General features: G+C 41.5%; 6 protein-coding genes across 8 annotated transcripts; 4 read left to right on the top strand and 2 right to left on the bottom strand.

Moving 5' to 3' along the window:
* Nucleotides 1-7,822: 7,822 nt before the first annotated feature.
* LOC101676688 (olfactory receptor 8B12-like) lies at nucleotides 7,823-8,755 on the bottom strand. The gene has a single exon (XM_004750149.2). The coding sequence runs from the start codon at nucleotides 8,753-8,755 to the stop codon at nucleotides 7,823-7,825; it is 933 nt and encodes a 310-aa protein (XP_004750206.2).
* Nucleotides 8,756-26,152: 17,397 nt separating this feature from the next.
* LOC101676976 (olfactory receptor 8A1) lies at nucleotides 26,153-28,198 on the top strand. The gene is made up of 2 exons (XM_004750150.3): nucleotides 26,153-26,169; nucleotides 27,265-28,198. Exon 2 carries the CDS (start codon nucleotides 27,269-27,271, stop codon nucleotides 28,196-28,198), a length of 930 nt encoding a protein of 309 aa, XP_004750207.3. The 5' UTR covers nucleotides 26,153-26,169; nucleotides 27,265-27,268.
* A 30,220-nt stretch (nucleotides 28,199-58,418) lies between these two features.
* PANX3 (pannexin 3) lies at nucleotides 58,419-65,398 on the top strand. Its single transcript, XM_004750151.3, has 5 exons — nucleotides 58,419-58,761; nucleotides 59,944-60,086; nucleotides 62,544-62,758; nucleotides 64,305-64,975; nucleotides 65,097-65,398. The coding sequence occupies exons 1-4, from the start codon at nucleotides 58,581-58,583 to the stop codon at nucleotides 64,942-64,944; spliced, it is 1,179 nt and encodes a 392-aa protein (XP_004750208.1). The 5' UTR covers nucleotides 58,419-58,580; the 3' UTR covers nucleotides 64,945-64,975; nucleotides 65,097-65,398.
* Nucleotides 65,399-68,545: 3,147 nt separating this feature from the next.
* On the top strand, nucleotides 68,546-78,652 carry TBRG1 (transforming growth factor beta regulator 1). 2 transcript variants are annotated; one of them, XM_004750152.3, is made up of 9 exons: nucleotides 68,548-68,920; nucleotides 70,710-70,780; nucleotides 71,414-71,646; nucleotides 72,252-72,388; nucleotides 72,666-72,812; nucleotides 76,673-76,770; nucleotides 77,014-77,124; nucleotides 77,506-77,648; nucleotides 78,329-78,652. In XM_004750152.3, the coding sequence occupies exons 1-9, from the start codon at nucleotides 68,771-68,773 to the stop codon at nucleotides 78,472-78,474; spliced, it is 1,236 nt and encodes a 411-aa protein (XP_004750209.1). In that variant the 5' UTR covers nucleotides 68,548-68,770; the 3' UTR covers nucleotides 78,475-78,652. The 2 variants fall into 2 exon arrangements, with proteins under 2 accessions (XP_004750210.1, XP_004750209.1); XM_004750153.3 differs by lacking the exon at nucleotides 78,329-78,652 and having other exon boundaries at nucleotides 68,546-68,920; nucleotides 77,420-77,648.
* Nucleotides 78,653-81,417: 2,765 nt separating this feature from the next.
* SIAE (sialic acid acetylesterase) lies at nucleotides 81,418-120,069 on the bottom strand. The gene is made up of 10 exons (XM_004750155.3): nucleotides 119,816-120,069; nucleotides 115,716-115,877; nucleotides 107,521-107,696; nucleotides 98,231-98,369; nucleotides 94,472-94,649; nucleotides 92,973-93,082; nucleotides 92,294-92,427; nucleotides 85,433-85,587; nucleotides 84,027-84,216; nucleotides 81,418-82,594 (listed from the first exon to the last, which is right to left on the bottom strand). The coding sequence occupies exons 1-10, from the start codon at nucleotides 119,880-119,882 to the stop codon at nucleotides 82,343-82,345; spliced, it is 1,563 nt and encodes a 520-aa protein (XP_004750212.1). The 5' UTR covers nucleotides 119,883-120,069; the 3' UTR covers nucleotides 81,418-82,342.
* Nucleotides 120,062-133,025, top strand: SPA17 (sperm autoantigenic protein 17). Of its 2 annotated transcripts, XM_004750154.3 has the most exons (5): nucleotides 120,062-120,178; nucleotides 121,281-121,461; nucleotides 127,235-127,305; nucleotides 129,383-129,469; nucleotides 132,676-133,025. In XM_004750154.3, exons 2-5 carry the CDS (start codon nucleotides 121,308-121,310, stop codon nucleotides 132,811-132,813), a joined length of 450 nt encoding a protein of 149 aa, XP_004750211.1. In that variant the 5' UTR covers nucleotides 120,062-120,178; nucleotides 121,281-121,307; the 3' UTR covers nucleotides 132,814-133,025. The 2 variants fall into 2 exon arrangements, with proteins under 2 accessions (XP_004750211.1, XP_044936329.1); XM_045080394.1 differs by lacking the exon at nucleotides 129,383-129,469.
* Nucleotides 133,026-144,179: the final 11,154 nt, after the last annotated feature.

The following is a 144,179-nucleotide window of genomic DNA, read 5'->3' as shown; positions in this document are numbered from 1 at the left end:
CAGGTGAGGAGATGACTGACATTGAAAAGATAACTTGCAAGCAAATATTTGCAAAAGACAAATATGGTAAAGAACTGTTATCCAAACATAAACACTTAGAACTAAACAATGAAAAATTTAAAATTTAAAATTTATTTTAAAATGGGCTAAAGACCTTGCCTTACCACAGCAAAGAAGACATACAGATGGAAAAGAAGCATATGAAAAGATGCCCCAAATCATTGTCATCAGGGAAATGCAAATTAAAACAATGAGGTACTACTACACACCTATTAGAATAACCAAAATCAAGAATACTAACAGCACCATACAATGGTGTAGATGTAGAGCAGCAAGAACTCTTATTCATTGCTAGGGAGAATGGAAAATGTTACAGCCATTGTGGAAGAGAGTTTGGCAGTTTCTTACAAACTTAACATATGATTACCATACAATCTGCAACTGTGCTCCTTCGTACTTACCCAAAGGAATTGAAAAATCTATGCATGGTGGGGCTAATAATACATTATATGTTAATAAAAAAATTCTTTTTAAAAATCTATGCATGGGTGTTTATAGCAGCTGTATTCATAATTGCTAAAACTTAGAAGTAACCAAGATGCCCTTCAGTTTGTGAAGAGTAAATAAGCTGTAGTATATCCAGACAATGGAATATTATTTAGTACTAAAAAGAAATAATCTATCAAATCATGAAAAAACATGGAAGAAACTTAAATGCATATTAAGAAGTTAAAGAAGCCTAGTCTGAAAATCTGAAAAAAGTAAAACTACGGAGACATTGGAGATTTTAATGGTTGTCAGGGTCTCTGGGGAAGAAGGGATGGACTACTGGAACACAGAGATTGTTAGGGCAGAGAAGCTATGTGTGACACTATAATGATATACATATAAAACATAATGTCAATATACAGTCATCCAAACCCATAAAACGACAACACCAAGTGAACCCTAAGGTAAACTATGGACTATGTTCAATTATATCAAATGTACAACTATGAAGGGGATGTTGATAATGGGGGAGGCTGTGCATGTGGGAAAGCAAGAGATATATGGGACAATCTCTACATTTCTGTACAATTTGCTGTGAGCTTACAACTGCTCTAAAGGAAAATAATTTATTTTCGTAAGACAATGTTTCATATTCACAGCTACCAACAGAAGGGAACATGCCACATACTACAGGGACCACACAGGAAAGCACTAGGATTGGTCATGAGACAGAGGGAAAATTGGACAAGACACTTTCTGTTTTCTATAAGAAAGAATGGGCAAGGCAGAGTAAGCAGGACTGGCTAGTTTAAATAATTTCAGCTGATTCTGGGGCATAGGAGCTCTGGGATGGTTATAGTATATGGATAGTATTCTGGAGTTTTACAGCTTGATAAAGGCAGTTACAGGAGTATGGGTCTTGGATTAGCTGGTTTACATTTGAAGCCACACTTAGGGGTTAGGGGAGTTAATTACCACTAGACCTACCTCTAAGAAATGTTAATAGGAGTTCTTCAAGTTAATGAAAGGATATAAGTTAATAACATGAAAATATACTAGGTATCTGTAAAGGTCAGTATATAATCTGGTGGTATCTTAACCACTTAATTCTAGTATAAAGGATAAAATCATTAAAATAACTATACTTAACAATAATTTGTTAATGAATACACTATATTAAAAAGGTTAATTATGACATCAAAAACACAAAAGGAGAAGAATAAAAGGGTAGAGTTTTGTATGCAATTAATGTTACATTGCTATTAGTGTAATATAGACTGTTATATCTATAAGGTGTTTTATGTAAATCTCCTGGTAACCACAAAACAAAAACCTACAGTAGATCCACAAAAGATTAAGAAAAGCAGATCAAAGCATACCACTTTGGAAGATCACAAAGGAAGGTAGCAAGAAACTAAAAAAGATATAAGGGAATTACAAAACAGCCAGAAAACAGTTAATAACCTAGCATTAGTAAGTCCTTATCTATCAATAATTACTCTTAATTTAAATGAATTAAATTCTCCAATCAAAAGGCATAGAGTGGCTTGATGGATTAAAAAAATAAGACCTGGGGCTCCTGGGTGATTCAGTCAGTAAATATCTGCCTTCAATTCAGACCATGATCTCAGAGTCCTGGGATCAAACAGAGTCTTCTCTCTCTCCCTCTGCCCTCACTCTCTCTCTCGCTCTCAAATAAATAAATAAAATCATCAAAAACAAAACAAAACAAAAAACAAGACCCAATTATATGTTGCCTACAAGAGACTTCAGCTTAAAAGCAAACACTGACTCAAAGTGAATGGATGAAAAAGGATGTTCTGTGCAAATGGAAATCAAAAGAGAGCAAGGGTAGCTATAGTTATATTCAACAAAATAGACTGCAGGCTAAAAATGTTCACAAGAGATAATGAAGGTCATTATACAATGAGAAGGAGTCAATTCATCAAGAGACTATAAAAATCGGAAAGTATATGAACTAAACATATTAGTCAAATACTAAAGGATCTGAAGGGAGTAATATATTGCAGTACAAAAAGAGTACAGGAAAAGGAGAGAGGGAGAAAGAGAGAGAGGCAGACCAAGAAACAGACCCTTAACTATAGAAACAAACTGATGGTTACTGGAGGGACGTGCATGGGGGACTGGGTTAAATAGGTGAGGGTTAAGGAGTGCACTTATGATGAGCACGGGGTGTTGAATGGAAGTGTTGAATCACTATATTATACACCTGAAACTAATATTACATTGTTTGTTAACTAACTGGAATATAAATTAAAACTTTTTTTAAAGTAGGGGATTTTGATACCCCACTTTCAAAAATGGAGAGTTTATTCATGAAGAAACTCAATAAGGAGATATTAAACTTGAGCTATACTTTAGACCAAATGGACACAACAGACTTACACAGAACATACCATCTAACAGCAACAGAATACATGTTCTTCTCAAATGCATACACAACATTCTCCAGGATAAATCATATCATAGGTTATAAACACATCTTAGAAATTTTTAAAATACTGGGGCCCAGGTAGCTCAGTCATTTGGGCATCTGCCTTTGGCTCAGGTCATAATCCCAGAGTCCCAGGATTGGGTCCCCCATTAGGCTCCCTGCTCAGCAGGAGTCTGCTTCTCCCTCTCCCAGTCCCTCATCATGTTCTCTCTCTCACACACACACACACTTTCTCAAATAAATGGATAAAATCTTTAAAAAGAAAGAGATTTTAAAAACACTAAACTCATACCAAGTATCTTTTCCAACCACATGGTATGAAACTGTCGATAACAGGAGGAAAGCTGGAAAATTCACAAATACCTTTGACCTGATGGGTCAAAGAAGAAATCAAAAATATTCTGAGACAAATGAAACACCAACACAGCATACCAAATGTATGGACTTTAGCAAAAACAATTTTAAGAGGAAATTTATGGCAATAAACACTGACACAAAGAAAAACAGTCAAATAACCTAACTTCACACCCCAAGGAGTTAGAAAAAGAACATGTAAGTGCAAAGTTATCAGATGGAAAGAAATAACAAAGACCAGAGTAGAAATAAATAAAATGGAAACCAGAGAACAGTAGCTTTTCCCCTAAGGCCAGAAACAAGACAAGGATGTTCACTCTCACCACTTTTATTCAACATAATACTGGAAGACCTAGCCATAACAATCAGAGAAAAAAAAGAAATAAAGGCAATCAAAATTATTAAGAAAAATTAAAACTTTCCACTATTTGCAGATGACATGATACTCTATATAGAAAACCTGAAGAGTGCCCCCCCCAAAAAACCTGCTATAACTGGTAAGTAATTTCAGTAAAATTACAGGATACAAAAATCAATGAGAAATCTGTTGTATTTCTATACAATGATAATGAAGCAGCAGAAAGAGAAATAAAGGAATTGATCTCATTTACAATTACACCAAAAACCATAAGATACCTAGGAATAAACTTAACCAAAGAGGTAAAAGATCTGTATCCTAAAAACTATAGAACTCTTACAACAGAAATTCAAGACAACAAAAAGAAATGGAAAGACATTCCATGCTCATGGACTGGAAGAACAAATATTGTTAAAATGTCTGTATTACCCAAAGCAGTCTACACATTGAATGCAGTCTGTATCAAAATTCCAACAGCATTTTTCTCAGAACTAGAATAACCTTAAAATTTGTATAGAACCACAAAGACCCCAAATGCCCAAAGCAATCTTGGAAAAGAAAAGCAAAGCTGAAGGCGTCACAATTTCAGAGTTCAAGTTGCATTACAAATCTATAGTAATCAAAACAGTATGGTACTGGCACAAAAATAGACACATATATCAATGGAACAGAATGGAAAATCCAGAAATAATCCCACAGTTATATAGCCAATTAGCCTTTGACAAAGCAGTAGAGAATATCCAAAGGGAAAAACACAGTCTGTTCAACAGTATTAGGAAAACTGGACAGCAGCATGAAAAAGAATGGAACTGGACCACTTTCTTACACCATACACAAAAATAAATTCAAAATGTATTAAAGACTTAAATGTGAGACCTGAAACCATAAAAATCCTAGAAGGGAACCCAGGCACTAACTTCTTTTGCCTCAGCTATAGTAACTTATTTCTCAATATGTCTCTGGAGGCAAGGGAAACAAAAGCAAAAATAAACTACTGGGACTACATCAAAATAAAAAGCTTCTGCACTGAAAGAAATAACCAGCAAAACTAAAAGGCAACCTATACAATGAGAGATATATCCAAATTACATATCTGGTAAATGGTTAGTATCCAAAATATATAAAGCACTTATCATACTCAACACCCAAAAAACAAATAATCCAATTTAAAAATGGGCCAAACACGTATTGCATGGAACACTCAGTATGGTGCATAAACAATGAATCTTGGAACACTGAAAAAATAAAATAAATTTTAAAATAAAATAAAATGGGCAGAAGACATGAACAGGTATTTTCCAAAGAAGACATCCAGATGGCCAACAAACCCATGAGAGGATGCTCATCACTTATCACCAGGGAAATGCAAATCGAAACTACAATGAGACATCACCTCACACTTGCCAGATGGTTAAATAAAATATTAATGGTTAAATAAGATCAACAACACAAGGAAAAACAGGTGTTAGTGAGGATGCAAAGAAAGGAAAACCCTCTTACACTGTTGGTGGGAATGCAAACTGGTATAGCCACTTTAGAAAACAGTATGGAGGTCCCTCAAAAAGTTATAATAGAACTACCTTATGATCTAGCAATTGCATTACTGGGTATTTACCAAAATAATACAACACTAATTCAAAGGGCTACATGTACTCTGTGTGTTTATAACAGCATTGTTTACAATAACCAAGATATGGAAGCAGCCCAAGTGTCCATTGATTAATGAATGGATAAAGAAGATGTGGTATAAGGAAACAAAAGCGAAGATGAATTTTTGGGACTTCATCAAGATCCAAAGCTTCTGCACAGCAAAACCACAAACAGCCAACAAAACAAAGACTCCATCAACAGATGAATGAGAAGAAGATGTGGTATATATACACAATGAATAGTACAGACAAAAGGCTGATATACAGGATCTAGAAAGTATCATGCTTAGCGAAATAAGTCAAGCAGAGAAAGGAAACAATCAACAAAACAAAGACTCAACCCATGGAATGAGAGAAGATATTTGCAAATGATAGTACAGACAAAAGGCTGATATACAGGATCTATAAAGAACTTCTCAAACTCAACACACACAAAACAGATAATCATGTCAAAAAATGGGCAGAAGGGGCGCCTGGGTGGCTCAGTGGGTTAAAGCCTCTGCTTTCGGCTCAGGTCATGATCCCAAGGTCCTGGGATCAAGCCCCACATCAGGCTCTCTGCTCAGCAGGGAGCCTGCTTCCTCCTCTCTCTGCCTGCCTCTCTGCCTACTTGTGATCTCTGTGTGTCAAATAAATAAACAAAATCTTTTAAAAATAAAATAAATAAAATAAAATAAAATTTTTTTTAAAAATGGGCAGAAGACATGAACAGACACTTCTCCAATGAAGACATACAAATGACTATCAGACACATGAAAAAATATTCATCATCATTATCCATCAGGGAGATTCAAATTAAAACCACATTGAGATATCACCTTACACCAGTTAGAATAGCCAAAATTAGCAAGACAGGAAGCAACATGTGTTGGAGGGGATGAGGAGAAAGGGGAACCCTCTTATACTGTTGGTGGGAATGCAAGTTGGTGCAGCCACTTTGGAGAACACTGTGGAGATTCCTCAAGAAATTAAAAATAGAGCTTCCCTATGACCCTGCAATTGCGCTACTGGGTATTTACCCCAACGATACAGATGTAGTGAAAAGAAGGGCCATCTGTACCCCAATGTTTATAGCAGCAATGGCCACGGTCGCCAAACTGTGGAAAGAACCAACATGCCCTTCAATGGACGAATGGATAAGAAAGATGTGGTCCATATACACTATGGAGTATTATGCCTCCATCAGAAAGGATGAATACCCAACTTTTGTAGCAACATGGATGGGACTGGAAGAGATTATGCTGAGTATAATAAGTGAAGCAGAGAGAGTCAATTATCATATGGTTTCACTTATTTGTGAAGCATAACAAATAGCATGGAGGACAAGGGGAGATGGAAGGAGAAGGGAGTTGAGGGAAATTGGAAGGGGAGGTGAACCATGTGAGACTATGGACTCTGAAAAACAATCTGAGGGTTTGGAAGGGGGGGGTGGGAGGTTGGGGGAACCAGGTGGTAGGTATTAGAGAGGGCACGGATTGCATGGAGCACTGTGTGTGGTGCAAAAACAATGAATACTGTTATGCTGAAAAGAAATTTAAAAAAGAAGAAGAGAAGAAGATGTGGTATATATGTACAATGGAATACGATTCGGCCATAAAAAAGAGTGAAATCTTGCCATTTGCAACAACATGAATGGAGCTAGAAAATACTATGCTAAGCAAGATGTCACTCAGAGAAAGACAAATACTGAATTATATCATTCATATGTGGAATTTAAGATATAAGATGCACAAGCAAAGGGAAAAAAATTAGAGAGTGAGAGAAAGAGACAAAGCAAGAAGCAGACTCTTTACTGTAGAGAATAAACTGATGGTTACCAGAAGGAAGTGGGGGGTGGGGGGAATGGGTGAAATAGGTGATGGGAAATAAGGAGTGCACTTACTGTGATGAACACAGAGTGATAAATGAAACTGTTGAATCACTATATTGTACACCTGAAACTAATATAATACTATATGTTAACTAACTGGAATTAAAATAAAGACTTTAAAAAAGAAAAAATTTAATATTATAAAGCTGTTTTTAAAAAGTTATTTATGGAGAAGTTACATTAAATTACTATAAATATAACCAGATTGTTAAAAGAAATCTGCAAGGGCAGCAAAAAAGAAGAAAATTGTCAGAAAGGAAAACAATGTAGATTTGAATCTCAAGGGTCTGGATTCTAGTCCCCTTTGTGGAACAAGTTGGGTGTAAGGCCCTGGAGAATATACATAATATTTCTAAATTTCCAGTGCTTATTAAATGAAGAAGTTGGATAAAATGGTTTATAAGCCACATACAAGATTAAATGATTTGTGATTATTAAAAAATGCATAAGACAATCTTGGAATAGCTGAGGTGTGTCAAGGGACAATGAAAATAGGTATGCATTAAACATTCATCTGAACATAAAGACTTAAAATTTTCTTTCTGTACAGAAGAGAAAAAAAACTGGAACTTGGATCCCTCATTGAAAATACATACACACACACACACAAATAAAGCATTGCCTCTCCTTCTCCAAATACTACTTTCTCAAAAAAATATTTTTCTTTTCAAGGTTTTCCTCAAGGTAACTTTGACATCCTTGTTCCTCAAACTGTAGATCAGTGGGTTTAACATGGGCACCACAATGGTATAGAACAGAGAGGACACTTTCCCTTGGTTAAGGGGCAACGTGGAAGGTGGTTTGAGATATGCAAAAGCCCCAGAACCAAAGAAAAGAGATACCACAATTATGTGAGAGCTGCATGTACTAAAAGCTTTGGACCTGCCCTCAGTGGAGTGAATGCGGAGAATGCTGGAAAGAATCAGACCATAAGAGATGAAGATGGTGACAATGGGCATTCCAATGTCAATGGCCACACGTACAAAGACCACCAGCTCGTGCACGTAAGTGCTGTTGCAGGAGAGCTCAAGGAGAGGAAAGATGTCGCACATGAAATGATTGACAAGATTGTCATGACAGAAAGTCAGACTTGCTATGCTTCCCATATGGACCATGGCCCCTGAAAACCCCATCACATAGACACCCAACAAAAGAAATAAACAGACCTGAGGAGACATGGTGACAGTGTACACCAATGGTTTACAGATGGCGACATAGCGGTCATATGCCATTGCTGACAGGAGGAACGACTCAGAAATGACGAAGAAGCAGAAGTAAAACAGTTGAGTCATACACTCTGCATGCAAGATGATATTCTTCTTTGAGATGAAACTCTTCAGCATTCTGGGAGTGATGGTAGTGGAGTAACAGAAATCTACCAAGGAGAGGTTGAAGAGAAAAAAGTACATGGGTGTGTGTAGGTGAGAATTTAATCCAATCAGGGTTATCAGGCCCAGATTCCCCAGCAGAGTGACCGCGTAGATACCTAGAAACAGGGAGAAGAGAGGGATCTGGAGTCCCGGCTGGTCTGTTAAGCCTGCGAGGATAAACTCTGTCACAGAAGAGTTTTTAGCTGCCATTCCCCTCCTAGGGGTGGGTAGAAGAAGAGCAGTCTGGGGAAAAGAAAAGAGAACCAGTGAGAAAGAAACACCACCACTCTCAGTATCCATCCCCCATTCTGAAGAATGGAATCCACAGAGAGATTTGAACGTTAGTATGGTAGGAAGGCTTTTACTATTTGCTATGGATCTATCTTACGGCCCAAGTGACTTTAACTTACAGAGGGAACAGTTAGAGGCTAAACTTTTCCTCCAAAGAGAAAACAGTAATTTATTCATATCCCATGTATAGATGTCTTTTAGGTATTTAAGTTAGTCCATTTTCTGTCCTCTCTTCTGCCTGTGCTTCCATTGCTGACACCTGAGCCTCTTTCCTGAAGAGATTCCTATCAGAAGACACTGTTTCTTCTCAGAACCCCCAGCACTGGGTCACTGCTGTCAATCAAGAAGGTGTGGCCACATTTTCCTAATCTCTCCTAGAGCAAGGGGTTTAATGATCATTTTTAAAAGCTAACACTTATTCAAGGTGTTCCTATGAGAGGCTATGCACTAAGAGCTATGTGACAGTATTATTATCCCCACTTTGCTAATGAGACAAAGGAGTTAGGTAACTAGCATAAGTCCCCATAATACTGAGGTGCAGGCAGAATGTGAACTTTGGCAGTCTCTCACATCTGTACTCATAACCACTATGTTACCTGACTCACCAGGATTAGGAACATACTCACCTTCCTTTTGTTCAGAGCTATAAAGCTATTCTCTACTGTTTCTTGACCACAATTGTCATGGAACCCAAAAATGACCATAATAAAAAGAAAATGCTAGGTTGAGCTAAGAACTTTCTCCTCTCAATCTGGTGCAGAGGATCAGAAACTCTAAGTTATCTTGTAGGCCTTTCTGCACTGAAGAACATGATTTCCAATTGTTAATTTGCCCAAAAGCCCCTCTAGCTATAAGGAAAGAGACAGTGCCTTTTCTTGACCAATAGGAAAATAAGGAGTTTTATTAGGGTTACAGGTCTCTGTGGCCTGATAATTAAGACAGAGACTCCCTGAAAAGAATTTCATCAGAGATTACTTTCCCAAAGGAGTAAAAAATGTTTGTTTATACCCTTGATATTGCTTGATTTGGCTTGTAAAGACAATTACTTTAACTAACACTTATCCAGTACTATTAAAAGAAAAATCTTTGTAAAAAAAAATTTTCAACATTACCATTTCTTGAATACACAATAATGTATCTGACACAGAACCCTTCTACTGACTTCTGGCTGCCAAGATCCAAAACACTATATAAATATATCCTTATTAATTCTTCACAATAATGATACTCACTTTAAACATAAGTTGCTCACTGACCATTTGTTTCAGAGCCCACATGCCTAGATGTATCTGACTCCAGGCCCCTGGATTTGTAACTCCAGGCCCCAAATGATTTGTAACCACTAGATTAAACTGCCTCCTGATGAGAGTTACTGAAAATCCATGAAGTAACAAATAAATATGCAGTGACTCTACTGAAAAGAAGTGATTAGATTAAGAAAAGATTAAAACAAAGTGCTATCATAAATTAGGGTAGGACATTCAATAATCTAATCATATCCCAGTTTATTCTAGGAATAATTGCACTATATCTATCTCAAAAAGGTATAGACTTCTCTGATCCCCTAACCCTCTCTTTCCATGGAGTGTAAGTTGAATGGTAACAATATCTATCAGGTAAATGCTCCCAATCTCTGCCAAGAACAGTTTTTTTCTAAATCACTAACTGATCAAAACTCCTTTTTTTTTTTTAATTTCTTTTCAGCGTTACAGTATTCATTGTTTTTGCACCACATCCAGTGCTCCATGCAATCCGTGCCCTCTCTAATACCCATCACCTGGTTCCCCCAACCTCCCCCCCACCCCTTCCAAACCCTCAGATTGTTTTTCAGAGTCCATAGTCTCTCATGGTTCACCTTCCCTTCCAGTTTCCCCCAACTCCCTTCTCCTCTCCATCTCCCCTTGTCCTCCATGCTATTTGTTATGCTCCACAAATAAGTGAAACCATATGATAATTGACTCTCTCTGCTTGACTTATTTCACTCAGCATAATCTCTTCCAGATCAGAACTCCTTTTGACTGTCCGTACGTTCAACCCACTTTTCTTGGAGCACTGCTCTCTACTTTCTAGCCTCCAGTGCTCTCAGATTGAATCCTAATGGATCAGATTTCAATGTAGGGACATATCCAAATTTATTCTTCCTCTTCTGTTATTTTTGTCTTTTTCTGTCTTTTTCTCTTCACACCAGCTCTGCCTTGACAAAAATTGTCTATCCTATGACTTGATCTCTCAGAGTTATAGTTACTTTAATATCAAGCCCACACACTAACAGAATTTTAGACCTGAAAAGACTTGGGAAATTATCAAATCCAGTATTTCCCAAACCTAACTGAGCACCACAATTATTAGAGGGTTTACCAAAAGGAATTCTGGGCTACCACCCATACCTTCTGAATCAGAATCTGTATAGATATGAATACCATAGCTGTATTTTTTTAATCTTCTCAAGTCATTACAATATCAGCAACTTATAGATCCACAGAACTAATATTTACCCCTATCTTACATACAGAGACACTAAGAGAGCCCAAGAAGTAAAACCATTTGCCCAAGGTCACAGATCGAATTTAGGTCTCCAAGTTTCCAGTTTCTCCTGACAGCTGGAATCTGTGGAGCAAGGGATGGAGAGGGAAAAAACAAAGAAAAGAACCCTCAGGCATGTGCATTGAGGATTTCTTTGAGTTCATAGCTGAATTCTAAATTTTGTATGTGCATGACAAAACTCCAGATGTCTAGGACACAACAGCTGTTTGGAGTCTAGGAACTGAATGGAGGTCACAGAGGATGTACTGGGGAGCTGTTAGACTTCTGGCCTAGTGAGAGTGGAGAAGCTTTGACGAACAAACTAGACATGAAGATGAGACCCCTGAATTCCATACCCTAGGACTGAGGACTATGCCATCAGGCTAAGGGCAAAATGGAACTAGATCCATCATTACAAAGGCTAAATCCAGGTCTCAGCAGGATGGAGGTGATCTGCTAGTAAATTAACTGCATCCCAGAACAAAATGCAACCATCTGTAGAGAAGAATAACATAATCCACTGTCTCTACAATATATTGACAATTCCAGCATCATAAAATTAAAAATTACTAGAAATACAAAGATGCAAAAAAAAAAAAAATGATCCTTAATCAAGAGGTAAAAATATTCAGTAAAAGCAGATGCACGTGTGACCTTAATGTTGCAGTTAGTGTACATAGACTTAAAATAACTATTATTTATGGAAATTTAGACAAAAGCAATACTAAATTGACTAACAGATGGAAGATCCCAAAAGATTTATAAAAACAATAAAAGAGGAAAGTTTCAAAAAATTTTTTAAAACTGAGAATATTGGAAATAAAGAATTCATTAGGTTGGTTTAATAGCAGACTAGACACAACCAAAGAAAGGATACTGAAAATGAAACAGATCAACAGAAATAATCCATACTAAAATACATGTAGAGATTGGGATTGGGAGAGAGACAAACCATAAGTGACTCTTAATCTCATAAAACAAACTGAGGGTTGCTGGGGGGGAGAGGGGTTGGGAGAAGGGGGGTGGGGTTATGGACATTGGGGAGGGTATGTGCTATGCTGAGTGCTGTGAAGTGTGTAAACCTGGTGATTCACATACCTGTACCCCGGGGGTTAAAAATATATTACATCTTTATAAAAAATAAAAAATTTTAAAAAAAAGAAAAGATAATAATAAAGAGGAATACAGCAACCAGAATCCTTAGAACAATGCTAAATAGTCCAAAATATGTATAGAGGTTTTTTTTTTTAAAGATTTTTATTTATTTATTTGACAGACAGAGATCACAAGTAGGCAGAGAGGCAGGCAGAGAGAGAGGAGGAAGCAGGCTCCCTGCTGAGCAGAGAGCCCGATGCAGGGCTGGATGCGGGGCTCAATGCGGGGCTCAATGCGGGGCTCAATGCGGGGCTCAATGCGGGGCTCAATGCAGAACTGATCCCAGGACCCCGGGATCATGACCTGAGCGGAAGACAGAGGCTTTAACCCACTGAGCCACCCAGGCGCCCCTGTAATTAGAGTTTTAAAAGGTGAATTGAGTGAGAATTGTGGGAAAAAAGATTTTTGAAAATAAGAGATGAAATGATCATATTGTTTTTATCCTTCTCATATTGAAGTGATGTACCACCTTGCTTGATTTATGAATCTAGAACCACCCTTTGCATCCCTGAAATAAATCCCGTTTGATTGCAGTGAATCTTTTTTTTTTTTAATGTATTGTTGGGTTTGGTGTGCTAATATTTTGTTTGGAATTTTTGGATCCTTGTTCATCAGAGCTACTGGCCTATAGTTCTCCTTTTTTTTGCAGTATATTTGTTTTGGTATCAGGGTAATGCTGGCCTCTGATAGAATGAATATGGAAGCTTTCCTTACACTTCTACTTTTTGGAATAGTTTATTTTTTTTTATTTTAAAGATTTTATTTATTTATTTGACAGAGAGAGATCACAGTAGGAGAGAGGAAGGGAAGAGATCACAGAGAGAGAGGAAGGGAAGCAGGCCCCCTGCCGAGCAGAGAGCCCGATGCGGGACTCGATCCCAGGACCCTGAGATCATGACCCGAGCCGAAGGCAGCGGCCTAACCCACTGAGCCACCCAGGCGCCCCTTTGGAATAGTTTAAGAGGAACACATATAAAATACTCTTTAAATGTTTGGTAGAATTCACCCATAAAACCATCTGGCCCTGGACTTTTGTATATTATAAGGTTTTGTTGTTTTTCTTTCTGATTCAATTTTTATTTGCTAGTAATCAGTCTTCAAATTTTCTATTTCCTTCTGATTCCATTTTGGAAGGTTGTATATTTCTAGAAATTTATCCATTTCTTCTAGGTTGTCCAGTTTGTTGACATATTCTTTTTCATAATTACCTCTTATACTCTTTTGTATGTCTGTGGTGTCAGTTATTTCTTTTCCCTCATTTCTAATTTTGTTTGAGTCCTTTCTTTTTCTTGATGAATCTGATTAAAGGTTTATCAATTTTGTTGATCTTTTCAAAGAACCTGCTCCTGTATTCATTTATCTGTTCTATTGTTTTTTTTTAGTCTCTGTTTCATTTATTTCTACTCTAACTTTTTTTAATTCCTTCCTTCTCCTGTTTTGGGGCTTTGTTTGTTCTTCTTTTTCTAGCTCCTTTGGATGTAAGTTGGTTTGTTTATTTGAGATCTTTCTTGTTTCTTTAGTAGGCCTGAATTGCTATAAGTGGCTCTCTTAAAACCACTTTTGCTATATCCCAAAGATTTTGGAATGTTGTGTTTTCATTTTTGTTTTTCGTTATGTATTTTTTAATTTCCTCTGTGGTTTCTTGGTTGACCCACTCAGTGGTCAGTAGCATGATGTTTAGCCTTCATGTATTTTTGTTGTTCCAGATTTTTTGTGTAATCAATTTCTAGTTTTATACCATTATGGTCAGAAAATATGTATGATACGATTTCAGTCTTTAATTTATTGAGGATTGTTTTGTACCCTAACATGTGATGTATCCTGAAGAATGTTCCATGGGTATTTGAAAAGAATGTGTATTTTGCTGTTTGGGGGTGGAATGTTCTGTATAAATGTGTTAGGTCCATCTAGTCTCATATGTCATTCAAAGCCAATATTTCTTTGTTGATTTTCTATGGATGATCTATACATTGATGTAAATGCGGTGATAAAATCCCTTACTGTTACTGTATTACTTTGAAGCAATCATTTTACATATCTTGTCTAGCTTTTTAATTGCTTTTGGTAAGATGGCAAGCCCAATATAAGTTATTTGTCATGGCCAAAACCAGAAATCATAGCTATTTAACTTCAATTGGCTGGCCTTTTATGGAGTTCCAAAGCCTGGAAGAAAGAGAGAGGGAAAGACCAAGAGAAACAAAAGAATATGTTCATTGAAATATATGCCTGGACTCTGAAGTTCAAAGAACACCAAATCAGAGTAGGAATGTGAACATGGGTGTATCTGTTGAAATGGAGTTGGAGGAAGAATCTCTCTTTGATGAACCTTTAGACAGGCCAATGTCTTTGTCTTCTTCTCAGCTAGGACCTGACCTTAGATTTTCACATCCATCTTTGCTGAGTCCATTCCTAGCAAAAAATCCTGCTGCTTTGATTTAGAGAGTCCCCTACCCTTGATATCTGATCACCTTGGCTTTGAATCCTATTAGGTGAGTTTAGCAAGAATCGCCCTACCCTTGATGTCTCCTCTTAGTAATTTTCCATCCATTGATCTCTTCCCCTTACTCTTTGCTATAAATTCCCATTTGTCCTTATATTTGGAATTGAGCTCAATTTGATACTGAAGTCTCTTATTCCCTATTGCAATAGTTTCTGAATAAAATCTTTCTTTACCACCTTCAAAAAAAAAAAAGAATATATGCCTGGAATATACTAAGCACTCAGTAAATATACTAAGCACTAAGTAAATGCTAAGTACCATATTCCTAATGCTTCATATTCAAAAACACTTGTAGCAGTGTTGAAAAAGAAAAACAAAACTGGCAGCATCACGTTGCCTGATTTCAAGCTTTACTACAAAGCTGTGATCACCAAGACAACATGGTACTGGCATAAAAACAGACACATAGACCAGTGGAACAGAGTAGAGACCCCAGATATGGACACTCAACTATGGTAAAATAATCTCCAACAAAGCAGGAAAAAACATACAGTGGGGAAAAGACAGTCTCTTCAATAAATGGTGCTGGGATAATTGGACAGCTATATGTAGAAGAATGAAACTCGACCATTCTCTTACACTGTACACAAAGATAAACTTGAAATGGATAAAAGAACTCAATGTGGAATCCATCAGAATCATAGAGGAAAACATAGGCAGTAACCTCTTTGATATCAGCCACAGCAACTTCTTTCAAGATATGTCTCCAAAGGCAAATGAAACAAAAGCAAAAATGAACTTTGGGGACTTCATCAAGATCCAAAGCTTCTGCACAGCAAAGGAAACAGTCAACAAAACAAAGAGGCAACTCACGGAATGGGAGAAGATATTTGCAAATGACAGTACAGACAAAAGGCTGATATCCAGGATCTATAAAGAACTTCTCAAACTCAACACACACAAAACAGATAATCAGTCAAATAATGGGCAGAAGACATGAACAGACACTTCTCCAATGAAGACATACAAATGACTATCAGACACATGAAAAAATGTTCATCATCACTAGCCATCAGGGAGATTCAAATCAAAACCACATTGAGATACCACCTTCCACCAGTTAGAATGGCCAGAATTAACAAGACAGGAAACAACATGTGTTGGAGGGGATGTGGAAAAAGGGGAACCCTCTTACACTGATGCTGGGAATGCAAGTTGGTGCAGCCACTTTGGAGAACAGTGTGGAGATTCCTTAAGAAATTAAAAATAGAGCTTCCCTATGACCCTGCAATTACACTACTGGGTATTTACCCCAAAGATACAGATGTAGTGAAAAGAAGGGCCATCTGTACCCCAATGTTTATAGCAGCAATGGCCATGGTCGCCAAACTGTGGAAAGAACCAAGATGCCCTTCAACGGACGAATGGATAAGAAAGATGTGGTCCATATACACTATGGAGTATTATGCCTCCATCAGAAAGGACGAATACCCAACTTTTGTATCAATATGGACAGGACTGGAAGAGATTATGCTGAGTGAAATAAGTGAAGCATAGAGAGTCAATTATCATATGGTTTCACTTATTTGTGGAAGATAAGAAATAACATGGAGGACAAGGGGAGATGGAGAGGAGAAATTGGGGGGGGAGATGAACTATGAGAGACTATGGACTCTGAAAAACAATCTGAGGGTTTTGAAGGGGCAGGGAGTGGGAAGTTGGGCCAGACTGGTGGTGGGTATTGTGGAGGGCATGTATTGCATGGAGCACTGGGAGTGATGCATAAGCAATGTATTCTAGTACACTGAAAAGTAATTTAAAAAAATAAAAAATTTAAATAAAAAAATACTTGTATCATATTCAGAATATTAAAGAATGTATTTATTGAATGTTCTTATTGAATATGCTATCTTTGACATATACCAAGATTATATTTTTCTCATATAGTCAACAAATATATCCTACTTATGTAAATATACTTCAGATGATTAGTTTTCTTAATATAAACAATGAAAAAGCACGTAGAAAATCTTGGAGGATTTGAGGAAGATTGTGTCATGGTTTTGTAGACTTCCTGGATACCCCCATAAAAAAAACCAGCATAAAGGCACCTGGGTGGTTCAGCCATTAAGCAGCTGCCTTCGGCTCAGGTCATGATTCCAGGGTGCTGAGATTGAGCCCTGCATCGGACTCCCTGTCCCATGGGGAGCCTGATTCTGTCTCTCCCACTCCCCCTGCTTGTGCTTGCTCTCTCACTGTGCCTCTATGAAACAAATAAATGAAATATTAAAAAAGGAAAAAAACAGCATAACTAAATAGCAAAGCATAATCTCATTAACAAAGCCTATGACAAAAATAAGTGATATGTTATCCCCTTTACCTCCAAACACAAGCAGATGGGCAAAAATCACCAAGAGCTTAAAATCTGCTTAGTATCAGCATCTGTGCAGGAAGAAACAGAAGGAAGCAATGGGACATCTGGCAAACCTGAAACTCCAAAACAACTAATCGGTATTCCAAGTATCTCTCAAAAGGCCAATTTGAAAATAGCACCTAAAACTGGAAGGGATTTTGCATTCTTCAATAGTGTGTGAATTTAAATTACTCTGTACTAAGATCTGAAGGAGCTACAGTTTGTGCACTATGAACTCTCAACATAAAGCAACCAAAGCTCCCTACAAGAATAGAAATAAAACCCAAACTAAACAGAACAGGGTAGATACAGACAAAAGAATGAAAAGGCCCAGATAAAGGTAGAAAGGGAACAATGCCAAGAGATCTCAGGCGGTAAAGTCATATTTTTTTAACACCTCACAAAAACGACAGAATAGGGAATTCTATAGATATGAAATTAGAAAAAAAAAATAATTTGATATAAAAACAAACAGTAGAAAAGAATCAAGAAGAAATTCCATATAAAATGATAAGAAGAAAAATTTTCCTGCAGAAAATATGGAGCAAACCACAAAGGCATACTGTATTAGTCTGCTTAGGATGCCATAACAAAATACCGCAAAATGGGTCACTTAAGCAACAGAAGTATATTTTCTCACTGTTCTGGAAATTAGGGTGCCTACATAGGAGATTTCTGGTGAAGACTTTTCCGGGCTTACAGATGGCTGCCGCTTCAGTATTTCCTCACGTGGAGGAGACAGTGAGTTCTGGTGCCTCTTCCTTATCTTAGGAATGGCTCCAGCCCTATCAGATTAGGACCCCACCTTTATGGCCTCTTTTGTCACCTTCTTATATAGGTTCTGTCTCAGAATACAGTCACAGTGAGGGTTAGGGCTTCAACATATGAGTTTGGCAGGTGGGGGGAACACAACGCAACTTATTCCATTGCCCATGACTACAAATAAATTAATACTATTACATTATTTAAAAATGAATGAAAATATTACAATGTATGAAAGAACAGCAAAAGTCAGAATTAAGAAAACTTTTAAATTAGCAACAGAGCCCAAGAAATTATTAGAAATAAAAGGAAACAATAAGAAATATGACTGATTTAGAATTAGCAGAAGTGTGAATAAACACAACAGATAATACCTTGGGAGAAATAGAAGGTGAAAGGGGGGGTTAAAAAAAAGAGAGAGAGAGAGAAAAGAAACGAAGAGCATTTATGGGAAAGCAGCAAATACAGACACCAGCCAAAGAAGATCTAATCCACATGGAGTAGGAGCTCCAGAGGAGAAAACCAAAGCAAGGGACAGAACAGATAATAAAGACTATAATTCTTGGATCTTTTCCTAGTGTCAAAAAGTTTTTTTTGAAGTGACATATTGAAAAGAATCATCACACCTAAGAAAATTGCCCCCAAAATAAGTATTAAAACATATACCAGTGAAATTATTAGCCTTTTCAAATGAGATCCTTTGAGAACCATGTAACCTAAAATTTTCTGGTTCTTTCTGGAAAGACTTAGAAACAATTACCAACCCAGAAACAATGAGCTTCTCTAGTACCTAATTACTAGTCTTGAAATACCATTTCACCACTTAAAGAAAGCATGTTTCCTGGAGAACTGGTCGATTCCTAATCTGAAGAATGAAATGTATGAGATGAGCTAAGAACATCTTGTCATAACAGATAAAAATTAATATTAAAGACTAGGAGCATCCTGTCAAAGACTCAAGAGACAAAATGGAGAAAATTCCACAGGCCAAAGATAGAAACTTTGAGCAACAAAAGGATAATAATTGTAATGACACATAAAATGTGTTTAAACTGATGAGAGTATAATGATTCTTTTGTATTGTGTTATGCTAGTCACCATACATACATCATTTTAATGTAGTGTTCCATGATTCATTGTTTGCCTATAACACCCAGTGCTCCATTGAATATGTGCCCTCCCTAATACCCACCACCAGGCTCACCCATCCCCCCACCTCCCTCCCCTCTAAAACCCTCAGTTTGATTCCTGGACACCACAGTCTCTCATGGTTTGTCTCCCTCTCTGATTTCCTCCCCTTCATTTTTCCCTTCCTTCTCCTAATATCCTTCATGCTATTCCTTATGTTCCATAAATAAGTGAAACCAAATGATAACTGTCTTTCTCTGTTTGACTTATTTCACTTAACATAATTTCCTCCAGTTCCATCCATGCTGATGTAAATGTTGGGTATTCATCCTTTCTGATGGCTGAGTAATATTCCATTTATATACAGACCACATCTTCTTTATCCATTGGTCTGTTGAAGGGCATCTTGGCTCCTTCTACAGTTTGGCTATTGTGGACATTGCTGCTATGAACAGTGGGGTGCTTTCCAAAGAAAAGTAGCTGGTTACCTTTGGAGGATAATAAACCAAATCATTATTTTGAAAATCAGAAAATGAATGTCACATGAGTGTTTTTATCTGAGCTGTGATAATGAACCTGTGCATGAAATAAAGTTGCACTGAACTAAATGTACACACACACACAAATGAGCACAAGTAAAATGGGGGAAACCTGAATGAAGTGCATGGGGTATGTATGGCCGTATGCATGTGTGATATTGTGATATTGCAGTATAATTTTGCAAAATGTTATCATTGGGTAAAACTGTATGAAGAGTACACAGGATCTCTCCACAATGTTTCTTTCAACTGCATGTGATTCTGCAACTATCTCAAAATTAAAAGTCTAAAAATCTTTGTTACTGACATGCCTGGTGGGCTCAGTCGGTTAAGTGTCTGCCTTAGGCTCAGGTCGCGATCTTAGGGTACTGGGATAGAGCCCCACATTGGGCTCCCTCCTCAGAGAGGAGTCTGCTTCTCCTCTTCTTGTGTGCCCTCCCCTCCCCCTCAGACAAATAAATAAATAAAATCTTTTTAAAAATTAAATAAAAATAAAAATCTTCATTAGCGGGGTTGTCTGGGTGGCTCAGTGGGTTAAGCCTCTGCCTTCAGCTCAGGTCATGATCTCAGGGTCCTGGGATTGAGCCCCGCATCAGGCTCTCTGCTAGGCAGGGAGCCTGCTTCCTCCTCTCTCTCTCTCTCTCTCTCTACTTGTGATCTCTCTGTGTTAAATAAATAAAATCTTTTTTAAAAAATCTTCATTAGCAACATTTTCGTGAGTAAGATATCGCTGAATATAATCACTAAAAGTAAATTTTCTTATGAACATATTCCCTTTATGAATGAGAATATGCATGAAGAGTTCTTATAATTCTACCTCTTACATCCCTCAACCTCTTGCCATTCATTCCACAGTGGCCATCTATAGGTATGGCAGCAGGGTGACAAGTTTAGTGTTTCTTATAAATTTAGCATCCCTCTACCAAAGTTCTGGCTTGTTTTAGTAAAATATTTTCGTTTGTTTCAGAAACATTTAAAATAAACGTTTTCAGCCTAATTGATTATGCCTACTGAAGAGCAACATTGAGTAGTAGCCATAATGGTAGTAACAGGTGATGTGGGTGTAACGGGTAGTGGGCAGTAACGGGTGATGACTAGTAGCGTGGTGAGTGGGGGTGGGGGGTGAGGATCACGGGGTTGTTGGCTGTCAGAGATTTGAAGGCTGGCATTAGACTCTAGATTTCCCAAGATGAAGGTGACTCCAGATGAAAGGAAAATTAACACACCTGGGAGACAAACCATGCTTCACACCAAGACTCTAATTGCTCCTTCAGCGAGGACTCCAGGCTCCAGAGTCACGGCATCCCAGGAGGTTCTGCCTGTGTGTTACATAAACAGACCCCCAAGTCTCCCAGTCTCAGTAACCCCATTTTTCCTAACCGTGCTGGTGCCTCAGAATCCATTTTGGACTAGATATAAATCTGTATGGCTCTCTCCTTTCTCACTCTTTATTTCCTACTACAGGAATCAAGGCATCCCCTAAAATTTCCAGGAGACCGTGTTACTTTTTTCTCACCCCAGGTATTTAATTATGGATTTTAAGCAATTGTATAAGTAAAATATTTCTTCCATGAGCTCCTGTTTCTAATGCAGGCTTTATTTCTAACACTTGTCTACCTTCATCTCTCAGAGTCTTTTCTTTGTGTTCTGCATTCTCATCGGCAGCAATCCCAAGCCTCTGATGGTCAGGTAAAGCTAGAGGTAATCCTTGTAGTAACTGACACCAAATACATGGATCATGTTTGCTGATTTTATATCATTAGATGATTATAGGAGTAAAACATTAACTCAGTGCTGTCTAGGATTTTCGCCATCTGCACCACACTGAGCGCTGTTTACTCTGCAATTTTGTAAAGCACTTTGGTTTCTCGTAATAGTATATTCAAGCTGGATTTTCTATGTTTCTTATTGTTGTAAGAGGTAAAAATTGGGTACAAAGGGATATGTAAGATTTTTTTAATCTATTGTAATCCAGAAGAAATTTGTTTTCTCCTCTAATAAATGGGGGAAAAGTAGGTACTTCTGAGACTAGTTATTGTGAAGTTAAATGCCATACCACCAACAACTTAACATATGAGGTTTACAATGCAGTGCAGATTTTCTTGTCTTCACACCACATCCTAAGGATTTAAAGACTGTTACATCTAAGAAAAGGAAACACAGTTAGTTGCCAGAGTTATTATTATTATAGGAATCAAATGAGACAATGTATTATAAAATACTTTATAAAGTACAAAAAGCATGTTACAAAATGTTTTTTAAAAAATACATATATAAAAATACATATATACTTATACACATGTAAATATATATTATATATATATACATTCACATAGAAAAAATCTAGAAAGATAGTCACTGCGGGTATTAGTCTCCAAATAGTGGGGAAATGCTATTTTTACTTTTCCTTATTTGTATTTTTTTTATGATTCATTTATTTTAGCGGGAGGGACAGGAGAGAGAGAGAAATTGAGAACCCCAAGCAGGCTCCACGCTCAGTAGGGAGCCCAACATGGGGCTTGATACCATGACTCTGGGATCATGACCTGAGCCAAAGCCAGAGGCTTAACCGACTAAGCCACCCAAACACCCCTGCCTTTGTAATTTCTTAAATGCCCCCTGAATAGGCAATGAAATCCATCCTGCATCTCCAAAAATTCAATAAATCAAGTTTATAAATAGTAATAAAGTACTACCCAAACATAAGCTACAGCAAAACAATACAATTTAATGGAAGCAAAAGAGATCATAGTCAGAAGTCCTGGGTTGTAGCCTACTTCTGCCTCTACTAACTGTATGATTTGGGGCAACATTTAGAGCTCTAATTTCCTAGAGTAGAGGGTGAGAAAAAAAAATGCTGTGCTGAAGCTAAGATCTCAGGTGTAAAGCTTATCACTGTAGGTGGGCAGATATACAAGATTGCACACTGGGCTAAAAGAAATGAGCTCACAATCAGGAGAGAAGAGTTCTAAGTCACTGATCGTTAGTATGCTTCAAGCAAGACACTGAGGATCTGGTGTACCTGTTTTCTCGATAGGAAAATGGAAATAAAAATCCTACTCAGAACACATTTCTCCTCATACCCAAAATTTTAGGAGTTAGAGATTGACCTTTGAAGACATTATACAAAAGTTAATAATTATATGAGGAAGCAATAGAAAGAATGAGAACTCAAGGTTTTTAGCCTAAGCAATATATCTTAGAGATGGGATGTCTATAAGTATCAGATCCAACAAGGATGATCCATGCTTCTTAAGGACATGTTGACAGTTTGAGTTCTGTGTCATTAGGGAGCTCATGGGGCCTGGTTTCATACTGCAATCTGAAAATCATCATCATAACACCAATGGCCTTTGGGCACTTACTCTGTACTATATTATGTGCCCATGCCCACACTGCACACAGATCAATTAAATTGAACCTCTATGGGTAGATCCCAGGCATCCATACTTTCAAATGCTCTGGGTGATTATAATATACAGTCAGTGTTGAGAACCACTGTCTTAGAGCCTCTAGTCCCATGAAAAACTAAGAACAAATTCCAGACACCTAATGACAGCTCACTTTTATGCGAACTGAGTGCTTGAAAAAATATTTCTAAATATGCATTATCCTGTGTTATTTTTACAACCACCTTTGAAATTGATATTACTGATTTTTTTATTTAAACTCAATTAGCCAACATTCAATACATCATTAGTTTAAGATGTAGTGTTCATCACATCACATATCCTCCTGTAATGCCCGTCACCCAATTACCCCATCCCCACACCCAATTTGTTTCCTAGAGTTAAGAATCTCTCATGGTTTTTCTCCCACTCTGAAGACTACCTATTCAGTTTTCCCTCCCTTCACCTATGATCCTCTGCGCTATTTCTTATATTCCATATATGAGTGAAACCATATGATAGTTGTCTTCCTCTGATTGAATTATTTCACTCAGCATAATACCCTCCAGTTCTGTCCACACTGATGTAAATGGTAAGTATTCATCCTTTCTGATGGCTGAGTATTATTCCATCGTGTGTGTGTGTATCTATATATAGATATGTATATAGATATATCTACTACATCTTCTTTATCCATTCACCTGTTGATGGATATCTCAGCTCTTTACACAGTTTTGCTATTCTGGACATTGCTGCTATAAACGCTGGGGTTTAGGTGCCCCTTTGGATCACTACATTTGTATCTTTGGGGTAAATAACTAGTAGTGCAATTGCCAGGTTGTAGGGTAGCTCTATTTTTAACATCCATACTGTTTTGAGGAACGTCCATACTGTTTTTCCAAAATGGCTCTACCAGCTTGCATGCCCACGGACAGTGTAAGAGGGTTCCCCTTTCTCTGCATCCTCTCCAACATTCTTTATTTCCTGACTTGTTAATTTTAGCCATTCTGACTAGTGTGAGGTAATATCTCATTGTGGTTTTGATTTGTATTTCCCTCATGCCAAGTGATGTGAAGCATTTTTTTATGTGTCTGTTGGCCGTTTGGATGTCTTCTTCAAAAATATGTTTGTAATCTCTTCTGCCCATTTCTTGACTGGGTTATTTGTTTTTGGGTGTTGACTTTGATGAGTTTTTTATAGATCTTGGATATTAACCCTTTATCTGGTATGTCATTTGCAAATATCTTTTCCCATTCCATAGGTTGCCTTTTAGTTTTAATGACTGTTTCCTTTGCTGAGCAGAAGCTTTTTATACTGATGAAGCTCATTTCCATTTTTGTTTCCCTTGCCTTTGGAGATGTGTCTGGCAAGAAGTTGCTGCAGCCAAGGTCAAAGAGGTGTTCTCAAGGATTTTGATGGATTCCTGTGTCACATTGAGGTCTTTCATCCATTTTGAGTTTATCTTTGTGTCTGGTGTAAGAAAATGGTCCAGTTTCATTCTTTTACATGGGGCTGTCTAATTTTCCCAGCACCATTTGCTGAAGACACTGTCCTTTTTCCGTTGGATATTCTTTCCTGCCTTGTTGAAGATTAGTTGACTGTGGAGTTCTGTATTATCTCCTCTGAGTTCTCTGCTGTTTTCTACTGATCTGTGTCTGGTTTTGTGCCAGTACCATACTTTCTCGATGATTACAGCTTTGTAGTGTAGCTTGAAGTCTGGCATTGGGATGCCACCAGCTTTTGTTTTCTTTTCCAAAATTCCTGTGGCTATTTGGGGTCTTTTCCCATTCCATACAAATTTCAGGATTATTTGTTCCAGCTCTGTGAAGAATGTCAATGGTATTTTGATAGGGATTGCATTGAATGTGTAGATTGCTCTAGATAGCATAGACATTTTAACAATATTTATTCTTTCAATCCATGAGCATGGAATGTTTTTCCATTTTTCTTTGTGTCTTCCTCAGTTCTTTAGTAAATGTTCTGTAGTTTTTGCGGTATAAATCCTTTACCTCTTTGATTAGGTTTATTCCTAGGTATCTTATGGTTTGGGGTGCAATTGTAAATGGAATCAATTCCTTAGTTTCTCTTTCTTCTGTCTCATTGTTTTTGTATAGAAATGCAATTAGTTTCTATGCATTGATTTTATATCCTGCCACTTTGCTCAATTCCTGTATGAGTTCTAGCAATTTGGGGGCAGAGTCTTTTGGGTTTTCCACATAAAGTTTCATGTCATCTGTGAAGGGAGTTTGACTACTTCTTTGCCAGTTTGGATGCCTTTTATTTCCTTTCATTGTCTGATGGCTGAGGCTAGGACTTTTAGTACTATGTTGAACAATAGTGGTGACAGCGGGCATCCCTGTCATATATCCGACCTTAGGGGGAAAGCTCTCCATTTTTCCCCATTGCAAATGATATTCACTGTGGGCTTTTCATAGATGGCTTTTATGATATGATATATTCTCTCTATCCCTATACTGTGGATAGTTTTAATGAAGAGAGGATGCTGTATTTTGTCAAATGCTCTTTCTGGATCTATTGAAAGGATCATATGGTTCTTGTCTTTTCTTTTATTAATGTAATGTATCACATTAATTGATTTGTGGATGTTGAACCAACCTTGCAGCCCAGGGATAAATTCCACTCGGTCGTGGTGAATAACTCTTTTAATGTACTGTTGGATCCTATTGGCTAGTATCTTGGTGAGAATTTTGGCATCTGTGTTCATCAGGGTTATTGGTCTGTAATTATCCTTTTTGATGGGGTCGTTGTCTGGTTTTGGGATCAAGGTAATGTTGGTCACATAGAACAAGTTTGGAAGTTTTCCTTCCATTTCTATTTTTTGAAACAGCTTCAGAAGAATAGGTATTAGTTCTTCTTTAAGTGTTTGTTAAAATTCCCTTGGGAAGCCCTCAGGCCCTGGACTGATTTCGTAATCAACAAAAAATATCTTGGAATGCAAGGTCTCCATCAGAGACAAGGGAAAGGTTCATTGCCCTGCAGTTTGCAACCAGTGAGACATGGCTTTGGGCTACAAAACCACAGTAGCTCTGTCAGAGAAGGATCAGGCTTGGAGTTTAAAGAAGCAAAAACCCTAGGGAAAGCTCTGTGCCCTTTATGGACATTGGTCAGACTCAGGTCCCAAGCTCCAAGTTTCAGGAGCAGAGTGGCAAGCAGGATACACAGCTCGCTATTTCTGGTAACAGTTTCAGGATGTGGCAGCCGCTAAAGAGCATGACAGGATGTGTTGCGAGGGTTTTTTTTTAAATGTTGCTGAATTTTGTGCAAGCTTGTCATCTCAGGCTGTGCTGACTGGTTTTGTTCCCTGTGGTCATTTGGCCTGATTAAAATTTTAGTTTTTCTCCCTTGACATGAAGGCACCCAACTTGCCTGTCAGCCATTACTGTCCAATTACTGGGGCCTCTTGTCCTCATCTGCATCTTTCAGATACAGACGCCGACTTGTCACTCAGTGATACAATTGTAATTGCTGTACTATCCTGACACTGTGTGGATTTGAGATGGGTATTTGTGCATTCACACTCGAGACTATTTGGGAATTGCACAGATGACAAGGACATTTTATTTCTGAAGCAAAATACATCTCCAAGTACAGACTATGAAAGATGCTTGCTGCTTGTTACCTATAGGTTAGAGGTTCTCAAACCTAAGCATACAGCATCACCTGGAGAGAGTGTTAAACCCAGATTGCTTCCCCCTGCCCCATGGTTTCTCATTTGGTAGGTCCTGGGTGAGGCTTGAGGGTTTGTATCTCTAACATGAGGCTGATGCTGCTGATCCAGGGACAACAATTTCAGAACAATTGCTGTAGGATATTTGAGAAATATACAAGGGGTAAACGTCCCAGATCTTGCCCCTTTTTTCCCCTCATCCTCATGATCTTTGAAACACCCAGAGGCTGGTCTTTCTCCCAGCAAACTGCAAGGTGAGGAGAGGATTCATCCGGAAAGAGCCCAGGATCGTCCAGCCGAGCCCAAGTGCTCAAAACTAACTTCATCTAAAGTCAAAGATGCAGCCTTTCATGGGCTCTTCTCTCCCATCCCCACAGGGCCTCCAAAACAGGAAAATGGCTGCAGAAAATCACTCTACAGTGACCGAGTTCATTCTCAGGGGATTGACAAATCAGCTAGAGCTCCAGCTCCCCCTTTTCTTCCTCTTCCTTGGGATCTACTTGGTCACCATGATAGGGAACCTGGGCATGTTCACACTGATCTGTCTGAATCCTCAGCTTCACACCCCCATGTACTACTTCCTTAGCAATCTGTCATTTGTGGACCTCTGCTACTCCTCTGTCATTACCCCAAAAATGTTGGTGAACTTTGTGTCAGAGAAGAACACCATCTCCTATGCAGGGTGCATGTCACAGCTCTACTTCTTCCTTGTGTTTGTCATTGCCGAGTGTTACATGCTGACAGTGATGGCCTATGACCGCTACGTCGCCATCTGCAGCCCTTTGCTCTACAATGTCATCATGTGCCGTCAAGTCTGCTCCCGGCTGGTGGCTGTGGTCTATGCCATGGGGCTCATTGGCTCAACAATAGAGACTGGCCTCATGTTAAAACTGTCCTATTGTGAGCTCTTCATCAGTCACTACTTCTGTGACATCCTCCCTCTCATGAAGCTCTCCTGCTCTAGCACCTATGATATTGAGATGACAGTCTTCTTTTTAGCTGGATTCAACATCATAGTCACCAGTTTAACAGTCCTTGTTTCCTACGTCTTCATCCTCTCCAACATCCTCCGCATCAGCACCACAGAGGGCAGGTCCAAAGCCTTCAGCACCTGCAGCTCCCACCTTGTGGCTGTGGGGATGTTCTATGGATCTACTGCGTTCATGTACTTAAAACCCTCCACAGCCAGTTCCCTGGCTCAGGAGAACGTGGCCTCCGTGTTCTACACCACAGTGATCCCCATGCTGAATCCCCTAATCTACAGCTTGAGGAATAAGGAGGTAAAGGCCGCCATGCAGAAAACACTGAGGAGAAACGTGTTTTGAGGTTTAGTGTTACTGTTTCTCAATTTTAAAATTAAGTTGTTTTAATGCCAGAGGGAAGCTCCCTGAATGCTTACCCAACCATGACGGGAAATGGGTGCTTGACTACATGTTGGATGAATGCCTCCTCCCCTTCTTCCATCTTCCTTCCCTCCTTCTCTGGACTCTCCTTTCTGTTTGAAATCAGATGACTTCAAGGTCATGTTTTCTTTCACTTGAGATCCATTTTTTCTGTCCTGGACCCTTTGGTAAACATTTACTATCTTAACTAGAATTTAACATAAATTTTAAACTTTCAGCATTGAGTTTGAAAGTCACCCATTGTTTTATTACCTTCCCTACAGAAAATATTACTCAACCCAGTTCTTTTGTGTGTGTGTGTGTGTGTGTGCGCGCGTGCGTGCGCGCGTGCGCCAGGGAGTGTACAAAGAGAGGTGAATGTGAAAGTCACTGAGAAGTGAGACACAGCTACTTGCTCATCCAGACCTCCTCTCCTCTCTTCACTCCTCTCTACTTGTTCCTGCCCGAGCACCTCTGCATGATCCCTTTATGTAATTTCATAGCAACAATAAAAGTAGTTAAGAGCCAGTCACATGTTTTGAGATGCTTACCCTGAGCCATGCAACTCCCCTAAATGCTTCATAGGTGTTATTTCAATAATGCCTCACCACACATAGGTACTATTGTTATCCCCATCCCACAGATATGTAAACTTCGTTCCGTCACTTGCTGTGGTCACACAGCTGGTGAACAAACAACACTGGAATCTGAATCTAGTAACTTAGAGCTCACGGTTGGCTCTCACACATTATCCCTCACCTTCAGGCTGACACTCCGTTTGAACAGCCTCTTAAGTTTGACCTATGTATGCTTTTCCAGTTTCAGGTACCTCCAAAAAATAATTTCTCAGGTCCCCACCTTTGATCGCCTGCCCTAGCCTCTTTCCCTTTGTAGGAAACTTCTTCAAGATGACTAAGGGAAGATTACACCAGAGTGACCAACCTGACCCAGGTTGCCAGGCCTTTTCCCAGCATTAGCACTGAAAGCCCTACATTTCAGGAAATCTGTCCAGTCCCAGACAAAGCAGGTTGGGGGAGGGGGTCACCCTAGATGACACATTGCAGCAAAATCTCTTGTTCTGCTTAAATAACTGATAGATTTAGTGCCAGCCTCACTCAGTAAATCCAGTGGCCTTGGGACAAAGTTTCTTCCTGCTCCCCTTGTTTATAACGATATCAAGGGTAAAAGGGTTAAGCTCAGCGGCCTGACATAGGGCAAAGAATTTATGGACATCCTCTTGTCATTTATAGTTCTTTTTGGTATGCTATTATATCAAGCAGTGGTTTATTATGGGAAACAGAAATAACTACTCTTCTCAAGGAGAAAGAAATCTAATATAGGAAACTAGTTGCTTAAAGATTTTTGAATGACTGGAGAAGGGGTGAGAAGACCCCCAGAGTGACCCCACAATAGACATGATCTAGGGGTCCTACTGCCCCTGTCCTCACTTCCCCCATGAAAATTGCTTTTCACACTCATGAATAGCAGAACCTAGGATGAGCATCACCTGGAAACCTGTCAGAAATGCAAATTTCCAGGTCCTCTGTGGGCTCCAGGCCTATAGAATTAGCCAAAATCTGTGCTTTAGTCAACACTCAGATGATCCCAAGACACAGTGAAGTATGGGGAACCCCCTTCCACCACCTTTCCAGTGGCAATTCACATCCCAGGGCTCCAGCTACCAGGGCATCTGGGTATGTAATATTTAGTTTTTAACCTGACCAAAATGAGAGTAGAATGGATATTGAAAGAGCCATTCCCAGGTGGCTACCCATTCTTTCCTGATCTTTCCTCAGAAATAAGATCGCTACCACTATAGAAGTCCACTGGTTAGGGGGGGGTGGGGGGAAGCAAGTGGGAAAATACTTTTTAACTGAAGAAGAGACACCGTAAAGCCAAATAAATTGGTGAATATCATATCAGGAATTGGGATATTTGTTCAGCAAAGGACATAGGGGATGGAGATAATAGAAACAGAGTGGAAGATGATATCTAACTAACATATATTAGAAATGCAGGCAAACCAACGAGAAGAAAACCATCAAGAGAAAACATGGGCAAGGTATATACGACAATCATATTACATGACAAAACCTGAAGGGCCACCACGCATGTCAAGAGACGCTTCAACCAATTACTAAACAGAGCAGGGCAAATTAAAAGCTCTCTCTTTATACCCACCACTGGGTACATAAAAGGACAGGCTATGGCAGAGACTCGGCAGCAGTTAAAAGCAGAGGATCAGCTATGAGCGATGGAGACTAGAGCTCGAGGGCTGTGCGAGATCGACAACACATTACTTATGTACATAAAATTACATGTACACAAACAAACAAAAAAATTAGAAAGAAAAAATAATAACATAAAATATACATTAAATAGGTTAGAATGGATACCCAAAGAGATAAGATGCATGGAAGTAGGGAGTGGGGAAAAGAGAAATAGAAATAAAAGTTCTTTTTTTAGACTCAACCCCCAGATGCATACCAATCAACACGGCCCAAGAGCCTGGGGATCAGAGCTGGCCAGTGGACTGCTAAATATGGAGACAGGCAAGCCCACCCTCAATATCTGTGAGGCCTAGAGAAAGATTCTCTTAATATTTGGAAATGAATAATCAAGCTAACAAAATGTTAAATATTTTCTTCTTCCTACCTTGACAAATATACCTTCACAACCAGCTAAAATGCCAGGTTCAAATTTAGAAATCTCAGAATGTTAAGAGTTCTGCACCAGAATGTGATATTAAAGGAAGGCTCTGCCTGGTCTCCAGCCCCCTGCCCACGGGCCACAGTGTGCTCCCTCCACATCCCCCCGCCAGATTCAGCCCCCTCTGTGAGGGGTCTCATACAGACACATTTATGGATATCCTCGCGTCCAATCTCCATCCATGTCCCCTAGACACAGCCATCCCCTGGTAACCCCTTTGGTCTAGGGATGAACAACCATCTATGTGGTTTACTTTTAGGGGATGGACCTTGGGAAAAGCCCTATAAGCAGGTCAAGGGCATTCGAGGAGGGAATTCTGGCATCCCAACATTGAAAGCAAGTCCCCTTTAGATCTGTTCATCTTTTGGGGAAGGGGAGGCACAGCCAGAGAGACACTGAGGATGACACACCTCTCACCAGGTCTAAGAAGGCTGGAGTGGAGGGAGGTGACCTTTGCCTATGCGTCTGCCCATAGCTGCTTCTCTCCCTGACTGGTAAGTCCTATAGTTGAGATAAGTTTGTCCTTCATATTGCACTTCCCAAAGCATCTTTTTTTAGAGTGAATTCAAATTTGTATGCAAAAGACTGTTCTTTATCAGAAAGCATACTAAGTTTGAGATAACTTTAATTTCAGCTTTCTTGGGGTTTTTTCCTACTTATTATGGGTGTGGCATGGAGTTTTCTTAAAAAGAGAGGAAGGCCATGTGAGTGCATAAGCTTCTCACTCATTTTTCAGACCATTAGAGAGAGAAGAAGTGTGTTCACTGGAGCATCTTCTCTCATGTGTCCTCTGAGAAGGACACTCAGCCCGAACCTCAAAGGGTCTTTTTCTTTTTTTGTCTGTAGGTAACAATACGGCATTGTATACTCCAAGATTTGCTAAAATGGTAAGTCTTGTGTTGTGTTGGTGTCACAAAAAAATTTTTTAGATAGGAGACAGAAGGAAACTTTTGGAGGCAATGCATATGTTCATGGCATTGAGTGTGGTGATGGTTTTCGTGGATGTATACTTATCTATGAGCTCATCTAGTTGTATACATTCAATACATCAATCACCTCAATAAAGTGTTTTTCTTTTAAATGTCATCTCAATGCTCAACAGCAGTTAATACTTACTGTCTTGTGAGACCATCTTATATAGAGTTTACAAATAAGAAAAATAGGGGGTGCGTGGGTGGCTCACTTCTTGTGGCCTCCGACTCTTGATTTCAGCTCAGGTCATGCTCTCAGGGTCATGGGGTCACAGGATGGAGCCCGTTGCACTCTGCGCTGAGTGGGAAGTCTGCTTCTCTCCCTCTCTCTTTGCCCCTCCCCAACTCGCATGCACATGTGCTCACTCTGTCTCTTTCAAATAAATAAGTAAATCTTAAAAAAAAAAATAAGAAAAATAGAGCTAAGTGAGTTGTCCAAAGTGTGGAAAAAACAAAGACCACCGAAAGAGAACAAGCAAAGGCTATTTATTCAGAGCTTGCTGTAACAAGGAACGAGCCACTGTAGCTTGCCTTCAGTAGAGAGACTCATGAGGAGGTCAAGGAGGTGGAAAAAAGGGAAGGATTTCAGTGATGCTTTCATTAGAGGTGGTTGGCATGGGGAAGTTAGAGGCGGGGCTCCCTCTGTGATTGGCTGAGGGAGCGGATTTGGCTTTCTCTGGTCCAGCGTTGGAACAGAGGACAGACAGCAGCAAAACTGGCAGTCAGCAACTGAATCCTGACCATTCTTGGCTAATTTTTTTTTTTTTAATTTGACAGAGAAAGAGAGATCACAAGTAGGGAGACAGGCAAGCAGAAAGAGAGGGAGAAGCAGGCTCCCCGCTGAGCAAGGAGCTGGATGTGGGTCTAGATCCCAGGACCCTGAGATCATGACCTGAGCCAAAAGCAGAGGCTTAACCCACTGAGCCACCCAGGCGCCCCTTCTGGGCTAATTCTTGCACAGGCTGTGGTTAGGCTTTACAGGCTGGTTGCTCCACAGGTCGTGGGTAAGAATTCCATTTTTTTTAAAGATTTTAATTTATTTATTTATTTGACAGAGATCACAAGTAGGCAGAGAGGCAGGCAGAGAGAGGAGGAAGCAGACTCCCCACTGAGCAGAGAGCCTGATGTGGGGCTCTATCCCAGGACCCTGGGATCATAACCTGAGCTGAAGGCAGAGGCTTTAACTCACTGAACCACCCAGGCACCCCAGGAATTCCATTTTTACACAAGGTCTGGCCATTACGTGTTTGTGTATTCAGTTCCTCAAAAGTTACACAGTGAAAAACTAATACTACCATCCCTGGTCTTTCGACTGCAGCTTTCAAAGTTCATGCCTTTTGTACTTCTGTATCCTGCTATGCGATCCAGAGCTTTTCAGAAGGCTCTCGTGTAGTTGAAACAGCTTGGAAAAATTCCAGGGCAAAGGTATAGAAAAGATGGTCTTTAGCATCAAATGCACAGTTTTGGAATGGGAACCACAGCTAAACCTTCATTAGGTAAAAGAAGAAAATGCAGTCATAATAATCCCAAGCAGAGTCTTGGGGTTCCATTCTCATTCCAAACCTCAAAATGAGAACCTTCAACACATTTAAGCAAATTTCGCTCCAAGTCCCACACCAGTAATGGAGGGTCACTGGCCCATAGCTTCCCTTTCCCTATCACCATGCTGAAAATTCCTTTGTGAGGGTTTAGCACAAAGCAGTGGAGCTCTACCAGCTCCGGGCAGCTCAGGGTAAGCAGTCTGGCACCAGGCTCAGCTGAAGTTGGATCCTTTTCCAGCAAAGACTCTCTCAAGGCCAAGCCTCCCTCTAATGACCCGAGGCCAGAACAGTTAGAGAAGCATCTCCCGCTCCCAGCATAGATAACTGCTCAGAGCCAACTGCCTGAAGCTGTCCTGTCCCAGGATCCCTCCTGCTGTCTCTGCCCCCACCCCTCTCCACCCCTACCCCAGGGCCCAGCAGTATCTTGGGGCTTGTATACACAACTGCAGGGCACATGCTCTCTGAAGGCCTCCTGGCCAACGTACCGTCACATTTATATCCTTGGGCTTCCTCCTGCCACTCATATCACTGGCCCACGAGTTACCCCCTGGGGAACTGCCACTGCATCATACAGTAGGAGTCTCCACCACCTTATTTCCTGTCTTTGCCTGGAATTTATAGGAAGGCAGCTCCAGGTGTGAAGAATACATTGACCGAGTTTCATTACTTGGGGCTGGGCCGGAAGCAATGAAGCAAGTGCTTAGGTATCAGTAAATCAGGACACCAAAAAGATTTTTAAAAACATCTCCACAATCTCCTAGTTTAAAAAAGAAAAAAAAAGCCAGAAACTACTTTAATTTCAGAATAGAGGTAATTTTTGCTCCATTTCAAATATTAAAATTAAATTTTGAATTTCATGTGGCTGAGAGAGAGTGGGCACCATAATTGATTCATGGCCTGAAACCCCACTGTCATTGAAATGTGTCCTTGACTGATAGAGGAGTGGATGTCAAACTTGAGCCTGCATCAGAATGACCTAAGAGGCTTAGGAAGACAATGTGCAGGGCTGTACCCCAGAGTTTCTGATTTACTAACTCTGGAGCCGGGTTTGAGAACCTGTATTTCTTTAAAGTTCCCAGGTGATGCTAATGCTATAAGTTGGGGACTGCACTTCGAGAAGCACTGCTTTAATTAAAAGGTGTCCATGTAAGTCACCTTATCGGTATGTATAACCTTGTTCCCTGAGGAAGTGAAATTCAGAATGTAGTCGATATTGGGCTCCCCAGCACCAGAACCCCCTTGTCTGTCTGGAGACCTTCCCGGTTCGACTGGAATTCTTCCCAGTTGGTAGCTAGTAAGGCCAGACAGTACTCTCCAGATCTCTACAAGGTAGAGAGAGACCTCAGCCAATCAGATTCCCCCACTTAGATTTGCTTCCAGAGCAAGTGGTATGAAGAAGCAAGGAGAATTTTGAGTCCATAATGGAAAGACAAAGGTTGTGCTCTCTTGCAACCAATGGTGATACATGTGTAATGGAACCAGTGATGATGGCCAATGTCCGGTGTGACTTAAAGCAGCACATCCCTTACTTGTGGTCATAACTATGATTCTAGCCCCTGGGGCTTCCCGTGGTTCCTAATTATTTTCTAAACTTGGTTCCCTAGATTCTGTACAGTTTTGTCAATTACCCCGTATCTTTCCAATAAATTTCTCCCCTGCTGAAGTTAACCAGAGTCAGATTGCTTCTTGCAGCTAGGAACCATCACAGGCTGTATCCAGAGATAGCCTGTTGGAGCACCCAAGGGAAGGGAGGGGGACAGAGAGCATTCCTGGCTGGAGAACAGCTCTCACATCCTGTGACTGTCAGGAGCCCCTCCACCATCTTCCTCGTGGGGTGAGAACTGCCCTCCCCTCTTGCTTCCACACAATACTCAATGTGTACTTATACTTGTTTCTTCCCTTCCAGGCTCTTTTTACTGGTGTAATATGCCCCCTCCCAAAAAAAGTACAAAGAGGCCAAATTCCAGAGATGATTATTCCTTCAGAGAGCATCATCTTTGAGGAAGTGGGTACGGGAAGTCTATAGGCCATTTGTCTCACAAGAACTGTATTTTAAAAAGATAAACTAATGCTCTAATGTGAGCAAAACAACTCTAACCACATTTGTTTGCAATCTAGATATCTATGAATCTGCTCAAAATTTACTGGGAAACTTCTTTAAATAATTTAATACGTCCCCCAAATTATTTTCAAACTCAAATAAGGCTAATGACATCCTTATTGTTTACAGGCTAACATGTAGCATAGTTGGCATTTCTATTTTAAATGAACCCTGGTTATAGTAGTGCTCCTTTTATGTGACACACACATGCACCCACACACACATACATGCACACTTTGTTGTCTGCTGAGGACTAACTCATTGCCTATGTTATACAATTTATTTAATTGGTTTTGTTTTGAAAGATTATAGTGTATAATATGGGGTGTGTCTTTATGACAGATAATTGGCCAGGCCTTTATTTGTTTTATATTCAATCTTCACTTGGAAACCATGTCCTATTTCTTAACATCGTTGCTATGGAAATACACGATTAAGTTTTACAGTGTGCTAAGAACTCTTTTCTCAGAGTCCTAAGTGATAAGTATAAGGTGTCTGGCAGACAAGGGGAGAAGGATTTCCAGGTAGGGAAAGCAAAGCTAAAAAAAAGATGAGGATGTATAGAAAATACATTGTGGAGCATAAGGAATAACACAGAGGACATAGGGAGATGGAAAGGAGAAGGGAGTTGGGGGAAAAATTGGAGGGGGAGATGAACCATGAGAGATTATGGACTCTGAGAAACAATCTGAGGGTTTTGGAGGGGAGGGAGGTGGGAGGTTGGGTGAGCCTGGTGGTGGGTATTATGGAGGGCACAGATTGCATGGAGCACTGGGTGTGGTGCGTAAACAATGAATTCTGAAATACTGAAAAGAAATTTTAAAAATAAATAAGAATACAAGTATATTTAGGAAAAGGTGAGTGATGGGCTAAATCAGTGAGTGTACTGAAGAGTTAAGAGAGCTTTGGGTAAGAGTGGTGTGATTCTTTTTTTTTTTTTTTAAGATTTTATTTATTTATTTGACAGAAATCACAAGTAGACAGAGAGGCAGGCAGAGAGAGAGAGGGAAGCAGGCTCCCTGCTGAGCAGAGAGCCCGATGTGGGACTCGATCCCAGGACCCTGAGATCATGACCTGAGCCGAAGGCAGCGGCTTAACCCACTGAGCCACCCAGGCGCCCGAGTGGTGTGATTCTTGATCTTATGTGTCAGTTTGGCTGTATCATGTTGGGAAGAAGTATGGCTTTGTTATTGTCTTTATATGGAGATTAAGTACAGTTCAAGGAGATACGTTTAGATGCCAAGTTGACAATGGATGGACTGTGACAGGTGATTTTATATGTCAGCTTCTCTGTACTATAGTATCCAGTTGTTCGAACAAACATTAGTCTAGAAGTTGCCCTGGATGTATTTTGTAAATATGGTTAACATTCATGATCATCTGACTCTAAACCATAGTGTGGGTAGCTCTCCAGTTGCTTGAAAGCCTTAAAAGCAAAGAAATTTCCGGAAGGAGTTTTGCCTCAAGACATAGAATCCTGCCTTAGTCTCCACCTGCTGGTGTGCCCCATGACTTTGAGATTCAAAACTACAACATCAGCTCTTACTGAATTCCAGCAAGCCAGCCTGCTCTACAAATTGCAGACTTGTTTGCTTCCAAAGCCATGTGAGCCAGTTCCTTAAAACAAATCTGTAGAGTGGGGGCACCTGGGTGGCTCAGTGGGTTGAGCCTCTGCCTTCGGCTCAGGTCATGATCTCAGGGTCCTGGGGTCAAGCCCATCGGGCTCTCTGCTCAGTGGGGAGTCTGCTTCCTCCTCTCTCTCTGCCTGCCTCTCTGCCTACTTGTGATCTCTGTCTGTCAAATAAATAAATAAAATCTTTAAAAAAAAAAAAAAAAACCCTGTAGATAGATAAATCCTATTGATTCTGCTTATCTGGAGAACACTGACTGATATCGGCTGCTGATAATTAATCCTCCTCCCCTCCACACTCAGAGTCGTGAGCTAACTGAGAAAGAAGACAGGAGCCACACAACACAAGATAAGACCAACCCAAACACTGAGAAGTTGATAAGATGCACCCGCACCGCTAGCCTGTTGGAGCACCCAAGGGAAGGGAGGGGGACAGAGAGCATTCCAGGCTGGAGAACAGCTCTCACATCCTGTGACTGTCAGGAACACCTCCACCATCTTCCTCGTGGAGTGAGAACTGCCCTCCCCTCTTGCTTCCACACAATACTCAGTGTGTACTTACACTTGTTTTTTTTTTTCCCTTCCAGGCTCTTTTGTTGCTATAGTAAACCCTCCCCACAAAAAAAAAAAAGTACAAATAGGCCAAATTCCAGAGATGATTATTCTTTCAGAGAGTAATGTCTTTGCGGAAAAGGGTAGGGGAAGTCTGTAAGCCATTTGTCTCACAAAAGCGTTATTTTAAAAAGATAAACTAAAGAGGTTGGAGCTATAACCATAAAAGGACTCTGTAATTTCCTACCTACTTCCCCAGATTAACTTTACAAACCAACAGAACTGGCCATAGTAGTCTTCCCTGCAAAGGGAGGCCACTCTGAACACGAGGAAACTCCTGAGGACAGGCCTGTCCTAAAAAGGGAAGGTTCAGGGGTTGGGGCCATACTTCACCAGTCCTGTGTCCTAGCCCCCACACTCAGGACTCACTATTCTCTCTTGGGGATGAGTCAGGAGGGAATTCAAACAAAGAGAAAGGATTCCTCCCATTTTTCATCATCCTGGGGTACAGAAGGAATAGGTACCCAGTTACCAGTTAGGCCAGAGCCAGTGGCCCCCTTCACAGATGGGGCAATCATTTGTCCACAGCAGGTTCCCTTCCTATCACATCTCAAAGACTCCCTTATTAAGTTCCATTAAATATAGTTCAATACTGTGATACCTTCAATTTTTAAACTACCCCCAAGAAATAATTAAGAAATCTTAAGATACAACCTCTTTAAAAGACTATTTCCCTTTTAGCCTTTCTCTCCACTGGTCAGAGTTTGGATCTGTTGCTGGGAACCCATGTATAATTTGGGGTAAATATACAAAGTGCTTCTCAAGTCAAGAGCAATTCAGAGATCTCCCAATCCAATCTGGGAGTTCTTTTGGGAGACGAGCTGTTTGTGAGGGAGGGGAGCAGAGAGATGTACAACTATCATTCTTAATCTTTAGCTTTCCTGTGTCCTGTCCTTTTTTGTCCTGTGGGCTGCTGGGGCAGGCGAGGATACAAGATTTAGTGCACGGGATCCAGAGAGCAAAGCAAATCCCGTATTGGGTGAGGCAGGGAGAAGAGAGAGGCCCTAGCCAAGGGCCAATAAGGCACAGGAGCTAGAAAAGCAAAGGCAGGAAGGAATACTTGAAGGTAGGTAGGAATCACTTCCTGCTTCCTGGTGACCTTTACATACAGAGTAGGGTAGGGCCACCATCAGCAGCTGATCATTTCCTGCTTCCTGGTGATCTTTACATACAGAGTAGGGCCACCATCAGCGGCTGGTGGGAAATAAAATGTTTCCCAGAGAGAGGACTGGTAAGAGGCAAGGTTAAAATCTAGGTCAAGGAAATGAGGGCTTGCCCAGAAAATTCAGACAATGTCACTCAGAGTCCCACTAGAAAACAGCACACTCACATTGGACAGTTTACCCTACACTCAAATTCCAAAAGAATTTATGAAGAACATGGATGCTGGGGCGCCTGGGAGGCTCAGTCAGCTAAGTGTCCAACTCTTAATTTCGGCTCTGGTCATGATCTCAGGGTCATGGGATTGAGCCCCACATTGGGCTCATCACTCAGTGCCAAGTCTGCTTAAGATTCTCTCCCTCTTCCTCTGCCCTTCCCCTTGCTCATGCTCTCTCACATGCTCTCTCTCTAAAATAAATGAATAAATCTTTTTTAAAAGAGCATGAGTGCTAAAGAAATGGGGAAGGGTGAAAAGGAAAGAAGAGGAAGAGAGAGTGATCAGTTTTAAATGGACTCTGTAGGTATTGAAACTTTGGACCTGGCCCCTCCCCATCAGAGATGATGCCTACAGAGATAAAGTGAGTAAAAACCTGAAATAAAGATACTAAGACTGATGACTACAAAGTTAGTGCCCATGACTACAAAATCCACCAGGCATAACACCGGAGCTATTTCAGGAGAGCCAGAGGAAGGGGCTACAACCTGTAAGAGTTGTTGCTGTTGTCATCATAAAAGGTTGTCAGTCCGGGCCTTCCGGTCAAGCCACGGCTCTACCAAACATTGTAATGTGGGAACCAAGCATGTGCAGGAAGGAATCATTAGAGAACACAGCCTCCACAGTGACCATAAGCCCCTAGTCTCAAAACACAGTGGTCACTGATGACAAAGAAAGAAATAAAAGTCTTTTAATTTATGTAGTGATGATGATTAATGACTTCAATTATTTGCGGGGCATTGAAAAATGAATAAAAGACATCTTTGAAGGATAAACTAAAGATAAGAAAAATAAGAAGACAAAGGGGTATGGAGTGACACACCACTTCCCTAAGATCAAGAAAAGGTAAATGACCTGCAGCTCTGGTCTATGTGTGAACTCTGCAGGGATCTAGCAATCATGCCTGAGCCACCCTTTCTTGGACAGTAATCTCTCGGTTTAGAAAAGAAGAACCTTATTAGAGGTCGAGCCATTTCCTTACCTTCAGAATGAGACTTTATCTCCAAATCAAGAGAATGTCTAGTTTCCATGCAAAGGAAGGGGAGGGAGGGAGTTATGGCTATCCCTTTTTGTCCCTTTCCACACTTATGTGTGCTCTTCCCTTATCAATTCATCTGCAGGTCTGAAGTGTCCATAGGTCCTCAGCATATCTCCAGGCCAAGTGGAGTGGTGCCAGACTGTGCGCCAGAATCCAGTACTGACAGCATCTCAGAGAGATTGAGTAGTTGCCCAGGCTACTCAGAACTTGACCTTGAACCAGGTTTAAGACTGATACCTGGGGGAGCACCTGGGTGGCTCAGTGGGTTAAGCCTCTGCCTTCAGCTCAGGTTATGATCTCAGGGTCCTGAGATCTAGCCCCGCATCAGGCTCACTGCTTAGCAGGGAGCCTGCTTCCCCTTCTCCCTCTGCCTGCCTCTCTGCCTACTTGTGATCTTTCTCTCTCTGTGTGTGTCAAATAAATAAATTTTTAAAATCCTAAAAAAAAAAAGACTGATACCTGGAAAGACCTCCTCCCTTGATTCATTCTCCCCCACCCCAGATCCAAACAAGAGGAGGGGACAAATCCAAACCAAAATCCACATCCAAAACATTCCATTGTGGGACTCTAGGTTGGGAATGATACCAAAAGACATGAAATGCAGCCACTCTCCCAATAGTGACATCAGAGCCAAGTCCTATGTTCCCTTCCCCTGCTGCTTCTAGAAGGGAAAATGCTGATAGTGGAGGTGGGGGGCAATCCTGAACCTAGATCCTTCTTTTCCCTATTATTCCAGGAAAAGAAGAGCCTAGTTCCTTTCTCTTTTTGTTAGCCTGGCAGGAATTCTGAGCTAAAGACCATGATTTCCAATTAAGACTGTGCCTAGAAGCTCCTTTCCAAATCAAGGAGGAAAATATCCTTTGCCTGTATCACTGTGGCCATAAGATCATTTTTTTAAATTTTATTTATTTATTTGACAGAGAGAGAGAAAAAGAGCACAAGCAGGGGGAGCTGCAGGCAGAGGGAGAACCAGGTTCCGGGCGAGCAGGGAGCCCGATGTAGGACTTGATCCCGAGACCCTGGGATCATAGCCTGAGCTGAAGGCAGACGCTTAACCAACTGAGATACCCAGGCACACAGCCATAAGATGATATTTTAAAGAATTTTATTTTAGGGGCGCCTGGGTGGCTCAGTGGGTTAAGGCGCTGCCTTCGGCTCAGGTCATGATCTCAGGGTCCTGGGCTCGAGTCCCGCATCGGGCTCTCTGCTCAGCAGGGAGCCTGCTTCCTCCTCTCTCTCTCTCTGCCTGCCTCTCTGCCTACTTGTGATCTATCTCTGTCAAATAAATAAATAAATAAATAAATAAAAGAATTTTATTTTACATGTAGATAAATCAGAGGCCTAAGTAGTAATCAAGAAGTGGTTTCTTCAAATACTCACCTAGATATTATAGGAAACAGGGTACCATGGCCTTTGAGATCATACGTGAAGCACAGTTTAACCAATATGATACACAATTTCACTTCAACCCTTGCACTGCTTACTTCAGAACAATGGAGGCAGGTGCCTACTCTTTCCGCTCCCCAATTTGGTCCCAGGGCCCAGGGTGGATGCTACACAGGAATCCCCACACTGGCTGTCTTCAAAGATGACCAAAATTCCATAGCACAACTTACAGATCTGGATATTGGATGGGGTTGTAACATTTCCACATGACAGTAATGCTTGATTTTATTTTACTTTTTAAAATATGTATGTATATGTATACACACACACACTATTTTACTATGTATATGCATATATATTCCTCCATTAAATAAATTATATATGTATATGTGTATATATAAAATGTAAATAAGTAAATATTTATATACATAAATATGTACACATTTAAATACAAATTTATATACATTTTTATATTTCCATTAAAAAGAGGTTGAAGATGGTGTTTAAAAATCAGCAAAGGCCTAAACATCTTCAATATGGGTTCAGAGTGGATGATTCCTTTATCTACTGCCACCTGGTGGCAACATGCCTAAAATTCAAGGACGGAAATCAAAGATCCTGCTCAGGAGCTCCCTGTATTCCAGGAAAGACTGACAATTAGTTCATAAACGCACAGAAAACCCAGATTTTGATTTACCGGTATATCTGCACAGAGGTGCCTGGGTATTAGGAGAGAGAAATGGGAAAGGAATGCCATAACATTTAAAAATGAACACCAGCCCTTGAATGTAGACAGAAATGGAAAGTACAATATACATCAATATACAATATACATCTAAATTTTTTACAGTAAAAGAAAAAGAGAGGGAAAGAGTATTGGGAGAACATTTTTAGTGTAAGGAAGGTGATCTTCTGCTTGTACACTGAGAAAAAGTTAGTAGGGAAGAGAATATTAAAGGTACAAGGAAGAAAATGGAACATTTACGATTTGAAGTACCTGAGGGGATGTGATGAGGTGGGGCCAAGAGCACATGAAAAGGCATTTTACCAAATTCCATACTCATTCATTATGTCTAAACATTAAATAAATAGAAATTGGTAGTTCTTCAGATGAATTGAAAACATTCTTAATGTAAAAATATTCATTACTGTTATAGACTGGTTTGTGCCCCTCCCCCTCCAAATTCATGTGTTGAAGCCTTAATATGACTACATTGGGAAAGGGTCCTTTAAATAGGTAATTAAGTTACAATGATGCCATTAGGGTGGGCCCTAATCCAACACCTCATCCAACTGGTGTCCTTATAAAATGAGGAAATTTGGACACTGAGAGAGACACCAGGGATGTGTGCATACAGAGGGAAAACCATGGGAGGGCACAGGGAGAGGACATCCATCTGCAAGCCAAGTGGAGGCCTTGGGAGAAGGCCACCTGCTGATAACCTTGATCTTAATTTCTAGCCTCCAAAACTGTGATGAAATAAATTTCTGTTGTTTATGCCACCCAATCAATACTATTTTGTTATGGCAGCCCCAGCAAACTAATGCATTCCCACTAAAACCTACACCAAGAAGAGGATGCCCACTATACTTAGTATTGTATAGGAGGGAAGAGGAAAATGCCATTAGGCAAGAGAACAGAATTAGAGGCAAAAGAATGAGAAAGAAGTAAAGACATGTGTATGTGCAGATGACATTATTATATATCTGAAAACTTCAAAAGAAATAATGAAAGTATACTAAAAATAATACCAATAAAATTACAGGAATAAAGTAAAAAATCAACATACTTCATATACAAATAGTAGCCTGTTGAAACATGCAATCATAGACCTCATTATAATAGAAAAATTAAAATAAAATTCCTAGGTAAAAATTCAACAAGAACTTTATAAAACCTCTCTGACTAAAGATATAAACATACTTAGGACACAAATGAGATCTAACAAATAGGAAGACATTCCATGTTCTTGGATTGGAAGAGTCAACCAAAATATATCAATTCTAATTCTGTTTGCAAATGTAACATCTCAATAAATATAGTCTCAGTTTTTTTCTGGAGAATACAAACTGATTATAAAGTTTGTAAGAAAGAATAAATAAACAAAAATAGCACAGAAAATCCTGGGGGTGTGGGGATTGGTGGGGAATGCACAATGTATAAGAGCTGACCCTAAGATATGGAGACATTATAAAGCTTCTATAACAGCACATGAAGAGAATGGTATATGGCTGGAGAAGAATATAAAACTTGCATATGGACTTGAGAACAAGAAGAAATTTAATATTTGATGAAGGTAGCATCTCAAGCCAGTAGGAAAAAGATGAGTTTCCATTTTTTTAAATAGTGATGGTACAACTGGATAGCCATATGAACAATAATAAAATTAGATCCATTTCTCACACCATAAACAGTGGAAATTTCAAATGTGTATATTTATATCTCAGACAAAAAGCTAAAGTCTGTAATATAGAGAGCTTCTAAAAATTGAGGATAAAAAGACCTACAACCCAAGAGAAAATGGACAAAAGACATGAATAGAGATTTCAAAGAAAATAGAAATATTAATTCCTTTTAAACACATGAAAAAATGCTCAACTTTTCCCATGTGAGATGTCATGAAAAATATACAGAAAAGATAATTCAAGAAAAATTGGGGTTGAAACTTCCTCTTCCAACCATGAGGGAGTACTAGGGTTCAGATTTGCCCTATGCCTTAAATTAGAAAAATAGAATATATGAAACAACTGTTCTCAGATGTTGACAAAAAGCAGCAGAAGAATATAGGTCCAGGGGACAAAGGGGGCGTGGATAAATATGATCACCTTGATTTTATTCCTAGAGGCAATTTCCAAACAGGAGTGCAGGGAAAGCAAAGCAATCATAGTCTGGTAATTGTGCTGAACTGAGGAGACAGATGCTGGCAGGTGGGGAGCCCAAAGCAACTAGAGTATTGGAGCAAAGAGAGCCTGCTCAGGAGAGCTCCAGAAACCTGCATAAAGGTCTACTTGAGACTTTGGTTCAGTACCAAATCTGAATACAGTTAAATTCCATGAGGCCAGATTTGGGGGAAGGAGGAAGGGGGGAAAAGAATCTAGGACAAAACCAACTACCAGAGAATATTAAGCAGAATAATTCCCAGAGCTCATGCAGCCTGAAATCATTCGAATTCCTGCCAGACAGGGCATACCCTAGGCTATTCTAGATGCATCCAGAAAAGCTTCAAATTTTAAAAGAAAGCCTGCTGGAAGAAAGCCCAATACACTTAAAAGAAATACAATAAGATTCTGCACTCAAGAACATAAAATCTGTAATTTTACATGCCACTAAAAATTACCAGATATGGAAGAAGCAGAAAAATGTGATCCAAAACCAGGAGGAAAATAAGTCAATAGAAACAGCCCAGAAGTGACAGAGATGATGGAATTTGCAGATAAGGACTTTACAATTAACTATTTTAAATATATTCAATATTCTCAATAATTTAAAGAAAAAATGAACATGATGCTAAAAGAAATTGAAGGTATAAGAAAAAGCAAATGGAATATCTAGAAACTTAAAAATAAATATCTGAAGAGGGAAAAAAAAATCACTCAATTATATTAACATCAGATTTTACACTGCAGAAGAAAATGTCAAGGCCCTTGAAGACAGAGCAATAGAAACTCTCTAGGAAGAAAGACAGAAAAAAGACTGACATAAAAATTAATAGAACCTCAGTAACCTTTAGAACAATAGCAACCAGTCTAACCTCTTTCTAACTAACCAGGTGTAATTTGAGTCCTAGCAAGAGAAAGGGGGGAAAATATTTTTTTAAAGTAATGGTTGAAATGTTTCCAAATTAGATGAAAATTATATATCCATGTATCCAAGAGGCTCATTTAATCTTCAAGCAGAAATGACACAAATAAAACCACACAAAGTTGTACCATAATCAAATTGCTAAATAGCAATCATAAAGTGAACATTTTAAAAGCAGCCAAAGAAAATAAATAAATAAATGAAAATTAAAAATAAAAGCCATCAAAGGATAGAAACACATTATAGACCAAGGTACAAAGATAAGAATTACTGCAGATTTCTCATCAGAAACAATGCAAGCAAGAAGATAATGGAATAACATGGTTAGAGTGCAGAAAGAAAACAATTAGCATTCTAGAATTCTGTATTCAATGGAAGTATCTTTCAAAATTGAAGGTGAAATCAAGATTTTTTCCATACAAAAGTTTCAAGATTCTGTTGTCAGTTGACTGCACTGAAAGAAATGTTAGGGGAATTTCTCTAGGCAGAATGACAAAGATAATTTGGGGAGCCCTTGAAATTGTAAAATGTAACCTTGTATATATAATATAAATGTAAACCTGGAGAGCACTTAAAATTATAAATACATGGATAAATATAAAAGATATTTTTTGTAATTTTTTATATCCTTAAAAATAAAGCAAGGAAAGATGATAGAAAGGGAGGGAAATGGGCTGCAATTTTATGTAAGATGGTGAGGTTAGGCCTCATCATAAAGGTGATAATTGAACAAATACTTGAAAAAGACATGGCTAAATTGTGCTTGGTAATATCAGCTATTCTGATATCCTGTTGTGTAAACATAGCTCAATGAAACATCCTTCCCAGGCAATACATTTTTGTCATGCATTTTAGTAACCATACCTTAATCCAAAGCCCTGGCTTTAAGGGAGAAAGCTTTAGACACAGAGATTAAAGAAGAAAAGTAGTTTCTGAGCATTTTAAGAAATCACAAATGGGGATGCCCGGGTGGCTTACTCAGTTAAGTGTCTGCTTTCAACTCAAGTCATGATCCCAGGGTCCTCGGACTGAGCCCAGCATCGGGCTCCTCACTTAGGGAGAAGCCAGCTTCTCCCTCTGCCTGTCACTCCCCCTGCTTGTGCTTGCTCACTCTCTCTCTCTGACAAATAAATAAAATCTTTTTAAAAAGATGCTATGGGTGCCTTGGTAGTTCAGTGGGCTAAGCCTCTGCCTTTGGCTCAGATCATGATCTCAGGGTCCTGGAATCAAGCCCCGCATTGGGCTTTCTGCTCAGCAGGGAGCATGCTTCCCCCTTGCCCTCTGCCTGCCTCTCTGCCTACTTGTGATCTCTCTTTTTCTGTCAAATAAATAAATAAAATCTTTTTTTAAAAACTCAGAAATCACAAGTCATATAACAAAGGCACCTATATTCTTTTCCTACATACCTATGTAGGTCTATAGGATATATAGGGTATATACATGTATACTATATACATGTATATCCCTTTATAGGGTATACCTATATATCCAATTCTGTTCTTAAACACCCAGTCCTGGCTGCTCTGAATTCCATTCCTTGTGGAAGGGACTAATATAGTTGGTATGTGAAAATCTGTATTCTACATTCCTTATTAGGTACATTTTTATTTTAATGAGGACTTTTAGCCAATAAATCTTGATTTGAGGAAATTCAAGTCTCAGCAAGTTGGAGAGTTAGATGTATTTCTGGTCAGAGTTGAGGGCTGGAGTCCCTTTGGAGAAATTATGGAATTATAGCACAAATACCAAAACCAATCTTCTTCAAGGCCTGTTTATGTTGATGAGTATATATGCACACTTATCAGTGACTGCTTAGTTTTCTTTGTGGCCCCTATTAAACCAATCTCAGCAGTGCCAGTTGGTACCTTATTTATAGATTTTTGCTTAGAATTTTTCTGCGTCCTTCAGTGTCATTAATAAATCCCAAGCTATCTCCTCAATCTTACTGCACAAAATTTACAAATAGAGAAAAACAATTCATTATCACAAACTTCACATAAGCCCCATAAGGCATAGTCTCCTTGGAACTTGAACACAAATAAGACCTCAGGGGTTCATTAAAAGTTGAGTTTTCTCTAAGAACCTTTGAGGGCTCTTGCTTGGATGATAACAACCCCAGGAGGAGATCCTCTGACTTGATGTCACTTCAGAGACTGTTGCCATGGAGACATCATTTCAAAGGCATCTCAAAACTATTAGAGCCACCTGCTTTTTTATTTTCTGTTTTATTTTTGGTTTCTATTGAGGTAAAATTCACCACTTTAAGCATTTTAGGTTGTGTATACTATAGTTTTTAGTACATTTGCAATGCCTTGCTATTGTAAATAGTCACTCCCTACTCCCACCTACTCTCAGCCCCTGACAACCACTAATCTGCTTTCTGTCCCTATTGAGTTGCCTAATTCGGTCATTTCATATAAATGGAATTGTAAATATGTGGCCTTTCGTGTCTGTCTTCTTTTACTCAGTGTAATGTTTTCAAGATTCATTCACGTTATAGTGTATGTCACTATTTCAACCTTTTCATGGCTGAATAATATTCCATTGTATGGATATACTACATTTCTCTTATCCATGCATCTGTTGATGGACTTTTGTAAATAATGCTGCCTGAAGAGCAGTCAGAGGTGAGAACTTAGGATCTTCTCAGATCTATTCTGAGCACGTGCCCCTGCTGGGCATGAGTGTGCCCTTCTTGATTCTCAGGAATATACAGGAACTTTTCAAAGCCTCTATTTCCCAAAACATCTTATTCCCTAGTCTTTCTTCCCAAGTTTGCCCCAACTCTTATCCTTACAGTCACTAATGTATTTGCCTTTAAACACTTCTCACACATGTCCTCTTCCCCTGCAGCCACCCTAGCCCTGGGAAAAGTCCAGGTTACTTAAAGTAGAGATCTTTGAGCTGGCCTTTCAGAGAACCATCAGAGAGGTCAAAACAAATGGCCATATTCTTTGAGAATTGGGTCTGCTGTTCTCCCTCCAGCACTGGTACTTGTGCCAGGAATGCAGGCTGTTGTCTCCAAGGCCAACAACAAGCCCAGAGCAGGAGATGCATCGAGGATAAATTAAAATATCACAAAGCTGTCCTCCTGAGATTTAGCTTTTTTCCCTTAATTGTGTGTCTCTGTTGCTGCAAGCTTTTGGTTGGTATCCAGAGTTCCTAGAAAGTTAATTTCAGAAGTCTTTCGTCAGTTAATTTATTGCTTTTGTGTATGAAAGGATGTGGGGAGTTCCCTACTCTGACATTTCTGCTGACATCACTGTAGGATCATCAGATATATCCTAGTTCCGTGATAAATTATATGGCCCCGCTAATTATTCAGATCATACACTTTGGAATCAGTCTGATCTCAGTACAAATTCTGCCTCTGCCACTTCTTAGCTGAATGACAGTTGCAAAGTTGATTAACCTCTCTCTGACTTTCAAACCCCTTATCTTAAAATGGGATGATAAACACAACTCAAAGAGTTATATTCATGAATAAATGGTGCCATTTCTGGCACGATAATTTAAGGTATAAAGTTTATGATGCAATGTGGGTTTCTCTGTCTTTACTATTGAAATCTGAGCCAAGCCTAAAGGAACATGGTTATGACGGGTATTGTTAGTGGAGAGGAGTGGAGGGAATCATATGAAACCATGTATTTTAAAATGCAACACAAAAAGTAAGTTATAAACAGTGTATATAATATGGTCTCATTTCAAGGAAAAAAAGGTACATGTGTCCATACAAAAAATATCTGGAAGGCAGACATTAAGTAATTAAAAATGGTCATCATTAATAGAGGAAATATGGTGTTTTTAATTTCTCATTTTTTTCTTACCTACTTATATTTTCCCTTTTTTTCATGTGCATACATTGGTTTTGAAATTTTTAAAAAACGCTTTAAAATGCTTTTGAAATTAAAAAAAAAAGGTAATAAGATCCCTCTCCTGTTTATCTGCAGAAACCCAGTAAATCCATTTTACTTCAAAAAATAAAGTCCTACACAAAAGTCAATTATAGCAAAACAGCATGTTGCAGGATGGACTGGTGGCCAGAAGTCCTGGGTCCCAGGCCCAGTTCTGTCTCTTGCTAGCTACCTGGTAACTTGAGTAACTTTTTGAGCTTTAGTTTCCTGGAAGATGAAAAAATTATAATAATACAGCATTCCTCTTTTCCCCTGTGCAGTGCAAATAGCAAACTCTCAAGAATAAGGTGCCTGAGAGACACCGGTGTACATATTTAAGAGGATACAAACTTAGGACAGTAGCTCTCTAATGTTCATTTACACCAGAATCGCCTAGAAAAGTTGTTAAGACTCAGATCACAGGACTCATCTCCAGAATTCTGATAGATCTGGGTAGGGCCCACGGTTTCTATTACAAATTCCCAGGGGTTGCTGATCATGCTGATCTGGGCACCACATGTTAAGAACCACTGAACTAGAGGCAAGGGGAAAAAAAGTTCTTCGGTTTCAAGTTCCAAGTCATCTCTCAGTTCTGTGACCTTGGGCAAATCTCTTAATCTATCTGCTCTTGAGTTTCTTCAATGATAAAAAACATATTACAATTCCTGCTAATAAGTACCATCTGCCCCCAAGATTTTTATGAGGATTAAATGATTTAAATGTGTGAAAGGAATGCATAAACTCTACTGAATTATGCAAATGGCATTAATTATATAAGTAAGGCAACTAAAGTAACTAGAATTTTAAATTATTTTTATTTTAGGAAATACATCTTAGACACAGATGTCTGTCAGTTTAGATTCCTAACAATGAAGATGCATGCTTCTAGAAAACATGTCTAAGACTTGAGTACTTTGCCACTGTGGAGATAATAGCACTTTGGTTAAATACCATGATGTGAACAATTAAATAATAATAATAAACAACCCAAGAGTTAAAATTTATTGAACACTTGTTTACCAGGTCCCACAGTGATTTAAACCTCATGATTCTATGAAGTAGCTACTATAATGATTCCCAAGCTGTAGCTAAGGTAGTTTAGGCTTCTAGTGGTCATATAACTTGCTCGGGGTCACACAGTCAAGATGAGAAATAGAGTTTCTAAATAATATGCTTACAGTGATCTTTGTTGATTCACTTCATTTAGATATTATTTGTTGATTCAGGGCCTAGAATAGTGTCTAACTCATTATAGTTATTATAAGTTCTTTGCTAAGGGAATTACTGTCAATTAGATTTGATTGGGATTTAGTTTTCTTAAACTTGCTGAACCCCCAATGCTTCTTACTTATCCCCCCAACATACATACATCACAGTTTGAATTTCTCAATACTTATTGTCTACTGCACTATGAGTAAGTTTCTTAATTGGTTCTATTTTCTTTTTTCCAGAGTGAATGCTGTCCCCATGACTTTCTATGTCCTTCTTCTTAATATTTCTGCATACTTCACTCTCAGGAGTGGAGTACGACATGAGATGGGAATTTAAGAACAGACAGACTTCTTGGAACCCCAATATAAAGGATACATAGAGAAGGGACATCTGGTTCCCCACTCAAATTATCTTTCTTTTGATCTATAAAAATATTATATTTTATTTCTAGTTTCACTACTTCTAACCCTGACCTAACCTGAATTTTCCTGAGCTCCTCTCAGTACAGAAAGACCAATAGATCTCATCTTTTTTTCTTAGTTCCCTGATTTTATTCGAGACAAACTACATTGCGAGCCTAATCTACCCAAATTTTAAGCTATAAAATTATTCTGATCCTGAATTTTTCAAGCTAGAAAATTCTCAGTTGATATAATCTAATCTTTCTTTAATAGAACACTGTAGAGAGTCATAGATCCTTGACTTTCCAGCATCATGGGGCTTAACCCAACTGCCAACTTATTGGATTCAGTTTCATATACAAAGAAAATCTAGTTACTGGCATAAATACACAAAGTACTATATCCTACTTCTTTTTTGCTTTTTTACAATTTTCAAAATGTATACTCACAAACATATATAATTTTTCACAGATAAATAACTGTGATACATACATCTTTTTTGTGTGGATATATACAATTTTTTTTTATTATTTCTTTCCTTCGTCTTTGGCTCATCAACCATATACCACATGCAGGCATGTAAAACAGATTCTTCATGGTCTTCTAACTTCTACATCTGTGTGCATTAAAATTCAATGAGTCAATCTCCATCAATACCAATATGCATGATCACACGTGTCCCCACCTTAATACCCATCACCAATGTTGACTAATTGAACATAATAAAAAGAAATATACTGATACACATGGGCTGTCAGAGTGCAGACTATACCCCTTTTGCTGTCACCCCAACGACTGCCCTCTGACTTAGCTGGTAACTAGTGTCTCCTGCTGAATTGAATCATAGAGCTTCAGGTCCAGGGAAAATCTGAAGTCAATTTCCAGCTGCCTGATGGCAACTTATATTTCTATAGCAACTGAGCATTTGAAAAAAAAATTTCCATGTGCATTATCCCATTTTGGGTTTACAGAACACCTTGAGAGTTGATATTCTGACTTCTCACTTGGTAGATCAGGGCAGGACTTGTCATTCAGTACATGGCAGAACTAGAACCATGCCACGTGGCACTCCCTGGATTGGGATAATGTCAGCTTTACATTATCATGTTCTGGTGAATATTTTGGGATCGCCTGTATGAAAAAGGAGATTAAATTTCTGAAGCAAAATACACATCCAGACCCAAGAAATGCAGCACAAAAAGTTTTATCTCTGAATGTATGAAAAGTCTGTAGGCAGGAAAAACTCCCCAGGCCTTGGCCATTTCCTCTAACCATGCTGATCTCTGAAACACGGCCTGGACCTTCTGACTGCTAAGAAACACAGAGTGTAGTGAGATGAGTAAAACGCAGGCAACAGCTCAGTGGGGCAGATGCTCAAAACTGGCCTCCCACTTGGAAGAGAATTCCTGCAGAACATAGCCATATAGGGACAGAGCTCATTCTCTGGGACTCCCCATGGCAGCCAGGGCTCTGGCTCCTCCTCTTCTAGGGGGCACCACCGGGGCGGGGGAGGGGAGGGGGCGCATGCATGCTGAATGCTCTAATATTTCTTCCTTCTCAGCCTCACACTCCCATATACTACATCAGAAACTTACTGGTCGTGGTGTTTGTGATGGGGTTGACTGGCTCGACAGTAGACATTAAATTATTAAAACTATCCTTTTGTGAATTATTCATCAGTCATTACTTCTCCCATAGTCTAGCATGCAGGATACTGATAGGACAATTTTCTTTTTGGCTTAATTCAACATTGTAGTCCCTATTAACAGTCTTTGCGTCTTATGCCTTTCTCTCCTGCATCCTCCAATGCAGCAGGCATCACGGAGGCAGGTCCAAAGCCTTCAGCAAAAGCTCTGAGATTTTTCTATGGGTCTGATATGTTCGTGTTCAGATTGTTGCCTCTCCGATTGCTTGCTGTGAAGAAGCCACTGAAAGATCAATATCATGCAGCCTCCAGAAAACACCGTTACACTGTCCTCCAAGAATGGAAGTTTAAAAACCAAATGGTGCATTAATATTAATTAGGAAAAGAGTTCCAGCCTTGCGTACCCCTTAAAAGCTCCTCAGGTACTCTCAGGGGCTCCTGGACCACATTTTGAGAACCTCTGCTTTGCATTCAACAGACACAAACTTTAAATTTGGAGGATGTTGGAGTGCCCGGATGGCTCGGTGGGTTGAGTCTCTCTGCCTTCCGCTGGGGTCATGATCTTGGGGTCCTGGGATAGAGCCCCACATCGGGCTTTCTGCTCAGCGGGGGGCCTGCTTCCCCCTTCCCCTCTGTCTCTCTCTGCCTGCTTGTGATCCCTCTCTGTCAAATAAATAAATAAAATCTTAAAGAAAAAAAAAAGTTGGAGGATGTTAATTGTCAGTGAAGATAAGGGAATATAAGAAACTTTATGCACCACGGCCATTCTAGAGAGCAATAGGATACGACTTGAGACAAGGTAACTACATGCTGCCCTATGACCCAGAACTTCTAGGTCCTTGATATATATTCCAACAGAATTTTCCTGAAGGACCACGTGGGGAAATGTACATTTTCTGGGGCACACGTAAGAGCAAAATGTGTGTTCGTCAACAGGCAAAGGAGGAGGTAGAAACAACAGATTAGCTGTGAACAAGCAACATGAATTGACTTTAGAGGCACAGGGCTGTGTAAAAAAAAAAAAAAAAAGAAAAGAAGCAAACAAACAAACAATAAGATATAAAACACAAAATCACTTTTGAATATTAAAATTGTAGTACATAGGGGTGCCTGCTGTGGCTCAGTGGGTTAAGCATCTGCCTTCTGCTTGGGTCATGATCTCAGCATCCTGGGCCTGGGATCGAGCCCTGCATCAGGCTCCTTGCTCAGTGGGAAGCCTGCTTCTCCCTCTCTCACTCCCTCTGCTTGTGTTCCCTTTCTCGCTGTGTCTCTATCAAATAAATAAATAAAATCTTTTTAAAAAATTCTAGTACATAGACTTTTAGGTAAAGTGCAGTATGTCAGGGCAGGGAATAAAAGGCTGTATTTACTACAAAAATTGTGTTTTGTTATCAGAATATCAGGAAGCTTTGGAAGAAATAAGGACAAGATGAATTAAACTTCCAGAGAGGACACACCCATTTCGAGGTAAGAGGACAATCTCCAGGAATTTTCACTCTGGAGGAATTTTCTGCTTGTGGCTGCCAGCTCACCATTGGCCTTGGTCCAAGCAAAGGGGCTCTGTTGGGGCTAAAATGAACTATTGGATCCCTCCGCAGTTGTTAGGAAGGTGAAGGGACATTTGGAGATTTGAGGGACTTTAAACACGCACGCAGACTTCCCCACAGGACATTCCCCACATACTGATGGACTAGACCAACAGTGACATCTCCTACTGCTTTGTGGTATTTAGGAAACAAAGACACTACACAGGGAGGGAGCCTGCATTCAACTCACTGATACAAATATACTCAACCCAACTCTCCTTCAAAACAGGTGCCAGATTGTGAAACTAACTACAGGCAGTGGGAGGCTAAAGAATTAAAGAGGATAATGGAAACTCTCCAGTCTTTCAGAGATTAAGAGACAAAGACCCAACAGGCTCCCAATCAAAAACCTGGAAAGATCAGGTTCTAAGATTAGAAAAAACTAAGTTGTGGAATGAATCTTATTAAAACTCCAGCGCTGGCCTAATTCAGCTCAGTCCCTGATCAGATTCAGTGATCAGCATCTTGCCCTATGTACCTAAGGGAAAAAAGGGGAAGCATCTGTGACAAAAAATAGCATCATCTAGAGCCATCTCTGGTTCTTTCAGTGTTCAGCATGTAGTACAAAAATGACAAGGAGGTAAGACCCTTTGCAAAAAAGAGACAATAGAAGCAGACCTTCAGATCGTCCCCAATTCTGGAGTTGGCAACAAAGATTTTAAAATAATTCTGATTAATACGATGGATGAATCAGACAAAAGAGTGGAGATTTTCACCAGAAAATAAGGATCCTTAAAAAAGAATAAAATGGAATTTTCTGGAGTGATGATAACATTCTAATCTTTAGTTAGGTGTGCATTACACCTGTGTCTGCATTTGTCAAACTCAGTGTATGCATACTTAAGTTTTGTGCACCTTGTATGTAAATTTTACCTTGAAAGAAACAAACTGTAGACAAATTTTAAGTATAATTAGTGATATTCATGCTGAATTATTTAGGGAGAAGTATGCGAATATTTGTCATTTACTTTGACATGTACCCAGAAAAATAACATCGATTGATAGGTGGATAGAGGGATGGATTGATAGATGTGCAAAAAAATCAAGCAGAGTACATATACTAATGATGGAAATATTACAGATATTCACTGTATAAGCTTTCAACTTTGTTTTAAATTCAGTGTTTTCATGACAAGCTATTGCTACAGTATAATGAAAGGATATCGTAAATACTGGTATGCAAAATAAATTTGACAATTTAGATGAAAAATGGACAATTTCCTCAGAAATTTAACTAGCCACTTGTAGTGTTTTTAAAATATTCCACATATTTTTTGACACTCCCTTCAATATGTGGTGCCTAATTCCCCTCCCCTTGAACATGGGCTGGATTTCATGACTCCCTTCTACTGAACAGTAAAAAAAAAAAAAAATAGAAACAGCCATTGCAGTGTCAGAGGTGAGGTCCTGAAAGGCACTACAGCTTCCTGTTTGATCTACCTGTTGGAGCATCTGCTCTGGAAAAACCGGTGCCATGTTGCCCCCATGGAGAGGCCCCCAGGGTAAGAAATGGAGGCCTCCTGCCAACACCCAGTGAGGACCTAAGACTCCAGCCAGTATAATTAGTGGGTGAGCCTGGATTTGGATCCTCCAGTCCCGCTAAAGCCTTTGGTTGTGCAACCCCTGTCCAACATCTTGACTGTAACATCATGACGGACCTTGAGTCAGAACAACCCAGCCAAGCTGTTCTTAGATTTCTGATCTACAGACTCTTTGAGATGATCTTTATGTACTGTGGCCATTCTAGAGAGCAATATGATAGTACTCAAGACAAGATATGCTGTCCTATGACCTAAAACTTCTAGGTCCTCGATATATATTCCAATTGAATTCTCTTGAAGGACCACAAGGGGAAATGTACATTTTCTGTGGCACAAGGAGTACAAGCAAAATGAATGTTCATCAACAGGCAAAGGAGGAGATTAAATGAATATATGATTGTTTCAAGCCCTCAGTTTTGGGACAGTTTTATATATAACAATAGAAAACTAGTGCCTTTAAGCTAATAGAAGAGAGACCAGAAAATCTGAATAGTCAAATACTTACTAAGGAACTTGAATCCATTAACTAAAACTTCCCCACAAAGAAAACCCCATGCCTAGATGGCTTCACCTATGAATTCTTGCAAATATTTAGTGAAGAGAATTGACACTGATCTTGCACAAACTTTTCCAGAGAACAAATAAAAAAGAAGTATTTTCTAATTCTTTTCATGAGGCTGGCATTACGTGCCAGAGTCCTTCCAAGAAAAGAAAATTAGATCAAGCTTGTTCTTTTTTGTAAATATAAATGCAAAAATCTTTGACCAAATTTTAACAAACTGAAACCACCAAAAAAAACCAAGAACATAATGTAGTGCAAAAGAAGCCAGACACAAAAGAGTATATCCATCTGATACCGTTTCTAGAATATACAAAGAAGACACAACACTAATGTATGTTATTAGAAGTTAGCATAATGGTTACCATTTGGGAAATGATACTTGGGAAGGAGCACAAAGGTAGCTTCTGGGGTATTACTAAGGTTCTATTTCTTGATCAGAAGAAAGTTCATTGAACTATACACTTATGATATGTGATTACTAATCACATATCATATACATATACTAATGTCTGTATATCTTCCAACAAAATGTAAACTGATTTAGGCAAAAGAAAATACATACATACAAACCAATAATGAACATTTGATAAAAACACACACAATGAAAAGATAAAAATGGGGAATAGAATAGATCCTGTTCCCATGCCTGGGTCAGTCCATTTAACACACAGGGCAGCTCTGAATCAGAGTCGGCCTCTAGCCCGGGAGTGAAGCGACAGGCAGGTCCAGCCTGAACATTTGTGAGCCCAGGAAAAGTAGTTCAAATAGAGGCCCACAGACCATATATCTAAACACTTAAAAGTTATAAATCAAGCTAACAAAATGTTAAATAAAATATGTTCTTTCTACCTTGACACACATACAGACATACACATACACCCTCTGTTATCATCAGGAATACCAGACTTGAATTTAGAATCCCCAGACTTTCCAGATCCCTTCTTTCCAAACCACCTAAGTTCCACATTGCAAAAAGCTTCACACAATTGCCTGTGTGGGCACCCCACAACTTTAAAATTCTACCCAAATCCCTATAACAAGCCATTTCTTAGGCCCAGGAGTGCACACCAGCAGCACAATCTGCCTTTGGGAGGATGCACCCGAGGAGAAGGCCCATACCAGCCCTGGAAGCAGGCCGGGGCCACCTCGACAGGGAATTACAGTGTCCTAGTGCTAGGAGAGTGGCCCACAGCCGGTGCACATGCTCTGAATGGACACTTCCCCTCAGCCCCTGGGACTCTTGCCTTGGGAGAAGGATACCACCAAAGGGGCCCAGTGTTAAGGCCAAGGTCAAGGCCTCAATTGCCAAGTCTCAAGATAGTGCTAAAGACAAAGTGCCCTAGGCCCCAGTGTTTGATTTTCCACCCACCCAATTGAAACAGAGTTGACATTTTCCCTGCACTTTACAGTTTACACCTTCACATACAAATACTCTTCATCACCCTCACAATCTTGTAAGATTACAACATAATACCATTTGATAGATGAGAATATTGAAGCAAAAGTGACTCGCCTCAAGTCACATAATAAAAAAATTTTTTTTAATTTTAAAAAAAGAGTTCTGCTAGGTCTCCAGTGGGAGACTTTTCCCTCTAAAATTTAAAGACCATGTTCTTTCCACTATTCAATACTGCCCCCCATCCCTCAGCTTTCTAGAGAACTGATGGGGGCTAAAAAAAAAAAAATTGTAAATAGATGGAAATTGTACGTATGTGGTTGAAACTGTGGGAGAAGACCAGAGGCAAATTTAACAGCAAATATAGAGTAGTTTCTGGGAAAGAGCCTGGGCCCAAGGCAAAAGTCTTCGCGGAGACAAAGAATACTATGTAGGAGCAACAATCCTGGCGGGGTCTTAGGGGCTCCACTCCCACCCTAACCACAAAATGAGGGCCCTCAACAGATTTAAGCAATCTCCACCCAAATTCCACACCAATTACTTGGGGGGCCCGGCTCCACCACCCTCCTCCTCTCCACCACCCCACCAAAAATACTTTATTAATGAGAGGGCAGCATAAAACCACGGACTGCATCTGCTAGGGGACAATCCAGAGAGAGCAGCCTGGCACCAGCCCCAGCTGAAGCCCGACCCTCCTCCAGTGAGGACCCACTAAGCTGTGCCTCCCTCTAATTACCAGATGCCTGGCTCAGGGCCTGGCCGGTTATTTAGAGAACCAGTGCCTGCTCCTAGCACATATCTCCGCGAGGCTGGTGCTGTAGTCACTGTCTGCTCAAAGCCAGCTGCTTGAAGCTGCCATCCCTCCCCAACGACTGTCCTGGGACCCCTCCTTCCGTCGCTGCACCCCAAAGGTCCCTGGCACCATGTCGCTCGCACACGCAGCTGCAGAATACATGCTGTCAGATGCCTTGCTGCCGGACCGCAGAGGCCCCCGCCTCAAAGGACTGCGCCTGGAACTTCCCCTGGACCGAATGGTCAAGTTCATAGCTGTGGGCTTCCCCTTGTTGCTGATGTCTCTGGCCTTCGCCCAAGAGTTCTCCGCCGGTAAGTGGCCTCCAAGACCCAGTGTATGAGAGACCCCACTTCGTTTCACTCTTTGCATAGGCTCTGAGATGAGACAGCTCCCACCGTGTCCAGCTTCGGTGACTTTGGCCTGGGCATTACCCAAAAGGCAGACGATGTGGGGCAGGGGTTGGGGGGATGGGTAAGGCACCAGCAGAGCCGAGGCACTGAAAATTTTGAAAATCATTTCCCAACTTTTGTAATAAAAATATCTAGTTTTAATCGTGGCATTTCATAATGTTTTATGTCATTGCAATAAAATAAACTTTCATTTTCATTTTTCTATGGATGAGAAAGACTGGGGCTCTGTGTTTCCAGGACATAGGACCGCTAACGGTTCTAGTCCGCCACACTTCAGACGAGCCGCTCACCGTCTCAGTCTTCTCCTACTCTCCATTTCCCCCTTCCAAGGCTTCCGATTTGAGGACTTACATTAAGAGCCTGACATATAGATGCTAAGTAAATCCATTTCTTCTTCCCCACAGACCATGGCCACGCACACAAACATGAACAGACACATATGTCTGCTGTTCTAGGCACTAGATTAACTCAGCAGACTTCCTCTGTTAAGGAAAAGGTAGAGAATTCGGATTTCTGGCTTTCTTTTCTGGCTGTGCAATTAGCTTTCATATCAACCTCTCACTGCCTCTTCATTCTCCCACAAGATGGGGAGAACCATTGGTTCCCATTTCTGCCTCTCTCTAGAGAATGACGGGAAAACAAAACTCTCCCCCAACCAAGCCCACTTTCCTTTCTGCACAGCCTGCTCACCCCTCCTCTTGATGTGGGTTCAGAAGTCCAGGCAATTAACCCTCTAAAGTTTAGAACCTAGAAGATGTCAGTCCTATCAGAAAGGTCTTACCCCCATACCCTGGAGAGTAGGGCGACTCTGCTGCCCACATGTCTGGGAGTCCAGGGGGAGCTCTGAGAGGAAAGAACCCTCATCAAAGGCCAGTCACACTGGCAGGCCTGAGCCAAACCGACTTGTGGTGACTCGGCCTTGCAGCCAGAAACTGGGGCCTGGGACGGAGAAAGTGCCTGTCAGATACGGAAATCGGCAGAGCCGTGGTGGCAACCCTTGGGAAGCTCTTGGCTGGTTGATCCCTGGGTCCCCATTCCTCCACTCCGGCTCCAGGCTGCCTCCAAGCTGTGTTCCTGTTCCAGGGCCTCCCATCCGCTGCTTCTCTCCCAGTAACTTCACCATCCGGCAGGCCGCCTACGTGGACAGTTCCTGCTGGGACTCACTCGTCCACCATGAACCGGACGAGCTTGGCCCGCACAAGATGAAGTCCCTGTGGCCTCACAAGGTAGGTGGGCCCGGGCTCCATCCAGCTGCTTTGGGGCAGGGCAGGGCAGGCCAGAGCTCCATCAGTGTCTTCTCTCTGGCCTCTTAGCCACTCTGCTCCCTTGCTTTTTTATTTTCATCATTGACTCTTGTGTTTCTTCAAGTGTCCAGTGATCTTTTATCTGGCTGGAAGCTTTGTGCCTGTGGGTGACGCTGGCCGACCAGCCTACTGATGACAGTGAACCCTTTGGGCCATTTCATTGGGAAACCCTCAAACATGGGTATATGTGATCCTTTCTTTTGGGCCAGTTCCCAAGAAGAATCACTGGGGGATCCTTAATCTGTGCAGAGGGGACACAGAGCAAGTGGGTTCTAAGCTTCCAACCCACTAGGAACACAGCTGTGGGTCTCAGCACTCAGTAGTCACTCAACTAACATGGTCCTCAGTGTTGTTCCCCTGCCCTCAGTGGAGACAAGTGCAGAAGCTCTTTTGTTTAATGTTTCCAGAGAGTGAACCATAAGCCTCTGCCAGAGGGTGGAAAGGGCAGTCGCTTGATAAGGGGGTCGTGTTCTAGGGAGGATCTGCGGGTCTGTGTTTTCAGTATTCCTGTTGACAGCCCACCTGTACCCATTTTCAGAGGTTCCTCATATCTGCAATTCTTGGGTCTTTCTGGCTTAACAGCTTGCTTGGCCTGCCTCAACTCCCCATCCTACCCACGCGCTGCTGCTTCCTAGCACGCTACTTTCCAGCTCGCAACATTTTACGGCAGGCTCTTGTCTCCTGTTTTCCTTGTCGTACTGATGACAGTGAACCTAGAATTAGGTCTTTTTTTAAATCCCTTTATTGTCATTCTCGTGGGGCTTCATGAGGGAGCCAAAGTCATGTGTTGGTCCAATTCACCGTGTTGAATCAGAAGTCACTCGTGACATTTTCCAGCTGACAGTCTACAAGGCCTCCAAAGGCCACTCGGGTCTGGGACCCAGACAAAACCAGAGACTTAATGGAAAGAGTTCATGGGGGTCTCTGTCACTGGAAGTGTTCAAACAGGATCCAGATGGCCAAAAGGTCAAGATATTGCAGACAAGATTTAAATGCCAGAAAAGAGTCAGACAATCTGTCAGGATGTGCCCTTTAAACCCAGATTCTCTGGCTCCATTTCAAAGCCACTGAGACCAAATCTCTGGGGGTGACTTTTATTTTCAAGAAATGCCATTTCCTGAACAGGAATGAAAAGGTTCTGATTTTCTCGAGTGGATGGGTGTAGTATTCCTAGCCTGTCTCTGGTGTTTAGTTCAGAAACACACACACGCGTGCGCACACCCTTTTCTTCTCTACCTAGGTGCAACCAAATATGCATCCTCCCTCTTTTTCTTCAAACTCTCCGCTGAAATAAAAAGCATCCTTTCCTCAGCAGAAGCTTTAGTCACGTAGTCCCTAAGGCAATAAGCTCCCAGATCAGACTGCCTAGTTCCCCGATCCTGCTCCCTCCGCCATGAGATGTGTGACCCTGTCCAGGTCACTTAAGCTTTTCATGCTTCACTCTCCTTGTCTGGAAGATAGAGATATTAATAGTGTCTGCCTGGTGGCATCCTCCTGATGGTCAAATGAAATACGCATGTGAAACACCTCACACAAATGTAGCTTCAAAAAGCCTGAAACAAGTAGAGTTTTTACTGTGGCCAAATAGTGGCTTATCTCAGGTAGCAAAGTGTGTAGTGAGGACACAATACTCCCTCGTACCTAAGTGTCAGCTTGTGTGCATGCACAACAGAAGTGGCCTCCAAAGAATTCCAAGACAGTCCCCGATGATGTCATGCAGCGTGACCATGGCTGCAGAGCTGTAAAGACCACCGCACAGGAGAGGAGTCAGGGAAGGCATGCAGGATGTGGGAGTGGACCTCCCCCTCTCAGCAATGTTAGGACCCCTGGTGGTTGGGCTTTCAAAGCTAACAGACTCTGGATGCCTGGTGATAAGAACTTGGAACAGTCAGAGAAAGAGAAGTTGATGGAGAGTGACGATTGAGAATGAAGGTCGCTCTCCCTGGGGATGTGACTCCATGACCACAGCTGGCCATGATCTCTGGCTAGCGACCCAGGCTAACATTCGTGGGGGACAGAAAGAGGGGAGGGTTGTCATGTTCTCTCTTTGTTCCCTTCTCCCCTTCTGTCTCCCTCTTTTCCTCCCTCGATCCCTCTCCCTCCTTCTGTCCTCCCTGAGGTCCTCCACACCTACACAGACCCGACATCTGAGGAGTGGAGCTGGGGAGCGGAGAGACCCGCCATCCCTTCTCCTCTGGGCTTCACTATATTCAGCCAAGTCAGCAGAGAGCCCTAAGTCCTAGGCCTGCGGTGGCTTGTTGCCCACACTGCCTCCCCCTTCTGAGGCAGGAGGTGGGAATGAGAACCCCTCACTAAGTATTCTCTCTACAAGGCCCCTGCCCCCTGGGCTTCCCTCCTCTGCTCACTGTCACCCCACAGGCCCTCCCCTACTCCCTGCTGGCCCTGGCGGTGGCCATGTACCTGCCGGTCCTGCTGTGGCAGTATGCGGCCGCGCCGGCCCTCAGCTCGGACCTGCTCTTCATCATCAGCGAACTGGACAAATCCTACAATCGCTCCATCCGCCTGGTCCAGCACATGCTGAAGATCCGGCAGAACAGCTCGGACCCCCACGTTTTCTGGGATGAGCTGGAGAAGTGAGTGGCCTCTTCTACCTCTTTCTGAAGGACTCAGCTGCGCGCTAACAAGATACCCTTGCAAGGTCATCTTTATCCTCTGTACCATCCTTCTCAAGAATCCAACGTGTTTAACACACCATCTCACCCACTTTCTATCATTTCTCTACAGGGAGGGGAGAAAGGACACCCCGAGTCACGGGGGACTAATCTCTCTAATGTACCACTTCCATGTACCATTCCCCCACTCAGAACCTCCCCCCATGCCTCCAGAAGACGACCCAAATTCTCCCAAGTATTTTTCCAAGGCCTTGCACACACTGTCACCAACTACTTTTTCACACCTCACACCTCTGACCACCAAGTGACAGAAACCTCCCCCTCCACCCGCAGTCTCGTCTTCTCCTGAATAACCTACGGTTCATACACCGAAGCATTCACGCAGCTTTCGCAGCGTCCCAGGGGCTGTTCTGGGTGCCTCCAACCTGGTGTGTGCTGTGTGTGCTGGGGCAAGGGTTGGAGGGAGACAAAGCTACACCTATCCATTCTACTGAGGGGAAACAGACAACAAATAAACACAACACGTAAGCAAATTATATGGCAGAAGATAAGTGGTAAGAAGTGGGGGGAAATGTAAAGCTGAGTGAGGGGGTCAGGAAAGCTGGAAGGTGGTGGAGGGGTGCAGTTTTAAATTGGGCAGCCAAGGGAAGCCCCACCAAGAGGAGTGTTGAGCTGAGCCCTGAAACCGTATTCTGTCTCATGTTTGTACACACAGTCTATCCTCTGAGAAAATATCTTCTCCCATCTACCTCTCTGAACTTGATCTACCTCTTGAAGGCCATGTCTAAGACAGTATTCTCTGTAAAGTTTTCTAAACGCTTTGGGCCATGCCATTACCTCTCTCCTAACTTTTTATGACACCGTGGTTTATATCCATCATTTTAGCCGCAAGTCAAGCATGATTTTCATTTACTGTTTTCATATCGTATCTGCCCCTTCCCCACAAGCCAGACCATAGGCTCCTTCAGAGCCAAGACTGGCTTACACGTGCCTGAACACCACAGCTCTCCACAGACCCCTGTTAGCATGTTTATTTTTATAAAATAAGGTAAATAAAATTTATAATATAAAATAAAACTTTTAAAATAAAATAAAATTTCTAGGTTGCCCTAGAAATCATCCACAGAGTATGCAGACCAAGAACAAGAATGTGGTTATCTAGACTCCCAGGCCAGTGCCAATTTAATAAGCCTATTGCTACCTAAGGATCCTGTTTTAGCTTGAAGGTTTAGCGTGCTCTGCAGGGCAGAAGTCGAGTGTGACCATTTGTTATCCACTGATCACTCACTGGGTTGACCACACTGCACTCACTAGTTGGAGAATGAAAATGTACTCACACACCCTTTGGGGAGAGGAGGAGCTGTGCTCAGGGAAGGCAGATCTTCATGGGAGCCAAGAATGAACGCCATGTTGGGTGCTCAGATTCCATTACTTCCCCACATGGCTCTCTTGGGATGTGATTCTAAATGATCTCTCCTAACCCTGCCTCCTTTCTTCCCCTGCCCAGGGCTCGGAAAGAACGATACTTTGAATTCCCCTTGCTAGAGCGGTACCTGGCATGTAAGCAGCGCTCACATTTCCTAGTGGCTGCCTACCTGCTGAGGAACTCACTCTTGCTCCTCTTCACCTCAGTCATCTACCTGTACCTTGGCCACTTCCACCTGGACGTCTTCTTCCAAGAGGAATTCAGCTGTTCCGTCAAGACAGGGCTGCTAGGTGATGAGACCCACATGCCCCATCTGATCACGTGCAGGCTGACCTCTCTGTCGGTCTTGCAAATTGTTAGTCTCTCCAGTTTAACAATATACACGCTGTTGGTTCCAGTGATAATATACAACCTCACACGACTGTGTCGGTGGGACAAACGACTCCTCTCCATCTACGAGATGCTCCCAGCTTTTGATCTCCTGAGCAGAAAGATGCTGGGATGCCCCATTAATGACCTCAATGTGATCCTTCTTTTCCTCCGAGCCAACATCTCTGAGCTCATCTCTTTTAGCTGGTTGAGTGTCTTATGTGTTTTGAAGGACATGACCACCGAGAAGCACAACATTGACACAGTGGTCGATTTCATGACATTATTGGCTGGCTTAGAACCCTCAAAACCTAAACATCTCACCCACAGAATAGGTGATGAAAACCCATAGTTAAGAACCCATGGAGCAAGAAAATTTTATGGTAAGTAAAACTCTATCTCCTTCTTCACAAGCCTCACACACTAATGTACAAAAATACCACTTTAGAAATGCTAAGTGTGGTTTCAGCTGAATCATACATCCTGTATTATGTTTTCCTAAAGGTGAGAAGATAAAATCAACGCATGAAAACAAATCTGAAAGTTGGAGCTGAAGAGTCAAAGTACTAAAATAAATTAGGTCTAGAGCATTCTACGATAGAAAAAAAAAAAAAAAACTAAAACTAAACCAGAAGTCTAAATATTCTACAAGGAAAGAAAATTCTAAAGGCTATTTATGGAGGCAGGTTCTTCTCCGTGTATTTACTCCATGTCCCTTCTAGGATGCACACTCAGCTTAACCCAAAGAGTATGTGAGGCAATCTGCCAAGTGAAAAAGGTGAATAAAAATGTGAAATCCCTGGAAACCTTGTGCTGTGGCCTGACCTCCTAGGAACTTGCCAGCTTGCTTTGTGGAAGTCATTGACTTGCCCAGACCCTGTGTGGCCCACAGAGTTGGCCAGAAGATATTGATGCAGGAACTTATCTGCTCTTGGGGGTTAGGCCAGCATAGAACAAGGCTAGGGCCACGCCTCAGCTGTGGGTGGAGCTACGGTGGTTTTAATCATCTAAACCAAAGACTCATGGGCTGGGATTATGGACTGTGGACTCACAACTCCTAATGGGCCCAGATGTGTTTCTAATATTCCAGGGGATGCTATGCCTTCTCCACTTAGAGCCAATCACTGAATAGCAACCTCTTTAGAACTATAAGGGATTGACAGTAAAGTGCTGTTGAGCCCCTTCTCTCTCTTCTCTGACTCATTACCCCGTCTTAGCTTCTAGCTTCCATTCCTATGTCTGGATTTAATGGAAACTTGGTCTGAGTTCAGAGGCCCTACTCAGTCTACAATACCAGGTTGTCTCTCATTGGATATTTCTTTTTAGAGTTGCAGATTTCTTCAGAGAACTTTTGTATAAGCCATTTAGACCCCTCTTCATATAGGTAAGCAGAAAAATTACATTGTTCCCTTGCTTCTAATAATGCTGAGCCTTTGAATGTGCTGTCTTCACTGCCCAAGATGCCCTCCTCCGTTCTTCACTGGCCAGCCATCAGCTCTCCTTCAGAGTCTGTCCAGCCATATTTTCTTCAGGATGGTTTCCTATCTCCTCCCCTCTTCCCTATTTGCTACCATATCATTCAATACCTACCTCTGAGATAAAAGTTAGTACACTGTATTAACACTGTCCATTCACTGGCCTGTCTTTTCCTCTAAAACAAGTTTCCTAAAAGTTGTGTCATAGTGGGCACTCAATAAATACTCTTCTGAATAAATAAGTGACTGAATGTTGCTTGACAATGTTACATTGTTTGGAGCGCACAGACCCAGCCCCTAAATAATCTTGTCTAAAAAAAGCTTTGTGGGGCGCCTGGGTGGCTCAGTGGGTTAAAGCCTCTGCCTTCCACTCAGGTCATGATCCCAGGGTCCTGGGATCCAGCCCCGCATCCTCCTTCCCTCTCTCTCTCTGCCTGCCTCTCTGCCTACTTGTGATCTCTGTCAAATAAATAAATAAAATCTTTTTTAAAAAAAATAAAAACAAAAAAGTTTTGTGCACAAAGGTGCACTTCACAGCAACTGATGACCAAAAATCCAAATAACATAGAAGTAAACATGCAAAATTCTTATGCCATACTTAATATTACTTATTATACTTAATACTTAAGTATATTCTTAATATTCTTATTAAGAATCAGTTTGAAATTATGCATATAAAGCAGTCATAACACCACAAAATAACTATAATAATGTTAAGTGAACAAGAAGAAAACATTTTATTATCCAACATACATCAAAATGCATGAAAGTATTAAACACACATGTTAAAAGTGGCTCACCCTATGTGCTGTTGAATATGTGGGGCAATCTGCCAAGTGAATAAAAATTCACTTCATTTTAGTGAAATAAAAGAATGAAGAATGAAGATCTTTATGTCTATGTGGCAACATTGTGGATTTTTAAAAATCTTCTTTGTACTATATGTTCTAAATATATAAAATTTGCACAGTGTTTTATGAGTTGTAAGGAAATGGTTTTAGTGATGAAAAATAATATTTTAATGCAAATTCCACTGAAATCCATTGGCCAGAGCAGCTTGAAAACTAAAGCAATGATCACACTTTCCTCCCACCAGTTATGATACCGGTATATGAAGAGGAATAGTGAAAATAAAGTCAGATCAAAAAGCCTGCTAGGTACAAAATACAGCTGGACAGCAAGTAAATCATGCAGCTGGCAAACAGATTAAAAAAAAAAAAAAGACAATCTCTTCCTATCACTGTTCTCTTTTCTCATGTTGCAAGAACCAATCTATACTAGCGAAGGTAGGATTGAGGATATTTTGTAGGCCGAAAATATTCCTGGCAGTTTCCAAAATGATTCTGATACGCCTGCCTTTGTGAAAACACACTGGCTCCCTGAAGAGTTGCTCTATGAAAACCCAGACAAGTCCCACAAAGGGCAGCTTTGAACATGGAGGGACATAAAAGAACTTTAAAACTATTTTGTCAGACCCTGTCACTATTTTTTAGTTATCAGAAATTACATATCTGGGTTCAATTCTAAAACCTCTCTTCTGGAACTCTCTAAGTTACTTAGACCCATTAGCGTTACATTTTCCTCCTGTAATTCACTGAACTTGTTTTCACTATGTACACGCTTTCCTTAATTTCCACATACAACTCTAGAAGTCTACATTTGGAATACGTAACTGTGATTATAGCTTACATCACTAGGAGTATCTTACGGCTCAGAACCCCCATTAGTTCCCATTATTCTAAACAGGAGATTCCGTTCTTAAACGGAAGACCTGGGACGCCGAGGCTCCCTGGGCCGGTTAGCGGCATTGCTGGCATAAGCAGCAACACAAGCCTTTCGTCTTCCTACCGGAGCCGTTACCAACACGGCTTCCTAAACAACTGTCTACCCTCTTCATCTGAGGACTTCGGAGAATCCTTGGTTACAAAGTTAGCGCTAAATAAACACAGGTCCAGGTCCAGACACATACTTTTAGTTCCGTCAAGGAAACGTTTACCAAGTGCCCTGGCCCTAGCATGTTTTCAAAACTGCGTGTTGGATCTTGTTTTCCCGATTAGATTCCACCGGGGGAGGCACCGGCCTGGTTTTCTGTTCACTAGTGTCTCAGATCCTCGTCAAATCCCTGCCCTCACAGAGACCTTTCTCTCAAGAGACCTTTCTGCGAGCTCTGTACAAGAACGCCGCAGTCCCAGCACCTGGGTTCAAGCACGTCCCACAACGGGAAGACTGTGTTAGGAAGTGTGGAAACCCGGCGCTGAAACGCAGCGGGCTGGAGGGAGCACGGGCGACGTTCGCGCCGGGAAGACTGAGCGGAAGGGGGTTAGGCGTTAGCTCCAAAGACTCCTCAGCCAAGCGCAGAGCGCGCAGTCACAGAGCCCTCTCACCCGCCCCCTTCCCCCCGGCCGGCGGACCAGCAGAGCGGCGACCGCCGCAGACTCACGGGCCCGGAAGTTACACGCGGCCGGCGCCATTACGTAACTTCCGGCCACGGCTCACTTCCGAGACAGACGCGGAAGTGCGGGGAGGTCCCGGGCCGAGGTCGGTTGCCGGACTTCTGGCGCCGCTGTCCGCCTTGCGAACGTTCTGGAAGGATAGATTCCTAAGAGGCCGGATCCCGGCGGCCCATACAAGACGAAACCGGCGCTTCTCCGCATTGGAGCCGATGCCGGCCGCGCCCCAAAGGCCCCGTAGCGGGGCCGGACCATGAGCCTGCTGGGCGGCCCGGCCTCCTCGCCTCGGACCCCGCTGCAGTCCGGCAAGGCCAGGATGAAAAAGCTCCCGAAGAAGAGCCAGAACGAGAAGTACCGGCTTAAGTACCTGCGGCTGCGCAAAGCGGCCAAAGCTACCGTGTTTGTGAGTCTGACCGTCACTCGGCCCCTCTCCGCTTCGACACTCCTGATTCGCGACATCTTCCCCCCCACACCGTCCCCCTCCCGAGTGGCAGGAACAGTAGCATTAGCTTTTGCAGTACACGTTACTTGCCGTTGGCCTTGTGTCCTTAAACAAATTAGGTAATGTCTGTACTCTTCTGTTTCCCGACCCGACTGCTTTTCAGAGTTGTGAAGATTAAGTGAGGAAAGTAAAGCGCCCATAAGTCTCAGTCATTGTAGTTCTTACCGCAAAACTCTTGGAAGGGCGTTTGATTCTCAGGAGAACCCTAGAGTGAGGCATTGTTTTTAGAAATGGCCGCCCTGAAACCCGGAGAGATGACTTGCTCCAGGGCACTGTGTCAGATTCCAGCATACACACCCTGGTCCTCGTTTCTTTACTACTTCCACTGCACAGCGTAGGCCCCAGCACCCCAGCATAACTGACCTCTTCCCTCAACACGTTTGCGAAGCTTTCGGCAGTTTACCCCTTATCCCTTGAGTCTCCCAAGTATTTCTGCTGTTCTTTTACCGCCGAGGCACGGAGTGTGTTGAATGAGAGAACTGGCGTACCAGCCACAATTTGTGGTGGGGTGCTCTGGCTTGCTGGAGCTTGCCTCTGTGCTGGGCAATAGGGAATGGAGCTCTCCAGTGGGCTTCCATGTCTGAGTCACCACCTTACCTCTTCTTTCTGCCAAAAGCCTTGAACATCTCTCAGCATTTTTGGAAGGATAAGGGAAGGTTTGGAAATGAGAACATTCTTTCCAGAAGCACTTGCTTTGTGCTCTGGAGAGAAATGAAGAAAATAGAATTAAGGGGACTTGATACTTCATTGGCCATTCCCCTTCTTTTATCCCCTCCATGTCAGAGGTACTTAAAGTCTCTTGTTCCTAGGATGTTGGGTCCACTAAGGACATGAAGTAGGCTTTGTGAAGAGTCTGAGGTCTCACCTGTGGAGCGTCCAGATGGGAGCATTTCCTTTACAACTGATGCTTGGGAAACAGATCAAGTCAGGAAGATGATACTTGAGTACACATAAGTAGATTATGAAGTTTAAGAATTTTGCATACTACAGTTGATTTTATTCTATCCAGTTTTTCTCTTTAAGGTTCATATTGCATGGGATGCTTTGAGTTAGGTTGGTTTTGTAAGTCAAGGCACTCAGGAACAGGTACTTCTCATATTTGTAAGGGTTAAATTTAAGTAGTATTCCCTTTTCTCTGCCAAAGGCTACCCCAATCAGGGTGATCCTACATCTTGGTTTGCCTAGGAGACCATAGTCTACCATACTGTACTGGCATCATAATTAATAGCACCCCCTTTTCACTCAGAATTGCCCCAGATTCAATAAGTTTTGTAATTACCCATAGTGGAACTTACTCTACCTTTACCTGTAGGTTTTTTTAATAGTTTGCAAGGTAGAGTAGCTCATCCTTCTCACCCAGCAACACAGATTTTTGGTTTGAAATATAGCTCCTCTTAGGGTACCTAGGTGACTCAGTCTGTTAAGCACCTGACTCTTGATTTCAGCTCAGGTCATGATCTCAGGATCATGAGATCTAGCCCTGAGTTGGGCTTCTTGCTGGGCATGGAGCCTGCTTCAGATTCTCTCTCTTTCCACTCCCTCAGCCCTTTCCCCTCACCTTCCTTCCCATGTCGTTCCTGCATGTGAGTTCTCTCAAAAAAGAAGAAAAGAAATACAGCTCCTCTTCCCAGCGTAATACTTTGATCTTGTATTCTTTTTATGTGATTATATCAAAAAATTTTTCTTAAAGGAAAATGCTGCTATTTGTGATGAAATTGCTCGTCTGGAGGAAAAATTTCTTAAAGCGAAAGAAGAAAGACGGTGAGCTGCCTTCGCTTTGTGTTCAGAATCACATTTTCAGCGATTGATATGGTGTTACTCTTCTGTAATTTTTCTCCAGTGGAATTTTTGTGCATTATACAACTGATTGGCTACTGATCAAGTACAGAGAAACCGTTCCCATTTACCCAAGTCTTGTTGGACCCTGGGGATGAGACAGCTCCTCTATTCACCTTTCTCACACAGCCCCCTTGTCACATATAAGGAGCTATCTTCTTATAACTCCCCAATTATAAAGGAGAAGTAATAAGAGAAACTGCCTCTCATTCCGCAAACACTCAGTACGGACTGCTCTCTGCAAAGCACAGTGGGTACATAGAAAACATATACATAAGCAGGTTGTGGAGTATGTCCTTTGGCACCCTAACACCTGTCAATATCAAAGGAGAGGAACCCTTGTGTAGATGCAAGAGAGACAAGCTATAGTCTTTATCTTTTGCTCCTTAACATACTGTCTTCTGGAGCTTCATTATTCCCTGGACCCAAGAAGAACCTTGTTTTTATGAGTGTAATAATCTTTGTATATAACTGTGGCTTTTCCAATGCTTGAGTGAAATACTGAACTGAGATAAACCAGAAGTTCATACCTCTGCTCCCTTTCCTTCCCCACCTCAGGTATTTGCTAAAGAAGCTCCTCCAGCTTCAGGCTCTAACTGAAGGGGAGGTACAGGCCGCAGCTCCTTCCCACGGCTCCAGTTTGCCCCTGACTTACAGTCTGGCCAGCTCTGTGGGAACTGTACAGGGAGCCGGGTCCATTACTGGGCCCAGCACTGGGGCTGAGGAGCCATTTGGGAAGAAATCCAAGAAGGAGAAAAAAGAAAAAGGCAAAGAGAACAACAAACTGGAAGGTACCTTGGGGAGAGGGTATCACTTGCCCCAGTGGCCCAGTGACTAATGGCAAAGACCTGGAACTCACTGATAGACACAAACGACCACGGATGTCCTGAAACCCTCTTTTGATCCTTAACCAGCCCTAATAGCCTTGGAAGGCAAGTGTATTTGAGCCACTTTGGGTGGAGGAATTGTGGACAAACCTGGGTAAATGTGAAGGGAGCAGGCTCAGGCTTCCCCCCCCCCCCCGCCACCCCCTGCACACACACCCCCAATTCCCTGGGGGGCCTTCAGTTTTATCTTTCCCAGAGGTAGGGAAATGGGCTAGGTGGCCTTTTGAGCACACGGATGGCTTGGGAAATTTCTGATCTGATAAATGAAGGTAAGAGGCCTTAAAAAATGCAAGCCTTTTAGGTCCTCAGCACTAATATTAAAATTAGCGACTGCCAGGTGGGTGGGTTAGAAAGATACTCTGGGCTTTGAGGGAAAGTCCCATGTGCCCATTCAGTGAGTACATAGAATGAGGATTGGCTTATTGCTCTTAGCATTCACGTGTAAATTTTTCCCTTCCTCTCCGCATTGGGAGGGGCCTAAAGTGGGTGACCCCAGATTTGCGTTTCAGTTCTGAAGAAAACATCCAAGAGAAAGAAAATGGAGGGAGGTGCTCGCAAGCTGGTTCAGCCCATTGCCCTGGATCCCTCAGGACGGCCTGTGTTCCCCATCGGACTGGGGGGTCTAACAGTATATAGCCTGGGGGAGGTGAGTGAGACCAGCGATACATAGAGAAGAGAATCAGAAATACGGGAACGGGGTTGAGCCTTCCCTCCCTGTTCCCATTAGCCGCAGCCCCTTGCTGATCCAGACCAATCCCAGAGAATTTCCAGGTCAGTTGTGTCTGCTGCCCAACCAACACACTCTCAGTGATTCGAGTCACTCTTTACAGTCCCAAAGTGGTCTTAAAGGCTACCACAGTCCACTGGACTCCTGAATTCTCTCCAGCGACCTCATTTGCTGATTGGGGGCATCTTTCTTATAGATCATCACCGACCGACCTGGCTTCCATGACGAGAGTGCCATCTACCCCGTGGGCTACTGCAGTACACGGACATATGCCAGCATCAAGTGCCCAGATCAGAAGTGTCTGTACACCTGCCAGATCAAGGATGGCGGCATGCAGCCTCAGGTACCGGCTCTACGAATAACCACCCTTTTCCTTTTTTTTCTCTTTCTTTCTTTCTTTCTTCCTGTCTGTCTTTAAGAACCTTCTGTGTGGCAGCCACTTGAATAAGTATTACCTGATTCAACACTTAGAATACATACTGTATAATAACCATCTGGATAACTCCAAGATGCAGAAGAGCAATTGGCCCTAAGTCAGACCTTTGTTAATAAGTGCTTAAGTTGGGATTTGAATCTGTCTTACTCCCATCCTGACGCCCTTTCCTTTGAAACCTGCCACTTGCATTGTTGCTATGGTGACCGTGAGGCTGAGTGAGTCTGCTTATGTGCGAGCTGCAGGCTTATATACCAGAACGAGGACTTGGATACTCCACTATTTCAAGAAGGACTGAAACGGAGGAAACAAAGAGACTGCATATTGGTTTCTGATTGCATACACTCTTAAGGACTTGGGAGACGTGAACATTAGGCTTATGAAATCTCTCTGTTCATCCTTCCCACTGCTGTGGTTGAAGGCAGTTCATTTTCCCCAGCCATCACCTCTGATCATTGGGAAAAAAACAGACCATTTTCAGAGTTCCAGGCTTCACTGTCTGATTATGTTACAGATCACTAGAAAGTTAGGTGGAAGGAGATAGAGGCAAGGAAAGAACCTTTGAGCAGAAGCTGAGAGCCTGCTGATGCATGTGGATAATAGTGCCCTGCCCCAGTCCTGGTTAGAGCACTGTTAAGATGCACATGAGTGTTCAGATGACCTGACCATTGCAGGAGTTCTGTGTAGAGAGTACTTCAACCGAAAGAGTCCTATTGTAGCAATATACCATCTTTATAACAGATTTATAAATTCAGTGCAAGTTTAATCAAAAGTTAATAGCATTATAATGGATATAGACAAGCTGATTCTTAATTTCCTGAAAGACAAACTGCTGGACTATTTCTGAGAAGAAAGGTTTGTGGGGTTTTAGTTTCCTTTTTTTTTAAACTTGTTAACCCCTCTAGGCATAATTTTCAGGTACATCATGAGTTTCAGTTCTTTTTTTTCAAAACTAACATGAAGTGGTATCTCTAGTATGCATATTATGCATAGAATACTTGAGTATGCTTCCACATGATTTTTCTTCATCTCTTTGTTTATAAATGCTACAAGGACTTTTAATTACTTTAGCTTTATAGAATGTTTTGTACTATATGTTAACAGAAAATATAGAAGAATATTTTTATAATCTTTGAGGTAAAAGCTTTTCTTTAGCAAAGCATGAACTGTAGTAGGAGCCATGAAGGAAAATAGTAACAGATTTGACCCTTAAAAATTGAATGAACAACAAAAGGCCCAATAATCCAAGTTAAAACTCAAGGAAAAAACAGGAGGAAAATATATAAGGGGATTAATATCCAGATATAGTGCTCCTGTGGTCAAATATAAAAAACAAGCAGATACAACTGGTATTGCATAGAAATAGTGCAGATGGTTGGTAAGAATGGACCTCCTTAGCAATGAGGGAAATGCAAATAAAAAGGTCTTACTTTGCTCATTTGCTGTTCATATTAAAACAGCAGAGAGAGTGAAGAGCAGAGAGAGTGGTAAAACTTAGTGTTGGCCAGGGTGTAGGAAAACAAGTATGCATTAGTATGTGTGAAAACGTTTTCAGTCTTTTGGAAGGCAACTTGGCAATATCAACAAGTTTAATACGTGTGTCCTTTGACCCAGAATACTGCTAGGTATTAGAGCATCTCCTAGAAAAATATGCAAATGTGAATAAAAGAGTTACATATAACAATATACATCATAGCATTGTATGCAATAGCAAGAAATTAGAAATAGCCAAAATGAACATCAGTAGGAGAATGGTTAAAAATTAACATTTATCCACCTTGTGTAATATTATATAGCAGTTAAAAGAATGAAGTAGAGTTATGCATACAAACAGGGAACGCTCTCCAAGATCAAAATAAGAGAAGTAACAAAACCACTGACCAAAACTCACAAGATAAATTATTGAGAAAATTGAAAGAGCTCTGAATTTGACACAGTAAAATTGAAGTAAAAACTGCAGAAGAAAACAGCTGCAGAAAGTAGGTAAAATAGGTTTTGGATTCTAAGAAATGATTAATCACATGATTGAAAATACACAGAAAATAAATCTTATGGAATGATTTGATTAAACATTAAAAAGCTGGATACTGTTTTTGTTTTTATTAAGTTTTTGTTTAAATTCTAGTCAACATACAGTGTAATTAATATTAGCTTCAGGAGTAAATTTAGTGACTCATCACTTACGGCACCCAGCGCTCATCACATGTGCCCTCCTTAATCCCTGTCCCCCACGCAGCACCACCTCCCCACCACTCCTCCAGTAAACCTCAGTTTGTTCTCTCTAGTTAAGAGTCTGTTTTATGGTTTGCCTCTCTCTCGCCTTTTTTTCCCCCATGCTCATCTGTTCTGTTTCTTAAATTCCACATAGGAGTGAAATCATATGGTATCTGTCTTTTTTTCTACTTATTTCTCTTAGTATAATACATTCTAGTTCTATCCATGTTGTTGGAAATGACAAGATTTCATTCTTTTTTGATTGCTGAGTAACATTCCAGTGTGTGTGTGTGTGTGTGTGTGTGTGTGTGTATGCCACCTCTTCTTTATCCATTCATCAGTTGATGGACACTTGGGCTGTTTCCGTTATTTAGCTGTTGTTGATAATGGTGCATGTTTCCCTTCAAAACCCTGTTTGTATCCTTTGGATAAATACATAATAGTGCAATTGCTAGATCACAGAGTAGTTCTATTTTTAACATTTGGAGGAAACTCCATACTGTTTTCCAGAGTGGCTATACGAATTTGCATTCCCACCAACAGTGAACGAGGGTTTCCCTTTCTCCATATCTTGGCCAACACCTATTATTTCCTGTGTTGTTAATTGTAGCCATTCTGACCAGTGTCATGTGGTATCTGATTGTAATTTTGATTGCATCTCCCTGATGATGAGTGATGTTGAACATCTTTTCATGTGTCTGTTAGCCATCTGTGTGTCTTTGAAACAAATGGATACTGTTTAACCAAACTTTGTAGAACACTGGTCAAGGAGTTTAGTTGGCAAAACAGAACTTACTACAGAAATAATTTCCTTCACAAAAATTCACTGAAATTGCAGAAAATTGGTCAAAGAATTAAGTTGGCTAGATAGTATTTGTTACAAAAATAGTCTCTTGGCAAAAATTCCTCAGTATTAGTATAATTTTAATATAAGAGGGTTTTTTATAGTCAGGATATTTTGCAGTTCAAAAAATAAATGAGCCTTGCAGTAAAAATGGGTATATTCCTCCTAGATATTACAAAGTAAAGCTAAGATTACATGATCTTATTTTATTTCATAATTTCTAAAACACCATCTGTGGGGTGCCTGGGTGGCTCAGTTGGTTGAACATCTGACTCTTGATTTTGGCTTAGGTCATGATCTCAGGGTCATGAAATGGAGCCCCATGTCAGGCTCCCCCTCAGCAGGGAGAAAGTGGTGCTCTTTCTCTCTGTGTCAGATAAATAAATAAATTTTCAAAAAAAATTTTTTTAAATACCATTTGAATTTGTACTTAATAGATGTAAGTAAGTGGATAGGAAAAGTACGTAACAAATTGAAGTGTTGACTGCTGGAGAACAGTCAGGCAGGTGTATAGAACTGAAACAGCCAGAGGACTTTGTGTTTTCTTGGACTCGTTTGAATTTTGAATTGCACTCTAGGAAACTGTGCCCACCTGCTAGTGTTGTGTGCATCAGCTTCAAGACCTAGAGTGAACATGTAGTTAGAGAAGGAGTGTGACTTTCTACTACTTGCTCCTCCAAGGTTGAGCTCATTGCCCTTTGGTCTTTCTCAGTTTGAAATTGTTCCTGAAGATGACCCGCAGAACGCCATCGTCACCTCTTCTGCAGATGCCTGTCATGCAGGACTGCTCAAGGCCATAAGTGCTGCTCTGTAAGTTGAAGCTTGGAAACAGCCTAAAGAGATCACTTGTGGTACAGTAAGACTTCCCTGTGTTTAATGTCTGGAGACCCCATATCTGTAGATAGCTCTCTACAGATCCTTGCATCCTTTCTGTTTCTTACCACAGAGTATCCACATCAAGAAAGTGTGTTCTCTACATTCATACCCCAGTCCTAAACCCATTCTCCTCTCCCTCTCCCCTCTTAAACTACAAATCCTTCCTCTCCTATTTAGGGGGAAACTAATGCCCAGCCTGCTTCCTTCTGGAGCTGACTTTTTTGGGTTTTCTCATCCGACTATTCACAACCTGATCCAGAGCTGTCCAGGAGCTCGAAAATGTGTCAAGTAAGTGTGGTCAAATCCATTTCTCTTGAGAGAAGCACCATGAGCGGCAGTTACTGCTTTGCTCGTTCTGAAACTCACTGAGCCGCTTCTGTGTGCAGAGCGCGCTTGCTCCTCAGCCAGTGTACATCAGTGGTAGCGCTCAGCCTCGGGTGAGCAGGAGCCAGCACCCCACGGAACCAGAGTTACCATTTTCTCTGAGTACCACGACAGCAAAGGCACTGGGAAGTCCTGCAGGAGAACGTGTCCCTGCAGACACCGGATCTTCTCTTAGTTACTTTGTTAATATGATTTTTAGATACATATGGGAGCAATCTCTGGAAGTAAGAATGGGCTATTACGGCTCACAGACATCCCTTATGACAATGCCCTTGGATCCTGCAGTTACCAGTGGGTGAAATTTGAGGTGTGGAAACCCGGAGACGGGCAGCTGCCGCAAGGACTACCGGACAGTAATGCAGCTATAAGCTTCGAAGCCTTTCAGAGACAGGCCTTTGGTGAAGATCACAGTGATCCCATCCTGCCAGGTATCTTAACTTTACCTTTCTGGTTTGAAAATGGACTATTTCTAGGCTGACCTCTACGCTTCATTCAGAGTTGAGTACTGCAAATTGCTGGGCAGTAAGGGATAGAAACTTCACCGCCCCCCGACCACAGAGGGTCCCGGGCGTGAGGATGGGCTGGCCTGCCAGGCTCCCCGGCAGTGCTGGCAGCAGTCACACGGAGTGGCCGCCATCAGGATGAGGCTCGGCCCGCAGAGAAATTAGGCTTTTTTCCTAACCTGAGTAAGACCCAAGCAGAGCTCCAGGGGAGAGTCTGCTGTGTAAAATTTCAAAGGAAGTGGAAGAAACCAGGTCATGGCCTTGGTCCCACCTATGTTTGGTGGATTCCCCCTACTTCCCCCCACCGATGGGTGGAACAATGAGGGATCTGGCACTGGGTCCTATAGGGAGAGCCCTGTGCTAGAAATTATAGAATTCAAATTCTCTCTCTCTAATTTACTGTATAACCTGAGGCAAATCACTGAATCTATTCCGGCCACAGTTTCCTTCATTGTAAAAGTCAAGTTTCTGTCATGTCTTCCCAAACAAGGGCAAGATTTGGCTGACAGGTGTAAGGGTGTTGGGAATTGAAAGGACATCCATGTGTCTGAGCAGTCCCCTGAGATTCCCAGGCATCGGGGAACTGAAGGGATTTTCTTCTTCAGGATCCTTGGACCTTCCAGAGCTTCAGCCCACACCCTTCGTGTCTTCTTACCAACCCGTGTTCCTGACGCACGAACCCCTGGTGGACACTCTCCTGCAGCGCCTGAAGCCTCTGTCACAGTGTAGCCCAACTCCGTCCTCAGACTGAGCAGGAGGGGACCACATACCATGTCATTTAACTAAAGTAAAATTCCAAATATGGAAGAAGACCGCATTTCAGGAGTGAAGGAGATAGCACATTTTGTCATGGAGGCTCCCGTGGTGACAGTGTTCCCTGGGAAAAACTTCAGCTGCTTTATTTTTAGCAATAAATTTCTCTTTACAAATCTGCTTATTTTCATCTTGTTGTAATCAGGATTCCCCCCCCCCCCCCCCCCCCCACTTAGCTCTGCCTGAGGTAGTGTAAACTTAGTGTTCTGTGAGCCCGAGTGAGAGAAGGCTGCTGACTCAGGGAGAGGTAGGAGTCTGACAGCCTTCCGCCTGGATTCTGATCCTAGCTCCAGAAACGACGTCCCGGCCCCTGCTACCCAAGCAGCTGCCTTGTTTTCATGTCGGTACACTCACAGCCCAGTGCTGCTTGTCCCCAAGCTGGAGAGGCCAGGCCGAGGCCCACCGTTCATCTTTTTCTTCACATGCCACATCCTTCAAGGGAATCAAAAGGTCCTCAGTAATCCTGTCTGCCCCCTTTGCTGTTCTTTATCCGAGAATGTGCTTGTCGCTGAACGCAGAGTCCACATGATCACACAGATACATCGTGTTGGAGGGCAGCCCCCATCCATCCGCAGGACAGGCTGACCCCGTCACTTCGCTAGCCGGCTAATGACATGACTGTATTCCACGCATCTGAACGTGTCGGCCTTGCTTATGGGGCTGAGGGGGAGGTTTCAAACCCGCCTCACCCGACCTGGACCACAGTGGAACCATGCGCCCCACCAGGTACCCAGGCCGGCTGGATGGAAGCCACGGAAGGACCCCAGAAGGGGTGGAACGGGGAAGGAGTGGTGACAGGTGTCACTGCTGCAGTTCCTAGCTGCTGACTGGGGACAAGAAGAAGGGGATCTTGTTTCCCAGGAGTAGATCGGTCGGACAGCCATGTTGAGAGCAGAGCGCACTGGCCACGAGACTCAGAAACTAGAGTAACCTCTGTTAACTCTATGACTCTTCCCTATAGTCCTTTTATAAGTTTGTATAGTTTTTACAGTATAAAAAGATAAAATTTGGGTAACAGCAAACCAGAGGTATAAAGGGGAGACTCAAAGCTGTTAATGCTTTCATGTTTTCCTTCTGTCACTGCCTAAGTTGGCTGGACATGTGCACTTCCACAGAAATGACAGCTGCTGCTTTTACATAGAGCAAATATCTTCTTGTAGTGCTGTTGGAGTAAAACACATAAAAGCGAGCCTCGCTTTTTTTCTTTTTTTTTAAAGATTTTATTTATTTATTTGACAGAGACCACAAGTAGGCAGAGGGGCAGGCGGGGGTGCTAGAGAAGCAGACTTGCTGCTGACCAGAGAGCCCAAAGCGGGGCTCGATCCCAGGACGCAGGAGCTGAGCTGAGGCAGAGGCTTAACCCACTGAGCCACACAGGCGCCCCCTCAAAAGCCACCCTCACTTTAAGAAAGACTTATTTTTTTTTTTTAAATAAGTTATCATGCTATTTGCTTTAATCTGAGTATTTAACTTTCCTGGAGGAGTGGTTCTAAATAGAGATCTCAACCCATTGTTTGTTCCTAAACTTAGGGAGCCAAGACCTCCATTTTTTAAGTTAAATAAAACAGAACTAAGTAGAAGACATCACATGTCAAATTGTTGAAATTTGGGTTTCAACTATAGTGTGTATATGTGTATTTATATAAAAATCACATCAATACACACAAAAGGGGTACATGGAATAAATGTAAAATGTGTTTACTGTGGATCATTTTTAAAAACTTGATCCCCCCCCAGTAGGTTTAAATTTGACAATATCCAGTGTCAATGGGAGTGAGGCTAAATGGCACTATACCTTGGGCTGTACACTATTGGACCCTTCAAGAGAATTAAGCTGTAAGTATCAAAATTTTAAACATATTTCCCTTAAAATTGTTACTCCACATTAAGAATCCCAAGGAGGTAAGTGCACTATGATGTCTGCACATAACATTCTCACAGTATTTGTTAGAACAGGGAAAGATTGGAAAACATCTCTATGTCCACTGATGGAAAATTGGTTAAAGTAGGGGGCTCCCACAAACTGAAACACTTCAGTTATACTCAATTTACGTAGGAAAAATATTTTACTAGAGTAAGTCAAAAACATTATGACATGTAGTATGTAAAATATAACCCAAGAAAATCAAGTGAATGTTTACCAAAATATTAAATGTTTTTTGCCAAATGATAAATTTTGGGGGTGATTCTTACTTGTTTATTCTTTTTTGTTAGTGTCCAAATCTACAGTAATTATAAACTTCATTTTTCAAATACTAAAAAGTTATTTTCATTTGGAAAATAAACTGAATTCCCGCAGAATGTTTTAAATGATTCAGCCATTAAAAATGAAGTTTCACATGACTTCTCATTAATTTATCTACTTCTTGAAGCTAATTTCTTCCCTGTGTTACACTTGGTGATTGGGGAAGGAAGGAGCCTGGGCGTATGGATCCTGATCATGTCAAGCCACCTGCGAATTAGAAAAGCCCGTGTGCATGTGTGTTGCCAGAGGGGAGGGCAGATTTACTTTTTCTCAGGAGTCTGTTCCTAGGTTTGTGGTTCCCCTTAGGTCAGATGCATACGAGGTCAAGGCATGGGTGTTGGGAGTTAACTGTACACCAAAAGCCCTCTGAGGAGCCAAAGCTCCTTGCAGACTGTGTAGTTGTATTGGTTTTTTACAAAATAAATCCTGGCACTGACTTGGGGGTGCTCGGAGCTACACCAGGGCCCCGTGGGTCAGGTGCTTCGTGCTTTAGTTCTTTTTCCCATTAAGGGAGAGGAAGCTACTCATGCTTCAGAGGACCATTTACAAACCTGTTCCTAACCCGGTTTTGATGGGCTATAAATTGCCACTAATGATTATATTTTTATTTCCAGATTCCAATAGATGACACAGTTATCAAGTTGCTGTTAGCTGTTTTTAATCAACCAATAAATAGCATTACAATTCTTAACAGTCCACACAGAGCACGCTTTCACATTTGTCCCATCTGGATTATTTTTCTACATGCTTATCATGGAGCTTTATTTTCAGCCTCTTTTTTCTTCCATCTGGGTTATCCTTTTTATAGGTAAACCTCTTACCTTAAAAAGCCTGAGATTATACTGAACCTGCTTGCTTCTCAGGAACCTCTGTTGTCAAGTCCTGAGCCTGTGACTCCCCCACCCGTCCCTGGCTGCCCACATACGTTCCTGGGCCGCTACCAACGCCCCCATCTCCTCCTCCCTCAGGCAGCCCCTCCGCGCCATCCCACATGCCTGCACACGGGGCTGGTTGGTTTCAGACAGTCACATTATCATTATTTAGACTGAAGGAACAGAACTGTTTTTGGCTTTGAGAACACAAATAGGGCTAGAAAGAGTTCAGTTCTACATAAGGAAAAACTGTTGGGAAGTTTAGAAACTTTGTACAGAGACTCAGTAACCACTAGCCAGATCCTGTAAAGAACACATAAATAATGAGCCTTGAAATCTCTTCCAGCCGTGTATTTCCACCCAACGCTGGACATAAGGTCACAAAAGTGTGACACCGCACGCTCTCCACAAGGCAAGTGAATGACACAGGCTGCATTTGTTTGTAGCTGGGAATTAGTCCAGTAAGACACTAGGCTGTCTAGGGGACAAAAGGCAAGCATCTCCTTTGCCTGCCAGCACTGGCTTGTCTCCTATTCAGAATCTAGAAACAACCATGTGCTGGCTGGGAGCTGGCCAGGCGGCTTTGCTATTAGTTGCCTTTAAAAGCATTAGTTGTCATCACTTCAACACCTAAATGCCCAAATCTCAAGGACCCACAAGTCCAAGATGAGGGTCGTGAGGCCACTACGTCACTCAGCAAGCTCGCTGTGCTTGCCCCGCCTTGGGTCTGTCAGGGACGCAATGAAGGGAGGGGCTGGCAGGGTGCTGATGGGGTGGTACAGGGGGCACTGCTTATATTCACAAGGCCACGTGGTCCAGGCGTAGCGAACGGCAGCCAGAGCGCCACGGCAAGAACGGATATTCAGGGCCACCGTCTGGGCTGAGAAAGCGTCCATGGGAGCTGGGAGCCACTTGCACTGACGGTCACGGCAACATGAGACCTAACAAGAGAATGATAACATCGCAATGCTTGGGTCAGTGAGGCCATTCCAAAAGACTGGAAACAGGGGTCACAGGGAGAGAAGGAGCCACACTTAGCCAAGGATGCCTTTCCTACAAGAACCAGAACAAACCCGAGTTCAGGTTGGGTTTGGTCAACACAGCCATAGTGTGATGAGAAATGCTCATGTGATCAAATCAATCAATCAATAAACCATTCAGTGACAGGAAGACAAGGAGGCATCATCACATAGAGCGTTGAGATCACACGATCCCAAATTCTAATATATTTTTGAATTTAGGCTCCCAGCAACATCTGCGTCTGACCAGATGGCACAGCAGGCAGAACTGAGCCGATGGAGCAGTCCAGCTGCTGTGAGCGCTCTGGCCCGCCCAAAGGAGCTAGGGAATGAAGAAGGGGCACAAAGGGACCTTGGATAATAAGCCTCTCTCCAACCAGAAACAATCCAAGGAAGGGGACATAAATTATCCAGTACCCATAGGTGAAATTCTGTCCTGCTCCCAACTAGGATTCTGGGTCTGGATGACAGGCAGACTGCCAGCCGCTGACTACAGGGGAGAACTGAACTCAGCATGGAGACTTCTGGAGAGCTAGAATTACCTTAGCCCCAGTGTCCAGAGAAGCTCAGGGCGGTTTAGTGCTGCCCAAGCACCTGAGGCAAGTGGGTGTTGCAGCTGGGACACCAGAGGAGAACAGCCCTAGAGAAGCTAGTGTATAATTCAAGTTGGTCTTCCATGTTCTTTCATTCCCTCCAGTGCCCTCTTTTCATACACTGCTCCCCCCACCCCATCCAGCCTGATGGCCTCAGGTTCCCAGAGACGCTCATCTCCATGTTCCAAGAGGAATGCCTCGACCTGCACCCCCAACCATGGAAGACCCCTCAAAGGCTCTTTAATTATTTGCCCTCGTTCCACAATGGAACAAGGGTAAGTGTGGCTCCTTCTCTCCCTCACTAGATACTAGAAGAAAGTAGTTTCATTACATTAATTCACACTGACTTACAAACCCCCAAGCTAAGCCTCTCAAAGGAAACACTAAATTGAAAAATATATTAGAATTTGGGATCGTGTGATATAAAAAGACATCCAAGGATGAGGGAAATACTCAGGAGTAAGGAATCTTTCAATAGGTAACCTCCACAGAAAGCCCCAAGCCCTTACCAGAGCAAAGATGGCTGCTCTGGGAGCAGAAATACAAAAGGAATATTTAATATGAATTCCTTTCCTGGGCTGTCCTATCAAATTACCACTAAGTGAAAGAATTAATAGCTACTCAGTCACTCCTCTGAGATAAACTCCACCCTACTAAAAGCCAAGCTCTGCCTCACAGAAATGTTACAATTAGAGATGGGCCTTGGGGTGGAGAAAACCCTGACATAGGATGAATCCCTACTGTTTCAACATTCTTCTCACCTCAAATATCTTGTCCTGCCTCTGCACCTGGATTTCCTGTGAATACGTGACGTTGAGCAGCCCCTTGTCAGCCAGGAGCTCCATGTTCTCAGGCAGTGGTCCTTGAAAGATCAACTTCTCACCATAAGCCACAGCCCGGGCCCCCAAGTGCAGCCTGTAAGCCACTGTCTGTTTGTCTCGAGGGTGGATGCTGCAGGAGAAAGAACAAGCAGAGAACTTGAGCGCAACAGTAACCACACTTTAAAAAAAAGAAAAAAGAGAAAAGGATTACACAAAGCACCCTTCAGGAAGATAAGAATGAAGCTGACAAAATCTAATAGCCAGTGACCAGTGGCTTGTCTGTTTAGGAGACATGGTGAATTGTGACCATAAATGGGGCTCTGGGCCTCCTATGGGTGAGAAACCATGAAAAAGCAGGTGACTTGGAAGGAATAAAGGTCCCCCAGGGAGGGAGGAAAGGCACTGGAGGAGAGCTTACGCAAAATTCTTCTAGCCACTGAAAGTCCTGTGTTTCGTCTGAATCCATCGTTCATCACTCAGCCCCCTCCAGGTTTTATTCATTCAATCAATCAATCTTCATTTGTTCAAAAATAAATATTTGGGGCACCTGGGTGGTTCAGTGGGTTAAGCCTCTGCCTTCGGCCCAGGTCATGATCTCAGGGCCCTGGGATCGAGTCCTGCATGGGGCTCTCTGCTCAGCGGGGAGCCTGCTTACCCCTCTCTCTCTCTCTCTCTGCCTGCCTCTCTGCCTACTTGTGATCTCTCTCTGTCAAATAAATAAATAAAATCTTTTAAAAATAAAACAAAAAAATAAATATTTGTTCAAGTTCCTACTATAAACCAGACACTATGAGTTGGGCCCCATGTCCCTTCAGATCCCCCTGTGTCCCACAGCTAGCATGCGGTAGTCAATGGAGCCATTCACAGATATCCCATCACTGCCCCTCTGAGTTCAGGGAAGAAGTCCACTTCCTGCTCTCCCCCAAGCCCGAAGCTTGAAGCCCAGCAGAGCCAGATGACCTGCTCTGGCCAATGCGATGTGAGCAAAAGCTCCTTTCACCACCAGGGGGAGACTTTAAGGTGCCTGGAAGCCCAGACCAACTTGGAATCTTGTTGCTCTGGATCTGTGAATGACTCTAACCGGCAAAACCTCTCTGATGACCTCTGTTGACCTTCTTCAGACATGTGGTGTGAACAAGAAATAAAATGTCCTTGCACCAGGCACTGAGATGTAGAAGTTTAATTTACTGCAACCCATGCCAGTGTAAATGATGAACAGATAATGCTCCTAAGGTCCAGTCCTTAGGGCACCCACTCTTTGCCCTCTCACAAGTGAACGTCAGAGTGAAGGCCACAGACAAAGAACAGGGAGTATTGTTCAAACAAAGCCCAAGAAGCACCCGTACCTGCCAAAAGGTGACTTCCTATCACAGAGATCCATTGCTACTGCCATGAAAGTGTTGGGCATCCTTGCGTTGGGGACATAGCCAAAATCTGCTGTTTGATGCCAACGGATCTGGGGGAATGCGTCATCCGAGGTTGCAGAAAGATATGAAGATAACTAAAAAGCAGAGAATGTTGCATCAGAACCCTGTCCTAGAGTCTTCTTCATAAGCAGACTCTGCTTCTGCTTCATTCATTCATTCAAATGCTCATTCAACAAGTACTTAGTGAGCTTCTTACCATTGTGGCTGAATACCCCTCCCCCGACACCCCAGTGTGTCTGTGCTGTAACGCCCATCAAGAGGTGGAGCCTATTCCTCCTCCCACTGAATTTGGGCTGAGCCTGTGATATTCTCCACCCAGCAGAATGCAGTAGAAGTCACCCTTGGCCTCGGAGTCATTGTCCCAAGTACCCTTGCCTTCTGATTTCATTCTCCTGGCCCCTGGGGATGGCCAGGTAAAAACAGTCCAGCTGCGCTCCCGAAGAAACTACATGGAGATGGGGCCTTGGACATTGGAAGATCCTTAGGAGGGAGAGGGGTTAATGACCCTGTGGACTCAGCAGAGGGGACAGTCACGTGAAAGCTTGAGACTTCAGTTCAAATTGTAGCCACAGAAGCAAGCCGGGCTGACATCACATCAAGCAGAGCTGAGCCGCCCCAGCTGAGCCCTGCCTGACCCACCCATGGCATCATGAGCAAATACAATGGCTGACGTTTTAAAGCCACTAATTTTGGGGGTTGTTTGTTACATAGCAACAGGTAACTGACACATCGATCTAAAACATGTTCAAGTGCTATAAGGAACCTGAGAGAAAAGCAACTGTGAGCATGTGGTAAATTGCAGCAAAGACCCCAATTCTTCCCCCCTTCCTACAGTCACACCTTCCTGCCATCTGGCTTTGGGGTTTCTCCCAGGAAAAGAAAGACTGGGTTCCCCCACCACTTTCTAAGGTGGTTTTCTTTGGTCAACAGACTGAAACAGAAGTTAGGACACGTCAGTTCCTAGCCTCAGCCTCCAGAGACCCGTGTGGTTCCACCTGCTGTGTCACATTTCTGCTGTCGGGAGAATGACATGCCTGGCCTAGTCCACAGCTCTCTGCAGAAGGGTGAGCGCCGTGGGACGGACTGTCCTCCTCTAACCCACTCCAGCCAAGCCTAAGTGAGAGCCCCCACCTGCCACTGACCCACAAAGATATGAAAGAGTTCGGTGGTGCTCAGTCAAGATCAACCAGCCTCCAGCAGCCCACACATGTGAGCTACAGTAAATGTTATGCTAAGCCATGGAGTTTTGAGGTGATCTGTTACATAGCAATAGCTAACTGGTACAAGTACTTCCCAGCTTTGTTGAGGGGACAGACCCGTACATAAGAAATGTTAAAGAGTAATATAAAATAGCATGAATTAAATGCTACAATGGAGGCACAGACAGCAAGTACTCTGCATTAAAGTTTATTATTCTAAGACAACAGGACCTCAGAATATGTTGGGGAAAAAAAAAAACTTGGATGGGCCCAGAAAATATGAGTAGTCACTACAAACAGGATATGTCAGAATCTTATAATATGCAAACCCAAGAAAGAAAAAGGCAATTTTGAAAGCAAGAGAGAGAGTAATCGAGCTGAACTGAAGGGTTTATGTAGGAAAGACAATGTTGTTAAGACGGTGAGGCAAGTGTTTGGATAGCGTTTCTAACTCCCCCACAAGCAACAGGGGATCACTATGGAGGTGATGGTTGCAGAACACTGTGAATGTACTAATGCCACTGAACTGAATGCTTTAAAATGGTTAATTCTGTGTGAATTTAACCTTAATTTAGAAATTAGAGAGCCACTGAAAATGATAAAAGGACTATTTCAAAGGATTAATAACCTAGTGATCGTGCAAATGATTCTGTGAAGAAAAGAGCCCAAAAGCAGAGAGGCTGACTGGTTTAAAAGCTACTAGAACATTCTAGACACATGAGAGAAAAGGCCTGACCTAGGAGAGCAGCAGAAATGGGATGGGCAGGAATAAGACAGCCTAAAAGACAAAATGACAGAAGCAAGCAACCACCTGGATAGGGGATGGGACCCAGAGAAAGGACAACACCCATCTCGGGATTCTGCAAGTGTAGGTAAGGCCCTTTATCAGCAGACTTCAAGGTAACCAAAGGAAGAGTAGATGCAGAGCCCAACTCAGTCAGCAAATTCTTTAAAAAGGGGAAGTCTGAAAAGAGAAGTCTGAGACTCTCTCCTGCTTGCCTTCAAGAAATCAGCTGCCCTGAGTTCTACAGCTTCAAAGAAACTAATTCTACCAACAGCCACCTAAGCTTGGAAGACAACCCCAAGCCTCAGCTGAGACCCCAGCTCTGTCCAACACCTTCACTGCAGCCCCGAGCAGAGGACTCAGCTAAGCCAGGCATGCCAGACTCCTCGCCCACACAAACTGTGAGATAAGAAATGTGTGCATCATTGTTTGAAGCTGCTAAATATGCAGAAATTTTTTATGCAGCAACAGAAAACTAACATACCAGGGAAAGAAGTTTCCAGGCAGAAGGAAAGGAAAATGGCCGGCCCTAGGGCCAAGTATGCCTGGTGTGCTGGAAGACTAAGGCAGCCAGTGCAGCTGACGTGGAGCAAGTAAGGCAAAGAGAGTTAGGGCGTGAGGTCAGACGGGCAGTGCGGCAGGGGCGGACCGCCTGTCGCTTTGCTGACCTCGCTTGCGTGGCGGAACCACTGGAGCCTTCTGATGCAGCTTACATTTCAAAGGATGGCTTTAACTGAAATGATGAGACTATCGTAAAGGGGAGAAAAGGTAGAAGCAGGAAGACCAGAGAGGAGGCAAGACTTCAAGGGAGAGATGATGGCACCTCAGACTAGTGCAGGAGCAGTAAAGGCAGTAAAAGGGCGTCTGACTCTAACATCCTGAGTAAATGCTTTCATCTCGACTTAAAGTCGACAGACTCCTACTCCTGCAGAAGACAGAGCTCCTGGGAAAATTCTTTAATATTACTTAGACGCATGTGGTCCCAACCCTTCCTTCCTCACTTCTCTGATATTTATATCACCCTGTTCTCTGAATTAGACCATACCTTATTCTTAGCCCCTGTCCAGCCAGTGAGAGGCATCAACCCGCCACCCCTCTTTCACAGCCATGATCTAACAGGCAGTCAGGCCACAAGCTGGAAAACGGAGCAACCACGCTATCTTTGGACGCCATTTGCAAATTTCTGTCCCCATGAGGGGAGCTACGTCATGTAGAGACTGCTCCCCCAGCCTTCTCACTCTCAGAGCGAGCAAATACCTGAGATCATCCCAACAAATGTGGCCAAATGGAGCTTTGAGCACAGGAAGTGTTCTGCTTCTTGACCTTCTAGAAAATCCTCAGGAAAACCCTGGAGAGGTTGCAATGGTAGAAGAAAGGACACGATCTTGAACCAAGGGGACACTTCCAGTTCTCTTATTAAAATCTCTTGGGCAAATCTGCTTGAACATAGGAAATGATAAAGGCTGCTGAAGCTTCATAAAGGAACTTGGTGAGAAGACACAGTGAGTGACCCTACTCCTTCCCACACCACCGCCAGAAGACTGAGAGCAGAACCGTGGTCACCAGCCAGTGTCACGATGAGGATCACGGCAACAAAGCTACCAGAAAGAGTCTAGGGTAAGTACTAGCCTGAAGCACGAGAGAGAGAAATGCTAAATGCAGCCACGGCAGCCCAGGAAGTTGTTTCAAAATGGCAGCAGGGAGGCCCGTTTCGTGGCTTGCTCTACTCCAAAGCGGCCACACGGAGGCACCAGCACACTCCATACCCAAAAGAAATTCATGTTTTCCCAGATCTGAGATCTACTAGGGTGCTGTTCAGCCTCCCATAGCAATGAGTAGAAATACTGCTCCTAATGAAGGCATATGATTGGCCACAGAATAATGAAGTGGCCACACTCAGGGCACTTTACAACAGCATACTGCATTCTGCAGTCCACTCCACCGTTCCTCCAGACCCTTGGTACAAAAGCATACTCCCACGGACTTCCTAGCCTCCTAGTCTTCCTTTCCTCCCACGCTCCAGATCACCTTCCTACTACCTCTCGCACACACGTATCTAACTCCACTGAGCTCCAGTCCTCCGTCTCTAACGTCTCTCTAGCTATTGCCACCATCATTTCAAACTCAACACCGCTATAAACTCATCTTTCCTCGCAGACCAACTGTCCCTCCACATGTTCTGACTTCTAACATTGATAATAATTAAGACTAACATTACCTGGCATGGGCCAGATTTTATATGGATTAACTCACATAATATCTAAAATAATAAAGATAATAATAAAAATAATGTTTTAGGGGTGTCTGGGTAGCTCAGTGGGTTAAGCCTCTGCCTTCAACTCAGGTCATGATCCCACGGTCCTGGGATGGAGCCCCACACAGGACTCCCTGGTCAGCAGGGAGCCCGCTTCTCCCTCCCCTGCTCCCCAGCTTCTGCTCTCTGTCAAATAAGTTAAATATATTTTTAAAAATCACACGGCTGGAGTCAGAGCTGGATTTGAATCCAGGCAGACTAGCTCCACAGCCACGTGCTGAACCACTATTTTGTCATGTTTGATATGTCTCCTTGAAGGTATACGTTTGCATTCTCAGCTTTCCACAAGCAACCAACAGATTTTTGTTGATGAGGATCGCTAAAGCCGGGAGACTAAGGGACTTAGTCTCACGAAACAGAAAGGCCTGAGTGCAAGGACCAGGTCTCTCTGATTCACGCGCTATTTCTAGCACCTTACACAGTTCATGGCATATAATAAGCATACGACACATGGCTGGTATTGGCTGAAGTCACATTCAAATCACCATCTACACAGCAAAGACAAAAAAAGAACCACAAAAGTCCAAATGGAGTTTCCACCAACAGAAACAGAGCTGATGACAGGGCTTGCTATTTTGATAATAATGAGTAGAATCATCTTGTTTTGAAGTCAAAACAAATGTGAGAAAGGAGAAAGAACACGGTTGTAAAGTAATTATAAGTGGAAAGAAGGTCTATAAAAATCTTTATCCAAAAAAAGGTATGGTGAAATAGGACAGGGTGGGGGAGATGTGAGGACGGCGAGCGCGAGGGATCTGGGGGCCGTGCAGAGCCAGACAGCTGGACGCACGTGCGTCTCATTCAAATATTAAAGCCTATTCCATTATCACACTGTGAGTTGGGCCCCGCTTTTCCAACACCTTACTTGTTTTATTTCCTATATTCCAGGCAAGTCAGAATGACCACCCTGCTAAGATGTCTATGTCTTGGAGGGGCCAAACGAACAGGTAGGGTAACACCATTATGAACTTGGTTAAATATATTTCTTCCTTTTCAGCAAGAGGAGAGCAGAATCTTTCCAACTAGTTGCCACTAATTAAAAGTATGATTTCTCTTGACATCTTTTTCCATTCATGTGTTAGGCCGTATTTAATGACTGCCAACCAGTAAGGTACTGGGACACAAATGTGATCCAGGAAAAAGAGGTCATGTGTACAACTGACATGAAAGTAACATGGGGAAGGAGAGGGTGCTAAGTACCCCATGCTAAAAACTCCCAGAAAGCTTCCTAACCTGATACCCAGGCTGAGGTCTGAGGCATGAAGTTGGCTAGGAAAGTGTGGGAGAGGAAGGTTGCTCCAAGCAAAGAGCACGAGCAGTGGGCGGGCAGTGAGAGAGCAAAACGTCACTGTTGGTGGGGAAGGGGCAGCACTGGTTAGGGAGGCTGTGGGGAAGTGGACATTCTCACACATACCTGCTGAGAATATACAATTAATCCAAATTTATACACTTCTACAAAGAAACTTGAGGACATGTTCAACGCCTTAAAAAACGTTCAACTTGACCTAGCAATTTCATTTCTGGGAATTTATCTTACGGAAAGAATTAAGTACATATGCAATGATTTAGCCACAAGGAAAATAAGCATGCTGCTGCTTTTAAAAGCAAGGTGTTTAAAGCAACCTAAGGGCCCATTTATTGAGAACTAGTTAAATAAATTAGAATACAGCTGTATTTCAAAGTACTCAGCAATTATTACAAGTTGTGCTTAAGATTAATATTAACTGGCATGAAAAACTGCTCACAATATAACATTAAGGCAGAAGCAAGCTATGGTACAATGTTATGGTGTGGATCTCACTGCAAAAACACATGAGCAGAAGAGGTCTGCCGATGTCAGGATTGGGGAATTAGAAATGTATATGCAACTGATGAACCACTGAACACTACATCAAAAACTAATGATGTACTATATGTTGGTTAATTGAGGGGCACCTGGGGGCCTCAGTGGGTTAAGCCTCTGCCTTCAGCTCAGGTCATGATCCCAGGGTCCTGGGATCGAGCCCTGCATTGGGCTCTTTGCTCAGCGGGGAAACTGCTTCCCCCCCGCTCGCTCTCTCTCTCTCTCTCTCTCTGCCTGCTTGTGATCTCTGTCTGTCAAATAAATAAATAAAATCTTTAAAAAAAAAAAAAAGAAAGAATGTTCTATATGTTGGTTAATTGAACATAATAATGAAAAAAAGATAAAAATAAAATAAAATAAATAAAGTAGAGGTTCAGTGACCAAAAAATGTTTCAGCTTCTTTGTTGCTTACTTTTAAATAGCTTTAATGCACATATATACCTTTTTTAATAAGTATTAATCACTTATTAACCTTATGTTGCAGATGCACTTGCCCATCTGTGAACTGAAATGAATTAAGTCTTACACTCATTTCTTAACCAGACAATGAGGGCAAAAAAAGGAATATGGATCCCAGGAAAGAGACCTCCACAGCACACCCCCACACTGATGCCCAAACCTTTCTTCCCTCAACACATACCTGGACAAATCCAAATGGGAAGAAACGCTCTGTCTGCCCCTGGGACCCCCAGTGGAAGGTCTGGCGCCAGTCTTCAATGAGCGCAGGGAATGTACAATTGTACAGGTCCCTGTTAAAATCCACGTTGGACTCCCCTAAAAACAGTCCAGATTGTGAGAGGTGAGTGCTTGGGATGAGTGCAGACATGGCCATGAATTGCTCCCCAACCTCTATCCATGCCCTTAGGGAGTGGGCCTTCCTGCAGTCCTTCTGGACTGGCCAAGGGGGCCTTAGCAAACAGGCTGCAAGCAGAGGCTTGAAAAGTATTTCAGCTTTGGGTTTCTCTCTCTCTTGATGCATGGGGAACCCTGACACTGCAATGTCAATGATAAAGAAGTCTAAACTAATTTGCTCAAGGCTGAGAGGCCACTTGAGACCATGTGGCCGTTTGACTCAAAAGACAGACAGGAAGGAGAAGCCATCCTAGGTCACCCAGCCATCAGACACCTGCCAGGTGGCCAACATCAGACATCCCAACAGAAATTAACCAAAGCAGTCTGTACGGGAAAATTACCCAAATAACCCAGTGAATGGTGAGCCAAATAAAATTATTATTGTCTAAGTCACTCAGTGCTGGGGTGCTTTGTTATGCAGCAGAAGCTAACTGATACAATGGAGAGACAGCAGAATGAGCACTCACCCTGGTACCATATCACCCCTTTCAGAGTCATGTTATGCAGTGGGTGGATCATGGCATTCCAGAGAACAGAGTGCTTACTGGGACCCGTCACATAATCAGACTGAGTGAACCTGCAATTGATAAGATCCACAAGTGTCACGAGAGCGCTAGTGACCGATCACATGATGATCCCGAAACTTGTTGTCTATCCAGCTTTCACTTGGGGTGAAACTCTCATGAAACCACACAGAATCAGACTGAACCACTCTGTTTCCCATGTGAACAGCCTCCAACTTTCTTATCTATCCAGGTTCTCCCTGGGATAAGTGTATCAGTCAACTTTTTGTGAGTCCAGAGGGGACCATTCCAGTTTCCAGATAAGGTCACTAAGACCAGAGAAGAGAAGTTTTTTATTATGAGTGTCTCATGCAGACATTTTATCTAACCAGCATTCAGTGGATGGACACTTGGATTAATTTTTCTTCTTACATTCCTTATAGCTAAAATTACTGCATAGATGCTTAATTATGTCCTTAAGATAAATTCCCAGAAGTGAAATTCCTGGGTCAAAGGGCATATTTTTTCAAGGCTTTGAACACATTCTTAAATTTCTCTGTAAAATACATAGATGAGTTTATACTCATGGCAGCTGTATATGAGAATAATGCCCACTTCCCCACACTGTCAGTAGAGTCCCTTCCTGTCCCCAGGGATCTGGGAAGCCTGGCTTGAGATCCCTCCCATTCTTTCAGTTCCAAAGCTGACTGTCCTCCCTCCCCCACAGGGGTGTCTTTACCTGAGCTACACCAAGAGCTCAAGTCCATCCTCTCCCCAGGGGCCTTCCCAGAATGAATGAAATGATGTCTGAGAAAGCAGTTCACATCCTGTAAATCTCTGTGTTAATATCAGTGTCGGGATTTTATTAACTACTCCTTTCTCCTCAACTCCAGGTCTTCTTCTGGATCCTGCTTTTCCTGATGGTGCTTTCATCATAAGTATTTCATAATCAAATAGATTTCTTTGATCACGTGTATATTTGCTTTTCCTATTAGACTCTTTGTTCTCATGGGCAATACAGCACGGTGGCTGAGAGCACAGACACTGAAGCCAGACTTTGCCCCTTGCCAGTTGTACCCATAAGCAAGTTACTAAACCTGAGACTCGGCAGCTTTATTCACATATGATTTAGGTTAATAGTATCTACACTTCTAGAGGCTGTCGGAAGTACTAAGCGAGTTAATGCATAGAAAGTGATTACAACAGTATGCGACATAGAGAAAGCTTTCAGTAAGTATTAGCTATTAAGGAAAAGGATCGTAATGGCTTCCTGACATATCCTCAAATGAGGCTGGTGCCAAGCACAGTGAGAAAAACACCTGACGTGTTTGTGGAATAAGTTACGTACATTCAATACCTATTTGGACATTCAGCAAATCCTTGATTCTCCCGAGAAAACTATTGTCCTTCTTTCTTATAAAATTTCCTGGATCTTTCTCCCGTACTTCAGGATACGTTCTTACCCTCGTGCTGGAACACCACAGGCTCTCAGTGGCCTTCCAGAAGACCACGCTTCGATGGGTGTCCCACCCCACGAGGAGGACATCAGCCCGATGGGGTACTGCAGGACATCATACAGGTGGCGCCCGAAGAGCCAGCACACTGCTGACATGTACGTGAAAATCCCATGGCCTAAGTTCTCTGTTGAGGAAAAGTTCAAGAAAAGAAGTCAGAAATGCAGTAGTTCTACTGCTGCCTGTAGGTCACCGGCTTGGCACTGCAGAACACCCACACTCCAAACATTGCCAGTGTAATCCTGGGAATTCAAATCAATTTCGAATGAAATAAAATTGACTGAGTGCCAAAGGCCCTTCTACTGGCTGGGATACAGTAAATAAAGAGTACATAAAGTAAATAAAGTAAATAAAGACTTACACAGTAAGTCAAACATTCAGCTGCACAAAATACATGGCAAGATACAGTTGAGTGCCTCAAGAAATACAAACAAGTGGTAAGGGGTTTCAACAGCAAGATGAAGAATAGCAAATGGAAGGCAGATCACAAAAAGCCTATAAGACTGACCCCTCCCCTAGGCTTCCATAATATTCTCTGCATAGTGTTTCCCTGACCCCCCCCCAAAAAACTATTAGCTAGTCAAAAACAGGAACCTTATCTTCTTCCCTTCTGCATCCCCAGTGTCTACTACCTGACGGGGGTCGGGGGGGTCAGTAAATGTCCATTGGCTGGTGTCCGGTGGCTGTGGGTATAAAGGTGGACCCTCTGATGGGCGGGAGAAGGAAAAGGAAAGAGGAGGAGAAAGGGGGGGATGCGGAGCTGGCGTTCTAGACAGAGGAAACAATGTGCCAAAAAGCACGTGGAGTAGGAAAACTGTTGAACGGATGTGACTAGAGCCTAGAGCACAGAAGGGGAATAGTGAAAGATTAGATGGCAGGGGAATCACATCTTGGAGGAAAGAAAGCAGAATGCCAGAAAGCCACTTGAAATGCTTGGGAATAAGACTGGTTGGAAGGCAGAACAGCCTCCAAAGATGTCCACAGCCCAATGCCTGCAGTCTGTGGCTATGTTACCTTACGTGGCTGTGGGGCTTTGTAGATGTGACAGGGGTTGAGGACCTTGAGATGGGGAGATTGCCCTGTCTTACCTAGGTGGCTCCCATCTAATCATGAGTTCTTCCCAGCTGTAGTCAGAGAGATGTAACAACAGAAGGAGAGGTGGCGGAAATTTGGAATATGAGAGCGACTTGACCTACTATGCTCTTCCCCAATATCTGCACTGCCTCGCCTTTCTCAGTTGGGACCTCCATGGCCACTCTCCACTGGAAACCAAAACCCCAGCCCAGCCCCAACAGTCCTACATGCACTCCTTTCCCTGATGTATTTCATTTATGTATTTTTGTCTCGTTAGTTTGCTCACCATCTACCCTACCCCTTGATACCCAAATGTATTCGGTCTCCAAGTTTGGAGTGAAAGGGAGCTGGTAGCAAAGTAAAATGCATTACCCAGATCTAACTGATTCCTGAGCTTTGGATAACACGCAGGGAAAGTTCATAGACCAAAAGATTTATCCAAAAATTAACCCAAATCAATTCAGCTCCTGAGTTCTCATAGGGAGAATTTAGATGGTGTGATACTGGCTGGTATATAATGTACTGACTTTATTATTCATTTCCTGTATTCCCCCGCACTAGAACGGAAGCTCCATGAGATCAGGTGTTCTTGCCTGTCTAATTCGCTGCTATCCCCGAAGCACTTAGAACAGTGCTTAGCACACAGCAGGCTCTCGAATATTTGTTGAATGAATTAACACTTGAAAATGTGGGAGCACGCAGGAAACGAAAGATGTTGGTAAGGATGCGGAGAAAGGGGAATCCTTTTACATCGTTGGTGGGAATGCAAACTGGTGCAGCCACTGTGGAAAACAGTATGGAGGTTCCTCAAAAAGTTGAAAATAGAGCTACCCTATGACCCAGCAATTGCACTACTGGGTATTTACCCCAAAGAACAAATGTAGTGATCTGAAGTGGCACCTGCACCCCAACGTTTATAGCAGCAATGTCCATGATAGCCAAACTATGGAAAGAGCCCAGATGCCCAATAACCAATGAATGGGTAAAGAAGATGTGGTATCTATATACAATGGAATATTACTCAGCCATCAAAAAACCAAAATCTTGCCATTTGCAACGATGTGGTTGGAACTAGAGGGTATTACGCTAAGCAAAATAAGTCAATCAGAGAAAGACAATTATCATATGTTCTCATTCATACGTGGAATTTAAGAAACAGAGAAGCCTAGGGGAAGGGAGGGAAAAGTGAAACAGGATGAAATCAGAGAGTGAGACAATTCTTAAGAGAGTCTGAATCACAGGAAACAAACTGAGGGTTGCTGGGGGGAGGGATGAGGGATGAGGTTACTGGATGATGGACATTCAGGAGGACACGTGATGTCAGGAGCACTGGGTGTTCTATGCAACTGATGAATCACTGAACTCTACTTCTAAAACTAACAATCCTCTATATGTTAATTAATTGAATTTAAAAAAAGAAGAACATGTGGGAGCAGAGGTTACCAAAGTAAAGCAGGTACAGACAAAAAAGAAAAGAGATGAGAAAAAGCACAAGGGACATTTGGAGGAAGGGATGGAAGAAAGAGAGAGAGAGAGGGAGACGTCAGAGGGGGAAACTAGGAAGAGGAGGAGACATCATGCAAGTGAAGAATGTGCAGTTTCTTTTTTTTAATTTATTTATTTTTTTTAATTTATTATTTATTTATTTGTTTGTTTGGTGGGGAGGATAAGAGTGAGAAAGAGAATCCCACGCAGACTCCCAGTGAGCACAGAGGACAACACAGGACTCCATCCCAGGATACTGAGATCGTGACGGGAGCCAAAATCAAGAGTCAGATGTTCAGTCAACTGAGCCACCCAGGCGCCCCTAGAATGTGGAGTTTCTAAAAGCAGTGGTCAGCAGTGTCAAATGCTAGGGTGTCCAGAGAGCATAACTGGAAGAACAGTGCTAGCCTTGAGGTGAGCCCATTGTTGAGGTGGAAGCAGAAGCCAAATTACAAAGAATGAACACAAGGAAAGGTAGTCAAAAGAATGAGAACAAAAAATGTTCTAGAAAAGCTTAACAAAGCAAAGGAGAGAGGTGAGGCATCATGAGAAGGATGTTTATGATGTTCAGTTTTCCTTTGTTTTGTCAGAATAAAAGAAAGGCTAAATCTGAGAGCAGGGCCTGTTTCTGCCCTGCTCACTGCTGTATCCTTGAGGCCCAGCACAAAGCCTGATACAGAACAGGCAGGAAATAAGGATTCTGTGCTAAATGGACAAGGGCATGGAAGACCAGAGCTCAAAGGGTAAAAGAAGGCTATGGAGGAGGTGAGTGCCTGCATCAGAGGCAACCCTAAAGGGACACCAGCCCATTGTGTTCAGACACAGAAACAAAGGAAGGGAGAAAAAAGGAGAAGAACATTGAGGCAGTGGGGAGAGATGCTCACAGAGCTCATGCTGAAGGGCCTCAGTATGTTCAGCGAAGCTCAAGGAAGCGTCATCTGCTCAGAGCAAGGAGGGAGAGTCACTGGTGGAATCTTGTGAGGAAACATGAAATGGCTACCATCAGAAATTGGGTGGAAAGTCAACAGAAATGAGTAAAGGGATGGTTGAATCACAATAAATAGATCAGAAGCGAACCCAGGATTACAGATTCCACCTAGGGCACGGACCCATTATGTAGGCGCTGGCACATGTTCCAGCATCCCTTACCTGAGGAGGGCTTAGCCCACTGCAGGTCAACCTGAGCAAGGTCCTCCAGCTCCTGCTCTGCCTGAATAAGTGACACGGAGAAGATGCGGACAGACTGATAGGCCACAGTGTTGGCCAGTTCTCTTGTGGCATTGAATATCTAGAAAAGAAACAGGAATGTCATTTCTTACACCTACCTACTGGGTGATCAACTATCCTACTACCTCTAAGTAAACACTGCCAACCCTCAGAGCTCCTTCTAAGCCTTCATATACCAAGACTGATCAAATAAGTCACCAAAACCAGTGATGAGCTAGTCTGAGTCACTTTGAGCCACCTTGATGAACAGAGACCATGATGAATCATGTCCCCAAAGAAAAGAGGAACACAGTGAAATTTGAGATCTCAGCGAGCAAGGCTGAATTAGATGAGATTTAGGCTGAAGAAGGTCAACTATCAATTACACCATATAATATAAAAATATACAATAAGAATAAAATACTTCTATTCAGAAAAGGTATCTCATACCATAAAACCATAGCATCAAATGCTTTTCAAAATGGAGCCCAAAAGACCAGGAGGAGGTAGAGTTCATAATCCACAGCACCTAAAAGAAGTGTTTTCAAAGGAACACACCTGAGAAATGACTGTAAAAGTACGGAAACACACTGAAACGTTTCAAATGCTTATATTCTCATCTCATCATGGCAAATCACCCAAGAAAAGCACGGGAGGAGGCAGAGCAGTTTGAGAAAGGTGGTGTTTGGTGCGAATGTGAAGCGTAGTCCCAAGGAACCAGACAAAGAAAAGTGTCCATCCAAAGACATCACTTTTCCCCAAATCCCTTTATGAAACCTTCCCAGTTGCCAAGAGTATGACGAGAATGGCTTGGAGATTTTCTGGATGAGAACACGCTCTACAGAGGAGCTTCTTTGTTAGTCATTCCTCTGTGAGCTTCCACAAAAGTGCTATTTCCTTCCATCCTGATTTTCTAGTTAGGTTTTTAAAATTTAATTTACAAAGAACATATTATAAATATATTGTTTTGGTTTGTAATCTATGTGGGGTTTTTTTTCTTGCCTTCTCTCTGGCAAGAAACTATCCCCCTAGACTAGTCTGGTTTTACCAAAACAAAGGGCTAAAAGGAGCATCAGGAAGCCCAGTTATCATTGGCCTCGTTGTTGGCCTCCGGGAACAAGAGCTCCAGCTGACAGGACCGCCACAGCGAGAGGCACAGGAGGCTGGGAGACTTTCCATTGGCCGCTGGCCACAGAGTGTGCAGCTGGCTCCCTCTCCCTCCCACCCACCACGGAGAATACAGCTGGCCCTCCAGCCCACAGCGTGAGAGAAACTGCCGCCGAGCAGCCAGTGTGCCCCCACAGGGCACTTCATTGAAATAGGCTGCCCCCTGAACTGCCTTTTGACTTGCTACGGAGCCTGCTGTGGCCAATAAGAGGGCCAGCTGCAAGTGAAGTGTCTCTCGGGGTCTCCCAGGGAGCCACAGCCTGAAATGCCCACTGGGTGACAGCCGCTCTAGCCGGACAGAGTGACTGGTGGTCGTCGCTAGCAGGACAGAGATGACAGATGGTGGCGGGAAAATTCCATAGGAAATCCAGCCCTGTTTGTTCCGAGTCCTGCCTGGCAAGCGTGCTGTAAAGTAAACAGTAAAGAGTGAAAACAGGCTCAAGTGCTCTCAGTCTATTCTGGCAGGAAAAGTATTTTTCAGCGGCAAGTACCTGTAAAAAGTCACCTCCCTTGAAATCAGCTCCGCTCTCAGCGCGGAGGATCATACGTCGCTGCCATGGGAACAGGGGACGAAACTGCCTCCCTTCCCTCCACCCACACCAGCTTCCGCACCGGGAACTCAAGTGCCTCCTCACAGGGAGATGCCAACGCGGGGAGGTGGTATGGGCGAACCAGCTACTTGTCGTGTAGACCGCTGAGAGCTCTGCAGAGCAGCACAAGGCCACCAGAGTTGGGCGGCTGGCACCCTCCACATTACGAAGCACATGGTACTGGTCCCCAACCCCCGGCTGGGGAAAACTTCCATTTTCAAACTCACATTGGTGTCCTATCTCAAGCCAAAACTTGAAAGCCACAGCAAGTGTTAAAAATGGGGGTCAGGGGGGTGGGGGAAATTCTTGCTCTACCTGATGGCAATTACTTCTGAAATTGGTACCCTTTCCCAATATCACCAAGCCTTCTTGATGGAAGCATTTCCTCAGGGATATTGGCAGCAAATTTAGGAATAAAGAGATTTCAGGAAGATTTTCATTTAAATGACACTTGGTTTCCCTGCTGATGAAAGGGGAAGCTTTCCTCCATCTGCTGAGATCAAATCTCATCTCATCAAACACCTCAGTGTAATTATTTTTCTACCAAGTATTTAAATGAGGATGTAAATGAATACCAAGGTATTTGAAGTCATTAAGGCTGCCTCGGCTGAGAGGGAAAACCATTGGCTCTCAAGGGACCTGCAGTTCACCATCAAAGCAGCTGCTCCCCGGTGTTCATTTTGTAACCTTTATGCCACATTCTTGAATTAATGAAGAAACGTCAAGAATCTATTTCCTCAGAGAATCTTGGCATGGGGTCTGCATGAGGAAGCAAGGCACATGTGTAAGAATATGTGTGTGTTGTGTGTGTGTGTGTGTGTGTGTGTGCGTGCACACAGGGGACAAGGGTGAACTTTACTTAAAAAAGCTTTGGATTCTGTAAGTTATAGTCCCTTCTACCACAGTATCATAGAGCAGGTTTAAAGTTGAGGGAATTACTATAAATAAGCCAGCCATCATCATTCCCATGAATCTTTCATTGTAATATGGTACCAATCCTTTTCTTCTGGATTTTGACTTCTCCACGTGTAAGGTAGGAATGTCAGGATATTGAAAACTGGGTTTCCTGTCTAACAGTGGCCATCTTCTTCTGAGCCTAACTAGAAATATCCAAGTCTTAAGACCTACCCTGACTTAGGAGGCGACAGATGAACATTTAGACTCTTCTCCATTTATACACATCTCACTCAGTGTTATAAATAACACTCAATCTTAAAATTCTACTTTACCCTAACAACAAGATGGGCATACAATCTGCCATTGCCTTCATTTGAATGTGAAGAGTGGTAGGTTATAGTAGAAATCTTACCTCCTCAGAAAAGTCACGTGGAGGGGAGCAAAAAGAAGAGATAGACACTGTGTGTACATGTGTGTATGTGTACGTGTACGTGTGTGTGTGTGTGTGTTCGTGTCGGTAGTCTTTAAACGAAAAGGAGGAAAAGGGATAAAGAAGGAGTCATATAAAGCACTCTTTTGATCAAAAAAATAAAGTTTTACACAGTGTTAAGAAACTGGAGAATTTGGTTTGGATACTGTCAGCACCTAAAATGCTGTCTTGCAAACTAAGCGTATGATTTAAAACAAAAAAAATTTTTAAAAATTAACTCTTGGCTGTGTCAGAGGGAATCTTTTTTCTGTCTTCCTATATGCCAGAGCTTGTAGCCTTGGTCTAATACAGAAGATGCATAAGAGTAAATTCTAGGCAGAGAGAATGTGTTCACTCTTAACAATATCAAAATCTCATTCAGCTTGACAGAAAATGGGATGAGATCCCCTGGCATAGACTGCTATTGGGAACCTGACTGTATAGATACAAATACATCTGGTCCATGACTTTCTGTGCAAACAGGGAACTACAATTAAAACATTAAGGAAAGTACTGTTTTCCTTAGGGAGTTAGCAGCAATCCCGGTTCTATACAAAACCATGCTTTCTCTTAAGATATAAAACTTCAATTTTGCTTCCACTCACTAGTGCTGAAAGGGAGCCCCGTTAAAATTCACCTTAATAAACATTTAAACTCAAAGGTATCCATATATTTAAGCAGGGCAGGAAGCAAGAGTAAATAAGATATCAGTTATGAAGACATAAATGCAAGAATTTAGATTCTGAATTACAAAACTAATAAAAAATGAAGTAGATATGTCCAGAGTAGAACCTTTTTAGTAGCACTATTTAGTGATTGGTTAACAAATGAAAAAGAAAATAAAGCAATCATGGGTAGAAGAAACAGAAGCAAAACAAGAAATCAAAGTATGTGAAAGGACCCAATTTTATAATTTTCTTTTAAGATAAATGAACTGAGATCACAGTGTCATCATAGAGATTTTTAAATCTCAAATTTAAGTATTTCTCAAAAATGGAGAGGTAGGTAATGAGAGAAAGGCAGGAAAATAAAAATCAACTTGAGAAGAAATTAAGTTTTAGGACGACCTGGGAAGACAATAAGGTTTTCAAGTTCTTAGCCGATTAAAGGAAATAAATCAAAGTACGCAGAACATATCTGTGCCAACCCATGATGCAAATTAAAGAATTTATTCCTAAGATTCCTGTGTATATAATATGACTCTTCGTTGTAAATAGTGCATTCGATAAATATTTAAGAGATTAGTTAAGTCAGTATCAATTTCCGTTCTTACAGCTTTCTTTTAAAAATTAGTTATTTCATGCTCATTATAGAAAAATAAGAACATACAGATAAGCAAAGAAAATCAATCCCAGTTTCAAATGTGTCAAAGAACTTAAGTCAGAGTAATTTCTCTTAAGTTCTGATACTGCACAGAAAAATCTTTACTCCTCTTTCAGCAATACTTTAAGCGGATTAGTTTCAATATATCTATGAACTTGCTAATACACTATTCAGCCCTGATTCCAATTGAAATGAAACCACAACAGTCTCCCTTACTTTCTTTTTTAAAAAAGATTTTATTTATTTATTTGACCGACAGAGATCACCAGTAGGCAGAGAGGCAGGCAGCGAGAGAGGGGGAAGCAGGCTCCCTGCTGAGCAGAGAGCCCGATGCGATGCGGGGGCCCGATGCGGGGCCCGATGGAGGGCCTGATCCCAGGACCCTGAGATCCTGACCTCAGCTGAAGGTAGAAGCTTTAACTCACTGAGCCACCGAGGCGCCCCTCCCTTACTTTATTTTTAAGTCAGATAGCTTCCACCAAACCAATGAAGCCATGACAATTCGGAGGCCCAAAGCACTAAACCTATCACACCCTATCCCAAAATCCAACCTCCTCATTCTAGATAGTTTTGGGCTTTCATTTGGAAAGTAGAGCAGATTTTAAAAAGGAAGCTGAGTGCTAAAGACATAGAGCACCAAGGCTTTGTGCTACCACTACTGTCTTGCTAGAATACCAAAGTACGAGGCATGCTTCCCTTGGCAACTTTTTCCAGTGTCCTTTCTATCCAGCTTTACTTAAGAAACCTCACTCAATCAGAGGAGGGGCCCTATTCTCTAAGAGCAATGAAGACATGAACCTTCAAAGTGAATTTCATCACTGACTGATATTGGCAAATCAGAATTCCCTTGCTCTGCCCCACTTGATTCTCCATGTACTCTATGTGCCCCATCCCTCCTTGGGAGCCTACCAGTGCTCTTCCACCCAATATTCTAGCAGTGAAGCTCTATATAGTTATATCATAAGAGAGGAGAAAAAATATGAGGTCTCAATATTTAAGAACAGTTACTCTTCAAAGACCACGACTGAAAGAGAGAAAGAAGAATTGATGCCAACAAAAGAAATCCTAGGCTATGAAAAAACTGAGCAAAAATAATCATCACTGGCCTATTATCTCTCCTTTCTGTGTAAAGAAAAAACACATCTAAGCATATTAATTTGACATACGAATATATATTAATTTCATATATGATACCCAAGTGAAGTATCAGGATGTCTTCAGCTTACCTTGAGATAGTTCACACACACACACACACACACACACACACACACATACATAAACCAAATATGACAAAATATTCACAACTGTCAATCTAAGTGATGGGTATATAGGTGTGTATAAGTCTCTTAATTTTTGTGTGTGCTTGAAATGTTTTATAATAAAAAGTTTAAAAACATAGTGACATCTTACTTTTAGACAGCAGTTTTCAATTTATAAAGACCTTTTAGAAACAAACACAATAATTTAATCTTTGTAAATTAGGTCAGTACAGTCATGAAAACTAAATCCCAGACATTTAACAAAATTCAACATACTTTCATGATTAAAAAAAAAAAATTCAGACAACTAGAAATAGAGAGAAATTTCCTCAACATGATAAAAGGCACTTATGAAAAACCCACAAGTAAGATCACACTCAGTGGTGAAAGAGTGAAAGCTTTCTCCCTAAAACCAGGACAAGAAAAGGATGTCTGTTTTCACCACTATTACTCAATATCACACTAAAAGTTCTAGCCAGAGCTATTAGAAAAGAAAAAAGAAATAAAAGGCATCCAAATAGGTATAACTATCTCTATTCACAGATGATATGCTAAGTTTCAGGGTACAAAACCAACATGCAAAACTCACTTGTTTCTATACACCAGCAATGAGCAGTCTTATGAGAAAATTAATTTATAATAGTATCAAAAATAATTACTTAGGAATAAAGCTAGCAAAGGAGGTAAGAAATGTGTACATTGAAAACTGTAAAATGCTGCTGAAAAAAAATAAAGATGTAAATTAATGGGAAAACATCCCTTCATATTAAGTAGGCTTAACCCCATTAAAATGTCAATATTACCCAAAGCAATCTATAGATTCAACACAGTATCTATCAAAATTACAGTAGCCTTTTTTTGCAGAAATGGAAAAGTATATCCTCATATTCATACAGAATTGCAAGGAACCATGACTAGCAAAAAGCAATCTTGAAAAAGAAGAATAAAGTTGGAAGACTTATACTTCGCAACTTTGAAACCTTTGTAGAAGTATATAAACAGTATGGTATGAGGATAAGCAGAGACATATAGACCAATGGAATAAAAGAGGAAGCCCAGAAATAAACACACATATATGGTCAATTGAAATTCCAAGAGTATGATAGCAAAAGGCTAATCCTCAACAAATTATGCTGGGAGAACCGGATATCCACTTGCAAAAGGATGAAGTTAGATCTTCACCTTATACCTTCACCCAATAAAAACTGACCCCCAAAAATGGATCAAATAATCCAAAAAATGGATTTATGGTAAAACTATAGAATTCTTAGAGGACAACCCTGGGGAAAACCTTTGTATTTGGCAACAATTTCATCAGTATGACACCAAAAGCATAGACAACAAAACATTAATAAATGAACTAGACTTCAACAAAATTAAGAAATTTTGTGTATCAAAGGATACTCTCAAGAATGTGAAATGACAACCTACAGAGTGGGAAACTATTTTCAAATCAAATATCTGAAAAGGGATTAATATCTAGAATATATAAATAATTCCTACAACTCAACAACAAACACCCCAATTGAAAAATGGACAAAGATTAAGGAAGGTACATATTGCATGGCACACTGGGTGTTATATGCAAACAATGAATCATGGAACACTACATCAAAAACTAATGATGTACTGTATGGTGACTAAGATAATGTAACAAAAAATAATAAAATTCTTTTAAAAATAAATAAAAAGAACTTAGTTCCCCAAGAAAATATATAAATGGCCAATAAGTACATGAAATAACACTCAACATCATTAAATCATTAGGGAAAAGCAAATCAAAACTACAATCATATCTCCTAGCATGGCTATAATAAAAAATTTTTTTTAACTAACAAAAAACTAGAAAGTAACATGTGTTAAAGAAATTGAAACCTTTGCAGATTCCTAGTAGGAACATAAAATAGTACAGGCACTGTGGAAGAATGGTTTGGTGGTTCCTCAAAAGTTAAACATAGAACTAACAGATGATCCAGCAATTTCACTCATAGGTATATATCCAAAAAAACTGAAAGCAGGGACTTGAACAGATATCTGTAAAGTGATGCTCCTAGCAGCATCATTCACAACAGCCAAAAGACAGAAACCCCCATGCATCCACCAACAGAAGAATGCATAAACAAAATGAGTCATAAAAAAGGGCAAAATTTTGATATATGCTACAACACGGATAGACCTTGAAAACATTATACTTAGTAAAATGAGTGAGACATAGAAGGACAAAGATTGCATGATTCCATTTACAACAGCATCTAAAAAAGAAGAAAAAGAAAGGAAGATGGTTTCTAGGCAGAAAATGAATGCATGAATGAATGAAGGAATGAATGAACTAAAGAATGAATGAATTTAATACTTGGGAATAAATCTAGCCAAGGAGGTAAGAGACTTATACACTGAAAACTGAGGTACAAGAACAGGCAAATTCTTAGGAAGAAAGCAGAACAGAGGTTACCAGGGGCTGGAAGAGGGAGAGAAAAGGAGTTCTTGTTTAATGGGTACAGAGTTTACAACAGGGATGATGAAAAATCTTGAGTATAGATACTAGTGATAGGTACTCACAGGACCGTGAATATGTTTAATGCCCCAGAGTTGTACACTTGGCAATGGTTAAAATGATAAATATGATGTTATATTCATTTTAACAATGATTGTTTTAAAAAGTACATTTTGAGGGCGACTGGGTGGCTCAGTGGGTTAAGGCGCTGCCTTCGGCTCAGGTCATGATCTCAGGGTTCTGGGATTGAGTCCCACATTGGGCTCTCTGCTCAGCGGGGAGACTGCTTCCCTTCCTCTCTCTCTGCATACAGACTGGGAAACTATTTGCAAATCAAATAGTTGATTTGCCTATTTGTACTCTCTGCCTACTTGTACTCTCTGTCTGTCAAATAAATAAATAAAATCTTAAAAAAAATAAAAATAAAAAGTACATTTTGAAAACAAAGTCTCAGAAATACAGTAATTTGCTCCAAGTCATACAACTGATGAAAGGCAAAGCCAACATTTGGTCTCAATTTGTTAAATCTCCATGACAACAAAAGACGTGTATTCTACTAGATGCATAGCTTAAAACAAAATCTAATTGTTTTGATTTCCCAGGCTCTCTCCAGAAGCTCATCTTCTAAAACCTATCAAGAAGAAGAGTAATCTACTTTGTCTTCAATTTGATATGAAATCTCTCTGACCATGAGATACTCCCGCTTCTGCCTTTAGCTCAGGAAGGGGAGGAAAGAGTGCCCCACACCCTTGCAGTGCACCAGGCATGATTAAGAAAGGCTCTGGAGTCACCTGGCTCTATTATTAACTGCTGACCTTAAGCAGGTCATTTTAACCTCCCTGGCCAGTGTCCCCATCTAGGAAATGAATGATCTTCACCTCATCAAGTCATTAAATCAAATTATTACATTCCAAACACTTAGAACAGATTTTGGCCTCTGGTAAAAAAGAAGGTTTCTACCTCCTCCTTCCTCCTTCTTTTTTCTTCTTCTTCATCATCATCAACATTATTAACACTGAACTTCTGAAAATTACCTGTGAAACTGTCATCTGCATGTTACTCTGCCCACTGCAAAGCCAGACATCTCCAAACAGGACATCATGAACTCTCAGCGTGCTGTTCGTTCTCCCAAAAGTCTGTTGTGCCACCATCTCGTAAGGTCCCCCAGGCTTCACAGGATCCAGAACCACCATCCATCTGTTAGAGTGTCCTAAAAGCATTAAGAGGCTCCAAGGAATTAATCAATCAATTAAAATGAAATTAAAGTCCAGTCCTGCCATGCGTCACACTCATTTGTGGCTAAACCCAGACATTGTGATGAGCTGAATTCAAAGATAGGAAGATTGGCCAAATTTCACACAAGCAAATAGAAATAACAAAACCAGTGGCATTTCTATCCTTAATCTGTACCAGTCCCTCCTTCCTTGTAACTGAAGCATTTACAGGAAAAATAACTCACCCGGTTATAATCCTAAGTGAGAACAGACAAAAACATACTGAGATTAAAATTTAGGGAGTTTAATTAAAAAAAAAAAAACATTAAATAGAAACTCTCATCCAACTGCCAATATTAATAGAATTGTAATCTAATGGATTTACAGTGCCCCAAACTAGTCTGTATTATATAATCAAAAATGAACACAGGTTAGAGAAAATCATTTACAATCTGGAACTTTCCCCTTACTTGATGGTATCATCCTTGTCATCGCTCCCCGACCCACGCCCCATGTTGCATCCAAGGATTAACGCTACCGTTGGGTCTGGGTTCTCCAGACTCACAGGTGAGCAGAAAGAGTGACATACAAGGAAATGGTAGGAGAATACAAATTAATCTCTATGAAGAAGCTATTCAGACGTGCCCAATTAATTATTTTCAGAGTTATTTACCAGACACAAGGTTTTCGGACTCAATTAGGAAGATGAAAAAGCTATCCAAGACCCTATTTCAGAAATGCATAGCATATTCCTTAAGAACCACCCCCCTACCACCTTCCTACCTCTCACCCACTCATACTACCACCACTGCCAACATCATACTCGGAAACTTAAGGAAAATATCTTCAAAATGGCAAAATTATGCCTCGGAGAACCAAACAACATGCACAAAATTGAAGAAATGTGAGTGAGAAAAATAAAGAACATAGAGAAGTGATCATTTTAAAATAAATATTATTGGCACAATGCCAAAGAATACAAAATCATTTCTAATCCGTGCCCATCAGATCAATGTTAGTTCAAAGGGAAACAATGGTAAGAACTGGAAATAGAGCAGCCTGAAGTCATCACAGCAACCTGTAAAAAAAATAATAATGAAAAAATACTATCCAGGTGCCTACTGTGTGCTAGACACGGTGCTAGGTTCTTCCAAATCAGCAAAAGCTACGCAGGAGCATGAGGGGTCCAGATGCACGACAGGAGATGAGTAACAGCTTGGGCCATACAGGATTGCTCAGTCTTGGGGAAAGTGTCGAAAAGGCCCAAGGCACCAGCAAAAGGGTACACGCGTGTTCCTCTCAAAAGTAAAACTGACTGAGATTGCTTCTCCCGTCTCTTGGAGGTCAGTTAAAGCCAGGTCCAAATGTTCACTATTGTTTTTACACCACCAGTAGCCAGACAGCAACATATTAAATGTATAATTCACCTAAAGCGGAAAAATCACTGTTTTGGAAACAGTGGGCAGCTAGTGCAGATTGTGTCGCACAGGTGTGATATGTGCCGTATGGCTCACGCTTCTGAGCAGACAGACACGCCAATCTGTCCCAAGGACAGGCTTGCCAAGGTCTTTCCAGGCTTCTTGCACGGACATATCTTCCCGAAGCTCTGTCCTTCTGCCACCAACGTTACTCATTTACTGATGAGGAGGTCAAAAAACTTAGGCAGGACGATGTTTTAGCTTTTTACTACTAAACAATCTACTTCTACTCACTGTTGCTTACTAGATATTTACACTTTGCCTCAGTCACACAGTATGTCACACCAGTATGGCTGGTAAACAAAATGGTCTTCACTGGGCCCTCTGGAACAAAACGTTTTGCTGCCCAGCAACAAGAAGAAAAATAAGAGCAAGGGGAGACGTTTGGACAAGAGATGGCAACATCGGCCTACGACAGCAGGAGGATGAGCTCCTTCTAGAACCTAAATATTCTGAAGAGGACTAGGGATGCAGGCCTGACGCTTATCCCCAAGCACTGCTCTCCTGAGGAAAGCTCTCAGCTCCCTCACAGACCCTGGAGAACTGCCTCTGCCCTGCTCCTCAAGTTCTCTCAGTTTCAAGCAGTTTCCCTCTCCCACTTGATAAAAATAAATAAATAAACTCTGACACAATAATGAGGGTTAAGTGAAGCTGCCTGGCTGGGAACGCAGGAGACACCAGACCCACTGCAGAGAGCTGACTAGGGGTCAAACTAACTCAGAAACAATTCGGTTAAAACAACAAGGATTCCCTCCCTGGTTAAGTACACACAAAGGAGGGCAACCCCTGCGAAGGCTGCTTCTTAGACTAAAGGCAAGGGTAGAATGACAAAGGCAAAAGTCACCCCGTTTCCCACAGAGAACGGCTGGATAAAGCGGAGCTCACCACAGGATGATGAAATCCACTTAGAGTATTTAGAAACTGTGTTGACCCACCACATCCATGAGGTTGAAGCCAAACAATACAACTGAGTCGTTAACAAGAGTGGGAAGTTCACCCCCCAGCTGGCTTTCCGCTGATCCTGATGGGCTTTCCGAGCAACAGCGGCTCTGGTTCCTTCTTCTGGGCCCTCATCACCTGCCATCTTACCACCTCACTTATCAATCCAGGCCCAGGTTTCTGTACATTCTCATTTTTGTTACATTCAAATTTCTGCTTCCTCCCATTCTTTCTTCTCCCATGGGGGAAGATTCATGTCCTTCCCTCATTATAAAGTGTCTTTGAGTGCTTACCGTGTGCCAGGCTTGCCATCAGGTAACCCACAGAGAGTAAAGGCCAGCGCTGACCACGCAAACCAATTAGGGCTTTGTGTTTCTGTGTCCAATGGTGAGCGTATCTTGTGGCCTATTTCTTCCTGTCCCTCTTCTCTTCCTACTTCTCTACATACCGGGACAAGGGCTTAGGTAAAGAACTCTTTTTTTTTTTTTTTCATTCCAACTCCCTGGCCAACCCCCACCTCAAAAATCGGAAGAACAAATCATCAAAGGGAAAAAAAATATTAAAGGAATTTGTCTAAAGACATGATTAGTCATAAAGTGCTTTCATGCTTTCTTCCCTTTTGCTATTCACATCAGATGGTAATTAGTTTTCGGGTTATTGTGCCAAATCTCAGATGCCAAGAGAAAAAGGAAAATTATCCATGACCGTTCCCTTCCCAAAAGGAAAGCCTAGAGCTGGAAGAAGCAGCCTTATTTGCTTCTTCCCACAGAAACCCTGGCACTTCACCAGCCGCAAATCAGCTCAGTGATTTGTGGAAGTGACTGGGAGATCTCAGTGCCCAAAATGCCCCTTGACAACCTACATTTATTCTGTATAAAGTTCACCTCCACCACCACCAAATATGAATGTAAAAAGAAAAAAAAAAAAGCTTGAGTATTTTTCTAGCAATAAAACTGTTTATGCAAGTTGTTTAAATGATAGCACACTACGGCAGACACAGTGACCCCCCATAAGTCACACCCTTATGTAGTCCCCTCCCCTTCAAATACAGGCAGAATCTGTGATTTGCTTCTAACCAACAGAAAATGGCATGGGGGAGGAGATGTCATTCTCATGATGACTTGGTTAAAGATAAAGGAGTTTTGCCAATGGAATTAAAGTCCCTAATCAGCGGACTTTAAGTTAATGAAAAGGGAGAAATCCTTGGGTGGGCCCCGACCTAATAAGGTGAGCCCTTTAAAATAAAGAAGGTCTTGGGGCGCCTGGGTGGCTCAGCGGGGTAAGCCTCTGCCTTCAGCTTGGGTCATGATCCCAGGGCCCTGGGATGGAGCCCCGAATCGAATCGGGCTCTCTGCTCAGCAGGGAGCCTGCTTCCCTCTCTCTCTCTGCCTGCCTCTCTGCCTACTTGTGATCTCTGTCTGTTAAATAAATAAACAAAATCTTTAAAAAAAATAAAATAAAATAAAGAAGGTCTCAAGATCGGAGACTTGGAGCCACAGAATTGCTTCCACGAATGCTGTCGGCATAAGGAAATGAATCTGCCTGCAATCTACAAGAGCGGGGCATCATTCCCTAGTCAAGCTTCCAGACGAGAACACAGCCCAGCCAACACTTGATTTCAGTCTTGTGAGACCCTGAGCAGAGAACCCAGCTGAGTGATGGCCCAGGCTTCCAGATCGCTAGAAACTGGGTCATAATAAATATGTGTTCTCGTAAGCACCTAAGTTTGTGGTAGTTTCTTTATTATGTAGCATAGAAAAGGAGCATGCATGCTAACACTGCAACTGGGAGCTTTTTGCTTCTCTAAGGGGTTTAAGCTTTTTGGAATTCTCTAAGTTAGAGAAAATATCTCTGCTTACCACAGTCGTGATGACAAATCCAGACACACCCTCATGTTACCACCCCCCACGCACCCCCCATGTGCATCAGAGTGAAAGGATACACGCTTCCCCCCCTTCATTTTATTCCTTGTGTCTGAAAGAATCATCAGGCATCATTTGACAAGATGGTCTGAATAGGCCCATACCTGACCCATATTCCCAATCATTCCCTCAAGTTTTTAATTTTCCCAAAGCTTGAGTGTCAGTCTGCTGGACAAAAACCTTCATGCTGTTAAATCCATTTTGTTGCGGGCACCCGAGGGATTGATTATAGGTAATAAGGTAAATATTAACAGAGATAGAGTGACAAATTGAGGTAGTCTAGCTGAAAATCCCAGAGCCCTCATGAAAATTCAGACAGAAATCAACCCTCTGATATACCCTGTAGTGTTTCCTTTCAGAAGCATTTTCTTTGCTGCCCTATAAAATTTCCTATATGTTTGCGTCCTTTACTCCAAATAACACTTTATCTGTTTTGCTTCTTGTGCAGAACAGAGTGAGATGCCCCTATTGGTAGTTCATGGATCTACATACAATGCATACCTTTCTTCCTTACCTAGTAAACGTGGACAGCCTAATAAAGAGATCTACCCCCACTGCTACCAATAACAGCCCCCCTTTCCCTGTGAAATTACCGTCAATAGTCTATGAATCACTCAGTTCCCTTAGGGTGCTGCTGAATATTTTAACTTCAAATGACACATCACTCTGCAGTAAAGCAACAGAAGCATTACTTAAACCTAAAGTACCGAATGTGAATGGAAAGCATGAGAGAGTGCGTTCTTGCAGGATGGGCACAATTTGTATTCTTCTTCGTATTTTCTAGGGTTTCAGGGTTTTATACACAATAAGCCTTCAGTTGATATTTATAGGATTGAACTCAATACAAGTGAGCAAGTTCTCTATCACCATGAAGGAAAAGAAAGGCTCACCCCCTAATTAATTACATTTCACGCCTTGTTGTCACTACCTACCCTCATGTCCCATCTCTGGCCATTCCCAATATTGGTCTTACAATAGCCATGAGGGGAAAAAAGACTTAAAATAATGCATAAGAACATTTTTAAAAATCTGAAATGCTATATATATGGGCAAAGATCAAGATGCCCCTATAAGGAGGTTTATGGATCTACATTAAATAAATACCTTTTTTTGTAACAAGCAAATGTGGAGAGCCTAATAAATATATATAAAGTATACACATACATATGTATATATGTATATACATATAAATACATATATATCTTCTGTATCTACCATTATAGTACTATGTTGCCTCTGTCTTCTAAATATTTATTGGTATGTTAATTATTGGCACCAAGAATATCCTATTTATTATATTTAAACTACAGTGGTTCTTTGGATTTATAAATCGACATCATTTACTGAGATTACACTCAATAAATACTCTGTGCTGCTAATTTCTGAGATGGACACAACACAAAAAGAAAGCACTGCTCATCTCTTGAATTCCTTTTCAGTTTATCCTATAGGTCACCAGTAGCATTTAAATCTAACAGAGAACAATTTCTCAATCAGCTTAAGCTTCCCTTTTAACTCTTAGTCTTACCCAATAACATTCCTACCTCAAGAAGTTTTAAAATCCAAGAACTAGAAGCACTCGCCTTGCATCTACAGCTGGTACATAATAGTTAAAAATATTCATTGAATGGAAACTAATTACAAAGAGCCTGCACCAGGGTCTGGATCACTCTGAATTGGATATTGACAAGAACTGATTCGGCCATCTTTGTTTTTAAGGGCCAAAAGGATTTCCATAAGCTTCCCAGTCATCCATATATTCAACTCACAGCTCAAACCACCAACTCCCACCTTCACCCCACTGCTCCCCAGAGTACCCTCCTTACCCGTCTGCCTCTCACCTGGAATACTCCATAGCTATATTGCTACTTCTAACCAAGATCTGATCCAATCTCCACTTGACCCAGCCCTGACTGTGACTTCCTGCCTCCAGTAAATTCCAGCTATGCTCTTCCCATGCTACCTTACATGGCTTTATCTCTTCTAGACAGAGAATCCTTTGTAGGACCTGTCTGCTCATGGAAGCTTCTGGTTCTCAACTTCTTGAACATTCCTGCAGCCACCACCTTGGGTAAGGCCTTCACAGTCTATTGCCAGAATCGCATAACTGCCTACCAGTTCTCACCACCTCTACTCTTACTGATCTCCAACCCATTTCCCACCGTGCTGCCAGTCATCTTTCTAAAATACAAATCCAACTGAGTTATTTTGCTGCTTAAAATCTAAAAATCCAAACCAGAATATATACTCCTTAGCAGTGACAGACAAGCCTTCCTACATTTCCAACCTTCTCCCCCTCATCTGCCAGCAGTCATACACCCCAGCGTTCAAGCAAACCAGCCTGTTTGCCATCTCGCCAAGGACCCGTGCTCACTCACACCTCCATGCTTTCGTCCAGGCTATTCCCCCTACCTGGTTTGCCCTACTCATCTTTCAAGATAAACCTCAGGCTAAGTGAGTTATTTCCTCTAGGTACTCCCAGAGCACACTGCACTTCTAGACTGGGGCACCTAACGCACTTACCTGTCATTGCTTATTATTTTTCTCTCTCCTCCCCTATCTGTAAGCTTCCTTAGAAGACCACATCTAGGGGTGCCTGGGTGGCTCAGTCATTAAACATCTGCCTTCATCTCAAGTCATGATCCCGGGGTCCTGGGATGGAGCCCCACATCAGGTTCCCCGCTCAGCAGGAAGCCTGCTTCTCCCTCTAACTCTGTTTGCGTTCTCTCTCTTGCTGTGTCTCTCTCTGCCAAATAAATAAATAAAATCTTTAAAAAGAAAAAGAAGAAGAATACCACATCTATCTCGCTGATCATGGTATCACCACTACCTAGCACAGTATCTGGCACACGGGGACTCAATAAATATTTGACCGACTAAATATAACAATATAGTGGCAGCTAACATTTATTCAGTACTTCCTGTGCGCCTGGCACTGTTCTAAGTACTTTACATGTGTAAATTCATTTAATCTTTGCAATAATTCTAAATATCATTTTTTAAAATATCTTATGTATATATATTTGAGACAGAGAGCACAGAAGAAGAGTGAGAAGGAGAAACAGACTCCCTGCTGAGCATGGATCCCGATATGGGACTCGATCCCAGGACCCTGGGATCATGACCTGAGCCAAAGGCAGCCACTTCACTGACTGAGTCACCGAGGCACCCTTAAATATCAATATTATCCCCACTTCAAAAATAAGGAAATTGTGATGCAGAGACATTAAATAACATGCCTGAGGCTTTATGGTGATAATGTTACAGAGTCAGAACCTGAAGCCAGACGGTGAATCCAGAACCGCCTCTCCTTCATATATGATTCAGTTCAAACGGTAGTTCCTGCAGAAACCGTCTCTTACCATCCAGTCTGAGTGAGACGTTTCTCTTCTGAATCCCATGACACCCTATATACACCTTGACCATAGTATTCATCACGCTGCAATTTATGACTTGGTGTCTATTCCCATTACTCCATGAGACCGTGGACGGCAGGGGCTTTGACTTTGTCTTGATTTCCTTTGTATCCCCAGGGCCCTACACATGGTAAATACTTGAGCTCTTAGGGATGGTGGATGGCTGCGATAACCTAAACTGGAGCCTAAGCATTCATTTCCAGATTATCCAGCAGGTGGCAGAAGAGGACAAAAGCTGAACAGAGGACCAGCCTCCTTACCTTTAACACTTGTCACTTTCCTCATGATGGTTTCCTGACCTTGCCACAGAGTCACTGTCACCGTGGCTCCCGATGTGCCATAGCCCCAGATCACTGCCCCGGCAGGCTCCTTCTGCAGCACCATGTAGTTATTGATGTATGAGGCGAAGCGAAAGGCGACATCTAAAAAATGTAACAAACCCTTAGAAAAGCGTCATCACCAATTGAACCTGCTCAAACAGCAAGGAACAGAAAGTATACAGGACAATTTGACTATATCCAGCCCTTTTCATTCTTCTAAGCCCAGATCTTATTCCTCCCAATTAGGTAAGCGACCTAACAAGAATGGTTGCCAACAATAGGCAGCATAGTACAAGGTGACCAATAAAAGAAAAACTCAAAGAGCCTAGGGCAACCCATGTGCCACCAGCCTCCTCCCCCTCAGAGCTCCTGATCTGACTTTGCCCTGGGGCTTGGCCCTGCTGCTTCACTTTCTCCCCCCATATTGCTAACATGCTCCTCTTATACACCCCACAGATGGTATTTATGAGAAAAATAAACCACTTCCTTCCCCTACTTTCTATTACCACGCCCACTCCTTGTTGCTGGGAATAAAGAAACCTGTCTCCCTCCAATACAGCCTTCCCTAATCTTTCCCCTCACTCTTTATCTCCCCTTTTCCATCCTACCAGTGTCGATTTCCCACAAAGAATTCCCCTTATTGCGGTGGGTTTTTTTTTTTTTTTTGGACAACCCACTGAAAATTCTAAATAAGCATTTATGAATATCTGCCATGTCTGCTTCCTTCTAAGGCAAATTAAAGATGAAATAATAAGGATAAATTAAGATGAAATAATAAGGTCAGTGAGAAAGAGAAGGTCAAAATGTCAGAACAAAGGTCTTCTGTCTCAATTTTACCCATCTCACAAGCTAAATTATATAAAAAGAACAAGAGGGAGAGCACTTGAAACTGCAGATTCTATTCTAGAGTCACTAACAAGACTGAATAAGAACTCACTTTAACGAGATCATTCCTATTTTTAACATGCAGCCTATATTGAAGTATTTTATTAATAACAAGCATCTATCCAAATTATCTCAGTGAGTTCCTCATCAAAACTTTACAAGGGGAAAAAAAAAAACTTAAGTTATGTCCCAATTTGTCTGAGCAAAACAGACTAAAATCTCTAGAAGAAAATAATTAACAAAGTTATGGGTTTTTTTAAGGGCTTTAAGCAAAAATGATAGGCAGGAAGGAGAATGAGAACTAACAAGGTTGACATTTTCCTCCCTGGAAGCTACAAATAAGGATGGCCCCTTAGGCTATGCTTAACAGGACAGCACAGTTAATGGGGTCTATCCCACACAGACCCGGTGGCCTATTTGTCCTGCGTTTCAAGGAACAGCCCAGTCGCTAAACATGCTCTGCTCTCCCTCTCTCTCATGAGCTTTTAGTCCCATCATATAACTGACATGACAACCAAAGATCATCCAGAAGGCTGGATAATGGACTGGAGAGGCACAGCTACCACAAGCAAAATGCTCGGAGTAGAGACTCTCCCACCCCACAATTGCATAAGCAGGTTGGCAGCAAGCTGGAGGGAAGGGGAGAGGCACATGTGTGGGAGGGCCTAGTCTTGGGTAGGTACCTCATATGGAACAAAAACTGGAAACCAAAGGGCTAAGAGCTAAGCAGAGTGAGGGTGAGGGGAGGGGGGGAACAGAATGAAGGAAACCAGCTGTCCGCTCCCACATGAGCCTGTGCAGACCGATGGGCTCTCTGAGTGCAGCCATTGTCTTCCAGACAGGGGACACATCTTTCCGAGTCCGTCTGTTTTCGCCAACACGCATTTACAGGACCTCCTTGTGCCTGGTTCTTTTCTGCGTTAAAGACTTTTATTTATTTATTTTTAAGATTTTATTTACTTATTTGACAGAGGGAGACACAGAGGGAAGAGGGAACACAAGCAGGTGGAGAGGAAGAGGGAAGAACGGGCCTCCCGCAGGTCGGGCAGCCTGATGTGGGACTCGATCCCACAACCCTGGGATCACGACCGGAGTCAAAGCAGACGCTTAATGACTGAGCCACCCAGGCATCCTGCGTTAAAGAATTTTAGAGGTAGAAAGGATCTTTCACACCCCAACGTACAATCATGTTACTTACTGATCACCAGACTGACACCCAGGTAGCTTAGGTAATTACAGTTAATAGCTTGAGTATTAATTAATTAATTCGACAAATATTTATTGATGCCTTGTGTGCCAGGCACCACTTTAAGCACTGCAAATATAACAGGAAGAAAAAGAAAGAAAAAGAAAACAGACAAAAATCCCGCTAGCAGCAGGGAGCTTACATTTTACTGGGAGCTTACTTGTGGCAGGCACAGTGCTAAGTACACTGCACATCATCAACTCCTTTGACCAATCTGAAACCACACAGGTGGTTTAGGACAGGCCTAGAAACCAAGCCACCTTGGATTCCAAAGCTACTGCAATTTCCACTCTGCTGCAGTTAGATACTGGTGGTAAATTTAAAAAAAAAAAAAAAAAGTCCTATTCCCTGCCCTTATAAAGCTCACATTCCAAGCCGATAAGAGTAGACAGTGGAACATTACCAAGGAATTGAGCAATGGACAAAATAGGAGATTAGGAAAGGAGGCGGGGCTGGTCATTCCTTTTGTCAAATACAAGACACTTGGCATTTGAATTTTTTTTTTTAGGTCTTCAATTTTTCCTTCATTTGGGTGTTGGAGTAGACAACAGGAATTAGCATTCTGGGGACATTAAAAGTAGTCATTAAAATTAGACTGACAAAATTAGGACAGTGTTTAGGTTACCTCTGATGGATGCATTGGAGAGGAACACCCAGAGAGTCTCAATAAAATGCAATGACCTAGTTATTAAGTTGGGTGCAACACCCGTGGGTATTGAATTTTTTTGTTTCATTGCTCATATATTTTTATACATTTCAACTATTTTACACAGTCAACATGGGCACAGGGGGAACGACTGGAAAGAAAGATGACAGGATATGCAACCAAATAAGAAGTAAAGAAAATTTAAAGCATTAATGAAAAATACAGTCATTGTAAATCAAAGTAATGGAACGGTAAGACCCAAAGGTGAAGACAGAATACCGTATTGGCCTTTAAAAGAAAAACTAATTTGAAAATGGCCTTACTCTCCTCTCCTAGGCTGGACTCAAAGGTCACTGAGTGGGAACGAGAGTCAGAAAGTGCTATACAGAGCAGTGCTGGTCTACACTTTTGTTAAAGCCCCAGACACTTCTGATGGGCTGCAGGCGGTCTCAGTCTGGGTACTTCTGGTTTCGCAGGTGGAGCAAGAGTCATTTTTCTGCACCCTGTCCCCATTCTCACTTCAACTTTCTTATCTTAGCAGGGATCTGTGGGCTCCACTGTTTGGTTTGAGGGAAACAACGGGTCCAGCATTTTCACTGTACTTGACATAGAGGGCAGAGTCCACCCTCTGGTTCTCCATGGCTGTGGCTCGGTGTCCAGCCTGGAGTAGTCAAATGACAGGATCCGCCCTGGACAGTAGTCAAAGTGAGTCGCCCTCCTCCCCAATGCCATGCCTACTATCCCACCACCGAAATCCGTAACCTGCGCCAGAAATCAAGGCTAAGCCTTAAATATTCTGAGCTCGTGAGGGGGTAGTATTTCCTAATCCTAATCACCACTTAAACTAGTCAAATATAATTCCCCTAAGGAACCAGGCTTGAAGCAAACCCTCCCCAAGGGTACTACTGAGGGGGCTGCAGGGAAATGTTGGGGATGACTCAGTCACCTGTTTCCAAATATTATCTAACGAGCTTCGCCACCCCCCTTCCACTTCCCCTGCGGTTATTCAAAGACCCCGAGGGCCTCGGTCTGGGACCTTTGGGCCTCCCCCTTAAGATACGCCCACATGTGCCTCTGCGCCACACCGGTCATCAGGACCGTGCAAGGGTGTGGAGGTTGCGGACCGACCGCAGACATTGCGGCCTAGGCCTGGGTCCCCAGGCCGGCTCCAGGGTCGCGGTTCGCGGGTCCTGCAGAGGACGCGGCATCTCGGAGCCCGCGCAGGTGGACGGGCAGGGGTCGGGCCGAGCCGGGCCGCCTCACCTGCACTCGTGTCGGCCGGCAGGATTAAAGGCAGCACCAGCCCAAACACAAATCCCGGCGCTACCATGTTGGCGAAGATCCGCCACCCGGGTGCGGGACTCTGGACACGGACTTCAGGGGCGGCGGCGGGTGTGGGGGAAATGGGGTGCCGGAGTCGTGGGCGGGGCCTGCGCGGGGCGGGGAGGCCTGACTCCACCCCCTCCCGGGCAGTTCTGTCGCGAAGCCGGCCCCTGGCGGCCCGGTGTGACCATGCCTCACCCCTTCCCGGCCGCCGTAGTTGAATTAAAAAAAAAAAAAAACGGTTACCCAGCAACGAGAAATAACAACCGGAACCATCGGCACCAGCTCTGAGAGAACGAAGAGGTGAGGCGGTTTACCCCACTTCCTCTCCAAATCCGACACCTCGCCTTTTCCCTTCGCCTCTCGCATTCTCTCCGATCCCAGACACATTGCGGGATCGCGAAGGCAGAGTGGGCGCCAAGGCAGCCCGTTCGGCGAGAGTCTGAAATCCCAGATCCTCGACGTGTCCCCCCTCCGGCCGCCCTCCACTCCCCACAGTGGTTCAGGGTGTTAGCTGTCCTTCTCACAACCCGACAATGATTCAGTGCCTCATCTCCTGTTCCCTCAAAAACAGAAAAACGTCCTCCGCACTTTGGGCCTCATCAAACCTTCTAGTCCCTCACCCAGACCCCGACTCCGGCTTGCGGATTTGTCCAAAAATGGGCACCTTCACAAAAAGGTCAGGTCCCTGAGTGTCGTTTGCATACTCAGCAGCCCAACCCGCTGCTTGGCAGCTGTCCTTAATCCAGTCCTTGTATTCCAAGACAGGGAGATAAGACCTGGTCAAAACCAAACCAGAAAACACAAGAATCCCCAAATCATGGACTCTTCCGACTGCAAAATCGTGACCTTGCCTCCGCCCCCCTCTGACCCTGCTGCCCCTTTCAGAGTATGTAGGTACTCTGGGGCATTTTAAGTCATGCTTCAGAAGTGGAAACAAAGGGCAAGACCTTAAGTGTTAAACTTCTTCATTCAACGAATTAGAATAATTTCTAGAACCAAGGTTAGTTCTTAATTCAATTTTTTAAAAATTTTTGACCCCAAACAGCGATTTATGATGAATTTTTAACATGCTTCTCTCTAAGTTCCTGTGGGATAACAGAAATTACCCTCACCTTTTAAAGACAAGAGGGACAGAGAGAAAAAGTACTTAACGTTGTGAAAAAATCTGTAATTTTTGTAATTTAAAAAGATGACTTGGCCTAGTAAATGAGTCTGTTTTTGTAATATTCTAATTAATGATGGAGAGTTCAAAACTCGAAGAAGTGATGGACTGGAGTTGTGTTGGGGGGAAAGAATTGAAGTCCAGAAAATTGGGAGCTCAGGAATAATTTATTGTCATAATTGTGATTATATAAGTAAAATCAGACAAATTTAAAGAGAATACTCTCTAATGAATCTCTAGGTACAATAGGCAGTTCCTTCCAAGGAGATGTCGATTCCATTCTCCAACACCCACTACCGAATTCCACAAGGATTTGGAAATCTGCTTGAAGGGCTGACACGCGAGATTCTGAGGGAGCAACCAGAAAATATACCAGCTTTTGCAGCAGCATACTTTGAAAATCTTCTAGAGAAACGAGAGAGTAAGCTTTTTTTAAATAGGCTTTTTTTTTTTTTTTAAAGTAAGAGACTAAGTATTTGGTTATGGTGAAACTGGCTTAAGTCCTCATTCCTTAGAAAGTTTTTACGAGGCAGGTAGCTTCAAATAACAGTTTTTGCTATTGAAAACATATGGCTTTATGACAAGATCTCATAAATCAAGTTATTTCACATTATTGAAAATTACCAGTTGGTTACACAGACCTTCTTCATTGTATTCTTCATGGACACACTGGGTGGAAGGAAACCTCAAGAGGTCATCCAGTCTAGCTCTCGATTTTCCAACAAGTCTGTTTCAGTGCATGCCAGGCAGTTGACTGTCTCGTCCTCCTGGGGAGAAAGTTTGTAGTTTTCTTTACATGGTGACTCTTCTTACTTGAAAGTATTATAAGTATTGTTAAAAAATAATAATAATAATTCCATGCTCCTTAAATAGATTGGTATTTGCTGGGGTATATGAAACTAGTCTGCAAAAAGTCACAGAGAAACACTACTTTTAAAGTGAAATTCCAGAAGTTCTTGGTGGCTCAGTCAGTTAAGCTTGATTTTGGCTCAAGTCTTGATTTTGGGGTCATGAACTCATGCCCCACATTGGGTTCTACACTGGATGTGGAGCCTACTTAAAAATTAGAAAATGAAATTCCAGCTTGGGAAGGTGATTTATATCCTTTCTCTATTCTCCCAAGGTCCTGTCCTGCCCAGATTCATACTCACAGTGATTCTTTGGCTGAGAGCCAAAGCAGTTTTTCTTCATTTCCAGAAATAAAATGTCCAAATTCCAAATTTTGAAGGTTCATAACTATCAAGACCTGATCCAGTAGTCAAAATGGGAATTATTACAGCTATATATTACCATTAAAAAAAAACCTTTTTGACTAGAACAACCACTTCGTATAAGCTGTTTCCATCATTACTGTTGACTGCAGTATTCCAACAGAGTGGTAAAGGTGACAAGAAATAACTACAAGTAAGTAAGCATTTGATTTGAAATCATTTTCCAGAAGAAGGAAACCTTCCACAAGTTTTTTTTTAACTTTTTTAAAAAAGATTTTATATTTTTTTATTTGATAAGAGAGAGATCACAAGTAGGCAGAGAGGTAGGCACAGAGAGAGGGGGAAGCAGGCTCCCTGCTGAGCAGAGAGCCCGATGAGGAGCTCAATCCCAGGACCCTGAGACCATGACCTGAGCTGAAGGCAGAGGCTTAACCCATTGAGCCACCCAGGCGCCCCCTCCCACAAGTTTTGAATTCAGGCAACTCCCATACACACTGCACAGCTCCGCCATCTTGTCTTCTTTGCTGAACCCTGGCAGAGCTTAGAATCTCTGCCAAACTCCTGAACGTTGTTGGTCTTTTCCATTGTGAATATCTGTTGCACAATTTGAAACTTATGTGCCTCTAAAAAGCTATTAAGAAAAATCTTTTAGGGTAAGAGGTGAATTCTAATGAGCATTAATTTAATTTTGTTATTATAACATTAATTTTACAAATTCATGATTAAAAAGTCTTTAGTCATTTATTTAATTTTAGATCTCAGAAATGTCCCATTACAAAAACATTTGAGTCATTGTTACTGATCATGATAATTAAAGAAATTTGTGATTCAGATTAATGGTCTCAGCTTACTAGTCTCTAACTAATAAGAATTAGACAAAACTATTTAAAAAAATTTAAAGCACCATACCCATTTCCATTTATGCAAACTAAAAGCAAATTATCCAAATGATACATCTATCAGAATGTAGTCTCTCCAAAAGGGAAGAAAAAGTCCTCTAGCCCAGTCCCTCACACGATGCAAGAATTCCCTTGCCAGCAATCTTCATAGGTAATTATTAGTCTTAATTTTGATTTTTTTCTGACAGAAAACTATCAGCATTTGATATAAGTGGTATCTGAGATCACTAGGGAGAAGGTAGACTTTTTATAAGGTAGACTATGTTGAGATAAAGATGGAAAAAGATAAAATTAGATCTGTTCCTTGCAACATACACGAGGGTAAATTCCAAATTGACCGAAGATTTAAATTATTTTTTAGGGCACCTGGGTGGCTCAGTGGGTTAAGCCGCTGCCTTCGGCTCAGGTCATGATCCCAGGGTCCTGGGATCGAGTCCCGCATCGGGCTCTCTGCTCAGCAGGGAGCCTGCTTCCTCCTCTCTCTCTGCCTGCCTCTCTGCCTACTTGTGTTCTGTCAAATAAATAAAAATAAAAAAAATCTTAAAAAAAAATTATTTTTTAATGAAACCATACAAATACTAGAAGGAAACGTGGATGAATTTCTCTGTAATATAAGAGAGGGAAAAAAATTTGCTAGCTAATTGCTATCAATAATTGCTTAAAAATTCAAAAGCAATTAGGGAAAAAGACTAATAGGATTGACTACATAAAAGTAAGCTTTTCCATGACAAAATCACCATAAGAAAAATGAAACTACAAATGACAAACTGAGGAAAACTTTGTAATTTATATCACAAAAGGTTAATAAACTTAATAACTAAAGGTTTGTAAAAATACCGAAGAAAAAACTAGGGGCGCCTGGGTGGCTCAGTGGGTTAAAGGCTCTGCTTTCGGCTCAGGTCATGATCTCAGGGTCCTGGGATGGAGCCCCGCCTTGGGCTCTCTGCTCAGTAGGGAGCCTGCTTCCTCCTTTCTCTCTGCCTGCCTCTCAGCCTACTTGTGATCTCTGTCTGTCAAATAAATAAATAAAATCGTTAAAGAAATACTGAAGAAAAAACTAATAAACCTTATATAAAAGAATGGTCTAGAGATATGAGCAAACACACAAAAAATGCAAATGGCCCTTAACATATGAGAACATACTAAAACTAACCCATAGCAACAGAAGCTGAAAATCAAAACTACAGTGGGGACCACTCCCATCAGACTGGCAAAAAGCCAAAGTTTGCCAATTTATTCCAGGCAGGACTGGAAAGGAAATAGGCAGTCATATACATTGCTGGAGGAGACACAAAATGATAGAACACCTAGAGAGAGAATTTGACATAGAAATTCAAATTCTCCCCATTTCATGGCATCATTCTTTGAGGGGAACAAGCCAAATATCCATCATAGGGGATTTGTTGTATAAACTAGAGGACATCCACAGAGTGGAATTATATACAGCTGTAAAACAAACATATAGAGATCGTGAGGACGATCTCTATATGTTGCCATGGAGTGATCTTCAGGATACATTAGGTGAAAAAAGTAACATAGGAAAAAGTATGTTTAGGGGCGCCTGCGTGGCTCCGTCACAGTTAACATATACATTAACTGTATGTTAAGTGTCTGCCTTCAGCTCAGGTCATGATCCCAGGGTCCTGGGATTGAGCCACTATCAGGCTCCCTGCTCAGCGGGAGCCCCCCATCAAGCTCCTTGCTCCACAGGAAGCCTGCTTCTCCCTCTCCCACCCCCGCTGCTTGTGTTCCCTCCCTCACTAGGTCGCTCTCTGTCAAATAAATCTTGAGAAAAAAAAAAAAAAACTAGACTTCTCTGAATATATTTTGAACTGAAAATCATAAATGTTTAACATAATTTAAAGTGGAAATAAATTTTTTAAATTGTTGAATCTCTAAAGTTCAGAAGCAAAATGAAACAAACAAACCTAGCTAGTATTGACTGGGTAGATATAACCACACAGAAAAGAATTAATTCTTTTTTTTTTTCAAGTGACTTTATAACACAGTAATTTGACTATACATCCCTCAGTGGAGATAGCCTAAAAACAAAATGACATTAGATAGTCTTGAATTGTTTTCAGTAATCATTGTTAATAATATCATAGTTTAATTAAAGTTATAGTATAATTATAGTTCTTATACACTGTGGGACATAGCAAATAAGTCACTATCCAATGTTATTAGGACTAAGATTTTTACCATAAGAAAAATGACAAACATAAAAATGAAGGAAGTTAATAATCCTAAATTTGAACAGAAAAATATCAGTGTGACTTCAATGACATGTTTTCTCTGTAAAAATGAAAAAATGTTTTCTAACTGTATGCATTTTTTAAAAGGCCACAAAACAATAATTAACCCAGTACTGGTGAGCACTTAGCTTCTAGACTGTGGCCTTTAGCTACCATTTCCCAGGAACCAAGGTTTCTTAGAGAACTACCTAATTCTGTGAATTGGTGAGGAAATATGCAAGCTGAACCTGAACATCTAGTCATACCAGAAAAGAAGGAAACTGTCAAAGATTACTAGAGTTGTTTCCAAAGCACTCAGGAGCATCTGAACACCTGAATGAGCTCCTACCAGCCAACTCTGGACAATTAGAGCATCAAGAAGAAGAATAAATGCAAGGGATTGAAGTTGATCCAATTTCTTAAATATTCATTTGTTCATAATGATCAAAACAAACAAACAAAGAAAACCTCCTTAAGAGGATCCTAAGGAACCAACTGATTATTCTGTAAACTGGTTGATAAGGGGAAATAATCAAAACTTTAAAATGCCTTTTATTGATGAACTGTATGTCAGGGTAACCAAATAATTGCTATGGGTAAGTTTTTCTTTACTGATTACTCCAGAAATAAAGAAGTCATGATCAAATAAGAACATTGCCATTTTGCAACCCCTAAAGAAATGATCTAAGCAATCATCATCAATTGGCTTTTAAAGATTATAAAAAGAGATACAACCAGATATTATATTACACTACGCTATCTATAAAGTATGCTTTCCAAATAAATAAATAAATACGTAAATAAACAAATCCTGAATCAGCTACAGGAAATTCAAAAGCAAAGGAACTTGTTAAAAGTCATCACAGGAGTGGAATGAGAAATATCTGAACTGTGGAAAACTCCAAAGGAAAAATGATCCAATTTCCTCAACAAAAACATTGCAGGGAAAAAATGTGGGCTGAGAGATAGGTGAAAATCTCGTTCAATTAAGAGATGGGAAAGGCATAACAAAATACTGTGTGTGCCTAATGTTTGGGTTTTGATTTGAACAAATCAACAATAAAAAGAAAAAAGCCAAAAATATATTAGACAATAGGGAAAATTTGGATAGCTGATATTAAGGCATTATTGTTAGTATTTTTAGATGTGATAATAGTATTATGGGTTTAAAATAAATATTTGCAGATAAAACAATAGGGTGCCTGGAACAGACTTGAAAATAATCAGACGAAAGAGAGGTCAATTGAGTGAAATTACAGATAAAATAAGATAAATCATGAGTTTATAATTGTTGAATGTGAATAATGTGCACATGAGATTCTGCTGTATTATTTCTTTCTACTTTCTAAGTTTGAAATTGTTTATAATAAAAAGTTAAAGGAAAATTCTGCTTGAATATAAATATAGCCTGTCTATGTCTACTAACTATATAATGTGCCTCATTTTTAATAACCTCTCCCATTCTTCACTTTTCCAAACTTCCTTGCTATTTAGCATTTATTTTTATACATTTTCTTGTGTTTACTGATACATGTTTATGAGTTTCTGTATTTGTATTTAAGTATTGGCATTTGTTCTCTCCCATATTATAAATTCTATAAAGCAGAAATTATGTTTTTTTTAAGTGCCTTTCTAAATATCCCCAAGGGCTCATCTAATGTTTAATTCATCATCATTTATTCTGTGATCACTGGTTATGTTTACAATGTTAGGTTATATACATAATAATATTTTCAACTGGCAGTAAAGAACCTGTGGTTTAAAAAAGAAAACTTGTTTTGTGTTACTATTCTGGATTTACTTTAATGAACTCAAAATAAGTCCAAAATTATAATATTTTTGTTATTTAGAAACCAACTTTGACCCAGCAGAATGGGGGACTAAGGTAGATGACCGCTTCTATAACAACCATGCTTTCAAGGTATGGACCCAGGAAACTCGTGGATTTGGTTATCTTCTTCTCCCTGTCTCCAAAACAGAGAATATTGCAGTCTTCCCAGAATCATGAACATCATGAAAGGCAAACAAATATCTTATTAAACCTTTTTAATTGTGCTGTTCTTTCTGATGAGAAATTTTTTTCTAAATTATTTGAATCTTGGACAGATACTTAGCGGAAATGGAAAGGTGATCAACAGGAAGAATGAACTTGAAAGTTACAGAGTAATTACTCATTTATTCTTCAAATTGTATTGGGTATCACAATGCTTAGCAATAGCAGATCTTCAATAAACTTTTGTTGAATTCATGAATGGCATTTCATAAAACACCATTCATCCCGTTGTTTCATCATCATTGACATCTTACAAAAGACTGATTATAATTTAAATTCATAATGGGAGAGTTTTTTCTACAAAGCTAATCTGTTCAGAGACTGAACCTACCTTCTCTTTAGCAGCATTCTCAGAATCAGCCTTTTTCAGCCAAGGTTCCTCAAAATAATTAAGCCCTAGGGCACCTGGGTGGTTCAGGTCATGATCCCAGGGTCCTTTGATAGAGTCCTGAATAGGGCTCCCTGCCCCACATCGGGCTGCCTGCCCTGCATCAGGCTCCCTGCTCAGCGGGAAGCCTGCTTCTCCCTCTCCCCCACTCCCCCTGCTTGTGTTCCCTCTCTTGCTGTGTCTCTCTGTCAAATAAAGGAATAAAATCTTTAAAAAATAAAATAAAATAATAATATTTTGCCTAAGCCAAAGGCACTCACTGCATGTAAGGCATTGGTGTCCCTCCTTTTTTCCTCGAATGGCTCTAATTATATACCGTCCTTGAGAGAATTACAAGACGAATCACTCAAAACTTTCTGTGTTCTGTGGTCCAGAAGAGGAACACTGGTTGAGAAAAGCTGTGTACAACCCTGCATCACTGCCATCATCTAACTGGTAACTTGATGGAAATTTTGTCTCAGGCCCTACTCCAGATCTGCAAGTTGGAAGCTGAACTTTAACAGGCTCCCCCAAAGTAATTTGTAGGTACATTCAAGTCTGAGAAGCACTCTTCCTGACAACTCAGATATTACGTTAGCCACAAAGCTCCATCAGATATTAGAATTAAAGGGAATTAGCCAAGTTCAAGTTTTGATTGTGTTCCCCAGTAGATTTGGGGAATTTCCTGGGGAAATACCTGTCACTTATTCCATGAGTTCAAAAGTAAAGTTCCATCCATTTGTGCCTGCCAGATATGGGGGTGTTGAGTTTGTTTCCATCTAGTCATTTAACAAGATTCTCTGTGTTCATGTTTTATTTCAATCAAAGGAATAATGTCAGAAAGTTTTAAATCTTTGTGTCACATAGCAATTTCAAGGTGTTTTTTTCATCTCTTTTGAATTCTAAAGACTTTACTAATTAGCTTATATGTCTTCAAATTTCTGTTTTATAGATTAAAGAAACTCTTCCCATAAGCTGTAAATTAGCAATGCCTCTAATATTTTGGTGGAATATTTCAACAACCATGTCAAAATAGGCAGAGCTGATTTCCCTTTTTTTACTTAAATTGTTCCCCAAGCAGAACTTAACTCTTGGACATGGTTTTGAATCTACAGACTCCATTAAAAAGTCAACTTGACTTTCTCCAAATTCCCCAAATCTACTGGGGAACACCATCAAAACTTGACTCACACTATGGGACATAGTAGCATATATTTTGCTCTTATTTTAAAAACTAACAGCACTTCTTTTTTATACTTTGTTCAAGATTCATTACAGCATCTTAACACCTTTTAGTATAAGACAATAGTTTGTTTTTCATATGAAATAATATTACACACATTCCAAAAGCAAAAAATCTGCATTTTTCACTGATTCACCAATCCACCATTTGGTCATATTCCTTTGAAAATTTTCATGTATTTCTTTTTTTCCAACCTACTTTCCTTTTTTAAAAAATCAGTATATATTTAATTCCTACTACTTCTCAATAACAGCAGTATTTAATGACTTTAAGAGGTTTGATCCAACACTTTTCTATTTTGGATTGACTATTTGGTCCTGTCACCCCTCCTCCAGGAACATGAATCACCTGAGAGTTGTGAGTCTGAAAAAGAAAAGTCTAGCACATCTGTGAAAGAGGATGAGACACCAGTCAAAGTCTTAGTAAGTTATGTTTTCCATATACTATTAGATTCCTACAAAGAATCATATCACTCAATTTAAAATTATACTCCAAATAGGAATCCAGTCTGTTACCCATATTGCTAAAATTATGATTTTGCTTTCTAGATAACTGGCATCAGTGATAAACTAACTGGTGGATCATTTTTAGCTATGCCTATCGTAAAGGAAAACTCCTTCTTCCCCTTAAAAATTAAATCTTTGTTTTTTCCAAGAATTCAATGAGTGGGGAAATCTCCCCAAAGGGAAAAACAGACAGAACTCACTGCCTCACTCTTCATCCTTCAGATTCACTTTCCACTTTGAGAATTTTTCACTAATTGATGCTCTCACCACCACACAGTGACAAAGGTTCAGAGATAACAAAAGGAAACCCAGAGAATCACATACCACCAAACAGAATGGCTTTACACAATGGGTCTTATTCACCTTCCATGTACTGTTGTCTACAAAATGACTTCCTGATGAGCAGCCTACCTCTAAGCAATAAAGACTTGAGTAGGGCCCACCTTCAAAGACACCTATGCCCAGGAGTGTGCTACATCCAGCTCTCAAGAGACAATTGTGCACATCTCTCTCTATACAACCCATGATCAGCAATGTCTGCTTGGTAGCTTGAAATCAGCCATGGTAGGAGTATGAAGATCATGGCCAATATTGCAAATCAGACATTTTTTCTGGAGAGTCTATATCTAAGCATTTACCAGCATATCACTATCTATACTCTTCACAGCCCAGATGCTAGAGAACCAAACCTAGTAAGAAAGAACTCACTCTCTACAGTGCTGAAGGCCAAACTTCTGAGTTCCTTTTCATGTTCTAATGTCCCCATTAGTCACCCATTAACTGACACCCAAAGTAGACATCCTCTTCAAGGAATACCTTACCTCCTCCCCTGTTGGAGGCTTAACTTTTCCCTATAACCTTTATAAATTATTCCAGAATTGTATCTACACAACCCAGTCAGCCTAGCATTGCCATACGATGCAATGGGAGGTCAGGGAAGAAAGGGAGTCATTTCCTTACATCTTTAGTAGTTGACTTTAACCAGCATTTCATGACTTTCAGTTGAGATCCTATTGATTTCCAGCTTCATTATAATTCATTTGCTCCTACTGGGGCATCATCTCAAAGGATTTAATACCATTCTGTTTGCATTTAGAAGTTTGAGATCTACATTTGCCTCATTGTTTTTTTAATAGGGTGAGGGGTGTAAACAACCTGAAGGTCTGTCAACAGGAGACTGAGTAAATAAATCAAGTTGCATTAGTACATGTAATACAATGGTATCATTAAAAAAGAAGAAGAATGGGCAGTTACATACTGAATAATAATAAAGAGAAGAGAACCAAGATATATAGTTATGAGGAAAAAGTCATTGGGAACACTATAGTTAGTATTATCTCATTTTTAAAATAAAAAGCCATGTATATACCCATATAAATACTTTTTATATAGAGAAATTTTTGAAAGTTGTATATACTCAACCCATGGTAATGGTTACATCTTAGGAGTAGATTTGGAAAGGGGGAGAGAACTTCCAATATGAGTGACATTTAAGTTTTTATTTATTTACTTCTTAAGATTTTGTTTATTTGACAGAGAGAGAGAGAGAGTACAAACAGGGGGAGTGGCAAGGAGAGGGAGAAGCAGTCTCCTGCGGAGTAGAGAGCCAGACATGGGGCTTAAGCCCAGGACCCTGGGATCATGACCTGAGCCGAAGGCAGAGGCTTAACCCACTGAGCTACCCAGGCTCCCTGATGTTTAAGTTTTTAAGTGTATATGTATCACTGTTATAATTTAAAACTATATATTAAAAACTATGTATCGGGGGCACCTGGGTGGCTCAGTGGGTTACAGCCTCTGCCTTCGGCTCAGGTCATGATCCCAGGATTCTGGGATGGAGCCCTGCATCCGGCTCTCTACTCAGCATAGAGCCTGCTTCTCCTTCTATCTCTGCCTACTGCTCTGCCTACTTGTGATCTCTGTTTGCCAAATAAATAAAATCTTAAAAAAAAACTAAAACTAAATATTGGACACCTAGGTGGCTCAGTCGGTTAAGCATCTGCCTTTGGCTTGGGTCATGTTCCTGGGGCCCTGGGATTGATTCCCATATGGGGCTACTTGCTCCATGGGAAGCCTGCTTCTCCCTCTGCCTCTGCCTGCTGCCCCACCCCACCCCTGCTGTGTACTCTCTCTCTCTCTCTCTCTCTCTGACAAATAAATAAATAAATAATTTTTAAAAAACTATATATCTTTTGAATTAGACACTTAAGATCTGTGTGTCTCACTTATTATAATTTAGGTAAATAATACCTAAATTTTATTTCTTTTTTGAAAGGTTTTGTTTATTTATTTGTTTACTTGAGAGGAGAGAGCAGGGAGACAGAGAAAGACAGAGACAGGCAGACTCCTTGATGAGCATGATGCCCAATACAGGGCTCGATCCCAGGACCTTGAGATCAGGACCTGAACCGAAATCAAGAGCCTTGTGCTCAAGGGACTGAGCAACCCAGGCACCCCTATACCTAAATTTTAAAAAACAAAACAAAAACAAAAACTATATGCAGAAGTTCAGCCAACCACCTTAAAACTGACATTATTGGACTAAAAGGATTTCTTTGGTAGTCCACTTTACATGTATGATTCTGATTAGCTAATCATTGAAAAATTAAGAAATTAATTTCATGTGATCATTATTTTGAAACAGCACATTTACTATTCTTGACGTTTTTACCATGCTTCAAGGATTCTTACTTATTTTCCAAAAAAAAATGTCATTGCTTAGGAAACTGTTAAATAGGAGCTATTTTGAGGGGGGAAGTTGGCACTGATCATTTATTGCAGAGGCATATTAAAGAATGAGAAAACAAAATGCCTGCTATTTTGGCACTCATCATTTGGAACATGCACAACATGACAGTATATAAAATTCCCTTAGGAAGCAACAGATCTCGACTGTTACATCCCTATATTGATTACATTTCTGCACTTATTTTTATGGCATCAAAATATTGGATATTTAATTATGGACATTGGGGAGGGTATGTGCTATGGTGAGTGCTGTTAAGTGTGTAAACCTGGCGATTCACAGACCTGTACCCCGGGGGCTAATAATACATTATATGTTAATTTTTTAAAAAATTGGATATTTAAGAAGTCTCTTACTTGTTCTCCTTTCCATGAAGGAAACTTCTGAAGAAGAAGAAAGAGAGAACGCTGCTCTCAAAATTCAAGCAGCCTTCCGGGGATACTTAGCCAGAGAGGAGGTGAAGAAAATGAAATCAGGTGAGGCTCAAGAAGAGAAAAGAGAAGAAAACGAGTGAGAAGACTGGTTTTACTCCCCCGCTCCCCAGGGGGGAAAAAAAAAAAAAACCACACATGAGCAAACCATCCAGATCCATCAACCTCGCTGTGATTGTTGTTTTTTTTCTTAGGAAGGGAGATTTGATGTAGTGAAATAACATTTGTTGCTGTTATGAAAATCTGTCATGAGCGTTTGTTTAATAAACATGCCATTGAACACATGCCTCTTAAAGATTTCTCAGAGTTCATGAGTCTTATTTATATTTCTCCCAAGTTTCTGTATGAAGACCCCTGGATTTAAAGTCTTAGAACTGGCATATCTGAGTTTTTAGGACTCTCGGTGCTTATGTGGTCTAACCAGTATCTAATAAATAAATCCTCTATCACCTCCCTGAAAAATGGTCTTTCTGCTTCTGTTTCACTCCTAGTAATAGAGAATTTTATTGCCTTTCCCGCATAGTCCCATTTAATTTATGGGTAACTCAAATTATTAAAAAGATAAGCTGAATCCAAAATCTGCCTCCCTGTAAGTTTCATCCATATGTTTTCATTGGTCCTGCCGGCAGACATGCAGTCATTTATTGAAAAATGTATTGAGCCCAAAACGTGTGCTGGGATTTGCTAGGGAATATCTGTTCCTACACCCATGCCGCTAACACACTTTTGTATTATCTTGCTACCCAGAACCTCACAGAATAAGACAAATACATATTTGCAAAAAAACAAAAACAAAAACAAAAACAGAAGCCATCATAACATCATAAACACTCTCCCATAAATACTAGAACTTCCCAAGTTTTCCCCAAAGCATGAAATGGTAAATACCTGTGTCATAAACTCAGAGGCCTTACGTCTTTTTTTTTTTTTTCAGTGAATCATTCAAGCCCCCTTTTAGAAAGTTTAGTCTCTCCTTTTTTAGACCTTCTCATCCTTAAATATCTTAAGACACTGTGAGGTTCATGACTTAGACCAAAAGATGCAGTTCCCTTCCCAAAACAAAAGAGAGAGGAGGTGGAGTCTTGTTTAACCAATGCTGTTACCTTCTACTGCAATGATGCGACACATGGTAACGTCCTGGCTGGTTCGGACTCCTGTCTGTACACACTGGGTGTCCCGAGCTTTGGTTCTAGGACGACACCTCTCTAAGTTCACAGTAACACAGCCATTGTTCCCCAAAGTTCAGTAAAATGCCTGGCTCTGTCTTGAGGAGCTTCTAAAACCAGCCCCATGTTATGTGTAACAGGAGTACACCTGCCAACACTTAGATCCTTGTCTCAAGCTCAGACATTCTCTTTCTGCAAAGCACTTTTATTTCAGGTGCCCCATTTCCCCCCACCACCATCCCTGAGCCTTTATCAGGGTGTACAACAGAAGTTCACCCAAGTGATCTTCTCCACTCAAATCAGATGACTTGTGAAAACAATTTCAAGGTTGTGGCATTCAATCTCCGATCTCCACTCACCTCCAGAGAGCCATCCCCCCTTCCAAGGTCTGACTTCCACTAGGGAGCTGCATACTAGCTAAACACAAGTCTCTAATGCCCATTGGACCTCTTCCTCCTACCTGAACCCCCCGCCCTCTGCCTCCCAGGCTTAGGGAGAAAAAAATTAATCAACTCTCCTCCAGCATCCCAGCTACTCATTCCCCTATTCCTTTCAAAGCATCAGCCTCCAATCTACTTGCTCTTTAAAGCCATCCTGCTTGCAGGATTATGAAGGGATCCCAGAATTAATACAAAGACTTAGCTTCTCCGTCCTGGAAAGAAATCCAGAAGAGAAAAAGATTTTATTTTCCCCCTAGCAAGTATATAGAAAGGAAAAAAGAAAAATATATACCTGTTAGCTTTTTAATAATTCTTTTCTATATATAAAGTGATTAACACTGTGCTTTCCACATATCCACACACACATACACAAATCTAGTGGTGGTGACATTTTTGGTGAAGGAAGAAGAAGGAAGAAAAGAGAAGAGAGTAGGGAGGAATAGATTCATCTCATAACAAAACATATTAACACTTTACTATCATTTAACTGGTTTTCCTCTTATATCTCTGCCTGATCCTTCTCAAACTCCTTTGCTGATAACTTCAACTCCCCAACCATGAAACTCTAAAATGTCCCCAGGCTCAGTCACTGGCCCCCTTTTCAAGTGATCACACTTATTGATCTGACCCAGTCTCATGGCTTTAGAAGCCATCTACAGACAAGCTACTCTCAGATGTGCACCAGTATACACTGTGTACCTGTATACACTTTCTCCAACTCCAGACTTGTATATTCAGAAATGGCCAGCTTAGCATCCCTACTGATGTCTAGAGGCAACTCAAACTTGACACAGCCAATACCATGTTACTGCTCCTGACAACCTCTCCTAATATTATGCCAAGTCTTCAAGTCCCTCTGTTTTTCCCATCCCAGAAAATGACCATTCCATTCTCCAGTTTGCTCAAGTCAAGAGCCTAGACTTCATCCTCAATGCCTCTCTTTCTTTAACACTCCATTTATAATCTATCAGCTAAACCTGTGGGTTCTATGTATAAATACATCCAGAATCTGAACACTTCTACTGTGACCACCCTGGTCCTAGTTCCCATCCTCTCTTTCTCTCTCATGAATTATTGCAATTACCTCCTTAGTGCTCAGCCATTACCACATTAACGCCTCATAACCCATCCCAAAGATCAGAGATTTAAAACAATTATTTTTTTCTCATGAGTCTGTGGATCATTTGTTGAGGTAGGCTGGATGTAGGCTGGAGATTAGGTTTAGATCAGCTGTATGCTGAAGGTTCATGGGTTGATTGGAGAAGGTCTGCTTCAGGCTGTAAGAACAGGAGTCAAGTGCAGGACCTCTGCTTCATACATCCTATTCAGAGCCCATACTAAAAATGCTACTGAAGGCATGTTCTTCTCGTGGCAGTCACAGAAACACAAGCAGGAAAAGCCAACACAGAATATCTCAAGCTTTTGCCCATATTACTTCCCCTGACATCCCACTGACCAAAGAAAACCACTTCACTGAGCCCAAAGTCAAGAGGTGAGAAAATACACTGCTCACCACGCAACCGTAGCAAAGTCCTCATATATGCATAACACCACTACAGGGTAATGAAGAACTGTGACGGATCAATAATTTAATCTACCACAGTCTGCTCTCTTGGTTATAACTATTCACGTCCCTTTCAAATATGCACAAAATGATTCACTCCTATTCCCAAGACCTCTAAAAGATCCATCAAATTCTTGAAATTCTGGATCTATAACAGGTCCAGATATGCCTGTTCTTGAGCCTATGGATTAAAAAAGCAAGTTTCTTCTTCTCATACACCCAGCATGCAACAAATGATGGACAGAGACAATATAACCACAAAAATATACTCTTAGTCAAAAAATAAAACAATGGGAGCGAAGAGGAGTCACTGGCCCATAACAATTATGAAATCCCATTGAGTGAAGATTGTCAGGTTCCTATATTTGGGAAAAGAGGATAATTTTCCATGATTAAGCACAGGTTCTCCTCTTCAAGTATAACTTTCCAGTCTATTCACCTAACTCTTGGTTCTTCAGTCTAGAAAATTATCCTTTTCCCATCATCTTCCTTAGTCACTGGTAAAGGGCATTGGCAAATACGTCTTTCTTGGTGAATAAGTGAATTTCTTTTCTTTTTTTTCCCTAAGATTTTATTTATTTATTTGGCAGACAGAGATCACAAATAGGCAGAGAAGCAGGCAGAGAGAGAGGAGGAAGCAGGCTCCCTGCTGAGCAGAGAGCCCAATGTGGAGCTCAATCCCAGGACCCTGGGATCATGACCTGAGCCAAAAGCAGAGGCTTTTAACCCACTGAGTCACCCAGGCACCCCGATAAGTGAATTTCTGAACCTGATTCCTGCTTGTAGAAAATTGAGAACCCAAATTTCTCTTCACATCTTGCACATCATTATCTCCTTTAGTTGTTGGAAATACTTTTGCCAATAGACTTTTCTTAAAAACTTTTTGCAAGTGTTTTGTGTTTGACTCTAATCAACTTCAGAAGCCAAAAGCTGAACCTATAATTTCTTTCAAGATATGCCTCCCCTGCTCTAGATTTAATTATATTAAAAGGAATGCAGAATTGGAACCAATATATGAATATACTAAAGCCTCATAACTATCACAACCATTAGTCTCCTTACTTCCACCATTTTCCCTTTTCAACACAACGGCCAGAATGTCCTATCGTAGTTTAAGTCATACCCTGTCATTCCTCTGCTTGAAATTTCCAATGACTTCTCATTTCACTCAGAGTAAAAGCTAAAGTATCCATAAGAGTCTATGAAGTTGTTATTGTTATTGTTTTTTAAGATTTTATTTATTTATTTGACAGAGAGAGAGAGATCACAAGTAGGCAGAGAGGCAGAAGAAGGTTCCCTGCTGAGCAGAGAGCCCGATCCAGGCTCGATCCCAGGACCCCAAGATCATGACCTGAGCTGAAGGCAGAGGCTTAACCCACTGAGCCACCCAGGCACCCCAGTCTACAAATTTTTACACAGATCTTGCCACCCGTTATCTCTCTACTCCTTTCCCTTATCAACTTTTCCCCATGTTTCTGAACACCATCTAATAAATATATCTTGTGTACTGCCCTCTTCCTCCTACTAAAATGTATGTTCCTGAGGAAAGAGGTTTGGCATTTTGTTCACTGCCACGTTCCTCTATTACATGCAGCAGGAAAGAGTGAAATGTTTCTAGTGGCTCACACAGAAGTGGGAGGAGAAAGAAGAGATATTTATCTTCTTCCATCAAATTAGCTCTGATTGGGTAATACACCCATCCCTGGATAAATCACTGAGACCAGGGAAAAAGGATATGCTAATTGGCTGATCAGAACCCGCTCCTGGGAGTAGAGGGTCAATTTTGCCCCCCAAAAAAACTTGTTGAAGTTCAGGAAAGCTTGAAGTGCCTTCTAGGAGATAGAGTCATATGGTCAGGAAGAAGGGATAAGGGAAGTTGGGCAAGCAACCAACAAATAGCCACCACGATGATTTAATCACCACATGGCTTCACATTACACTGTGCTGTACAGTCAATTATTTGCCAAAACACTAGGAAAGTATCAAAAATGACAGGGAAAACTTAAAAACAACAGATGAGGTGCTAACAAACATGGAGGGAATCTGAGTCGCCTACCACAGAAATTGCAATGGTGATGGTACTTCTTGGACTTATGCCATGAGGACAGGGGAGTCTCCCAAGAGAAAGAGCTTTGGAGTCTAGGAGAACATGAAAAACCATGCGAGAGAGAAAGAACTGAAACTGTTTTTAAAATATATGCCAAATTTTGTTCTGTGGGAGGCTAAGTGTGAGCGTTTGTGACCCTGAGTTTTCCATAAAACATTTTTTAAGGATTTTATTTATTTATTTGACAGAAAGAGAGATCACAAGTAGGCAGAGAGGCAGGCAGAGAGAGAAAGAAGGGGGAAGCAGGCTCCCTGCTGAGCAGAGAGTCCATAGCAGGGCTCGATCCCAGGACCCTGAGATCATGACCCGAGCCAAAGGCAGAGGCTTAACCCACTGAGCCACCCAGGTGCCCCTCATAAAACATTCTTAAGAACACCATACCTAACTTAAAAAAATAATAATAATAAATAATAATAATTAAAGTTTTAAAAAAAGAACACTGTACCTATTTTAAAGGAGTTTCTGGGGGCGCCTAGGTGACTCTGCCTCTCTGCCTACTTGTGATCTCTGTCTGTTAAATAAATAAATAAAATCTTTAAATAAATAAATAAATATAAATAAATAAAAGGAGTTTCTGTCAAGATCATCAGCCGGTCCGTTTTAGTAAACATAAGTCCAGCATAAGAATCTGGAGGGACGGGTTCCCTGTTGCACTGTGATATGGAGCTCATTCAGTGTCTATGAGTGAGAGATGAGCCCAAGAGCCTGAATTGTTGCTGCCGTTCTGTCTTTAAACACGAGACCATCCCTCTCTTTTTTTTTTTTTAAGATTTTATTTATTTATTTGACAGACAGAGATCACAAGTAGACAGAGAAGCAGGCAGAGGGAGAGGAGGAAGTAGGCTCCCTGCTGAGCAGAGAGCCCGAGGCGGGGCTTGATCCCAGGACCCTGGGACCATGACCCTAGCCGAAGGCAGAGGCTTTAACCTACCGAGCCACCCAGGTGCCCCCACCATCCACTTTTGTTGCTGGTCTTAGAGCAAACAACAGTGACTTCCCTAATTTCTCAGTAAAAGTAACCCAGTAGTTTCTCTATACCTCAAGCTAACTTGAGTTTTCTAATATATGGAAGCATTTCAGCAGGTATCATATTTTCTCCAAACTGGGTTTTGTCCTATGAAATTATTTCCATGTTCTTGTTTTATGGGAGAGAAGGGAGGTTATAAGAACCAAGTACTAATTTTCTACATGGAGCTCTCTTGGCCTGAGGATATTTCTAAAGAGTAGGGTAAAATATATGACTAGGACTTTGGCTCTTTGCTTTTAGTCCTATTTTCCCTCTCCCATCTGCAATGAACATATCTGTAATGAACATATAATGACCCATTTTATATGAATTTATGATGGGGACAAACTTCTATCCAATCGGAAGAGCTTTTTACAAATATAGCTACTGGGGTTGACAATCACTTACATCTGTGAAGCTCTCAGAAAAGAGTGGACATGAAAAATGCGATACTTCAGAACATAAAAAATATTTTTGTGAGTAAAATATGCTTGGGAGTACACAATCCCTGTTGTATAGAGACAAAATATGAAAGTCTGCTGGATGGTGATGTGTGAGGCGAAGGTGATAACCACTATACTACGGAAACTGGATGGTGATGTTATTGTAACAAAAATCACAAAAGCTTCCACATTTGTTACCAAATACCTTGGCACAGGACTGTCAGCACTCCACAATCAAGAGATCACCACAGGAAGGAATATGCTATCCCCGGGGGATCAGAGATCATGGAAAAGGTACGAAAGTCTGCTGTCCTTCTATCCCTGAAAACATCTGTCTCAGAGGGTTCAACCAAAAACTCAGGCATTTTATTGCACTGAAATTATAGTATTAAGAAGCAAGGCTCAGTTTGATAAACCAGGCATTAAGCCAATTTTAGAAGCTGCCAGAAAGACTTGTTTTTGAAATCCTCGAGATAATTGAAAACATGCTTGCCTGGAGACGTAAGCAATTAGAAGGGGAACATGATCAGTGACTGCAGTGCTATCCCCTCGATGAGTTTAGAGGCACCTGCTTTTAGATTGTTCTAGTCCTGTAGTGAAGGCTGTGGTTTGCTGCCCACGCTTCCCCCTCCCTCACCACAGGTTTTCAGGACTAAAGGCTACTTCCGTTCTAGAAAACACTGTCAGCATTAGGGAGCTGTTTCCCGCTTGGTCGCACCCTCCCTGGAGACAGTTTGCATCTAACGACTACAGCGGTCCAGGGACATGGCCCCTTGCCTCAGAGTGAGACCTCTGTGCAGGGCCCGCCCAGGTCTCAGCCATACCATACCATTGGCTGAGCTTCTGTTGCAACTTTAGCCCAGTTCAACATCCTCTTCCATTCAGTCCTGCTTCCTAACAATCCTTACAGCTATTGTTCAGTAAACCACCTCTGCTCAAACTCTCAAAACCATCAGTCTCAGAAACCATTTCCAAGGAACCCGACCTATGATAGTTAACTCAAAAGTCTCTGACATACTGGCACGTATATAAACTCTTGACTTCCTCTACTGTCATCTGTATGAAAATTCAATGATGGGCATACTAGCTGATCAGGGGCTAATCTATAATGGAAAGATATGCATTTCTACTTCTTCTTTAAATGAATTATAATTACCAAACTTCCAAATAATGATATTATAATACTGAATTATGTTTCCTCCAAAATTCGTGTGTTGAGGCCCTAACCATCAATGTGATTGTATTTGGATATGAGACCTTTGGGAGATACTTAGGTTTAGATAAAGTAATGAAAGCAGGGTCTTCATGGTGAAATTAGTGCCCTAATAAGAGGAGACCTCAGAGATATCTCTCTCTCTCTGCTCCCCACCCCCACCTTCTATCCATTATAATGGAAGAGATAATGAGGGCCTAGGACTCATTGATTAATTATCAGGTATTATAATGGGAAAATATGGCAATGGTCATTTAACTGCCACTTTGTGCCTCATATCAGATTTTTCTGGGGGTAGCCTTTTCTTGACTATCAAATATCACCTCTACCTTCCCATTAGCACCTAGCTTTTCTCTTTGATTTCTGCCCTTCACCAACACAGACCAAAAGCTGATCCATCTCTAGAGATAAGTCCAGATTGGCTTAAGCCAAGTAGCACCTTCTATGATTGTTTCAGACCAGACACGTGATTAAGGCCCATCGGATTAGGTGAGCAGCTCTCAACTGGGGGTGATCTCACCCCCCAGGAGACTTCTAGCAATGTCTGGACCCATCTTGCTTGTCCCAGTCCAAGGTGGAGAGGAATGATACTGATATCTAACAGGTAGAAGCCAGAGATGCTTCTTACATCCTACAATGCTTAAGATAGACACCTTCCTCAACAAAGAATTATAGCCCAAATGTCACTGAGTTAGGCATAAAAATGTCCTGTAGCTGTAACAAAGAATAAACTTTAGAATAAAGCTGACGGGGGTGCCTGGGTGGCTCAGTGGGTTAAAGCCTCTGCCTTCGGCTCGGGTCATGGTCTCAGGGTCCTGGGATCGATCCCCATGTGAGGCTCTCTGCTCGGCGGGGAACCTGCGTCCCCCCTCTCTCTCTGCCTGCCTCTCTGTCTACTTGTGATTTCTGTCTGTCAAATAAATAAATAAAATCTTTAAAAAAGAAAAAAAGAATAAAGCTGACATAGTAGGAAGTAGGTCAAAAAGACAGAAAGATACTGTATCTGGTCGCTGACCTACTCGATGATCTGCTGAAGTTCAAGGCTTCAGCCTTGTATGATCCTATTAATCCCCTTTATTTTTTTAACTTTTTAGTAATCCCCCTTATTTCTAATAATTTTTGGCTATAACTGATATTCTTCTAAACGCATCACTCTTGCCTAAAAGAATAGGAAGGAGAAATGCAGACATGAAGATAAAGGGAAAAAGAGCGAAGAACTCAAGATAGGGACTGAAGAGATCAGCTGCGAGAGCCAGATAGGCAAAGAAACACAATATGCTGCTGTCCATCAGCTAGGGCTGATGACCCACCAGTTGGGATTTACTGGAATTAATATTGTAGAGGATGAAAGTACATAAATCATGATCCTTTCCTCAAGGGAACATAGAGATTTATCAAAAAGATAAGACCTACAAAGAATACAGGAAAGATAGAAGGATTTTTAAAATGTAACACAAAAAGCATACCCCATAAAAGAAACATCTGATAAATATGATCACATTAAAATTTAAACTTTCATATATCAAAAAACACCATAAGCAAAGTGAAAAACACAGCACAGAATGAGAGGAGATATTTGCAATTCAAAATGCATAAAATTAACAAAGGGTTAGTATCCAGAATATAACTTCTACTCAATATAAAAACTTTGCATGGGAATGGCACACTGAATTCCTGATAGTGATTATTGTGGAGAATGGAAGAGAATAGGATTGAAGAAGGGGGTCAAAAGGATCTCAAGTATATACATGCTTTATTTCTTAAAAACAAAACAAAACAAAACCTAGAGTAAGACAATGAATGAATACAAATAAGATAATTTAATAAAGCTCGGTAATTGGAACATGCATGTTTTTATATTAGCCTCTATTCTTACCTCTATGTTTCAGATACATTTGCCAAAAAAGTTAAGAGTTCCTGCAAATCATTAAGGAAAAAAATTAGGGAAATGGGCAAATATATAAGAAGAAAAGGAAATCCAGTTCCAGTAAACATATGAAAAAAAGATGCACCTCCCCCTCACTAAGGGAAACACAGATTAAACAATGGTGAGATGCAATTTCTCATTCAGAGGTTGGCAAAACTTAAAAGTAGATGATGTACAAGCACTTGAACTCATCCTGCTTTTGGGAACGCATGCACATTGGACCATTAGCAAATCAACTTGTTGACACTAAGCCTACTTGCTAATGTTTATGGAGCTTGGTATTTGATACACCATGTTTCTCCTTTGCCAGCTGATCTCTTTTTAAGCTCTGACAATAAGGCCCATTCAGGAGAAACTTCAAGGCTAGTGGAGGAGGATGGCACATGTCTCCTTACTTACTTTCTTTCTTTCTTTCTTTCTTCTTTCTTTCTTTCTTTCTTTTTTCAAGATATTACTGATTTATTTGGGAGAGAGACACAAGCACAAGTGCGGGGAGGGGTGGAGGGAGAGGGAAGAGCAGATTACTGGCAGAGCAGGGAACCCAACAAGGAGCTCCATTCCTGGACCCCAAGATCATGACCTGAGCCAGAGGCAGATACTTAACCAATTGAGCCACCCAGGTGCCCTGGCATGTGTTCTTTTCTGTTTAACTTCTCTTTGGCTTCTGTGCCTGTTGCTATCCTTCAAGGCTGCTGCTTCTTCCCCCCAGGGCAAAGGTTCAGAAGCAACTGAATGGAGCTTTCCAGGACTCCTAGCTGGCCTCACCGTGTGGGCTCAGAGATTCCCGTTCCAGCCAAGTGTTCTTCCTCAGATGCCGGAGTTTCAGCTCCGGGAGGCCCTTTCATTAAGTTTCTAACTTTTAGTCATTCTGACTTCCTCTCTTTGTTCTGCAGGCCTAGGAGCAGTGGTAGCTGCTTCCCACAATTTCTATTCCCCTAACAGATGAGTTTTCTATTCTAGCTTTTTAGGGAACAATTCTTTATACTTCATTAACAATTCTTTATATTAAATTCTATTAAAATAAGTATAGTAGTTTTTAATCCCCTAATTAAATTGTGACTAATTCGGATGGGAAGAAAAATATCAGATTTTTTTTGTGGATTGGAGACTTCTGGATTAAGATGGAAGACTGAACACATGCATCCAATTCTATATCATCCAGAAACTCCATTAAAGCAACAGCAAATGAATTTTTTGTTTTGTTTTGTTTTTCCTAATTTTTTTTAAGATTTTATTTATTTATTTGACATAGAGAGAGAGAGGCAGCGAGAGAGGGAACACAAGCAGGGGAGTGGGAGAGGAAGAAGCAGGCTCCCCACTGAGCAGAGAACCTGATGTGGGGCTGGATCCCAGGACCCCAGGATCATGACCTGAGACGAAAGCAGACGCCCAACAACTGAGTCACCCAGGCGCCCTCCTAATTTTATTTTTGAGTTTTATAGCATTGCTATTGTTTTTTAAAATCTTTTATTTTTTTTAATCTTTTATTTTTTATTAACATATAATGTACCCCAGGACCCAGGGGTACAGGTCTGTGAATCGCCAGGTTTACACACTTCACTGCAGCAAATGAATTTTTTTAA

Source organism: Mustela putorius, unplaced genomic scaffold, assembly GCF_011764305.1.
Source record: "Mustela putorius furo isolate JIRA1106 unplaced genomic scaffold, ASM1176430v1.1 tig00000460_pilon_pilon_pilon, whole genome shotgun sequence".
Lineage (NCBI taxonomy): Eukaryota > Metazoa > Chordata > Mammalia > Carnivora > Mustelidae > Mustela > Mustela putorius.
Note: the sequence above shows the minus strand (reverse complement) of the source record. Positions and strands in the feature narration are given on the sequence as shown.

Excerpts from the sequence above, each read along its gene's own strand:
- LOC101676688 (XM_004750149.2), bottom strand. The coding sequence starts at position 8,755 with ATGGCAGCTAAAAACTCTTCTGTGACAGAGTTTATCCTCGCAGGCTTA.
- LOC101676976 (XM_004750150.3), top strand. The coding sequence starts at position 27,269 with ATGGCTGCAGAAAATCACTCTACAGTGACCGAGTTCATTCTCAGGGGA.
- PANX3 (XM_004750151.3), top strand. The coding sequence starts at position 58,581 with ATGTCGCTCGCACACGCAGCTGCAGAATACATGCTGTCAGATGCCTTG. Across the intron at positions 58,762-59,943 it reads CGCCCAAGAGTTCTCCGCCG|GGCCTCCCATCCGCTGCTTC; the intron begins GTAAGTGGCCTC and ends TTCCTGTTCCAG. Across the intron at positions 60,087-62,543 it reads AGTCCCTGTGGCCTCACAAG|GCCCTCCCCTACTCCCTGCT; the intron begins GTAGGTGGGCCC and ends GTCACCCCACAG.
- TBRG1 (XM_004750152.3), top strand. The coding sequence starts at position 68,771 with ATGAGCCTGCTGGGCGGCCCGGCCTCCTCGCCTCGGACCCCGCTGCAG. Across the intron at positions 68,921-70,709 it reads CGGCCAAAGCTACCGTGTTT|GAAAATGCTGCTATTTGTGA; the intron begins GTGAGTCTGACC and ends TTTTTCTTAAAG. Across the intron at positions 70,781-71,413 it reads AAAGCGAAAGAAGAAAGACG|GTATTTGCTAAAGAAGCTCC; the intron begins GTGAGCTGCCTT and ends TCCCCACCTCAG.
- SIAE (XM_004750155.3), bottom strand. The coding sequence starts at position 119,882 with ATGGTAGCGCCGGGATTTGTGTTTGGGCTGGTGCTGCCTTTAATCCTG. Across the intron at positions 115,878-119,815 it reads GCCGGCCGACACGAGTGCAG|ATGTCGCCTTTCGCTTCGCC; the intron begins GTGAGGCGGCCC and ends TACATTTTTTAG. Across the intron at positions 107,697-115,715 it reads GAAAGTGACAAGTGTTAAAG|GACACTCTAACAGATGGATG; the intron begins GTAAGGAGGCTG and ends TAATGCTTTTAG.
- SPA17 (XM_004750154.3), top strand. The coding sequence starts at position 121,308 with ATGTCGATTCCATTCTCCAACACCCACTACCGAATTCCACAAGGATTT. Across the intron at positions 121,462-127,234 it reads TCTTCTAGAGAAACGAGAGA|AAACCAACTTTGACCCAGCA; the intron begins GTAAGCTTTTTT and ends TTTGTTATTTAG. Across the intron at positions 129,470-132,675 it reads AGACACCAGTCAAAGTCTTA|GAAACTTCTGAAGAAGAAGA; the intron begins GTAAGTTATGTT and ends CTTTCCATGAAG.